Here is a 143,128-nt window from a genome sequence, read left to right as displayed (position 1 = left end):
AGACCAACAAGAAGCTCCAAAGTAATCGCCGGGTTAGGACGCGGCTCAGGGGCTGAGCTGTGGAAGCGACAAGCATGTCCACCTGAGCACAGAACAGGCCAGCAGCCACTTGGAAAGGCCATCTAGAACATCCCGGGGGAGATGACAGCCCTGCAGGGGGGGGTCATTCACAGTGGGAACTGAGGCAAGTGGAGATCCACAATGCAAACTGGGAGGTGTCAACAAAGATGAACCTTAGGGAGGGCAGCCAGGAGGGAGGGCCTCCAGACAGGGCGGGGGAATGAGGAAAGCCCACTGTGGTCTGGGAGAATGGGGGCTTTTGTATTTACATTCTACACGAAATCAGTCAACCCCACTTCGCTTCTGCACTCCATCCCCATCTTCTGCCAACACAAGCTTAGCAGAAGGCTCTTGCCTTCTAACCTCTCAGAAGCCTTTCCAGTGCCTCCTCCAGCCCCTCCCTGCATCCCCTCCCACCTCCAGGGATGCTTTCCTTCTGTGTGCACATCAAACAGTAGCATAGGCAGTCACCTCAGGCTGGCTCCAGCACTGAGAAGCAGAATCTGCTGCAGCTAAGGAGACTCATCCCTGCAGGGCCCTGGGCAAGGACCTAGAACGTGAAGGTGACAGCTTTCTGGAATTTGTGGAGCTCCCTGCGCTTCTAGATGGGTTTCCCAACAACATGGAAACCACAGTTAGACTCGAAGTCATCTGAGGAGACTTGAGGGAAGACATAGTAGCTTACTACTGACAGCTAGAATGAAGGAAACGGGTGTGTGTATGGGTGGGGGTGGGGGGCCCTCAGCCCATAGTCACCATGAGCACCACCCAGTGCCATGTTCCCAACTGTCCCTGTCCCCTTACATTCTGTGTAACCTGGGCACACCAGGTGTGGAAATAGACTCCTCCTCTACCCTCTTCTGGCACAATCCATGCTGGGCTGTCACAACCCAAACACCCAAGTGTGTTGCTTTGTTTTTCCCAGTGCATATAACAAGGTGACTGGTCCCATCATGGTGGCTAAAATGCCTCATACTGAGACCTCAGTTCCCATCTCCTCGCTGGCCTTCAACTCTCACTACTACCAATGACTAAATATCACTTCCTCTCATGCCTTTCCTCCCTAGAGGGTCAGGATGGCTAGACTCAGGCCCCAGCTGGGGGCCACATCCTATAAGTAGGTCTCAGATGTAGCAGTCTGTACAGGGCACCACTCTTGAAGGAAGTTGCCCAGACCTGGGCGTGTGGTAACCTGACAAAGGGACCCCTGGGGCTGGATTGGATGGAGAAAGCATCTCTCTGGATGAAAAGAAGTGCTTGTGTCTTTAAGGTATGTGCCATCCCGAGTGTGGTGATAAAGGCTGCGATGGTCCCAATGCAGACCAGTGCTTGAACTGTGTCCACTTCAGCCTGGGGAACTCCAAGACAAACAGGTAACGAGTGGCTGGAGCTGCCGTCTGCATACCCTAGAGCCCCATGCTGAAGCACTAAAGGGTCACAGTGAGCTGCATAACCCTCAAAGAGAGAGCCAATCAAGGTTAACAGCTTTGCATTTAAAAAAAAAAAGTTTAGTATCTTGTTTTTAGTCACACAAGTAATACAAGTCCATTATGAAACGGTGAGAAGTTGACCACTCTGCTGGCCATGCTTAGAAATCACTCTGCATCCGTAGTAGATCATACTGAGTACACAGGCCTGCTCGCAGAGGATTGTGGGCACGTGAGATTCAGGAACCCTGTAGGACCAGCAGGGTGACTTGGCTCTTAGGCTGCAGCTGGCTGGGCAGCTCCCTAAAAAGTCTGAAACTTGCTATTCCCTGAAGGAGGGCTCCTACAGACCTGACCTGGGACACTGTCTTAGTTAGGGTTTTACTGCTGTGAACAGACACCATGACCGAGGCAACTCTTATAAAGGACAATATTTAATTGGGGCTGGTTTACAGGTTCAGAGGTTCAGTCCATTAGCATCACGGCAGGAAACATGGCAGCATGCAGGTAGTCGTGGTGCTGGAGAAGGACCTGAGAGTTGTGCATCTTGATCTAAAGGCAACCAGGAGAGACTGCCTCTTCTTCAGGCAGTCAAGAGGAAGGTCTCAAAGCCTACCCCCATGGTGACATACTTCCTCCTAAGTGTCTCACTTCCCACTGGACAAGCATTTTCAAACCTCTACAGACACCCAGCCTATGGCCAATTGTCCCAGCTCAGACCGTCCCTTCAGTGAGGAGTATGCAAACCTCAGACCCTTATACCACTCTCTAATAGGCTTGAAGCTTCCCTTTTTTTGTTTTTTTTACAATACACAGACCTTCCTGAGCATCCACCATGTGCTGCATGTGCCTGGAATGGAAGGCCAAGGTGACAGCAAGACAGTGCTATACACACTAAAGATCTGGATAGCAGATACCTCAGCACTGCTGAATCATGTCCATGAGGGCCAGACAGGCCAGGCAGGCCAGGCAGCAGGGGTGTGCTATACACAGTAAATGTAAGATGCAGTTATTGCTGTATCTGGAGTCCTCATCGCAGACCTGGGACACCCCCTGTCTCTGAACAAGGGCAGTCATTTATAGCTTCATTCACTGACCATCAAACTTATTCTATGCAAGCATCAAAGTAGGATTTGACCCAGTCAGAAATTCCAAGTCAAGCCTGGGGGAAAAAAAAAAAAGAGAGAGAGAGAGAGAGAGAGAGAGAGAGAGAGAGAGAGAGAGAGAGAGAGAGAGAGAGATTCCAAGTCAGTACCAAAGTCATAGTACCTGTAGAAAACTAAACATTTCCTTAGAATGGAGAGGATCCCTGCTTTATTTGGTGGTTTTGTTTAGACGAGGTCTCCCTGTGTAGCCCAAACTGACTTTGACCTCAGACTCTTCCTGCCTCAGCCAAGTGCTGGGATTATAGTTGTAGTCTGCCAGACCCAGCTCCTGGAATTGGACCCTGTTCTTCAGACCTGCCTGTTTGTACCTAGGACCCCACCCCCAGCCGCAGTCAGCAAACATAGGGGAACTTATTTATGGTTTAACCTTCCCCCTGGGTCTGCGTCCTGGACATTTTACCCATCTAGCTTTGAAGCCTCAGTCCATGTAAGGGTGGGCATAGGGTTGGACTGAAACAGAAATCCTCACCTGCCCTTGTCCCCACAGGAAGTGTGTGAGCGAGTGCCCCTTGGGCTACTTTGGGGACACAGCAGCAAGACGCTGCCGTCGATGCCATAAGGGATGTGAGACGTGCACAGGCAGGAGCCCAACACAGTGCCTGTCTTGTCGCCGTGGGTTCTATCACCACCAGGAAACGAACACATGTGTGACCCTCTGTCCTGCCGGACTTTATGCTGACGAAAGTAAGTGGGCTGTCCACAGACACAAGCATAGATAAGTTGGCTCCCCTTCTGGACCATGCTCCCCTACTTAGGGAGGGTTTCCTAGATCCTTGGCTTCTTGTCCTATGTGGTCTTTTATGGGACCTTGCACCAGGCCAGGGGGCAAGGATGTGCCTGCTGCACAATGGCAAAAGCACGGTTGAGATCAGTCTCACACACTGGAATTCATTCTCTACTGAGGACAGAGTGCAGGAAAAGGAGCTCGTCCACAGCTCCGCCTCACTTGAATCATCAGAAGACGACACCCTGCTGCCCAGTCTTGTCATTACTCCCCCAGGAAAGATGGCACTATGGGTTTCAGTGCAGGCTTCCATAACTGGGAGGGTGAAACTCCAAGAAGTGCTACCGAGCTCAACTTTGGATTTAGATGCAGTCCTCTGAAAACTACATAGGACCCTGCTAACGGGTGGAAGACCTGGGTAGCCTCTGCTTGGCTCTTTATAGTAGTGACCATACCCCTAAGAGGGGGTCACTGCTTTCCTTATCTTGAAATTGAAATGGGATAAGAGGCCCCTAGCAAGTAATGACAGAGGTGGGACTCAAAGTCAGAGCAAGGAAACCAGCTACCCTGCTGTCCCACCTGTGTGGGCTGGGTGGGCAGGAACTCCAGCATGTGTCTTATTGACTGGTCTCATTCTGCAAGAGGTGAAAGAGAAGGTTTGTGCTATATTAACGGGTGATGGACAGCTCTCAAGTGAGCAGAGGACTTGGGGAACTCTACAGGTATCACTCCAACTTTAGTCCTCCCATTTTAACCCCCGCACTGATCCAGCCTAGTGCCTGTCACACCATGGCTGTTAGCCCTGGGGAGAAAGAGAAGGAGCCAGGACATATCAAGCCATCAAGAAAAGACTCCCTTTAGAGGGGAAATGACAAGTCACATAGGAACATTTCCCAGGCTTTGAGGACTCCTGTCAGGGTTCATTTCCAGCTGCCCATGCAGGTTCCTCGCCTTGCCTGGCCAGGTCAGCCATTCTTCGCCACTGTCCTTGCTGAGCACCAGCGGAGTGCATGTGATGCCACCCATGGGCTCCAAGGAGGCTGTGCAGAGGTAAAAGCCAGGCCTCTTGGCTCTCCGGCCTGGCGTGCAGCGATGATCCCAGCTGGGGTTTGATGAGCCACCAATACAAATGAACTTGATAATAAAGCATGGAGACACAGCTGGGACTGGGGGTACCCCAGAAGCTGCTAAGGAGGACGAGGAAAGCCCCGCCTCCCTGGGAGAGGAGCCAGTGGCCTCCGGAGCACCTCAAAGGTTCATAAAGATCTGCACCTGGTCCAAGTATACTCAGGGATTGGCTCCGGTTCCTATGGCCATAACCAGAGCCAGAGTGTCTCCTGTAGAAAAGAGTCACCTCTCATCCTTTGGCTGCATTGAGTTACTCCAGATAAAACTTGGGGTCTAACATCCAGGTCCATGATCGTTAGGGCGCTGGGGACAGCTGTCATTACCAAGGCCACCAAGCATGCTAGGGCTTATTATCCACTCTGAGCCCCTCTGTGTCATCCTCTGTTGCTGTCTTCCTGCCTTTCTCCAGGTCAGAGACTCTGCCTCAGGTGCCACCCGAGCTGTCAGAAGTGTGTGGATGAACCTGAGAAGTGCACTGTGTGCAAGGAGGGATTCAGGTGAGCCCGCCCTGAAACGGGGGTGGGGGGACAGACGGACGGACGGACAATAGGGCAGGATCCACGCTGTCTTTGCTTTCCTGAGAGTTTGCTTCTTTTCTTGAAAGCTAACATGTCAAAGGCATGGAGCCCAGAGAGCCCTGGCTGTCAAGTCAGGGGACTGCTGAGAAAGAGAGATTGAAGGATGGCCAGAACCTCCACATTCCAGGCCAGGTTGGGAAAATTGGTTAAAGTCAAAGTTGAACACATGAGAGAACGATAGTTTGCTGTTGGGAGGTCAGAGGGGCCTCTAGGAAGCACAGGGCACTTTCCTCGGCAATAGTAAAACCCTCTACTCCGGTTCCCCTCCTGGCCCAGAACACAGCTGCAGTGGCTGTCCTGGCTGTCCTTCCTGGCCATCCTCCTGTCTCCATTCCCTCTCACCACCTCAGCTTCTTCCTTCATCCAGAGAGTCAACTCAGCCTCCCTGAGGATGTCCCATAGTTTCTTGGTCCTCCCTGCTCCACAGAACTCGGCCCTGTAAAGCTTGGCATTTAAAAAAAAAAAAAGAAAGAAAAACAAAAACAAACAAAAACAAACAAAAATGAAACAGCTTGGCTAGGTTAAGGAGAGATCTTCAAACAATTTTGAATTCTTTTGTTTGAATCATTTACTGCAGCCAAATTGCATTTAGTGACATCAAATGCATGTTACCAGTTGCTGTCCAAATGTTTAGGAGGCATATGTTAAGAAAATGTAGGCATTTAAAAAAAAATAAAATTAAAATTAAAAAAAAAGGAAGTGTAGGCATGCCCATACAGGGGGACTGGCACCATGGTCTCCATGGGAAGAAAGAAAGAAGAGTCATCAGGGCTTAAGAACCTCAGGGTCCAAAAGACAGGGAGGCTAGGTGCAGCCTGAACGCCTGTATTTCCAGCAGATGCCCAGGTGAGGGGATGCTGTGGCCCAGACAGGGGGCAGCAGGTGCACTGTGAGGCACTTCGAGGCCATAACCCACTCACGTAGCTCATCTTCTCCTCACCTCCAAGGGGAAGCTCTGTAATGAGGAATGGTGGACGAGTACACAGAGAGCGTCAACAATGGACTAGACCTTACAGGGCATCTCTTACAGCAAGTCTTCCCACCAATATTGCCCTGTTTAACCTTTACAGCAACTTATGAAGTAGTCATTGGTGTTACAGTTTTCATGCAGGGGAGATCAGCGAATGTCCCAGAGGGCTCCATGTGACTGCCTTGGTGACATTGCCTCCATCCTGCCCTTCAGGTCAGAGTTCGGAGGACAGAAAGGGAAAGCAAGACCTTCCAAAGTGACACATCTTACTTGCTGCTCTTTTAAACCTGTTAGCTAGACAGACCAAGATTGGAAGCAAAGGATCCAGAATCCACCGCTCCAGGAAGATATTCCCCCAAAGGAACACAGTTGAGAGAAAGGAGAGGCATTTTATTAGAGGACACGGCTGGGGGTTGAGAGGGGCCAGCTTTAATATCCTGGGCCCCTCTAGCACTGGTGCGTCCTGCTATGAACCCTCAAACCCTGGGCTGCTAGCTGAAGGTGTAAAAGATGGAAGACTGTGGCTCCAACTCCCTGAAAGCTGTTTCCCAGAGGAAAGGTGCCAAGGAGTCTAAGATACCTATTTCTATGTCCTTGGGAATAGCAAGGTCAGGTACAGAGCCTCTGGGCAGCAGTCACTCTGCAGGTGTGATGGCGGCAGTAATGAGCTTTCATGGAGGAGCAGGAACAATGCAGGGAGACATCGCCAGCCTGTAATCCACAGAAAGCTTTCTTTTATGGCCCAATATCCTCTTTGGCTGTGACTTCAAATCATTGCTGTCACGTCACAGCTGTGAGAGAACAGCCCGGCCGCTGCCTCCTGGCCATCCATCTCTTCAGGGGGATAAACACTGGAGGGGTCCACAGGGAAGTTATTACAGACATGATTTAACTGTCCTGCATGGTGGCCCTGGCATCACAGTGAGGGAGAATCCCAGGCGAGCATCTGCCGTCTGTGGAGAGGAGCTTGCAACCCTGTGGGCCTCACCCCACTGGATGGAGGTGCAAAACATGGGGCTGGGGGGGCTCCTACTCCGCATGTAGCATAGCACATTTATACTTACATTCTGGTCATCAAAATATGGACGGTGGGCAATAGCCACTGGATATTCCATAACTCTAACTTAATTCTCACCCCTAACGTAACACGTGGCACCATATCCCACAAGTTGAGAACTCGGTTCTCAATGCTGGTCCCCCCCCCCAATGCTGGTCCTGCTTCTGAGGCTAGTCCCAGACCCCCGAGTGAAGCATCCTGGCCGCCAGCTGGCTGTTGGAGTTCCCTCAGCCTCTTCTTGGGTCTGACTGCTTTGCTACTGCTCCCAGAACAGGGTGACGTTTCCCTTACTTTAGCCATGTATTACACAGGTATCTAAAAGGAGGCGGATGAAGCAGTATCACACAGACAGCAACGCTGGCAGGGTCAAGAGCATAGGACCTCCCATTCCTATGGAGCTGGGTTCAACACCCTCTCAGCTGCTGGATGGATGTGTTCTTTGTGTTCAAAGTGGTCCTTGAACTCATGGCAGTACCCCTTCCTCAGCCTCCTGAGTTATGTATATGTTCTTGTTTACCAACTTGGGAACTCCAAATCATCTCTCTTGGAGTTGCCATGGAGACTCCATTATGGAGGCCTGAGTTAATGTTAACATTATTGGCCATTGGTGATCAGTTGCGCCTTCCGTCTCTTTCACCTACTCTGAGGTTGCTGAGGCTGGAAACTCCTGCTCTCCGATCAATGATCCGTCTGCCTGGCAACCAGTTCCCCTCACCGTGAAGCCACGGAAGAGCCCCAGCAACCAGTTATCTCATTAGCATGCAAAATGACACTTATCGCTATTGATTCTAGAGAGCCTTGGAGCTGTGTGCCAGGATGGAGACTAAATATATATTTCTAATTATAAATCACATCACAGCGGGACGCGCTGGAGCCGACAGGTGCACTCCAGAGCCCTCGCTCAATCTGTTTATCGGCAAACGCATTTAAAATTGGGCATCACACACAGTACAATCCCAGAAACCAAAGACATCATAGTAGGTGACATTCGTTTACACTGCCGTGTGCCAGACACCAAACGGTTCTATGTATTTGCTTAGCGAGTCTCCCAAGCAGTGTTAAGCTATAGGAACCAATTCCTAGGAGGGAATGGGCTTCGCTGGCCCTTTGATGGCTTGCCTGGGGTAGCTGGGAAATGGTGGAGCCAGGTCCTACATCGGTGGTTTGTGTCCATGATACCTTGCCGGACTCCCTAGCTGAAGGTCAGGTATATAGGCACTGATAGGGCAAGAAAGGAAGGCAGAAGCCAGATGTAGCAGGCTGCCCGATGCCAGGAGAGGCTCTTGCTTCAAGCTCATGTAAAACAGGAGAGTCTTAAGTAAGGAAAAACCCAGGTCAGGTCCAGGACTAAAAGGTCAACCTGTGGCTATTAACCACCCCCGACACACACACACACACACACACACACACACACACACGTAGATCCTCTGTGGACTCAAAGCAGTATGCTAGAACTAGCTTGCCACAGTGGCAACCACTCAACGCTCCAGGTCTCCAGGGGAGAGGGGGATTTCTGATTCAGGTTTCAGACAAAGCTCAGGAGATAATCCATCGTACAGTAGGACAAAGTTTCCAGCTTTGACCCCTTGCAGCAGCCTGGCAGAGGCTTCAGAACTCCAGCCGGCTTCAGGATGGTTTTGCCAGCCTTCATTAGCTGGGACCCTTCGGTGACACAAAGCGCCGTGCTCTGATGGCTTTCATTTCCTCCCATAAAAAGCGTTTGAGGACAGATCCTAATTTAATTAGAAATTCAGGACAGACATGGAAACCGGCCTACTTTTCTTTTCACCAGCCTCGCACGGGGCAGCTGCATTCCGGACTGTGAACCAGGTACCTACTTCGATTCTGAGCTCATCAGATGTGGGGAATGCCATCACACCTGCCGGACCTGCGTGGGTAAGCTGCCAAGGCGTTGGTCTCATTGGACATTTGTGGGTTCCTGGATTTATTACAGAGTAAAATTCAAAGGCAAGGGGCTTAAAGTGTAACTTGGGGTTAGAGCATTTGCCTCCCGTGTAGGACCTGTGGGGGAAATAGACTATAAAACCACAAAGGTCTTCCTAGCCTCCCAGGGCTGGAGAGGGAGAGTGAGGAGCTGCTGTTTAATGAGCACAGGAGTGCAAGTTAGGGGGAGTGAAAAATGTTCCAGAGACAGGGTAGTAATGGCTGCCCACTGGTGTGAATTCCGTAACGCCACCCAACTATGCACTTTAGGATGTTTGAGCTGGTGCAGTTGGTGATGTACCAGATACCAACAGTTTGTTTAAATTGAAAACAAGAGCACAGCTGCAGAGACCCACTCTTCCCCAGATTTAAACCCACAGCCATGCTTGGGCTTCGAAAGCATTTGTAGCAAAAGCCACGGTTGCTTTTAGACAAGAGATAGAGGAGGTTCAGTCCGTAAGCTGGCCTGCCTTAAAACTCCACTCTGGCTGCAGAATCAACCAAAATGCAGCACAGTAAAGATCGAGAGGCCTCAGAGAGGTGTGAGGACAGAGCTGGGCGCCCTGTGAAGAAGCAGAACTTCAGTTCTCTGTAACCATCTCCGCTTACTCTGAACGTTTTATTCAAAGAGGGAGAGACCGCCATAAACAATTTTACATGCATTATCGTTCCCCACCGAGATTATAGCGCAGATGTCTCCGGGCACAGATTTTATGCGGAGTTGTAGCGGGGATTTCATTCGTTTTATTGGGTTTCATTTTGCAGTCATCCGCATGCATCGTGAGTTATGTGCTCAGATACGTTCCAGGTGAAGCAGTCTCCTCCATTTTCTTCCCGCCCCCAGCACTTTGTTGCCTTCTAAGACACTCGCCTTAGATGGAGTTTTTGCTGCAGTGACAATATAAGAATTAGGTCTCAGCTAAATCTTATTTGCCACAAAACCATTTATTAGAAATGCCAGGAGGCAGGTACCGTTGTCCTCTGCATGGTCCCATAGGGGCCTCAGGAAGCTATCAGCTGTGCTACCCAAGTAGACATGCTGGAGATCCCAGCATCTACAAGCCATGGCTGGTGCTGACCCTAGGTCACCTGTGGAGACATGCATGCCCCATCCTTGGACAACCCCAGAAGGATCCAGGCTTAACCTTAGCAAGAGGCTTTCCATGAGTAGCTGCCGGCTTTTCCTGGTGAGTTGCCCTTGCTGTGTTTTTATTTTTTGTTTTTAGTCTTGGTTTAACCCAGGTTGTTTAAGTGCTGCCTGCTTAAATGTCAGAGTCACTTGAATCCATAGCATTCAGGCCTGTGGTCCTTTAACTCTTTTGATTTCAATTATGCAATTCACTTATCTCTCTCAGAGCCCACAGACTGACTGTCTAGCAGCCAATGGTATTGAGTCACTTGTAAGTCTTCTTATCTCAGTCCTGTGTTTCCTCCATCACTTGAAGCATTCATTTCAATATCAGGCAGTTCCAAAGCTCTTGGAGGAGAGGAATTTTCCACGTCTCCCCCCTGGAGCTCGTTTTAACCTGTCTAGAACACACGTAACCCGATGGTGATGGGAGCCAGGGCCTTCTCTTCCCCACTCAGAGTCATCCGGAGTCCCTTGCTCCATGTCAGGTGTTATCTCCCTTGAGGGACCTGTGCCTGGTGACATCTTTGGTTCAGCATGGCGGCCTAGCTACCATGATCCAAGTACACTGAACTTTATGAGACTGAGACTCTCCTGACTACCTCCAGTGCAGATGCCCAGAGCATCCTGGCATTGAGGTTGTGATCTTTGACTCGGTGTAGATAGATTGACCCATGGGAGAGGGTCACCCAGGGCCAATACGCACCCAGGCCAAGTGGCAGCCAATGGAGATATATATATATATCTCCCCACCAGGTCGAGGAGCAGTTCCCTCGGCCCTTGGGAGGGTTGACCCTGACTTGTGCCTGGGAAAGCACAGCAAGAAACATTTTTATTGGTACCTAGCATGATGTGTTAGCGTAAGCATAGCCCACTGTGTTGTTATCGTCAGCACTGTGGGGGCTCCAAATGCTTGGCGACTATAGAGGCAGAATAGAATCCTTGGGAGGTTTTGAGTATGACATCCATTAGTAGTAGTAGAAGTAAGAGAAGTAGAAAACATGCTCACCAGTATTTTTTGTTGTAATGATACATATAACATAAAATTTACGATCTTAACCATTCAAAAAATCCAGTACGGGGTTGGGGATTTAGCTCAGTGGTAGAGCGCTTGCCTAGGAAGCGCAAGGCCCTGGGTTCGATCCCCAGCTCTGAAAAAAAGAACCAAAAAAAAAAAAAAAAATCCAGTACATATCCATGTTCTCATTCAGTGCCTGTATTCAATGAGTGATGACGAAGTCAAGGTCATGAGTGTTTCCATCTCCCCAAATATTGTCATTTCTATGTGTCGGGAAGACCGTCAAGGTCTTCCCTTCTAGCTATTAGGAAACATGACTAGGTACTGTGGTTGTCCTATTCTTGCTACAGAATGGTTGGCAACTTAAGGACAGGTTTGTGTTAGCTCGTGGGTTGAGGGTGTCCTCTGTTGTGATAGGGGAGGAAGATAGTAGCAAGGGTATGTACCAGCTGGCCACACTGCATGCCTAGCTAGGAAGAGGGGTGCATGCTGGTGCTCAACATTCAGTCCAGCACCCCAGCCCATGGGGTGCTGCCGCCCACACTGAGGGCAGTCAGACTTCACTGGAAACATCTTCATAGACAAGCCAGAGAGGTGTGTCTCCTACGTGGTTCTAAATGCACGCAAGCTGGCAGTCAAGACATCACAAGCACATTAGGAGAACCTCCCCTCTGGGACCGTTTTAATGCCATTGTTCACACCCTCACTGTGCCTGCCGTCCTAGCACAGCCATTTTCAGGTGTATAGATTAGTGGCACTAGGAATATTCACGTGCGCTCGATATGTCTGTGACCGTGGCCCTCATTCTCCTCCAGAGTTTCCGCATCTCCTCAGCTGATCCTGCAGCCAACATGTTTTCTGATTTCTTCTTATTTTCTGGTGCTGGGGACTAACCCAGGGCCTCAAAGCCAGGCGGTGTAGAGCACACCTTTGATCCCAGCACTTGGGAGGCAGAGGCTGGTGCATCTCTGAGTTCAAGGCCAGAACTTGGTCTGCAGAGTGAGTTCCTAGACAGCCATGATCTCACACACACACACACGTAAGTGCACACAGGTACACGTGGCCTTCATGCACATGAAAAAGTGAGAACCATGCGGAAATAGCTTGGCTACTGTCTCAGTTAGGGTTTCTTTTGTTGTGAAGAGACACCATGACCATAGCAATTCTTTTAAAGAAAAAACATTTAACTGGGGCTGGCCTACAGTTCAGAGGTTTAGTCCATTATCATCATGGTAGGAAGCATGGTCGCATGCAGGTAGGCATAGTGCTGGACTGACTGGTAGCTGAGAGTTCTACATCTGTATCTGCAAGCAGCAGGAAAAACAATGAGCTACTAGGCCTGCCCCTCGGGGACATACCTCCTCCACTGTGGCCACATCTACTACAACAAAGCCATACCTCCTATAATACCATCCCTCTATGAGTCTATAGGGGCCATTTTCAGTCAGACCAGCAAGGATACAATGCCCAGTTTAACCCAGTGAACTTCAGACACCATCATATCAATGTGATTCAATTGTCTGTGTTCTACCCTCCCAGCACAACTCAGTCTGGCCACTGAAGCCATTGAGTGGCTACTGCAGCGATTCTACCTAAAGCTTATGGAAAGGAAATATATGCAGTTGAAGTCAGTCACCAGGGCCCTAGCAGTGCTCCCCTCTGGGCTAAACTTAGGCCTCTGATGTTCCCATCTGTGAAGTGCAGAGGGTGAACTACCCCCAGAAGTCACATAGGCAGCCCTCATTGGGCTCCTAGAAAGCTATGTGGGCAGCCTGGGGACATCTGAGGATTCCCACAGACATTCTAGAACACCGGACATGTCCTTGACGTCTGCTTCTTTTCCTGCATCTGTTAGGGCCCAGCAGAGAAGAATGTATTCACTGTGCAAAAAGCTTCCACTTCCAAGACTGGAAATGTGTGCCGGCCTGTGGTGAGGGCTTCTACCCGGAGGAGATGCCTGGCTTACCCCACAAAGTGTGTCGAAGGTAAGGTCTTCTGGGCTGTGGCCCAGACTGATGCAGAGTAGTGGTCATCGGGGCACTGCAGAAAGAGCAGCTAGAGGACCAGGTGTGGTGGCAGTGGCCCTGGAGTCTAGGGAATTGACATGCTTCTTTACCCGCTGATGTAGGTGCAGAGGGCAGACAGGAAACCATTCGCTGAGGAAGGGATGCCGAGAATTGGTGATTGCCAAAGTCACAAGCCAGCTGGCAGCCTTCAAGCCTCTCCTAATGCCTAGTTATTTGTGAAGCACTTACCATATGCAGGCCCTGGGTAGTAGTGGGCTAGCACAGGAAGCAGAATGAACAAGGTGCTGTCACACAGCCCTCCCACCCCAGCAGCAGATGGTACAGGGCCTTGGTACTCAAGCCATGGTGTGGATGCTTTCACGTTGTAGGTGGTCCAGGAAACCACACTTATGGGAGTCAGCAGTAAGTTACGTATCTTAGATGAAATAAAACCACCCTGGTCATGGCCTCATTGCAAAGCCAGTCCTGGCATAGACAGCACACATGTGTTTTAACCGTCTTGCTCTCTTCTTATTCCTCCTATGAGCTCACACACTTGGCGAGTGCCACTGGACTCACAAGTGCACTCTTGTACTGTGGGACACGAGCTGTTCATGGAGCAGACAGGCTTTCTTCCGTGCTTGGCTAGCTGTGCCTTGTACCAAGGTCAGGACATCAAAATCAGGCCAGGCACGGGGAAGGCAGCCTATTGTATGAGCAAGAGGGAGGCATAGGAAGGTGACACGTGGTGCTGATGCAGTGGAGTCATGGTCCTTGAGGGAAGTGGAAGTAGGGGATGCTATCTGCAAAAGACTCAAAAGCAAAGCTACTCTGAGAAACTTGTGTCAGGACAGGGGTGGGTAACCATACCCAGATCCCACTCCCAGTGGCAAAGTCCACAGTGGGGACTGTCCCCCTGGGCTATTTTGAGAATTATGGTACATTGTCACCTGTACACAGTGAGCTGATGAGAGCCAGTCTTTATACTGGGAAAAGAAGGGCCAGTAGGTGGGGGTGCATGGGGGTTATGTCTGTACAAGGGTCAGCACCCTGCCATGTTGATTCGAAACAGGGGGCTCACCCCCACCTCCTCCTGCCATGCTGAGTCCTGCACGCAGGATGGCGGGCACAGCTGTCCGCAGTAAACCTTTCATTTCACAAGCCAGCTGGTTTACTGATAATTAAACCAAGGACGACAGCACAGGGACAGCATGGAATTTAATGATGATAATCACTTTCATTTGTCAAGTGCCCCAAACTCCCAGGGATACTGACTGTGGCATCCAGAGGCCATGGTCTCCCAGCTTCGAGGAGACAGGAGGGAAGCCAGCCACAAATACCCCCTTGGACAGAAGTTCCTAGGTACTAGTTTCTTTCTGAGGAAATGCTAACAGCCCTGGAGGGGAGTTCAGCCTCAGCTTGGAGCTGACATACCAGATCCTGAGAAAACACCCCCAGGAGCCTTGCAGGGCACCCCCAAGTGAGGAAGTGGCAGAAATTCACACAATTCCACACCAGAGCCTCTGGCCCCAAAGAGCCTCTATAGATATGAAGCTTTCCCTAAGGGAGGAGAGTCTGGATGATGGTTCTGCATGTCTTTTGCAACTCAGTCAGCAAGCCCCGGAATGCTACCTGATACCATGCTTCCCCTGCAGAAGAACCAGGGAAGCCATAGGGAACACATCACTGTTTGAGGGCGAGATGTGGAAGCCATAACAGCACAAGCTTGTCTGTTGCTAACCTGAGTACAAAGAAGACATGTAGAAGGTGGGGCCTGAACCTGAAGTCTGTGACAGTATCTCAGAACTGCCAGCCACACTCAAGACTCAGTAAGGGGACCTTTACTCCCAAGCAAGGACCTCTTGGCAGAAAGTCAGAACAACTCTGGGATTCTTGCTCTGAGGATAGTCTCCCCCCAGCCCTCAGCATTCCCCCGACTCCTCAGTAGGTACAGAAGTCCTCAGGGTGTGCTTCTTGCCTAGTTTGTACCCAGACTGAATTGGACTCCTTGGAGCAGGAGGTCTGTGTCCCACCCTTTCTTGATAGCTGTGTCTCCTGCTGTGGTACAGAGAGAGGTCTGTGGTGGGCACAGCTCTCCCTCCAGAATTTGGCAGGGTAAAGTTGCCATGGTGTTTTAAGGTGACTTAGGTGTTACAGAGGAACCGTAGGCACCCTGGAAGACCCTGTTCTTGAGACCACTGCCAGCATATAGTACTGTGCCAATAGAGTCAAAAGCAGGAGATGGGGCATCTGGGGAGTACGAGAGATATCACCTCTTTCTCAGGAAAGCATTATGCTCAGTTCTTCACCATACCTGGGCCTCCTGAGACCTGTGTGAATACCCCAGCTGAGCCTGCCTGGCCTTCTGGCTGCTGAACTCAGACCTGCTCAGATGTGACATTTTATTGGCAGTTTGTGCTGCAGAAATAGAAAACAGAAGCACCCTCCCTCCATCGTGCTGAGCTCAGTGAGCAGTCTGGGAAGACTGAGCTGGGCCTGGCTGGGTTCTCACTGCAGTCTTCTCCATACCGTAACTCTTCATGATTGAAGCAAGGCTCAGCCGGTGCCTGCGGATCCCTGGGGCCCTGAGCCTTCCAGACAACTAACATTCTTTGAAATGCCTGGCTTTGCATGCATTTCCATGAAAGAGGGCAGTAAGCTCTCCAGGGAACCTGTGTCATGAGAACCCAGACAGTGTGGCCAGAAACAGACCCCAGGGACTTCCCAAAATTGCACTGGAAGTCAGCTTTCACACTGATCTGAAACCAGGGCTCTGAACTCTAGCTAGTTCATCATCTTCCATTGCATTTGGAATAAAAACTCACCTCACTCAGGCTGAGGAGATGCTGCCTCAGGGCTTCTTATGACTTGGATTAAACCCCCCAGGAGCATTTCATCACCGAAGGTTTCGAACAGGTAACTCTAGGCATCTTTCTTAAACATGTCACCCCTAGGGCAGGCCAAAGCATGGCTGAGCTGGACTTGTTCCCCTCCCGCCAGGGCCTGTTCCATACTTAGCTGAGAGTAGTGGGAGTGGGGGAGTTGGAAGCAAACAGGAGCCGCTGTGGAGTCCTGGTCACCTGGAGCTGGAGAGCATCAGAAGCAGCTGGAGTACACACTCTGAGAATCACAGAGTCACGCCAAGCTGTTTCTGTCAAGAGCCATACGACATATAATTCAGGCTTGCAGGAGCCTGCCTATTAGAGCTACTTTGCTTTCCCACTGCAGCACAGAGCACCCACAGACCAGGAGAAAATGAACCCATGTTCCCGTGAGAATGCTGAGTGTGGACTTGAGGTGCCATCCACCTTTGCAACCTGAGGTCATAGCACTCTGCATTAGCGGGAGCCATGGAGTCAGGCTAGGCCAGGACTGTCTGTGGAAGCAGGAATAGAGATGGGCCCACCCCTTCTTCACAGGTCTAGCAAATGTCAAGCCTGCTAGCCTGGGAGGTAGCAGAAGTTTTAGGGTCAGCTCAGAAACAGGTTTGTCATGGTCCTAGGCAGTTTGTGTCCTCTAGCCCAAGCCTACAGCCATCAGTGTCTACTAGAGGGTCCAGGTGGGCCATACTGAGTCTCAGAGAGCAAGGCCTAGCCTCCCCTCCTGAGAATGTTCCTGCCCACTGACTCCGACAGCCTCTTCCTTCCCGTGACAACAGAGAGGTCAGACAAGAGCGGTGTACCAACACTAAGTGTATGTCAGGGTGTCCTGAGGGTCACGATTACTCCTGAGACTTTGGGAGTGCATGCTGGGAGGTTCTGGGCTGGGAACCCCGTGTAGTGGGGCCTCTTCCCCAAGGCTCAGGAGGAGCTGCTGTCTTCCCACAGATGTGATGAAAACTGCCTGAGCTGCGAGGGCTCCAGCAGGAACTGCAGCAGATGTAAAGCCGGCTTCACGCAGCTGGGGACCTCCTGCATCACCAACCACACGTGCAGTAACGGTGAGCACTACAGGGTGACCTCAGGGCTGCCCAGGAGGCAGTGGAAAGAGGAGAGGCCAGAGGTGTGGCTGCCCAGAGAGTAGGAGCACTTACTTCTGACGTGACTAACCATCTCTTTGGCCACATGACTCAAAAGTAGCTTCATTTGTATACTGTTCCCACTCTCCTGGCATGAGCTGCAGGCAGCTTGAGTATAATTTCCCCATAAAAAAGTCAGCACGGAGAGACCTGAAAGACCAAATCCTCGGAACTAGGAGGACAGAGTTGAGCCCCAGCTGTCTACAAGCTGCTTCTTTATCTATGCTAGGAGGGCCCTGGCTCTGCAGATAGGTGGTGGGCGGTGGGGAGGATAAGTTATTAAAATAAAAAAATTTAAAAAAAAAAGAAACTCAGAAATAATCAGACAGTGGGGATGCCAGGCAGGAGAGGGTCCACAGAGGCCTATGTCCTAGAGACCTTATACAGGAATGGGTTGTCTTGGAAGGGGACTCATGCTGAGCAAGAAGGAAGGAGCTGCATGGAGCCAATGCTGGGCACTATGTCCTGATATGCAGGAGAGGGGAGCCCGCCCCATGTGTCCAAGGGTGGATAGCTAACCCCTGCTCATAGAGCTGGCATGGCCCCGCCCTGGCAGAGCACCCACACAGCACCCTGTAGATGGCCTAAAGACTACCAGGTGACCTGTTTGCCTTTTGGATTTGGAAAATCCTGTCCTTTCAAAGCCCAGGAGGCTTCCTGTTTAGGAAGTCCCTGCTCAGGTTACATACCAGCCCTAGAAAGTGAGGCTGCCATCTGACAGCCTGCTCCTAAGTGACAGTGTAGAGGCAAGGGTACCAGCCTCACTGCCCTCCCCATCACTGAGTCCCGCCTGCCCATCTTCTCCTGCCACCTCCCCCGTGGGAATGTCCCCAGCCTGCATTCCTGAAGCCTGCTTTCCTTCCTGCTCCAGCCCTGTGCCTCTGGCTGCACCCCCTTCCTCTTCCTGACCAGCCACCAGCACAGTGCCCCCAGAAACAGGCTCGCATGAATAACAGTGATCCTGTGGCAGACCCTCCCATCTCACGTCCCAAAGCCCTTTCAGGAACTCCCTCCCCCTTGTCACTTAAACTCAGCAGAAGTCCCATACCCCCAGTGCCACCTGGGCCTCCCCGGACTTTGCATTGAAATGGCTCACAAGAGAGTCACTGTGTCGTGCCTGATGCACCGTCCGTGCCTGGCAAATGGAGAACCGTTGAGTCCTAACAAAACTCTGATCCCTCCTCTCCCTTTTCTGTGGCCAGCCGATGAGACCTTCTGCGAGATGGTAAAGTCCAATCGGCTCTGTGAACGGAAGCTCTTCATCCAGTTTTGCTGCCGCACCTGCCTCCTGGCTGGGTAGGGCGGGCGCCAGCTGCCACAGAGGGCAGGGTCCTCCTGTCTGCCCTTTTGCCCAGCTACCTTCCTACAGATGGCCAGCCATAGCCCATTCCTTGGGGTGGCCCTGCGTCTGACAGCTGTGCCCCTCCCCCCCAGAGCTGGGTCCCACTGCAGCATCTCTGAGCACCTGAACTAGGTGGAGGTGGCCCTTAAGGATACGTGGCTAAATCGGCAAAAATCCCCCTGAACTCTGCTTGCTGGCTGCAGTCTAAAGCTGGACTCGAAATAGGAACAGAGTGAATTATGAGACTCATGCCTGCAGCTTCGGAGTGGCTTCCGGGACCCTAGTTTACTGAAACTTCAAGACCAAAGCAGAAAAAGAGAGATGCCTGGCATCCCATCAAGTCCTCCTCCCACACATTCGTGTGACCGTGACAGATCTCACCCAGTTGGCTGGCAGGACCCCATGCTGTCCTCACATATGATGAAGGGCCTCGCTTCCTCCCCATGCATCACTGGCCACCAAACAGCCTGAGGGACGGTTTGATGAGACTATAAATAAAAGAGGTTTCAGGGCCTAAGATGTATGACCACTGGGGATAGAACCTATGTCTACACAGCTCCTTCCGAAACTGCAGCCCCCTGACTGGAAGGCCCGGCACCAGACTGAAGTAGGTCCTACTCATCCTCTCCTCAGCATTCTCCTCTGAGTGAGCTGAGCTGTCCACGTGACTGTTCAACCTGTGTCCCAGGGGCCTCCTGGGCCTGAGCCACCAGCCATCTACAGATACAGAGCCTGTGGAGGAGGGTCCAAAGGAGCTACTTAAGGCTAGCCGAAAGACCTCTGATGGCCAAGCAGTTCCTCCTTATGCAAAGCCAGCCCCAAATCACTAATCGCCAGCCCTCCATGGCACACAACTGCTTCTCAAGTGCATTTGGCCTCCACACTCAGGACTCTGTTCTCGGGTGGACGCTGCTCTGGCCCAGTATAGTACAAGCCTACATTGATAGAGCTGGATTGATTTTTCTGCCAAGCCTGTGTGGGCATTTTATAAGCTAGGTGTTCTAATTTTTACCGATGTTAATTATTTTGACAAATATTTCATATATTTTCATTGAAATGCGCAGATCTGCTTGGTCCAGTTCCCTTTAACGTGGGAATAACATTTGCCTTAAATTTTTCCAACCTCGTCTCTCTCCATATGGTCCTGCTCTCCTCTCTGAGTATAATGTGTTTTGCCTTGTCACCTGTAAGTGGCAAGGACTCAGCTGTTGTCTGTTGAATCCACAACTTCAAATAAGAAATCAGTGAAGCAAATCTAATGTTAACCCTGAGTTAATAAAAGAGTTAACATCCCATTGCAAAGGAGACTGTATTTCTTTCCAAGATAAAACTTTAGGTGCTGGCCCGTGGGTGAAATGGAGAGATCACTTTGTGGGTTCTTAATCTGTCTGATGTCTGCATCCGTTGCTTTTCTCACTGCTGTAACAAAATATCTGACAAAGAAGCAATGTAAGGTGCTAGAGAGATGGCTCAGGGGTTGGTTAAGAACACCTGGTGCACCCCTTCAATCCCAGCACTTGGAAGGCAGAGGCAGGTGGATCTCTGTGAGTTCAAGGACAGCCTGACATACAAAGTGAGTTCCAGGACAGCCAGGGCTACACTGAAAAACCCTGTCTGCCCCCCAAAAAACAAAACAATTAAAAAAAAAAACAACCCTTGTTGATCTTGCAGGGGGCCCAGGTTCAATTCCTCGTATCCACTTGGCAGCTCACAGCTGTATACAGCTGCAGTTCCAAGAAATCCAATACCTCTGTGGGCACCAGGCACACATGTGATGCACATGCATAAGTTCAGGCAAAATACACACATAGAATAAAATGAATGTTTAAACAGCAGTTTAAGGGATGGAGGCTTATTCTAGCTCCCAGTTCCAAAGAATAGTCCACTGTGATAGGGGGGCCATGGTGACAGAATCCTGAAGCAGCCGGTCGTGCTGTATCCACAGTCAGGAAAACAATGCTCCCTTACACTAGCTCACTTTATCTTCATACAGAGTCTGAGACCCCAACCCCTGGAGTGACGTCTTTCCACCTCAGTTAACTCAGTTTAGACAATCCCTCATAAACACACCTAGAGACCTGTCTCTTAGGTGGTCCTAGATCCTACAAAGTGTACAGTGTTAACCACCACAATATCCCATGGAAGGCTGTAGCAAATGTTGGCATAATGGAATAAAGAGGGAAGCCAAGGATTACACTCCAGGATGTCATTTGTCAGAGACCTTTATGGGGGCCAGCACTTGGCCTCCTAGCCTGAGTCCCTGAGTTTGATCCCCAGAACCCTCATGGTGGAAGGAAAGAATCAATTCTCACAGGCTGTCTACTGACCTCCACACGTTTGGTGTGCTACACAGACCCGAATTAAGTAAACCCTCTTAAGTAAAACTTAAGAGGCCCTCTTTGCACCATCAAAGCTAAGTAAGGTAAAGGGGACGCTGAGGTCATTCACCTATATCTGGCTAGTGCCATTTAACTGTGTGACCTGCCTCTTCCACAGTTACTGAAAAACTGCACTCATGGGTTACCTGCCTCTCGGCATTTTCACCGTGGCCTGTGAGGCCCTAAGAGTGCCTGTAAAATCCTTTAATTGCACATACAGAAAGGACACCAGCTAAAACTGAGGAAGCAGGGGATGGGCAACGCTTCAGAAATCCAAAGCTGGTTCAGAATTTTGGGGCCGAGTGCACCGGAGTCTGGCAACCCTATGAGAGCACCATCACCTGGCCCCCTTTTTCATTAAAGTCATGTTCTTTCCTATGACCTGCTAGTATCATGTTAGGACAAATGAAAAGACCACCACCATCTATCTCCCAAGTGTGGCTGGTGTTAGTCCAGCCCCCAAGCTTATTTCCTGGCTGTTTCTTGGCTCTGCTTCCCTGGGACAGGAGTCCGCTGACCCTGTTTTTCACAGTGATGGCCACAAGAACTGCTTGTACAACAGCATAGCCATTGGAGGCTCTGTGACAGGAAGGGAGTGATGTATAGCTCTTAAGAGGGCAGACTGCCCATAGCAGGCTACCACAAACATAGACAAGGCAGGGTTGTTGGAGTGAGACTGTGAAGGGGTAAGTGGGTATGTCTGGAATTCTGTATCTGGAGTGGAGAAATATCCTTAAGGATATCACCTCCTCGTGAACTTGTTACAGGTGGTCAGGGTCAGGCTGGATGTTTCCACGTTCTTGGCCTTTTCAAAAAATTGAAATATGAATTGAAGTATTAAAACCTTACCCAAAGCAAAGCAATAGAATAGGTCAGACAATGTCAACACTCACAAAAGGCTACATGAGTGGAGACAGTACTTAAGGGCCCAAGTTATTTTGGGGTCTTCCTTTTATGGAACCCAAGAGGAGTTTGCTAAGCAGGTATACTGGGAGGCAGCTCTGTTTTGATTGACAAGGCTGTTTTACATAGGCTCACTGCATGTGTTCTTTCCCATAATGGCCTGGTTTTAATCACATGCATACACACATGCATACAGGCAAAAAGTGGCAGTAGGGGAACTTTCTCTCTGAAAGTTCCTTATTGTCTCAGTCTGCCTTATTGTGCATGAACCCCAAACCAGTTCAAGCCTGGTCAGCCTCCTAGCTTCTGTACAAACTAGAGTATGGTTTGAAAAGGATTTATATAACTTTGGTAATTGTTCATGAGAGGAAGAACTTATTTCACAGATCAGAGAGGGGCATGCATGCAGCCCAGCATAGGTGGGGATCATAGGTCACTAGGTGCACTGTATAGTCAGGGATATGTAACATAGTATGTGTGGGTAAGGGTCGTACTCTGGCATGTGCATTGTTAAAAGGGAGGTCTGAGTACAGCATAAGCCAAGTGGAGGTCCATAACGCTAATATGAATCCTTTCCCCATATCTGCATCAAAACTATCTCTGAATTAAAACCAGGGAGTATGCTGTCAGCTCCTAGATCCCAAGCACTAAAAAAATGTCAGCTCTGAGCTGGAGAGATGGCTCAGCGGTTAGGAACACTGACTATTTTTCCAGAGGTCCTGAGTTCACTTCCCAGCAATCACATGGTGGCTCACAACCATCTGTAGAGTGATCACATGCCCTCTTCTGGTGTATCTGAATACAGCTACAATGTACTTATATACATTAAATAAATAAATAAATAAGTAAATAAATAAATAAATAAAAATTTTAAAATGCCAGCGCATTGTTTACTAAGAGTGCAGAGTCAGATGTACGGAGAGCTGAGTCATGGTAGCAGATACTATAATTCCACTACTACTGGGGTGTAGACAGGAGAATTTGAAGCCAGCCTGGGCACAAAAAAAAAACACCGAATCAGAGAGGAGGAAGAAGGGAAGAAAGGAAGGGAAAAAAGAAAGCCAGCCTGGGATATGTTTTTAGTGGAAGAATGCTGACCTCACTTGCAATGCTTGAGGGTTTAATCCCCAGGACAGACAGACAGACAATGAGAGACAGATGGAGAGAGACAGATAAGAGCAGACAGACAGATAGACAAGGAGAGGACGAGAGAGAAACAGCGACAGAGAGAGAGAGAGAGAGAGAGAGAGAGAGAGAGAGAGAGAGAGAGAGAGAGAGGCAAACCAGCAGCCTTCCAAGCCCCTGCCCACATTGCAGTGTCCAGGCTCATCCAGGGGCTAGCCAGGGGCTAGAAGTTGACCTAGTGACAATGTTCTAAATGGCACCTTTAAAAAGAAGGATTGACTAGGTTTAGCTCAGTGGTAGAACACCTGCTTAGCGTCATGAAGCCCCAGTTCCTTTAGTCACTGGCACTACGATCACTATGCATAGAAAAGGGCTGACCACATCCAGTACCTGTTCACAGATGCTCACACTCAGATGTCAAACACTATTAGGCAGGGATGTTTATGGATTTTATTTTAAATAATGGGATCATGGTTGTCTCAGTTATGGTTCTATTGCTGTGAGGGAAGTTATAAAAGAAGCAGCTTTTCCTAAGCAAAGAAGACTCTGTACCCCTTTACTCCTGTATCCTTCCTGACTATAAATCCAGAACCATGTGGCTGATGCTACCAAATCCTGCTTGCCAGCCTGGTCTGAAACCTAGCTTTCTCCATGACTTATATTTGCATAGGCTTTGATTTGTTGAAGCTTTTCTTTGTTGAATAAGCTTTGCTTTCCATGAGTTGGAAGCGTCCTGGGTGTGGTTACCACTCCCTGAACTCCATTCCCCTTAAGCCTTTCTTAAACTTCTCATCTCCTTAAGCAAAAGATTTGGCTCCAACATTATATTTCCTTGGTACTATATTTTTTCTTCCTCAATCTGTATATTTTGTATTTCTTGTGGCCCCCACTTGCTCTTTTTCATTATAAATCTGCATCAGAGTAATCACTGGTAACCATGTGACAAACTCAGAATTCCACTGTCTTGAAATCTCCTTTTCTAACATTATTGCAAAACACTTCAATGTATCCTCTGGCAGATTTTTTTCCTCAATGAGGGCAGAAAGCCAAAATATCACAAGTATAGTCTCTAATATTTCCTTTTGAAACCTCTTGAGCTAAGTCTCCATAGTCCACATTGCTCTCAGCATGACTGTCTTCTGTGGTCCTACTGTGATGACCCATTAAGTCTCATTTAGTGTTCAACAATTTTCTAGTCCAAAGTCCCAAAGTCTTCCACATTCCTCCAAATAAAAGCATAGTCAGGCCTGTCATAGCAATACCCCACTCGTGATACCAACTTCTACCTTAGTTACTGTTTTATTGCTTTGAAGAGACCCCACAGCCAAGGCAAGTTATAGTATAAAGCATTTAACTGGGATCTTGCTTACAGTTTCAGAGGGTTAGTCTATTGTCATCATGGTAGGGAGCATCCATCATGGTGCTTGAGCAGCAGTTAAGAGCGTCTGTCTTGATATATATAGGGACAGAAGGCATTAGCTTTTGAAACCTCAAAGTCCACACCTGTGACATACCTCCTCCAATAAAGTCATGCTTCCTAATCCTTCCAAAAAGTTCTATTAACCAGGGACCATGCATTCAAACATCTGAGCCTATAGAGGTCATCCTCATTTAAACCACCATATAGACTATCTACACTAAGGGTAACTAGACATCTCTTAGTATTCCTATGAAGCCTATTATTATAGGAATTCCTATTCCTATAAGAACAAAAGTGACAAGAGCCAAGAATGTTTTATTACCAAAAGTTCTCGACCAGATCTGTTTGCTTTTTCAGAGGATCTTCAGCAGTGTCTGCAAACATTTTTGACAGCTGGAGGATGTCATTCCCATCTATCAGGTAGAAGACAGGGATGCTACTAAGCTTCCTACAGTGTGCACAAAGGCTTGAACCAAGAACTATCAGCCTAAAATGTCAGTGTGCTCAGACTGAGAAAGCTTAGCAACACTAAATGTACTTAAAAAGAAAAATGTTTGAAAAGTCATAAGGATATCAAAATCCACTTATGGTTTGATGTCACCCATTTGTTTACTAGAGTAAGACACCCTGCTCCTGGTAGCAATTTCTGTTTTAGTTAGGAGGACTAATGCTGAGATGAACACCATGACCACCCAACTTGGGAAATATTTTGCCTATACTTCCACATCACTGTTTATCATCCAAGGAAGTCAGGACAAGAACTCAATTGGGGTATGAATTTGCAGCAGAATCTGATTCAGAGGTCCTGGAGAATTGTTATTTATGGTATACTGGCTGGTTTCTTATGTCAACTTGACACAAGCTGAAGTTATCATAGAGAAAGGAGTCTTAGTTGAGGAAATGCCTCCATGAGACCCAGCTGTAAGGCATTTTCTCAATTAGTGATCAAGGGGAGAGAACCCAGCCAATTGTGGGTGGTGCCATCCCTGGGCTGGTAGTCTTGGGTTCTTTAAGAGAGCAAGCTGAGCAAGGCAGGAAAAGCAAGCCAGTAAGTAACATCCCTCCATGGCCTCTGCATCAGCTCCTGCTTCCTGAACTGTTGAGTTCCAGTCCTGACTTCCTTTGGTGATGAACAGCAACGTGGAGGTGTAAGCTGAATAAACCCTTTCCTCCCCAACTTGCTTCTTGGTCGTGATGTTTGTGTAGGAATAGAAACCCTGACTAAGACAACTGGCTTGCTCTTTGCTTAATCAACCTGAATTTTTATAGAACACAGGGCCATCAGCCCAGAGGTGCCCCCACCCACAATGGACTGGGCCCTTCTCTATCAATCATTAATTGAGAAAATGCAACAGACTTAGCTACACCCAGATCTTATGGAAGAATTTCCTCAGTTGAAGTTCCCTCCTTTCAGATGACTCTAGCTTGTGTCAAAACTAGCCGGCACAACTGATTCCTTATCATCTTGACGCACACACATAGCAATAGCTTAGTACTCATAACACTTCCTTTCTTGTTATCTCCAAGACCTCATTAATATTATAGTAGAAAACACACTGCAAACTTTAAAAGTCCCACAGTCTTTACAAACTTGAACACTTTCAAGAGTTTAGTCTCCGGGTTGGGGATTTTAGCTCAGTGGTAGAGCGCATTGCCCAGCAAGTGCAAGACCCTGTCTGATCCCCAGCTCAGGAAAGAAAAAAAAGAGTTTAGTCTCAGGGCTGGAGAGATGGCTCAGCGGTTAAGAGCACTGACTGCTCTTCCAGAGGTCCTGAGTTCTATCCCCAGCAACCACATGGTGGCTCACACCCATCTGTAATGGGATCTGATGCCCTCTTTTGCTGTGTCTGAAGACAGCTACAGTGTACTCACATACATAAAATAAAGAAATAAATCTTTTTTTAAAAAGGTTCAGTCTCTTTAAAAATCCAAAGTCTCTATAAAGCTTCCAAACCTATTGTAAAAGTTCAATACGCTCAACTGTGGGCTCCTATAAAATCAAACATAAATTAAATACTCTCTTATTTGAAAAGAAAGAACCAGGGCACAGTCACAGGCAAAGCAAAACCAAGTCAAGTTCTAACAGCATACATAACTCTGTGTCCAATGTCCTGCTCTTCTGGGATCACCCAAAGGGCTTGCCACAGTTCCCCTTTTTAAAGAAGAGAAATACTGCTACATCTCTCTTAAATTTACTTTTTGAGAATTCCATACAGTATATTTTCATATTCTCTCCTGTCCCTCACCTCCTCTCAGATCCCTTACCCCCCACCCCCCCACACACACACACACACACACACACACACACACACACACACACACACACACACACACACACACCCTACCGTATCCAATTTAAGGTCTTTCCACCTCTTAGAGACCAGCTCTCTAGTCCAAGGACTCCACCTAGTGGTTCATTCTGGAAGTAAAGAAAGTTGGAATTATGTCGACGGTTGTTTGGGATATGGGGGGGTAGCGTTATTTGTTTTGTGTAATTTTTAAACAATCACAAAGCAAAATTATAGAAAAGTTATATGACACAAAAATATTTTCCTGAACAATGTGAGAGTAATGTTTTGAAATAATGTCCATGATTCCCTCAAACATTTTAGAAGGCATTTCTTTTTTTCTAATAATTTATTTATTTATTCTTATATCCCGATCATAGTCCTCCTTCTCCCAGTCCCTCCCTTCACATAGCCCTCTTCCCATTCCCCCTTCCCCTTCTGCTCTGAGAAGAGGAACCACCTCTCTGCCTCCCGGGTACCAACCCCACCTGGCACATCAAGTCACCTCAGGACTATGCCCTTCCTCTCTCCCTGAGGCCAGACAAGACAGCCTAGTTAGGGAAACAGGAACCACCGTCAGCAACAGAGTCCAGGACAGCCCCTGCTCCAGTTGTTGGCAGACCCACATGAAGACCAAGCTGCACATCTGCTACATAATGTTGGGGAGGGGCTAGGTCCAGTCCATGTATGCTCTTTGGTTCAGTCTCTGGGAGACGCCAAGGGTCCAGGTTAGTTGACTCTATTGATCTTCTATGGAATCCCTATCCCCTTTGTATCCCTCAATCCTTCCCCCAATCCTTCCAGAAGATTCTCTGGACTCTGTCTAATGTTTGGTCAGCTGCTGAGTGGAGCCTCTCAGAGGACAGTTATGCTGGGTTCCTGTCTATAAGCATAACAGAGAATCATTAATAGTGTCAGGAATTAGTGCTTGCCCATGGGGTGGGCCTCAGGTTGGGCCAGTTATTGGCTGGCCATTCCCTCAGTCTGTGCTCCATTTTGGTCCCTGATTTCTTGTAGACAGGACAAATTTTGGGTGGACCACTTTGTGGTAGGCTTGGTGTCCTTATCCCGCCACTGGAAGTTCTGGCTGGCTGCCAGAGGTGGCCACTTTAGGCTCCATATCCCTCACCAACTAAGAGTCTCAGCTAGAGTCAGTCTCATAGACTCTCTAGAGCCTTCCCCATTCCACATCTCTGGCACGCCCTAGAAATGCCCCACCCCACCCCACTCACCCCTGCTTTTCCTTCACTCTCCCAGCCCTCTCTCCCTGGCTCGCCCTACACCTGATTCCCATCCCCCCCATCCACCCCCATTCCCCTTCCTATTTTATCTCCAAAGACTCTTTTTAGATATAAGATTTAGCTAAGATTTATATTAAAAAGCGTAAAGAACAAGAATAACCAAAGTGTTGAGAAAAAGCGAAGCTTGAACGTTCTTTTATAAGGCATGTATTATTACAAATAGTATGATATTATGCAAGTAAGCCCATAGAATAGAACGGCTAGTTCAAAGCAGACTTTCACGAGCTTGGACGCTTGGTTTTGACAAGAGTGTCTTTGGAGAGCTATAAGAGAAGAGTGGCCTTTGAATGTGGTGTTAACGGTATTTCAGATGGAGTCTTAGGGCTTCATTGCTATGACCACAGCAATTCTTATAAAGGAAAACATTTAATTGGGGCTGGCTTATAGTTCTACAGGTTTAGTTCGTTATCATCATGGCAGGAAGCATGGCAGTGTTCAGGCAGACACGGTGCTGGAGAAGGAGCTGAGACTTCTGCATCTTGATTCGAAGGGAGTGAAAGGAGACTGTGCCACAGTGGGCATAGCTTGAGCATAGGAGATCTTAAAGCCTGGCCCTACAGTGACACACCTCCTCTTGCAAGGCCACACCTCCTGATAGTGCCACCATTTGTCCTGCTGCTTGCTGGGGCTAGAACATTTCCCCTTGTTCAATTACATCTTCACCAGGTTTCTATTTTTGATGGGTCCCTTCACTGCTTAAGCTTGGCAGTCCGCAAACTCACTCTGTAGACCAGGCTGGCCTCAAACTCTGAGATCCACCAGCCTCTGCTTTCTGAGTGCTGAGATCAAAGTTGTGAGACCCCACATTTGGCCCTAAGCTTTATTTCCCTTTCCCTTAATTCCTTTTCACAGGTTGGAAGCTTAGCTGCATGGGTCTTGCCCTGCATCACCACTCCCTTTAATCCATTTAACATCAGACTTTTCTTTAATCTGTTCATCTCCTTGATCGCAGGACTTAGCCTCATTCCATTTCTACGTGTCCCTTTCTCCTCAGATTAAACATTTTGTATTTTTCCTTGCTCAGCCTGCTCCTTTTTCATTATAGTTTTGCATTAAAGTGCACATTAATAACCACACAAGACAGTCATTACAAGGCTGTTTTGAGATTCCTTCTGCCAACAGAATTAATCAAAAACTCTTCACTTTAGCCTCAGGCAGATTTTTCAGTTAAGGGCAAAAAAGCAGCCACATTCTTTACCAAAATGTCACAACAGTCTCTGGGCCACATACTAAATTTCTTCTGAAGCCTCTTAAGCCAGGCCCCCACCAGGACACACTTCCTAATGGTGCCTCTCCATATGGAGCAAGCATTCAAACACCCGAGTCTATGGGGACCATATCTATTCAAACCACCACAATTGGGGGGGGAAGTATGTTTTGGTCACTTCCTTCCTATATCGATTCCAGAAACAGTGCATTAGTGAGACCTCCTTTAGTTTTGTCTCGGAGGGCATTTTGAGATAAGTTTAACTGAGAAAGAAATCCACCTTGAATAAAGGCAATACAATACTAAGAGCTAACACCCAGGTCAAAGGAAAAAGGAAAAAGTAAGCCGGATACAGCATTCATTTCTCTCTGCATCCAGACTGTAAATACAATGCAACACCTGCATCAAATGCCTACAGCCGTGACTTCCTACATATTAACCACCATGATGGTGTATATCCTAACCGTAGACCAAAGTAAACCTTACCACCATGAAACGGTTTCCTCAGGCAAAAAGCATACATTATGATATATCAACACCAAAAACCAAGGGCTAGGAAGTGGGTCAGCAGTTAAGAGTGCTTGGTGTACAAGCATGAGGACCTGAGTTCAAGTCTCTAAGACCCACATAAAAAGTCAGGTGTTGTATGGGCCTACAGCCCCAATGATGGCAGATAAAACAGACACTGGCACCGGAGAATCACTGAGTGGTTTGCTCGCTGCCAGCCTACCTCTAGGTTCAATGAGAGACACCTACTTCTTCCTCTGTCCTCCAGATGCCCACAGCATTTACTACACACACGCACGCACGCACGCACGCACGCACGCGCGCATATTGATAAAACTGGGTATGGGTGAAATGGTTCACATAAGATAGTTATTGACAACCACACTGAGCCAATTAGGAGTATCTAAGTCCTTTTATTACCTGGCAACCAAGAGTGAGCTCATGCTTCTTGGTGTGGAAGCTCAGGAGTACAGAATTCGCAAAGGCAAAAACCAAAGTTATATTGTTGTGCCCATTTCGTGAACCCCAAAAGACCACCAAAGAGTCGATTCCAGTGCAGTCACACTAGGGTCTTTATTACAAGCTCAAGCTTGGGCCACGCTGGCACCTGTGGCATAGCAGAATGGGAAGGTGAGGCCCTGAGCTCTCAGCAGGACAAGCTTTTATAGGAAATGCTAAGCAACTGAGGGGATTTCTAGCTTGGCACAAAGCTGACTGGGGAGCCATTATGGAATTTTGTTGTCCTCTAACATAATCGGCTGGTGCTGGGAGCCAAACCATAAAGCTGATTTCCGTTTTCCTCCTGATTGGTAGTTGTTAGGAAGTGCCAGGGGCAGGCTTGTTGGAGAGCGTAACCTGGAAACTGGTCTTATTTGGGAGTAACCTGGGAACTGATGCTAGATGCTGGCTTGTTTGTTAACTCGAGTTCAACCTTAGGTCAGGTTCTATAAGATGGAGTCTAAACTCAAGATTTGGTCTCTCAATATCAGTGTTGGGTAAGTAGTGCGGTACTTTGGAAACCATGGGATGCTTTAAGTGGGGCTTAATGTGTCATCCTAGTAGGAATGTGGAAGACATTGGCTTGAATATGCTTGGCCCACGGAGTGGCACTATTAGGAGGTGTGGCCTTGTTGGAGGAAGTGTGTCACTGTGGGGATGGGCTTCGAGACCCTCTTTGAACAAGATGTAGAACTTTCAGTTTCTCCAGCTCCACATCTGCCTGGACACTGCCATGCTTCTTGCTGTGAGGATAATGGACTGAACTGCTGAACCTGTAAGCCAGCACCAATTAAAGGTTGTCCTTTATAAGAGTCACTATGCCCATGGTGTCTGTTCATAGCAATGGAAACCATAACTAAGTCAGAAGTTGGTACCATGGACTTGGGTATTGCTGTGATAGACCTGACCATGATTTTGTTTGGAGGAATATGGATTTGGGGACTTTGGAAACAGTGGGATGCTTTAAGTGGGGCTTAATGTGTCATCCTAGTAGGAATGTGGAAGACATTGGTGCTGAGGGTGATTTGAACTCTGGAGATTGTTCTTATGATGTTTTGGTGAAGAATGTTGCTGCTTTTTGCCATTGTCTGAAGAGACTACCCGAGGCCAAGGTAAAGAGTAAAGAGGCTAAGGTAAAAGAAGTCTCAGAAAAGCCCAGCATAGACTTTGTCCTCTGGTTTACTCTCATGAAGAGAAGTTTTAATCAAGTGTAGCAAGCTTAGGAAGGAAAAACACAAAATATATTGTTGTTGTAAAAATATAATAATATACGGCTCAAGTATTAAAGGGGCACCAGATGGTACAACCAAAATAAATCCTGTGTTCAAGATCAACAGATTAGGGGAGTGGTGACCTCAGGGCAAGATCCCACCCAGCTAAACTTACTGTTTATACATTTGCAGTTCAACATCAGATAGTTATATTACTATGACCTGGTTATTGCTGTCATTTGGATACAAGGAGATAGGATTGTATGTCAAACTGACATGGGATGACACGAGCTTTTGATCTGGATCTTGAGACATAGTCACCACAAAGAGCTTGGGCCCAGGCATGGTGAGACACACATCTAATCCCAGCATTCAAGCATTAGCCAGTGGGGTTGAAAAACAGAAAGTTGGCGATAATGTAATGGAAGAAGGGGGCCATGTTCTAAGTCCAGTAAGAAACAGAACTTGGTAGCTTTGGCCATGTGGCTCTGGCTTTAAAGTCAAGAATAGAAGGGACTACTGGTTGGTCCGATTGATACTGGTTAGTTATCTGGAGGTAAGAAATTAGCAGTGATTAAGAAGAGACCAGCATCACTGAGGTGAAATCTTCTGGCAAGTGTGTTCCAGAGATGCCAAAGCTGCACCTTGCGATGCAGCTGGACTTGGTAACGTGTGAGAATTACCCAGGTTATGAAAAGCAGCTGAGGCTGGGCATTGTGAGAGGCCAGGGAGGGTCATTGGTGAAGGTGCAGCCTCAGTTGGAGTTGATGGCCCAGGGCTGAAGGTTACCGATACATAAACTCACTCCAATAACCCTAGCACATGGAGGTGGAGACAGGAGAGTGAGCTGTTCAAGTTCACCCTCAGGTCAGTCAGTCATTCCGTGACTCAGCAAGTAAGAGAGCACATACAGCTCTTTCAGAGGACCCAAGTTCAGATCCCAGCAACCACTTGTAACTCTAATTTCAGAGTATCTGGCACCTCTGGCCATTGTGGGTATCTGTCCTCACGTGGACAAAACCACAGAGATATACAAATGACTTTAAAGTGTTTTTAAGAGTGTTTTCAGCTCTTGCAGAGGACCAGATTAAATTTCCAGAGGATCACAATGGCCAGCTCCAGGGAATTTTAGTCCGAAGCCTCCCCTCCACACATACACAGGCAAGCATGGACATTAATTAATAAGCTATGATAAAAAAATAAGCACACAATTTTGTGAAATTAAGGCTTTGGGGGCAGAGGCCAAGGCTCTGCAGATATGTTGTGTTCACTGGGGCACTCATCAAAGGTCAATTTCTGATGTGTGTATTCTCCTGCACTTCATATGAACTTTTTGTTGTTGTTGTTTGCCTGAGACAGGGTTTCTCTGTGTATCCCTGGTTGTCCTGGAATTGGCTCTGTAGACCAGGATGGCCTCAATCTCTGAAATCCACCTCCTTTTGTCTCCAAACTGCTGGAATTAAAGACATTCTCAACCATGCCTAGACTTCATGATTTTATTTGTATGTTGTATGTATGTATGTGTGCGTGTGTGTGTGTGTGTGTGTGCGTGCGTGCGTGCGTGCGTGCGTGTGTGTGTGTGTGTGTTTGCTATTACAGGTGTCTGAGGAGGCTAGAAATGGATGGCGAATCCCCTAAGGCTGGAGTTAAAAGCAATTGTCAGGTGACCAAATGGGTACTGGAATGCCAACTCAAGTCTGTTATAAAAGCAGCAAGTGCTCTTAACCTCTAAGCCATCTGATCAGCCCTTTGGTATGAATACGTAAATATCTATAGGCCACAAGTTCACCCTCACCAGGTCAGATGTGTTCTGTTTTAAGGCAATCTAGTCTACTTACTGGTCCTGCACCTTTTGTGCGGAGGCCCAAATCCAATGTTTAAGAATTTGGCTCCCTGGAGACTTCACAGTCTCCGCCCTTTGTTGGCTGGAGAAGGGAGCGGAGTCCCAACTACCCCTCCCTTGAGGTGCACTGACGTGAGATAGAGTATCCCTCGCGTGTTCTTATCTTTTGGATACAAAAACCTGGAATCTGGGCTCCCCACACTCCCAGGCATGCTCAAGCACAGAACCCAGAAGCAAAGACACTCGGCTACGTCTTCGATTGCTTTAGCCTGGCGGTCGAGCTGCGCGGGGCTCTGATTGATGCTGTCTGGCGGCGAGGCGCGGTGCACCCTGGGACACGGCACTGGCGGGAGGCACAGGCCGGTGTCTGAGGTGAGGGTACGCGGGCGGCGACAGAATGGTGAAGCTGACGGCGGAGCTGATCGAGCAGGCGGCACAGTACACCAATGCTGTGCGGGACCGTGAGCTGGACCTCCGCGGTGAGTTAGACGGAGCGCGGGCTGTGTTCCGGCCCCGGCGCGCGGCCGCGAGAAGCCGGCCCCGCCGCGTGCGCGGAGGCCGGAGCCTGGCTCGCGGGCCTCCACCTCCACCTGGGCCTGGGGTATCTCCAATCGATGGTCCCGCAGGGACCTTTGGGACTGTTACCTGCTAGCAAACGCGGCGCCTCGATTCCTTCTCCGGTCCTTACTCATTAGGCTTTGCCCCGCGTGCTGAGCAGCCTTAACTGTTTGAGGACTAGGAAAATAGAAAACAGAACGGCGGCCGACTGGATTTAGCAAATGCGTTAATATGGCACGCGAGGGTAGGTTGAATATGTACCAAAATTACCATAATTGTCCCAATAAGTCACGTTTGGTCTTGTTCATTAGTTTTTGAGACAGTGTCTCGTGTATTCCAAGCTGACTTCAAACCGTTATATAGTTAAGGATTATCTCGAACTTCGGACCCTCTTGACTCCATTTCGTGGATGTTGGGTTTAAATGTGTGCACATTTATATGGTGCTTCGGATGAGCCCAGGGTTTTATGTCTGTTAGGCAAGCACTTGCGTTGCTGAGCCGAATTCGCAGCCCCTGATAATTCATTTTGTAAAGGTATTTTCCAGCTGTTCGACCAAGGCTTAATGGTCACTTCCGTGTGTGGGGTGGTGAAACCCACCTGTTCGGTTTTGACAGCAATAGCCCTTGGTTTTTAAAATAGAATTGAGAATGCAATCGTTAACTGTTCAGGAGATGGCTTTGAACGGGGTTAAGATTATAACTCTGTGACCCGAGGCAACCACAGTCACAGGGCACTATGTACCGACATTTGCGACAGGTTTTTTTTTACTGCCTATGGGAAATCCTCGTGTTTTGTTTTTTTTTTTTTGTGTGTGTGTGTTTGTTTGTTTGTTGAAATTAACTTTCTCAGAGAAAAAGTCCAGTTCACGAGCATCTGGATCCTTTCACTGTCTTGGCACAGTTTGATCAGTGCTGTATTTCAGAAATCCATGCAATCTCGAGAGTGCTTAATCTGGCACCATACTTCTTATTGCACTCCTTCACAACTGGGTTATGTACGTCATTCCTTTTCTTTCTGCAGTACCTAGCTCAATGATGATGCCCGTTAGACAATGAAGGGAATGCTGGTTGTGATTTGTGGATATATGTAAACCGTTTTCGGCTCTGAATTGAAGCCAGTGGGGAGGAGGGTGAGTCAGGACACCATGAAGCTACACTGATGAGTTATGTGAAGGATTGAGAATACTGGTCACCAGCGTCTGAACAAGACTTGGGCACCAACAGTAGCAGTTTAAAGTGTTAATTCTGTCATGGAGACTAATGACGCTAAGGACTTAAAACAGTGGGACCACCTCGTAGACGTTCTTAATAAACCATGGGCACCAATACTAGTAAGCATGCCCATCTGTTCTTCCTCTTGCCTTCAGCCTCTTCAATTTACTTCAGGACTACAAGCTTCGTAGCACTAGGGACTCCGTAACTCGTTCGTTGTTTATCTTATTTTTGTTCAGTGCTTGGCATGGCCCCAGGGCCAGGTTAACTTCCTGAATGAAAGCTTTGAGCCAAGTTACTGTCAAATACTCCTACTACTTTCAGGACTTTTCATTTATATTAATATTTGTTGTATTTTTTTCCCTCTACAGGATATAAAATTCCTGTTATTGAAAATCTGGGTGCCACCTTAGACCAGTTTGATGCTATTGATTTTTCTGACAATGAGATCAGGAAACTGGATGGCTTTCCGTTGTTGAGAAGACTGAAAACATTATTAGTGAACAACAACAGAATTTGGTGAGTGTCTGCTAGTGAGAATACTTTCTTCCCTTAAGTAAGTGTTATAATGAACCCCAAAGATACCGTTCGGTTTGGTTTGGTTTCCAATGTATATTAGTGTTTTGCCTGCAGGTATCACACAGCCTCCTAGTGTTTTTGGAGGTCAGAGGAGGGCATCGGCTTCTCTGGAGCTGGGTTTACAGATAGTCCTGAGTTGCTGCAGGTGTTAGGAATAGTCTGGGTCGTCTGGAAGATCAGCCAGAGGTCTGAGTTGCTGAGCCACCGCTCCAGCCTTTCCGTGTCTCTTCTTAAAGGGAGAAATGAATAGAGCTCTTTACCTAAGAGATTGGGTGTTGGTCTGACCTTACTTGCCACTCTTCAGAAATCTCTAATATTTGTAACTGATACTAAACCTTAAATTTGGAACATTGTGCTATGTCAACATTTCAGATTCAGAGACGTCATCAACAGCATCATAATAAAACGATTTATAGAGGTCATGTGCAATAGTGTCTGCCTTTAATCCTAACACTCTGGAGTCTAAGGCAGACTAATCTCTGAGTTCAAGGACAGCCTTGTCAACAGCAAATTCCAGCCAGGGCTACATAGCGAGACCCTGTCACAAAAAAATCTTTTTATGAAATAAAATTACTTTTCACTGAGTCCCTATACGTCATCCATTCTGCTGGTTTTTGGTTTTGTAGTTGGTTTCTATAATATAATTCTGTGAAATTAAGATCATATTTGTTTGAGCCAGGGTTTCTCTATGAGCTTTGGATGTTATTCACTCTGTAGACCAGGCTGGCCTCAAACTCAGAGATCTGCCTCCCTTCGCCTCCTAAGTGCTAGGATTAAAGGCATGTGCTACCACCACCCTGCTGGCAAACTTTCATTAAGAAAAGAACCCAGGGGCTGGAGATAGGACTCTAGGTAAGAGTACTGGCTGCTGCTTTTCCCAGACCAGCATGGCAGCTTGAAACTAGTTCCAGAGAGTTCAAGGCCCTTTTCTGGCTTCCACAGGAGCCAAGCACAGAGTTGGTAGATATGCAATATAAGACATACACCTATACCCATAAAAGCACTGAGTAGTGTTTTTAGGGAGAGCTATTTTCATGATTAAACATTCTCCTCTGATGAATGTCTTACACCAGCTCTCTACATGCAGAATTATTGGGTTTTGAGTTTTCTGAACAAGAAACTGTAAATTAGCTAGGTAGTTATTTCCTGCCCCAGAATCTCACCTTCCCTTGGGTTGCACTAGACCGCTTGGCAGTGGAAAGAAGCTGAGGAGGCATGGGGTCCTTGGGTCATCCCATCCCTGTCACTGACCCTGTGCCTCAGGCCAGGCTCCCTCTGATACTCTCCCTGAGATGGGATGTGGGAGAAGAGCATTCTAACATTGAAGTGTTAGCATGTTTAATTTTGTTTTCACTGAGACCCTCTCTTTTTCTTTTAGCCGTATAGGTGAGGGTCTCGATCAGGCTCTTCCCTGCCTGACAGAACTCATTCTCACCAACAACAGTCTAGTGGAACTGGTAAGTTGAATGGAGAAAACTAGTAAAAGGGCAAGGTTAAGGGTTCTTTCTCCTTCAGGAAATTATCTATTTCCTCTTTGAGTTTTTCCCTGATTATTTTACTATTTAAGCCTTTGTTTGCTTGTTTTTGGTTGTGTTGGTTTGGCTGGTTTTTGTGCTAGGAATTGGCAAGGCATTTGGATTATAAGTCCCTGATCTCTTTGCCCTCTCTGGTCTGCCTTTTGAGTTTGATTCTGCTGGGTGTCTTGGTAGGAGAGTTCCCATTAGGTGCAATCTAGTTTGTCACTCACGATCATTAGTGCTTCTGGTGTTCTGTTGAAACCCTCCTTCCCCTTCAATGGATAAACAGACTCCCATGTTTTGCAGAGTGGCAATGTTCGGTGTGGTACTCTAATCTCAGCTCGTAAGTGAGTTGGGCAAAACTATAAAGTACACGCCAGATTTCAGACTTCGTCTAAAAGGGAACTGTAGCAGTGAGTTTGCTACTTCTCTTTGGCTCTGGGCAGGCGAGCTTCCACCCACCCAGGATCCCTTTGGTCTGCAGATGGAAGAGGATGCATGCTGATTCCTCAGCCAGCTCAAAGGCTGGGCACCAGGATCATCCGCCCGACTGTCAGAGATGTCCTTCCAGTGATCCTGACTCCGCGCCCTCTAAACCTATGATTTATCTTTGCTGCTCTGTTCCTTCTGGGTAGCCCTTCCAGGGCTGCATTCCTTCTCACCTACATTTTGGATGATTTTTCCTTCTGCAGCTCTAAATCTGATCCATCTCCCTCCAAAACCTGGTGATTCTCCTCTCTTCCCCTCTCTCCTGTGTCCTAGCCTGTGCAAATCTAAGGGTCCTGCCCCTTCTCCCTTTGCCCAGCCAGTGGCTCCTGGCATCTTTATTGATCGATCAAAAACCAATTGTGGGGGTTGGGGATTTAGCTCAGTGGTAGAGCGCTTGCCTAGCAAGCGCAAGGTCCTGGGTTCGGTCCCCAGCTCCAAAAAAAAGAAAAAATTAAAAAAAAAAAAAACAATTGTGGGCAAGAACCTTCAGTGTTTAGACACGTAGATTTCCAATTAAATCAAAGCATTAGAACCAATCCCCAACAAATGAAGGTGTTAACTTTCTTAGTGGCCTTTATATCATAATGCATTGATATTTTGGATTAGGAGTTCAATTTCATTTTATCTGTCTTTCTATATTAACATAGCTACTTCTAAAATTGCCTGAGTATCATGACATAATTTAAAGTGCTTACCACCTAACCATAGGACCCATGTTTTATAAACAAACAAGCAAGCAAGCAAGTTGGGCATAGTGCAATTCAAGCACTGGGGAAGCAGAGCTAGATCCTTGGGGCTCTCTGGTCAGCCAGTCTAACTAACTCATTCATATATATATACACATCATGTGTATATATACATACATATACATGTGTATATATACATATATATATATATGTTAAATTATAAAAACTGTAGATAGGATTCTTTTTTAATTTTTAGAATTTTTTTAAAAATAACTTAATTTCATCTTACGTGCATTGGTGTTTTGTCTGCATCCCTGTCTGTGTGAGGATGTTAGATCCCAGACAATTGTAAGCTGGCATGTGAGTGCTGGGAATTGAACCCTAGTCCTCAGAAAGAACAGCCAGTGCTCTTAACCGCTGAGCCATCTTTCTAGCCCCAAGTTTTAGATTTATTTTATGTGTATGAGTGTATGGCCTGCATATATGTATGTGTACTATGTATGCCTACACCAATGCAGCTCAAAGAGCATCAGGAGCTGTAAATGCCTGTAAGTCACCACATGGGTGTTGGGAGACAAACCTCGGCAGCTCTTTAAAAGAACCAGAAGTACTCTTAACTACTAAGCCATCACTAAGCACCAGTGGTAAGGTTTTTAAATCTACTGTTAAGTTTGTTTTTAACTGCATTGCCTATATTAAGTGGCGTTACTGGCCTATCACAGTTTGTCTTTTAAGGGCACTTTCTCTCTGTCATCCATTCTGTTGTTTTAATTGTATGTATACATGTGCACTGTCTCTTTCTGTCACTCCATAGTAGTCCAAGAGCTATACTACTAATCTACGGGGATAAATACGTAGAGTTGTGTGATGCTGTGTCCCCTTACCAAATAGTAACAGTTCACCCTAGGCCTATGAGTTCCCCAATCATGGGTTCTTAGCCAGATTTATTGTATGAGGCATGCATTTCTTCCTGTGGAACTGGATCTTAAATCAGAAAATGGTTGTTTATACAGTAATGTTTGTGCCGCCACTGTACTCATGGGTATGTCTTGCCACATGGTGGTTACTGAGCTAACGGCACTCACAACTGGGTGAGACTGCTGATGACGTCCCCCAGCAGCCTGCATAGCACCTCTAGTACTATGAAAGCTAGCCCACTGAGAAGCCTCTCGCTCAGTACCCACTTGATTTCTCATATCCGGTGACAGAACTGTGTGGTGCCTTCACCAATAGGCTCTTACCATCAAGTCTGGTAGGCAGTCCACGATCAACCATTAGCCTGCACTGTGTTTGAGGTAGTCCCTTTACTGTGTCACCCAGGTTGACCTCCAACTCCACATGTAGCCTATGCTGGCTTTAACTTAATATAGTCTTCCTGACTTAGCTAACTCCCAAATGCTGGGGTTGCAGGTGTGAGCCAGGCCACCCAGCTATGAAGCCAGTGCTCCACCATCACATAGCTGTGGGGTAGTGAGTCTTCCAGTGCCTCTGGGTGATATATTACAGAATCAAAAATTATATCTAGGATCTTTCAGATACTAGGAAAGCTCCCCTCCCCCACTACTGAGCAACAGTATTCTTTTTCTTAACTGGACATCATGCTGTCATTGTGTTCTATACTGTGTGTGTGTGTGTGTGTGTGTGTGTGTGAGTGATTCGTTTTTCATTCCTTTTGTATTCTTTTGATGGTAGTAAGCCAGTTTTCAAACTCTAGCATTCCCTCTGATTGTGTAAAGATGGCTGTTTGCTTTCTGAAAATTCAGTTTTCTGTCATTGCTTTTTAAGATTGTGAACCATTTCACAAAGGTACACATCCATTTTCAAGGCCACACTGACTTCTGTGTCCTTCCAGTTTTGGTGTGTATGCTGTAGAAATGAGTATCCTGCTTTCATCTGTGCAGGGGTGAATTACTTAATTTAGGTCTATCCCAAGTTTTTACTTAGTGTAGGAATTTGTCCTGGAAGGGACACAGTTCGACCACCCAGGACTATATATATGTTTTAGTTAAGGTTTTACTGCTGTGAACAGACACTATGACCAAGGCAACTCTCATAAGGACAACATTTAACTGGGGCTGGCTTACAGGTTCAGAGGTTCAGTCCATTATCATCAAGGCAGGAGCATGGTGGTGCCCAGGCAGGCCTGGTGCAGAGGAGCTGAGAGCTTTGCATCTTCATCTGAAGGCTGCTAGCAGAATACTACTGTCTTCCAGGAAACTGGGGTGAGGGTCTTATAGCCCACACCCACAGTGACACACACACTCCAACAGGGCCACACCTTCTAATAGTGCCTCTTGGGCTGAGCATATACAAACCATCACAATATATATAGCAAAACTTTGTCCCAAATGGGAGAAGAGACCAGAAGCATGAGGATCCACATTTGCTATAGCCGCATCACACACCCTATCCAGATCTCCCTGTACTCACTATTGGAACATACAGATCCTTGGTAACTTCTCAGACTGAACGTCTGTTGGTTATGATGGAATTCTGTGGTTTATTACATGCCTTCCTGCCTTCATAAACGCTTTGCCAGTCCTGTAGCTGGTATCCTTAACTATTCCTACTCTGAGATGTCCAGGAAATACCTTGTCTAGTTCAGTTGTAGCTTTTGAAGGTGGGTTTTTAGTGTTGCTATTTTTGTTTCATCATGGTTTCTAGGACAATTGGGAAAAGCTGAGAATATCCCTGGCTGGCCTGAACTCACTACATAGAATAAATAGGCTGGCCTCAAACTCATTGACATTTGTCTGTCTCTGCCTCCCGAGGGCTGGGATAAAGACATGCGCCACCATGATTGGCATTCATAATTTTTTGAACTATACTATTCACCTTGTTTTTGAAGATGTTTGAAGAGATATGGGGGCAGAGTCTAGGATAACAGATACTGTCTGATAATAAATATCGTGGCCACTTGGGATACACTAACAAGAAAAGACATTCTGCACCAGGTGTGGCGGTATATACACATAATTCCAGCATTTGGGAGGATCAGGATTGAAGACCATCCTAGGCTGCACAACAAGTTCAAGACCCCCCAGGCTATATGAGGTTCTGTCTCAAACATCAAAATCCCACATTAGACCAAGATCTTGGCTTGAGGTTCCTGTGAAAATAGCTTGCTCCAAGTAAGTCACTGGTATTAGCATTGGTTCCATTTTTGAATCACTGCTTAGTAGCCATGTTGAGATTGCTTTAGAAAATCAAATCTTTTTGTCTTCTGTTGAAGCAGATGTTGTTACTACCAAACTTTAAGGAAGCTGGAATATATTTATCAGTTTATTAGGTAGAAAATATTTAAGCAGTTGTGTTGTATTAATAATGGAATAGGTGCCAGAGCAATAAAAAATAAAATAGTGTAGATACTTGCCATATCAAACTCTCAGGGTAGTGGTGTGCCTGTCAGCCCGGTCCTTACCATGACTCTTATTTTATAGGGTGATCTGGACCCATTGGCATCTCTCAAATCACTGACATATCTAAGGTATGGAAATTACTTATGATGATATGACTATAGTCCTGAAATAACACCTCTAGCCTGGTAATAAAAAGCTCCCTCCTGGATGGCGTGTGTTACTCCTGACAGTAAAGTGGGAAGAGCTGGCTCTTGGTTTATAGTCATTGCGCCTTCAGCTGACCTCGCCTTACATCAGCTGTGGTGAGTGAGATTGGAACTGTCCCTTTTCTTACAGCATCCTGAGAAACCCTGTGACCAATAAGAAGCATTATCGACTCTATGTGATTTATAAGGTTCCACAAGTCAGAGTACTGGACTTTCAGAAAGTGAAACTAAAAGTGAGTATCACTCACTGCTGTGAGGTATCACAGAGTTGGCCTTTGCTTTCATTGCCAGGTTTTTTAAAACTTGCTTATTAATAAGTAAATTTTGTTGTTACTTTGAAACTTAACCTGTGGGAAAGAAAACATTTAATCAGGGTTGTTTGTTACTGTTTTTGTGGGGTGGTTTTGTTTTATTCTTAGCAGTTTGTGGTAGGGCTTTGTTGGTCATTCCAAAGTTGGCCAAACTTTGTAGTTGAACTACACAGTGAATTGTCTGCTTAGATGGATTTCCAATGGGGAGCATACTGTAATCCAGCTGTGAGCAGCCCTGCCTGTTAGAATGGCGTTTCCATGTTGACGTGCTAATTCTTCTCTGGGACCACTCTTTGAAACTGGGGGGGCGGGGGGGCTTTTTGAGAACTTTGCCCAAGAATGTTGGACCAATGTGTCGTCTAATTTAAAGTTGGCTTTTGGTGTTTTTACCAACCCAGAATACTTCAGAGAATTCTCTTCCGTGTTTTCTGAGGAATGCATCTAAATGCATGTGGTATTCCTATTTCCATTAACTCTGTGTGTGGTGTTGCTGTAGGAGCGTCAGGAAGCAGAGAAAATGTTCAAGGGCAAACGGGGTGCACAGCTTGCAAAGGATATTGCCAGGAGAAGCAAAACGTAAGATACGGATATCCAACCTAACTCTCCTCCCCTTCAGAAACACTGTCTGACAGTGGCCTCCTGCAAAATTAACCCAAAGTGCGGTTAGCGTGGCGTTACCTTTGAACGATGGTGGCTGACCATTCATGGTCTGCACATCATGGGAAATTTCTACCCGATTAGCAGAGCATATATTTCGGTTTACAGTCTTAAATTTGATGTTAAACATCCTGCTTTCTCTAGGAAGATGGATTGGGTGGTGTTTCTGAAGGAGAGAGTTCTTGTATCAGTTTGTTAACAAAGATAAGATACTACACTGGTTGAATTACTTTCAAAAGCTTTTGAAAGTAAGAGAAGCAGCTTGCACAGTCAGAATATAACAATTATATTCTCCTCCCCAGTTTTAATCCAGGTGCTGGTTTGCCAACTGACAAAAAGAAAGGTGGGCCATCTGCAGGGGATGTGGAAGCAATCAAGGTGAGGACGTATTCAGGTTGTGTGACTGGAGAGAGCCAGGTTGGGGCTGACAGTGGTGTCCTAGTACTGAGCCATGTAGAGCCCATCTTCCCATAGTCCTAAGGACACTGGTATTCTAGTTCAGGAAAAAACTTCCTGGGGTTGGGGATTTAGCTCAGTGGTAGAGCGCTTGCCTAACAAGCGCAAGGCCCTGGGTTCGGCCCCCAGCTCCAAAAAAAAAAAACCAAAAAAAAAAAAAAAAAAAAAAAAAAACTTCCTTAAAGCTACTCTTTGACCAGACTTTGATTTGAAGTAATTAGATAAAGTAGTTGAAGGCATCTGTATTCTTCTCCTTTTCCCAGGATCCATTTACTTCTTTGAGCAGTTAAGACTGCACCTGGGTGTGCAGTCTTAGAGATTGCCTTAGTTTCTTTGCTTTCCAAGATTTGCTGGCTGACAATCCTGGTTGGAATGTAGGTAGAAAATCCTAAAGTCTCCAGTAACAGGATTCCAGATAGACTTAGCTTTTTAAGGGCATATGAAATGATCACTTCTCTTTTACAAGAGCTTGAATCTCCTCCTAAATATGAAAATTGACAGCCTGTTTTCTAGGTTGATTTGTAATGTGCCAGTGAAATCCTTCCCTGACCCAGAACTGTGTGCTTGATGTTCTATGGGAAAGTGCTTGGGCCTTCTGTGGTGCTTTCCGGGTACTGGTCATCATCATCTCCCCTTTCCTGTGTTTTCTAGAATGCCATAGCAAATGCGTCAACACTGGCTGAAGTTGAGAGGCTGAAGGGCTTGCTGCAGTCTGGCCAGATTCCTGGCAGAGAGCGCAGATCAGGTGAGGAAACTCTTCTGTCTGAACTTGCAAAACGTCACACTAGAGTGATTACACAATATTAGCTGACTATCGTGATGATTAGGCCCATAATCCCTGTATTTGGGAGGTTAAGCCGAGAGGGTAAGAAGTTGAAGGTCATTTGTGGCTACAAAACAAGTTTGAGACCAGGTTGGGCTATACAAGACCCTTTATCAAAAAAAGGGAAAGAAAAGGAAAAAGAAGAACAAAGGCAGGAGGCAGGGAGGGTCAATAAAGAAATTTAAGCCACTGGGATATTTATGGGGTCTTTACAAGTTGTAGTAAAACATTTCATATGGACAGAACTAGGTTCTAGAGGTGACTGAACTTCTGAGACACATGCTATGTAAAGGACATGTTGGTGGACTGACGCACTGCATATACAGTAATGATTCCACAGGGCAATAGCTTCAGAATTCCTCCACCTGGTATTCTACTGTGTGTTTTCTGTGCTTAGATATGTACAGATGCATTCAGTTCTCTGCGTTATTGAGAGCAGTGACATGTTGTTTATGTGCATAGTTTAGGAAAACAATTGCCTTCACCAGGTGGGTTAATAGCCTCTACCATTTAGGTGTGTGTAAGTGTCAGGTTCATCTTCACAGAATAACAAACTCTCCAGTGGTGAAAAGTTTAGACCATAATCTCTGGAAGCAAGTGTTGCTGTAAATGGTAGTTTAGTGGGTCAGCACAGGCCTTATGAAGAGCCTGACCAGTACTGTCCTTGGGCAAGTTTCATCATTGAAGGTAAATATCTTCATCTTTAAGTTTCAGATAGGTACTGTCATTAAAGGTTTGCGGGAGGACTGCTGTGTTTGCTAGGTGTTAACAAGTCTGTTGTTCAAATGTCCAATTTGTGTCCGCATGTCGAGCACTAGAGATGTACTATTCAAGTACAGTAAACACAGTACAAATTTGAGTAGGAGTATCCCTGGAACGACTACCATGACAGCTTCCCAAGGATCATTATCTTTGAACTGTTTTGGTTCTTTTTAGTTTTTGTGACCCTAGTCAGATTTAGTCAGATTGCTTGCATGAGTATGAGGTAAGGGTGCTTGCTAGAGCAAGGGCAAGTTACAGTGGGTACCCTGCTGAAGAAAATGGCTCTTCCTACTTCAGCAGCTTTCAATTGTCAGTCGCTCCTCAGGGAGAGTGTATGAGATATTTTTAAGAACTGTGGAAGGGGTTGGGGATTTAGCTCAGTGGTAGAGCTCTTGCCTAGCAAGCACAAGGCCCTGGGTTCAGTCCTCAGCTCCGGAAAAAAAAAAAAAGAACTGTGGTACTGTGTGGTCTCTGGGCCCCTGGGGACAGGCAAGGTAAAATTATTTATGTAGTAACTCCAAGATGTTCGCTTTTTCCATTTAGTAGCATCTGCAGTGGTTAAAAACTGCTGGTGCCTCAGCAAGGCCAAGGGATGCTACTTGCTCTCTTCTTCCTTGCTTCCACTCCCATTAAATATATACCATTCCGTCATGGTCCTCCATGAAGAAATAAAAGTGATTTTTCTGTGGTACTGAAGATAGAGCTCAGTAATAAATACCATGTTTAAGTCCCTGAGTTCAGTCCCTAGCACTGACCAATGATAAAACTGAAGATTTGAAGCAAAAATTAAAATTTGGAAAACTTGGGCTGGGGATGTAAATCTGGTAGAGCACTTCCTGACACACAGGCTTCACTGTTACTGGAAAGACAGTTAAAGAAAATGTAGGTCTGTGGGTCTAATGTTACAAACATTTCTGGGGACATCAGTGGGGCTGCTAATGAATCATGAAAGTCAGCATTTGAAAGACGTACAAAGCATAGTAAAGGAGCTTTTCTAAGTGTTCAGGTGCTTGCTGTGGGTACAGGGTGCACTCAGAGTGCAAGGTAGAGTAATGGGCTGCAGGTGAGAATGGGAAGGATTCCAAGAAAAATTCAACTTCACTTGGTGAGCTGTCTGTAAGAAACTGCCGGTATGGGCTGGAGAGGTGGCTCGGGTTAAGAGCACTGACTGCTCTTCCAGAGGTCCTGAGTTCAATTCCCAGCAACCACATGGTGGCTCACAACCATCTGTAATGGGATCCAATGCCCTCTTCTGGCGTGTCTGAAGACAGCGACAGTGCACTCATTCTATATATAAGATAAATAAATAAATAAAAATCTTTAAATAAAAAAAAAAAAAGAAAAGAAACTGCCGGTATAGCCAAGCAAAGCGTGGTAACGTGTATCCATCTGGAAAACTGCTGTTTGCTTCCAAATAATAGGCAGACTTGCCAGTAGTTTCCCCAAACAATTGAATATGGCAAAACTTTTTGGTGTGTGTGCGCGTGTGCATATGTGTGTGTGGTTAGAGACAGGATCTCTCTACATAGCCCTGGCTGTTCTAGAACTTACCAAGCTGGATTTCAAACTCAGAAATCTGTAGAAATCTGCCACAAATTGTGGAACACAGTTAACAGTTGTGTGTGTGTGTGTGTGTGTGTACACGTATGCACATGCTCATGTATGTTCATTTTTAATCAGTGTGTGTGTCGTGAGAGTGAGTAGGTAACACAGAATGGACATAACGTGTTCCGTGGTTCTCTTTTAGGGCCGAGTGATGAGGGTGAAGAAGAGATGGAGGACGACACAGTCCCAAATGGGTCCTGAGCTCTGGCAGGTGCTCTGATAAGCTCATGGGATGTCTTGCATTTTGAGCATTGAGTAACAACCTTGCTTGTGTCAGCAACGTGGAATCTGCAGCTTTGCTGAATGATCAGAACTATTGCTGATAATTTTTTAATAGGAACCTTGAAATGGCAATGCCAGTTTTCTACAAATGGTAAATAAAGGCAACCTACTGTGCTGCCAAACTGTGTGCCGTGTGTTTGCCGTGAGGTATGCAGTGGTTAAGTTAGAAACTGGAGAGCTGGTATTCCAGAATAGACATTACTCCTGCTCCTAAAATACTAGATTCTTCATGGAGGTAAAGGCAGGAAGCCTTCAGGACTAAACACATAGGCATTCTTTGACCTTTTTAATCAATATACATGAGCATCTCACAAATCAATTTAAAATGATTTGAAAATTTTTAAATAGGAAATGAGACATTTGCTTGTTGGTGCTATAGCATGAGCAAAAATAATCTTCCAGCCTGTGGGAAAGAGGCACAGAGGTCATGGTTTCTCCGTGGGGCAGGTTAAAGCACATTTTCCTTGGCATCTAGGCTTCTTACTGTATTCCTTATCTAGGAAAGATTTTGTTGTTAAATACCAGTGCCTCAGTTTCCCTGCTCTGCCTTTTTGCCTTGAGAACAGTGCCTCCCACTGAGCCTCTCTTGCAGCCAGCAGGCAAATCCCAGCACTCTTCCTATCTCTACTCCACAGTACTGGGCTGTAGGTGTGTGGGTAGACAGACCCAGTTTTTTACCTGGGCTATAGGAATTTGGACTCAGGTACTTAAGCCTGCATACAAACACTCTTACTCACTAAGCCATCCTCCCAGCCCCTGGTTACAGTTTTCAAACTCCTTAGATGGTTTTGAATGTGACAAGCGTGTCAGGTAGTCTCTGGATGCTTTTTTGCGATTGCTGGTAACTTACTGTTCTTGTAGAGGCGAATACCAGATGCCTAAGACACAGGAATTGTGGCTCTCAAGAGTCTGGTTGAGAAGAATGGAGGAGCAGTGGTTTCTGCTGAGCCCCAGGCTTAAATTCAGTTCTCTCCCATGCTGGATTGGAGTCTGGTTTTCAGCATCTCCAGTGAGGCTGCTGGTTCTGCTCCCACAGCCCTTCTATTAATGCACAGCCCCTGTTGCTGACAAGGCAGATTCATGTACTTGCTTCTTTTGGCTAGCGGTGTGGCTAAGCCTAAACCTAAGACTACAAGACCCCCATCACCAAAGCAGATTTCTGTTTTCCATTGCTTCATTTATGAGTCCTTTTACTGGATGAGGTTACGTCTTGGTCAACAATCTCAGGTATGACAAGCTAGTGATGACTTTCTAATCGGAACAGTTTTTACTAAAAGTAGCTTGACTTTGAAACCCTGGCCTGGGCATGCCCTGAATCAGTCTGGACTGAAACCATGTTGGCACTAGATGGTTTAGTATTTGGGGTAGGTGAGAAAAACAGGACACCATTGTATCACGTATGCCACTGTCCCAGTGTCACGGACTTTGCAAAGCTGGCAGTGGCAAGTGAGGCTTCCTTTCTTCGGTGTTTCAGGACCTAAGTAATTGACGAGGTTCAATCATTTGAACCTTCAATCCATGTTTTACCTGGAGCCTCACATTTTCCTTGAATTGTTTTGTAGAGCATGAATTTCATTCAGGCTAATAATGGTCATGTTAGCAGCAGAAATTTGTATCAACTGATAGTCATGCAACACTTGCAGGAATGAGTCCATGGAGCTGCATGAAGATGCTGATTTGAGATGATGTCTCATGTAGCCCAGGCTGGCTTTCAGCTAGCCACATGCTAAAACTGGCCTGGACCTCCTAATCCTACCTCTGCATCCCAACAGCTGAGATTACAGGGGTGTCACCACGCCTGATCTTGGATGTTTTTTCCCTCTAGCGTTTATACAACTGTAAATGCCCTAGTTTTGAGACTTGACCTAATTAAGTTAATGGATATAACAAAACTGACTAGCTGAAGCTTGATCCCTGGAATCCACACCATAGAAATGATCTCTCCATACATGTGTCCACATACATATAAGTGCACACACAGGTGTTGGAGCTGGAAAGATGGCTCAGTGTTCAGAGGACGTCTCCAAGAGGATGACCTGAGTTTGGTTCTCGCACCAGCACGGCAGATCACAACCTTCTGTAAGTTTCAGGGAATCTAGCACCCTTTTCTGGCCCCTGTGGGCACTGAGGGTGTGGTGCATTCCTGGAAAGTGGCAGGCCCTTATCACTTGAGCAGGTCTGTCGTTTTATTGCCTCCTCTGAGCCCTTGAGCTCCCCACACCCTTCATCTGTGTAGTTGCTTTTTGTCTTGGAAAACAGCAATTCTGGGAGTTTGCCAGCAGGTTTGGCCACACCATCTGTTTTCATAATTGACTCTGCTCTTTATTTTTAATGCTTTTATTACCCCATGTTAATTATGGATAAGAATGGATTTTATGACATGTCCACTCATGTACATGATGTGTTTTAATTGTACACACACACACACACACACACACACACACATACACACACACACACACCTGCTAGCCTCCTTTGTTCTTTAGATGATCTTCCTCTTTCCAATTAGCTGTCCCCTTTTTGTGTCTGATTTAATGAATTAGGGTTGTTTATGGGAACTTGGGTACCTTACTAATGGCTACGCCCCTGAAGAAAATGTTTCTTGCACCTCTGTCAACTAGTAAGTCTTAGGGGTTGGGGTAGGCCCCAATTAGCTCCTCTCCCACTGGTGGTAGGATGTTTAGGAGCCTAGTCTTATGCAATCTCGTGACATCTGTGACTAGAGTAGGCTTTCTATGCCTGACTCTCCTTGGGCAATTAAACTATACTCAAAACTGATAAGTCTTATGCTTTAACTCAACATTAACCAAAGCAATTTACCTGGCTGGGTACAACGGATGGGAAAATTCTAACCCAAAGGGCATGGCTATAAGAAGGACCCACATAGGATGTGATTGTAAGTGACAGATTAGAGTTAGGCATTGAGTCTACGTAGTCAGTGGTGGGAGTTGTGGTTACTATTCACCTTTGCCCTAGTTTTCCAAGTAACACCTGAGCTGTTCAAATGCTGCAGTAAGTGTGGGTAGACAGCTACCACTTGATGAAAGGGACAAAGGGATCACACCCGAGAAGTAGGTGCAGTATTGTAGAACTGAAATAAAAGCCCAAAATCCATGCACTCAATTCAAAAACCTTACATTTTAGTTGAATGTTATACTGTGTATACCTAAGTATGTATGTATGTACACTGGATTTGTAAACAAAATGTGGTGTGTGTGTGTGTGTGTCTACATTTGGCTTTGTTGTTTTTGAGAAGGGTTAACTACAGGGCTTCACCTGCCTTTGTCTCCCACCATTTTGTTTTTTTGAGACAGGCTGTGGCCTTCCTATTGACACCAAAGATGAGACCCTGAATTCCTGATGCTCTTTAAGCACCACCTCACAAATGCCACATACTCAGTTATGCAGTGAGTGGCTTTACACCTGAGATTTTGTATAGGCTAGGCAAGGAACCACCTGGCCAATTAAGATACATTCCTGCGCCTACTTGCTATATTTTAATGTGTTATCTTTCTGAATTGCTGCTAGTTTCCATTTTAGATGGCAAGGTCCCAAATGGAAAAGATCACTTTTTATGGTCATTCACTGTGTAAAATAATGATTTCATTATGACGCTGTCATATCTGTGTACCATGCACTTTGGTCATATCCCCTCACCTCCCTCTTTATTGGTTTTGGTGTTTTGAGACAAGGTTTCTCTGTGTAGCCTTGGCTGTCCTGGAACTCACTCTGTAGACAGGCCTGGCCTCTAACTCAGAGATCCGCCAGCCTCTGCCTCCTGAGTGCTGGGATTAAAGGCATGAGCCAGCACCTCCTCTTTTAATGAAACTAAGTCCTCTTAACCAGTGTTCTGGGATTAAAGGCATGAGCCAGCACCCCCCAGCTTGGTTGGTTTTTAAGGCAAGGTTTTTCTGTGTAGCCCTCACTGTCCTGAGCTCTGCATCACACTGGCCTCAGAGACCAGTTTGAAGGTGTGTGCCACCACTGCCCCACATTTCCCCTCCACCTTGTCTTCTAATGAAACTAAATGTTACTGCTTATTTCATCATCATGATTACAGATGTTAAGAGACTGGATAAACAGGAAAATGAGCAACCTCCTCCCTGGTTACCAGATGTTTCACTTGCATTTGTATGATAAAGCCAAAGTAAGTAAGAAATCACCTTAAGCAAAGAGAAGATTCAAACAGAGATGTGGCTCAGAGGTGGGGTCGAAGTCATCAATACCCAAAAATTTTAAACAGAATGATCATTTTTTTACCACTAGGAGGAAACCAGTGAGAACATAAAATTTTAAAAATTCAGCAAATTCATGGCTTATCTTCATATCCTTAACTGATAATATCCAGTCATCAAAGTAGTCCATTTTCAAGGTGGTTGATAATGTAAAGTGGTTCCAGACTTTTCTCTCCCATGTCCCATGAACATCTGTCCTTTAGAAACTTATTACTGTAACAGGATTCTTGACAGACTAATTTTTATGACATAGTGAGTTTTATTTCCGTTTTGGAGATTCAAAAGCTTGGTGCAGCACCATATAGATTCCATCATATCCTTTGGCTGTGTTGTGTTGTGGTGGGGTGCATTTAAATCTGGTCTCCTTTTCCCTGGGGAACTCCACATTGACCTCATATAATAGTTTCCCAAAGGTTCCACCGTTAAACACCACAAATAAAGTACTCACCTTTATTAATCCCATTGATTAACCTCACCTTGGAAATTTGATTCCATCAGTTCCATTTCAAATCGCAGCAATCTTCTTTATTGTGTCCCTAATATGTTGCAGGGAACCATTACAAAAACTGTGGTAATGTGACACATGATTCTAAACATGTTGGAGTCATTACTACATTAATTCCTTCCCTTGAGACAGTGGTTTAGAAGAAAGGACTTTAAGTAGATCGCTTTACACACGATTGGAGAGGGTCTATGCTGCAAACCCCTCAGTGGCATTGAGACAGGGTGAGACGCAAATCACATCTCCTGGAGGCTTCAAATCGCATAGGCCTTGGTGTCCAATCAGTATCAAGTACAAGGTCTGTAAAGAAAAAAAATGCTGCAAACTCCTCCCCCAAAGTCAAACGCGCTTCCGCCTGGGCGTCGTCCAGCCCCGCCCTCTGGTCACACCCCCTCTGTGATTGGTCGATCTTCGAGGCAGGTCGAGCCGCGATAGGTCAGTACTGCCACGGCCGGGGGCGCCACGTGTACATAGGGCAGAACCGGAAGCGCAGAGCAGAGTGAAGGGCTAGTCGTTGGCGGCCGCAGCCATGGATCGCGAGGAGGAACCTCTGTCCGCGAGGCCGGCGCTGGAGACCGAGAGCCTGCGATTCCTGCACGTCACAGGTGAGAGGTGGCGGGCGCCGCCATGCTCGGTGGGTCGGCCTCCAGGAAGCTTGGCGTTAATGCCATGGGCTGACCGGGCCTGCTGGCTGGGCCCGAGCTCAGCTTTCTCGAAGTCGCCCTACTTGGGCCGGCGCTCGCGGGCTTGGTTCACTGGAGTCCTTTTAACATCTTCCTTTTGCAGTGGAGTGCTCCGCCGGGCCTTTCTCTCTGCCTGGTCCCAACACACTGCTGTCTCACTCCTTAACAAAGTGTAACTCATGGAGTCTGGATGGCCTTTCCTTTCCTGAATCAGATAGACACGACCCCCCTTAGTTCTTCAGGACCTAGCAGCTGTGCTCTGCACCCTCTGGGCTACTCCCTAGTCCCCTTGTATTTGAGAAGTTTCTGTACCCAGCGATTCACTACTTTAGCAATCCATTTCCTCAAAGATCGTGATGGTTCTGAAGGAAGGAGCTACGATTATTTTTGTAGAGTATTAATGAAGGAAAAAAAATGCTATTTTCCGTTTCTGAAACTGGTTTCTTTTTTCAGTGGGCTCCCTGCTGGCCAGCTATGGCTGGTATATCCTCTTCAGCTGCGTCCTTCTCTACATTGTCATCCAGAAGCTCTCCCTGCGACTGAGGGCTTTAAGGCAGAGGCAGCTGGACCAAGCGGAGGCTGTTCTGGGTTAGTATCATGTGATAGAAAAGAAGGTGCCTGTCTTTTACTTAGTGGGTGGTGCCAAAATGTGCCTTCAAGTTTGAGTTTTGAAAGATTTTATTGAGATGCAAAGATTCCCCGATGGATGCACATCATGTTTAGCTGCTGGGAGCCAGTTCTTGGAGATGGCCAGGTCCGATGGATGAAATCAGGAGTGGTGAGGGAGGAGGGATTCAGGCACCGGAGTCCTCGGAATCTTGCAGCCTGACTGACTGGAAGTGGGGTGCTTCTTTATTTATATAGAACTCAGTAGGGAGGGATTGATTTCGTGTTGTTCCAAAAACATAGATTATATTTTTGTCCCCAACATGTATTTTAACTTCCTCATGGTCATAAGTTTAGTCTTCATTAATAAACCGTGACAGAACAGAGTTATCTTTTCCCTCAATCACTTTCCCTCATCAACCTCATAACCCATTCTTTAAGAATCTAGAGGCACACTTTGCCAAAGCATGACAGCTCGTTCTCAGGCTGGAAGCTCTTGTGGTTTCCAGGGCACTAGACAGACAGAAAAATCTCCAAACCAGCCTGGGCAGATTGTCATGCCCTGAGCAGTTTATTATCAACTTTTGGTGGTCAGAGTGCTAACTGTCATTAGGCCCAAGGAAAATCTTCTGGTCAAAGCTGCTACCGTTAGTATTCAATTTTGAACATAACACAATGTTTTTATATTTGTGGAATTCGTTTATATGTTTAATCTTGGTATGCTTTTGTTCCTTGGTCCCAGGACACCACAGTGGCCCTGCACGAGCTAACTTTTCTTTTTTTTTTTTTTTTGGTTCTTTTTTTCTGAGCTTGGGACCGAACCCAGGGCCTTGCGCTTCCAAGGCAAGCGCTCTACCACTGAGCTAAATCCCCAACCCACGAGCTAACTTTTCTAAGGGAGGTCGGAATACCTCATTCCTTGTCCATCAGTGTAAAACCCTGTGTGGGGCAGAGATAACTCCAGCCCATTTAACTTTGCTACCGTATCTTTTTTTCTGGGGTGGGGGTGGGGTATACTATATATGCCCCCCCAGTCTTATGGGCCACATATCCACCTAAGTGGATAGAAGAAGAGCCTTATAACCTGATCTGCCCACTGAATCTTGTTTATCTTCCTAAGTTTACCTTGTTCTAATCATCCTGTTCCTGAGTAAATACAGGGGCAGGTGACCCACGAGTACCTTGGAGCCGGAGCCTCACAAGGAAATTTCTTTTATTTTCATTTGAGACACAACCTCCAGGCATAAGGAAGACCCTCAAGTAGGGTCAGATAAGGACATCTCCCTAAGAGTGGGAGGGGTGGCGTGCTCAGGACTTTCTGGGAAAGCTTAGAAGCTGTACCCCTGGGGGAAAGCATAAAAGATTGATAAATTTCCCATCAATCCATATCCCCAAGTTGTCCAAATATTAAAAGCCCCCCAGCATTGCAACACATGGAGATGAAGACCAGAAGTGGAAAGCCACATGACAGCCATTATATCACTCAGCCTTGCTAGATATTTGTCAAACAGTTGCATTGGCTTTATGACTTTAACTGCTCTCATTGGATATGGCTGTGCCATTTAGTGGCTCTTGTGTTTTCCTTCCTTCCTTCCATATTCCAATAGCTGTGCAACCTTCCCCCGCCACATACACACTCCAGTGTTAGGTTTATATGCATTTCATTTTGATTTTTCACCAACCTCATCGGACCTGATTTCCACTTATTATTTGGTGGTTTAAAGAAATCTCAAAGGGCAGCCATTCTGTTTAGAAGCTACACTCCTGTGAGTGTGTCCTAAAGAAATATTGTTTTATGTTGCAGTGTGGCTTAAATACAGAGCACCGTTCATCAGACTCTATACTACTGAGACTGGGGTGGAAAGCCTTGATTTACAACTAGGTAGAAAAGTTAACTAGGTCTGGGTGTGGGGCACACACCTTTAATTCAGGGGGCCGAGGAAGACAGAGCTGTATGGATTTGGGGTCAGCCCAGTCTGCATAGAGAGTTCCAGGTCAGCCAGAGCTACATATGATGAGGCCCTGGGTTTTTTTTTGTTTTTTTGTTGTTGTTGTTGTTGTTGTTTTTGTTTTTGTTGTTTTGTTTTTTAATTTTTTTTTTTAAAGTAAGCTGGGACTGTGACTCAGTTTGTAGAATGCTTAACTAGCAAACACAAGAACTCCAGTACCAAATAAAACTGGGTATGGTGGCAGGCTTTCATAGCCCCCCACTGGGAGGTAGATGCAGGAGGATCAGGAGTTCAAGGACATTCTGGGATACATAGTGAGTTTGAGGTCAGTCGAAGTTATACAGGACCTTGTCTCAACCAAAAGTAAGTTAAACTGGGACATTCAGAGTCTTAATTCTCATTGAAAGGACTTTGCTTTGTAGGAACAAGAATCTTGCACCTCTTCTCGTAGACCTGGGCTAATCAGGGATGGATAAATAGATAAAGATACAAAGCTTTCTGCTTTGCTGTGGAATGCTGGTCAACCTAAAGATCAGGTGTCGGTGAGATGACCATTTGTACAGTGGAATCTCACCGTGGCGGCTGTCAGAGAGCTCAGTGCTCTGCTATGAGTTAAAACGGGCTACTTTGTTGTGTTTTCCTGACATTTGAAGCTCTCTATATAGGCTATTTCATATGGACTCATACCTAACTGTTTCTCTATTTTAGAGCCTGATGTTGTTGTTAAGCGACAAGAGGCTTTAGCAGCTGCTCGTTTGAGAATGCAGGAAGATCTGAATGCCCAAGTTGAAAAACATAAGGAAAAACTAAGACAGGTATGAGCTGGGTTGACTTAATAAATTTGTTGGGTCTTGTCTTTGTTTTTTCAGGACCTTGAGCACGCTAAGCAAGGTCTCTACCGCTAATCCACACTTCTGACCTTAATATTATTTGTAAGCTCAGAGCAAGGTAGTGTCTCATTAAGTTCAAGATGCATTTCAGAGTCTACTGTGTTTACATTGGCGATACAGAGAAAAATATGCAGTTAGGAACATCAGTGTGAATACATTACGACAGTGAAATTCACACGGCACATGAGGGTGGTGTGTGTATGGGAGCGAGTGAGTACGTGTCTTGGGTGGATATCAGGAATTATTTCACTTAGTTTACTGTTGGCCAGCATGCTTGCTTTGTGCAGTTTTGAATTGTCAAGAGAGAAACACTTTCTGGGTTGGGGATTTGGCTCAGTGGTAGAGCGCTTGTCTAGCAAGCGCAAGGCCCTGGGTTCGGTCCCCAGCTCCAAAAAAAAAAAAAGAGAGAGAGAGAAAAACGCTTGAAGAAAAGCGTATCTCTTGTTTGTCTTGCCTTCAGGTGTTTTCTTATAACAGCCTTGTTCAACAAAACTGTGTGCCCAGGTCACAGGGCACTGGAGCCAGGGTAGGTGCCAGCCTGTCTCCCCCGTGCCTGGACACCTTGTGATCCTGAGTGCTGGCATTACAGGCTTCGTTTTGTTTGCAGTTGTGTATCGCACATGACCTGGTTTAGGGGTGGTCGAGCACACTGCAGCGGGTTTCAGAAGACCCAAGAAAGGGCAGCATAGGGCCTGGATGGAGACTGTGCTGGTGGAGGTGAAGGAGTAAGAACTGCCCTGGTCAGGCCGGTTACTCATGGGAGAAGACTGTTGTATCAGGTGGTTCTCCTTTTCTGTTGCTATGATGGAATGGCAAAAGCAGCTGGGGAGACGGGGTTTATTTTGGTGTACAGTCCCGGGGGAGGATGCAGTCTGTCATGGCAGCAGGAAGCAGACTGGTGCTGTTCATCCTCATACAAGCAGCAGAGAGGATAGGAAATAGAGCCGGGCTATAAGTCCTCAAAATCCACATGCTTTCTCCAGCAAGGCTGCCCTTCCCAAAGGTTCCACGACGTTCCCAACCTTGCCGCCAGCTGGAGACCAAGCATTCAAGTGCAAGAGTCCGGGTGACATTTCATTCAGATCACACTTGACACCAGCATTGAGCTGATCTCTCACTGAAATGGCTGCCTTCCAGTTTCAGTCCAGAAGTTTCCAGAGCCTGTCTCATCCCCACAGAAAGAACCCTCTGTCAGTCAGCTTTGAGGCACCAGAGGATTTGGTCCTTTTATTATAGTCTTAGTTGCGTTACTGAGGTGTCCAGGGACATGTGCCTTTCTGCTGTAGGTTGCAGCTTCTCTTATTTTTGCCTGGTCATCTCTTTGGATCTGGTCTGCCTAGCTTGGCTGGGACTCAGAAGGAAAGGACATAACAAGACACAAGCCAAGCGTACACCCTCCCTCCTAACGCTTCTTCCAGTAGCAGCCTTCAGCGGAAGTTCATTGTCCAAACTCTCAGTCACCAGCCTGACATTAAAGTTCGTAATTAGAAACCTGTGGTATAGAAGTCTGCTCTGTGGAGTAAGTCTCCACTGTCCCTGCTTCTTACCTGCTGCCTCATGTAATGCTAATTATTTTAGGTATTTTCACAGATCTATTTTATCTAATATTTTATGAGCATATTGTGTGAGTCCCTCTCCATAGAAATGGAAATAGCATATGCATTTTTTTTTAACGTTTATCCTATCTGCCTGGCCCATAGTTAGCTTAGAGTTCTCATAGGTAATGCTAGGATTTATCTGCTGTGCATCTACTTGGGATGTTTATTTATTAAGTTTGTGTGAGTGCAGGCACATGTATGCCATGGTACGCTATGGGGGTGAGAGGACAGCTTACCAGGGCCATTCTTTCCTTCCACCACGAGTTCTGGGGCTCACACAGGTCATCCGACTTATTCAGCAAGCATTCTGCCTGCTGAGCCATCCTGCACACCCCTCTTCCCTCTGATTTTGGTTTTGTTAAGATGGATTGGATATGTTTTGGTTGTTTTGTTGTTGTTTTGTTTGTTGTTTTTGTTTTTGTTTTTTGAGGCATAGTCTCATGTAGCCCTGGCTAGCCTAGAAGTTTGCCTGTGCTTCCCTAGAGCTGGGGATTCTGGGATCACAGGCGCGTATCACCAGGCCCAACTCAGTTATACCGTACATTCTTTTTCTTGCTTGTTTTGGGGTATGTTTTTTATTGTTTGTTTGGTTGATTGGTTTCTTTCAAGACTGGGTTTCTCTGTATAGTTCTGGCAGTCTTAGAACTCACTCTGTTGACCAGGCTATCTTCAAACCCACAGAGATCACCTACCTCTGTCTCCCAAGTGTTGGGATTAAAGGTGTGGGCTGCTACCGCCCCCACCACCACCCGGCTTCTTGATGTAGCTGGCGATAGAAAGCAACCATTATGTTAAGAGGTATTTGCTATTTTTCTTAACTTCCTGTGTTTATAAGCAATGGAAGCTTGAAGGGCAGATTTAGCAAGAGATGTACATGCTATGGGAGATCTGCAGAATATATGCTTTTAAGGGATCTTGTCACATGTCCTTATCTATCACAGTTTAATAGTGCAGAATGGACGGTGCTGGAAATGGGATTGTGCAAACCCCTGCCATCCATGTCCACTGAGACACTTGGTTGCTTGCAAAAAGGCCTACTGTCCATGGGACAGGGAGCAGAGCAAAGACCATGTGTTTTTCTTGGGCGCTCATTACGGAGTGCAGGTTTTCTGTTGGGATTCATCTCCCCTTAGGTTTCCACACTGCTTAACTTTCCAGTGCACTTAGAAATCTATTGTCCTATGATCCAGTGCCTGAGGCACAGCCAGGTGCCACTCAGGTGATAAAACTGGTCTGCTAGCCACACCCACTCATTCCAGGTCATTTTTGAGACTGGGTCTCACTGTGTAGGCCAGGGTGGCTTTGAACTTAGTCTTCTCTCATCTTCCCGAGGGCAGGATTGCAGGTGCATAGCACAGTGCCCAGCTTTCTACAGCAGTGTGGCTGCTGTTTAAGAGATGGAAGTGAAGACTTGCTTTGGAAGATGTTTGAATTAAGATTTCTTAAAATGAGCACTTTTTTGAGAATAATAGGAGCTTGTGGATGCGTCCTATGTGTGCTTTCTTGTATCTCGTTCTCCCCCCCCCCTCTCTCTCTCTCTTTGCATGTATGTCTGTGTTTTGAGACAGGGTTTCTTTGTGTAACAGCCCTGGTTGTCCTGGAGCTCACTCTGTAGACCAGGCTGGCCTCAAACTCAGAGATCCTCCTGCCTCTGCCTCCAAGTGCTGGGATCAAAGATGCACACTATCACTGCCTGGCTCATTGTGTGTGGTTCTTTCTTAGCTTGAAGAAGAGAAAAGGAGACAGAAGATTGAAATGTGGGACAGCATGCAAGAAGGCAGAAGTTACAAAAGAAACTCAGGAAGGCCTCAGGTAACCGGAGGAGGCAATACTTAGTCATGTAGAGTGCTGGCGTTTGGAGTGGTTTTGTGGCTTTGCAAACGGAACCCAGAACATAGCATATTGTAGCCCCAAGTAGAATTTATTGAATCTTAAGCCTATGTTTGTTCAAACAGGAAGAAGATGGTCCTGGACCTTCTACTTCATCGGTCATCCCCAAAGGAAAATCTGACAAAAAGCCTTTGCGGGGAGGTGGTAAGAACTTAGCAATGTGAAAGAAACATCTAGGATTTTCAACACTTACAAAATATATTGTCTTTTTATCTGTGCTCTGTGTGTGTGGTGTGTGTGCACTGTGCATGCCCATGCTCCTACACAGAGGCCAGAGAAGGACATTACAATGTCTCTTGTTCTATCAGTTTCCCCAGTATTCCCTTGAGGCGGGGTCTCCCTCATCCTGGAGCTAGTGTGGCCTCTGGAAAGCCGCAGCAGGCCTGTTTCTAGCCCGACAGTACTGGGGTACAAGTGTGTGTGTTTCTGTGCCTGGCTCTACACGTGGGTGCTGGGATTTCCACTCAGGTCCTTGTGCTTGCTCAAGTCCTTTTACCCACTGAGCAGCCATCTTCCCAGCTCTATATTTCCCCTTTAGAAGTAAGATTCTCCAGCTGAGAGAGAGAGAGCATCTGATGTATGCATGAATCCTAGCACTTGGGAAGCTGAAGCAGAGGGATTGTTCAAGTGGAGGCCACCCTAGGCTACACTGAGATTCTGTCTCTAAAGTCACTTGGGTCCCAAGTGTAGGGCTGTCAGTATGAGGGAAGCAGCTGCGGAGTGCCTAAGCGCTAGGATGACGGGGGAGACGCTGTCTTCCTGGTGGTGCTGCCCTCTTCCTGCGAGTGTAACTTTCTCAGGGCGTGGACAGACGTTCACTCGGCTTTTTTCTGTGTCTGACTGGACTCCCCAGGTGACACCATAGCAGCGAGTCTTCTTTTTGTCCCTGAGGGATTTCACATCTCTCAGGAAGATGGAACACACACAAGGAGGAATCAGCAGTCTTTTGTGGTTTGAGCTGAGTTTGAGGCAGCGGTACCTGGCGTGTTAGGAATCTCCCTACTGCCCTCCAGAGCTCAGGGACACTGCAGAAGGAAGGGTGGGAACTTGAGTTCTCAGATACTGAATACACAGTGGACATTATAGAAAAGGAAGCACCCGACGTGTAAAGTTCGTGCACGGCCCCTGTGCTGTCCAGCAGCCCTGTCTAGGGCCAACCCACATAACCTGGCTTTGCAGAGGTGGAAACTAAGGCTCAAGGCAAGGTTTCACAGTGAGCAAGGAAAGAACCAGCTCACAGAAGGGCTGGCTGGCTCTGGAGACGAGGCCGTTTGGCAAAGACCCAGTTATCCATCTTGGTTGGCTCTGAGGAGCTGATGTGGGAGGGAGAGATGGAAAAAGGATGTAGGTGACCCAGTTCTGACTCCCAGAGAAGTAGAAAGTTCCATCCTGGTTGTCAAGTATGGTTTCTGTTGTTGACTTGTTTTTGAGACAAGGTCTTTGGCCTGTTCTGTCCTCCAGCTCCATATGTAGCCAAGGTGACCTTGACCTGCTGCCCCTCTTGCCTCCACCTCCCAGTGCTCAACTATTGGCCTGGACCATCACACCCTCTCAAATGTTTTGTTTTTGAGACAAGGTCTCAAACCTAGCCCAGTTTGTTTTGAAAATCATCGTGTAGTTAAGGCTGACCTTATCCATCCAAGGTGGTCTCCTCAACCTCCTGAGTAGGCCTACAGGTGTGAGACCCACATCCAGAAGTTTTCTGCAGCGTCAGTAGCCTTTATTTGAACGTATACGTCTTTTGATACAGGGTGACTCGAGTCTTTATATAATTGGATCTTAGAGCTATCTTGAGTAATTTCCTACTGATGTTTTCCCTGCCTCCCAAGCACTTGGATTGAAGGCTGCACTACTGTCCTCACCCACCTTATTTTTATGTAATAGCTAAAGTCCCTTAGAAATGGCCATGAAGAGGGAATCTATACTTTGCAATTTACATGCTAGATTTGTGGTTACGTTTTAATATAGGATGTTCCCAGATTTCCAGCCATTGAAGTGGTTCTGTTTCCTTTTCACTTCCAGGTTATAACCCTCTGACAGGTGAAGGGGGCGGAACCTGCTCCTGGAGACCTGGACGCAGGGGCCCATCATCTGGTGGATGAAGCTAAGACTCTTGTTAGTGTCGCTTTGACATTAGCAAGGTGAACCCTTAACCCTCAACTCAATTGCCTTACGCACACTTTCACAGTGACTGGCCAAGGAGAGGTAGGGCTGATTTCTGTTCTGAACACCTCATATTTTAAGGGCTTTGGTCATAGACATTGCCACTAGGCCACACTCTAGACGAGACAGCCATTGGTTTTGTGGCCAATTGCTAGTCAGTAGGTTGGAGGCTTCTTGCTGTTTATCAGACTTCATCAAGGAGGCCCAGTGATGACCCTTTGGGGCAGAAGTCCATGATGACAGACAGGGTGGTCTCTGTGACAGGATGCGTTGAATGATGTCTTCCTTATAAATGGTGAGCCCACCAGTGAGGATTACTGATGTACACAGTTGATGGGGTTTGCTTCTGTATATTTATTTTATGTACAGAACTTTGTAAAAAAAAAAAAAGTTAACTACTTAAAAAGTAACATTTTTAGCATCTTTATTAAACTCAAGGAAATTTCTTTGTGAGCTTGACTTTGTCAGACAGTAAACAGCTTTTTATCAGTCACAGTCTCCAATTACTTATTTCTCACGGCTACTGGCAGATGGTTGGTGACTTTAAAAGTTCACAGACTCTTTGGGGTTCAGCTGCTACACAGTAGGATAGAGCCACAGCACAGCAGGCTGTGGTGGTGCCTGCCTATCTCCCCACGCTCTGGATGCTAGGGCCTCAGGATTTCTGCACATTCGAGGCTGTCCTGACTTCAGGGTGAGTTCTAGACTCACTAGAGCTATTTGGTGAGACCTTGCTGAAGGAAACATAAGCACATCGCAATAAACTGCTAAAACATGTTTCCAAGAAAGCAGGTAGGCCTGTAGGAGTTTGCCTGTAAATACTTCACACTCCAGGGGAGAGCCAGTCTGGCCCGTGTAGCAAAACCCCATCTTGCCACACAAAGCCAACAGCAAAGTCTGCTTGAACTGCCAGGGCCTCTATGCATTATGGCTCAGTAATTAGGTCCTTGAGAGGACCAGCTGGGGACTGCTACAAGACTCTGTTGGTGATGTATGTGTGTATATGTCACCGTTTGATGTGTTTGCCTGTTCTCTATGCGCTGTCCTGGAGTTTACTTTGTAGACCAGGCTGGCCTCGAACTAAGAAATGCACCAGCCTCTGCCACCTAAGTGTTGAGCCTCACATCACCATGCCCAGCTTTGCCGTCTTTGACGTTTTTATCAGTTAAGGATTGTTTTAAATGGCAAAACCATTCTTAACTCGTGCTCGCTTTGGCTTACATGGTGGGTGTTGGATACTTCTGCTCTAGAATTAGTCATGGAAAGTAAAAAGAATTAAACAATAGTACACTTGGCTCAGAACTTCACCTACAGAGGCACAATGGTGTGTGCTCGTCTGTCTGACCTGAAAGAGAAAGCAGTGTGTATAGGGCTTGAGCGGGGAGTCCCGCACAGCTGTGCTTTCCTGGAGTCGCGTACTCAGGAGGCTGAGTGGGGGTTTGGGGTTCAAGGACAGGCAGGGCAGCGTGGAGGCTCAAGGTCTTGGGGGAGGACTTGAGGAAGAGTTGGGATGGATGACATAGCACTGCAATCAGAAGCAAATAGCTCATTGAGGCTTAGAGGCGACGGACTGAGTGTGTTAAGGAGGAGAAACAGGAGAACTCAGAGTGGTTTTCCTGTACAGTTAGGGTTCCTGTGGGTTTTGGTGGAGGTGTCGTGCAGAACTGATGGAGAGTAGCAGGGTTACCTGTTGATAGTTAATGGGCTCGCATGGAGATGCCGCCTGTTCAGCAGTTTAGAAAAGCCCTCACTGTGTGGTGCCTGCAAACCAGCTAATACCTGCCTTGAAGCAGGAGGTTTGGTTTTAGGAACGGAAGCGGAGGGGTTAAGTAACTCACTCGGCGTTAGTCAGAGTCATCTATTACTTGGGTTCCTTCCCCAAAGCCTTAGCTAATCAACGTGTAGGTGGCTTAGTCCAGCTAAAGAAACAGCTAAGGTGGAAATTGTGTGGGACAGATTGAGGCCAGTAGCACTTCAGGTGGGTGGCCTGGGGTCACTAAAGGTCTACCTGCTCTAGAAAGACTACGAGGGCAGGAGGACAAAGGTCAGAACCCAAGGCTCACGTGGAAGGAAGGCCGGAGCCAGTCATAAAGCCTTTTCGAAGCCCAGGCTGTGTTCTGCCTTGCCCACATGCAGAAACTACGGAAAGGCGGCTGCTCAGATGCTGCTTTTTCTCACCTTCCTGCCTTCCAGTCACCAGGGTGCTCAAAGCTTCTCTCTGGACAGTTTTTTTTCCTTAACTTTTTATTCTTTATAAATTTCATATTATCCACCGCAGTCCCACTCATCTCCCCATCCCTTCGTGTCTTCCCTCTGCCCTTGCAACCTCCCCTGCAAAAGGACATACAAACAAGTGAAAAGTCTCATCTGGAAACTGCAGTGTGTCACAGCGTGTCTCACTGTACACCCTTTTGTCCACACTTCTTTACCTGCAGCTGTTCCTTGCAATGAGCCATTGGTCTGATTCAAGGCCTCTCTCTGGCTTCTGCTGTACCATCAATGCAGGATCCTCACTGGGGATTCTTGCTACCCACACTAGGAATATCTTGATACCCTTATATCATGGAGACCCTGCAAGACCAGCCCCTTCACTCGCTCAAGCAGTTCATAGATGGGGTAGATGTTGGTGTGGGCCAACTAAAAGTCCTAGATCTGGGCTTGTGTGGTAGCTCCGTTGGTTAGCCCACCAGCTCTTCTGCACCCACACTACCAGGGTGAGCTCTGGAGCACAGCTCTGGCTAACTCACCCAATGCCACAGCAGGCAGGAGGCTGGGCCAGCCCTCCTCCCTCACGTCCTCAGGGCAGGCTCTACTGTGCCCCCCAGGCTTTGTGCAGAGCTGCTCGCCCGAGCAGCTGCTGAGGGGCGGGGACAGTTCTACACAGTCCTTGGACAAACAGGGTCCCAGGTGGCATCCCAGACTTCACCTGGCCTTTGGTGGTAATTTGGGCCACAGTGACACAGGCCCCACACTATCACATGGTCATGAACCAAGACATGGCCCTTAGCCACAGCACTGGCCAGGACTTCACCATGGCCTCAGGGGGCAGGGCAGGCAATTCTCAGCAGGCTGTTCCTCTCCACCCCTGAGTCTCCAGGTCTACCCCTTTTCACAGTGCTCAACTCGGTCCGCTTCTCTTTCGTTCCCACCTCTCCACCGTTACCTGCACAATGTACTGGCTTCCGCTGCACCCAGGCCACGGGGCAGGTGAGCGGGTAGAGGCCAGGCCTCTGGACGTCACCCTTTTTTCTCGAATGCCCACATACTGACTCCTGCAAGCTGTACTCAGACTCTACATGCGTGCCTCCCCTGCCACCAGCACATAAATAAACGTGTAAAAAGAAGCAATAATTTGGAGGGAGCAGAGACATTCACAGATGAAGAGAAGGCTCCAGTGTGTAGCAGTTGCAGGCCGATTCCTCAGTAGCTGCATCCTCTTTGGGGTCCACACGGGAGTGGCCCTTGTGATACTTGGGAAACTCACTGGCCCATAGCTACCTTTTTTGGTAGCCTGAGACCATAAGTAAATTTCTGCAAGTGTGAACACAGCCCCTCCTTATTTTGGTGAGGTTTGGTTACTTGAAACCGAAAAAGGTCATTTCATACCTTCCTTGGCATCATCAGAACTTCCTGCAGACCCTGGAACGGAGGGCCCGAAGGGATGAAATGGAGTGCAAACGCAGTGGGCTCGCCGAGCAGCCTGATTTGGAAGATGTGCCCATTAACATTCACACTTCTGCCTCATGAGCCACTCAGTGAAATGAGCTCTTATCCCCAGGGGCTGTGGAGCTTGACTCCTCCAATCTTGATTGCTGGCACTCATGGCTCATCTGGAAGCTGGCTGGGCCCCATGGCATCTCTCATGGCTGTCAGCTGGGCAACTGGTGACTGGCTCTTGTGCCTCTCAGTCTGAAGCAGGGTAGCCTGGGCTTGTTCATGTGGCAACTCAAGTCCAAGATCAGGGTGTAAAGTTTGATGGTTTTTTTGCTTTGTTTGCTTTTTTTATATTTTAATTGTTACCATCAGGTGCATGTATAGAAGAGTACAACTGAAGATTCGTTTTCTCCTTCCATCTGTTGAAGCAGGGTCTCCCTGGTTTCTGCCACTATGTGTACCCCATTCCAGCTGGCCCATGAGTTCCCATTAGATTCTCCCGTCTCCACCTCTGCTTTCATTTGGGAGTGTGGGTGCAAGCCACCACATCCAGTTTTTTGTGGGTTACTCACTAAGCCATCAATCTCATTGGCCCACATTTTCAGATCTTCACATTTTGTTACTAATCCCATTGACTTAGGCAGTTCAGAATGCGAAAGCTAGGAGACCAATATAAAGTCACACAACAAGGTTATAATGCAGGGAGGAATTATAAAGAAAAGTTGCCATTTAGAATTAGCCTAACTCTGGCCAGGTCTTATTAGGTGACCTCACAGTTGAGGTTTGGTCTTTTGCTTGTAGCGTTAAATACTGGCCCCCAAAGGCCTGTTTGCCCCCAGGGATGCTACCCAAGTGATTCTATGTAACCTTGACCCCCAAGTTACCCCTGACTGGTAAACAGAGATGTATACCGCTAAAAGCTGAGCAGAAGAAAGAGAGAGTTCTTGGGTTCCAAGGTTCCCAGGGCTCCCAGGTTTGGGGGTTGGAGGAAGAGGAGGAGAGGAGGAAGAGAAGTAGGAGAGGAGAAGGTTGCCATGAGGTAAGTGAGTTATGAATACATGGTCATGAGTGCTGGCCAATTGCAGTTAAGAGCAGCCCAGATGAAACATAGCACGTTTTAATTTGGAATTACTGATAGGACAATATAGATCTTAATGGCTACCCAGCTCTAGTGCTGATGAAGGCTTATCATAAAGATTAAAGTCGTGTGTCTTTTGTCTGGGAACTGAATAATCTGGTAAATGAAGGTGGCATAGAAACCCTAATTTGAGGTTAAATAATTACTACAACACCTCACATAGCCCCACAGTTTTCAGTGTGAAATCTGCCCCAGTCTGTGCCAAGGCTAGCCCGCCTTACACCTAAGGCTCACAATTTACAATGGACAGTTGAGTAGCAACTGTGCAGAGCCCCACTCTGACCAACCCATTAATACATTCCCAGCTCACAGACTCTAAAAACAACCACAATTGATGCCTGCGGAGAACAAGACGTACAGACTGGTAGGGATTTAGCAAAAGCACTGTGCAAGCGAGAAGTCATGGTTTGGGCACAGGACAATATCAGGCAGTGGCCTACTTTATAGACTAGAGAGCTGTCAATACCTTCAAGTAACCAACCAGACAGTTGCTAGTGTCTGCGGAAGGGATCTGAGGAGAGAGCCATACAGCCAACTGGCAGGGACCCAGGGAAAAAGATCCAGTGTGTTCTGACCTCACTCCTCCTTTCTACTATCTCTAATGCCTTCCATTGGCTGATCCTAATTGAGAGCGAGCGGAGCCCCTGTGGATGTGTTAATATCTGCTAAATCGGTTAACCTTTGCCTTTTAGGCTTTTAAGAAAACGAAGTTCTAACTCCTAGTACCTATGGATGTGGCCTTATTTGGAAATAGGGTATTAGTAGTTGTAATCAAGTTCAAGGTGGCCATGTGACCATGGGGGTGATACAGCTACAAACATCTGGGCTGACCAGGAACAGAAAGGGCAAGGTAGGATCCTTCCCTAGAAGCTTCAAGGGAGCAGGTACTCCCAGCACCTTCATTTGGGACCTAACCACCTCCAGAATCAAGAGAACACCTACTTTTCTGTGGCTGTAAGTCGATTCCTTTCTGGTGATCTTTTATAATAGCCACTGAGACAGTTTCACTGTGAGCATTTCCCTCCCGTGTTACAAAGGATGGAGTCTGAAGGCTCAGGAGGCATAAAAGTTAGATGGGACTTCCCCCTGGAGTGCTAATACGAAGGCTAATGTTGAGGACAAGAGACAAACCTCTCTATATCCATTCTTTACCTGCTTCTGCTCCAGGAGGCCGACCTATGGGAGCTGAGGGAGCTCATCCACATAGTCCACTTGGGCCAGCACCTGAGGGTGTAGACTATGGGCTACCCTAACCCAGCAGATTCGATCACCACTCCTGGACCTTCTTCCCAAAACAGTGAACCTGAACTCTTTCCATAAGCCTCCACAGTTGTCCTGTCTCCTGCCTGCTTTGGAGACGCCACTCTCCTAATCGTGCCCACTGCTTGCCTATGTATGCAGATTGGATCTTGCCCCATGCTCAAGGAATATCTATGGCTACTCATCACAGCCATGTACTTCTCAATGAGAAGCTGTGAAGTGAGGCATGGGGGTAAGCATCGCGGTTCGCGGTGTTGCTCCTGGTGTGTGTACTGATGAGTGCTGAGACCCAGGGTCAGAGTTCTTCGCAGCCCTTCATGTAACTAGGCTTAGGATGGGGTACCAACAGGGCTCTCTGGTTTCCCTTGTGTTCTACATTGAGCCACAACCATCTGCGGCTTCTCTCTTTCTCTGTATACTCTGTATACCCTGTATACTCTGTATACCCTGTATACTCTGTATACTCTGTATACTCTGTATACTCGTAACAGCTATCAGAAGCAGCAAGTTGACCCCACTGCCTCTGCAATCCGTTTGGTTGCCGTGACCCTGCAGCCGGGTGATCCCTCTGGCCCTATGTCTACATTCACAGACCTTTACCAAGGAACCCTCTGACTGCTCCTGAGGATACTGCTATTTCTCTAATCCTTAGGAGTATCCTTTCCAGATCCATGGCATCAGAAATCAGGAGGCTGCAAATTAAAAGCCACAGTGGGAGTGTTTTGGAAATAGAAATGGCTCTGTGGTGAAAATCATGTGATCTTCTTCCAAAGAACCGGAGTTTGGTTCCTGTAGGGCATGTGGGACTGGCCACCAGATTGGCATAAGAACTGGTGAGGTGGGGCGTGCTCAAACCCTGGGTATCTCAGAGGTCTGAGAGGGTAGGAGCGGAGCTGCCCCCTCCCTGCCTCTGTGCCTGCTCTGCAACATGTAGCCACAACCCCTAACTGAGATGAGCACCGGAAGTCAGTCATGTAACACGGCACCTGGAGCTCCTCCTCATGCAAATAGAGCATTACCAGCATTTTAACTTCAGGAGTTACTGCCCCAAACCCACTCCCCAGCTTCATATAATTCCTGTCCACATGAGATAAAGCACACAAGTTATTTCACCAAGGAGCATCTGAGAGTGGCTGCCTCTACTGAGCTGTAACACTTAGAGAAGGCTCTCCAGCCCAAGCTCTCAGTTGGATCTTGGACCCACCTGCCCAGCTAGGCTCTTACCAGAGCCCTGGCTGCTGACATTGTTGCCACAGCCGCTACAGGGCCCTGGACCCCGGCTACCTGCCTCTCGACAGCTGCCCACCTCTCTCTATTTCCCCTCTCAGAGCTGCAACACTCCCATCTTCCCTGGCCAAACCAGAGGCCCATGGAACCCCTGTCCAGAGGCTTCGTCCTCCTCTGTCTGGTGTACAGTGACATCGTGTGCCCAGAAGGGAAATGTGTACTGTGGACTCCCTGTCCCGCACAGTGACATCCAGACACCGCCAGTGGGGAGACAGAACACAGAACCACAGGTTCTCAGTGCCCACACCACACAGCCCATATCTGTAACTTTAGCTTCAGGGGACCTGAGGTTCTCTTTACACAGGCGTGCACGTGCAAAACACACACACACACACACACACACACACACACACACACACACACACACACACAAAAAAAAACAAAACCATAGTGAGATGCCACTGAAATTAAGACTGCTTTTTCAAGTGTCAACGAGGACACATGAACCGGAACACTCGTGCATCTCTCTCTGCTGGAAACAGAAAATGGAGGACGGCTGTGGGTGTGGTTCCATGATGGAGCACTTGGCTGACATGTGCAAGGCCCTGGGGTCCATCCGCAGTACCACACTGGAGGGTAAAACGAGAAAAAAAAGAACAGTTTGTCATCACCCCAGCTTGCTGCTCATCTCAAAGGCTATGTTCAGCGGCTTATTAACTCCAGCTCTGAGGATCCAGCACCCTCTTCCGACCTCAGGCGCCCTTGCACATATGGAAGATATATATACACAAGAACTAAAAACTTTTTTCTAAGGCAGGGTTTCTCTGTGTAGTCCTGGCTGTTCTGGAACTGAAGCTGTAGACCAAGCTTGGACTCAGAGATTCATCCGCCTGTCTCTTGAGCGCTGGGACCACACCTGGCTAAAAAAAAAATCTTTGAAAAAATGAATTTATTTCTACTATACCACCCAACACTACCTAGCCAGTGTACTCAAGTATTAACTAAGGGGCATGGAGGGAAGGAAGCACAGGTCCCTGGAGAAGCAGGCGCATGACACCAGTGGTCACAGCAGCTGTACCAGTCACAGCCTAACGACATCAACACAGACATTCAAGAACAGGTGAGTGGACAGACTTGGTCATTCATAGTGTAAAATGTCACTTAGCAATAAAATGGAATGAATGAAACTCATGCCAACAGCATGACAGACTTCAAAACATTTATGAAAGAAGACAGGCAAAAGAAATACTCATGATTCCATTCATATAAAGCCCTGGTGCAGGCCCACTGAGCTACGGCAATGGAGCACACATCAGCTTGCCCGAGAGAGGCAGGCAGAAAGAGGGGTGATTATAAAGGGAAACAAGAGTTGAGTAGGAAGATAGTGATCTCCAGACTGACCTGAGCTATGAAGCAAAATGTTAAAACGCCAACATGAGATGTGGTTTGTTCACACCTGTGACCCCATGGCTCTGAAAACTGAGCCCGAGACAGAAGTTTGTCAGAAGTGCAAGGCCTGGCTGGGCCACCGTGCAAGTCTCTTCCCTACACCCCTAATAGGAGGTTGTGGAAGAAAATGTATGGGCTGATGAATAAGTTCACTGTTTGAACTGATTGTGCAATGGCGTCAGAGGCGCTGTAGTGGTTCACATGAGAAGCTGCCACACAGGCTCAGAGCACTTGGTCCCCAGGTGGTGGCCCTGTCTGGGAAGGTTTGGGAGGTGTGGCTTTGTTGGAGGAGGTACCACTGCTGGTGGACACTGACGTTTCCAATCTCGTGCCATTTCCAGCACACTCTCCGCTACCTTGCCGTTGAATTGTGAGCTCTCTCTCTCTCAGCGCCTGTGAATCCAGCTCTCATGCTACCTGTTCCAACCTGCTACCCTGACCCCCTGACCCCCTGACCCCAGCCATGACATACCCTTATTGCTCTGGAACCATAATCCCTAATAAAGGCTTCCTTCTATAAGATGCATCTGGTCATTATGTTTCACCAAAGCAATGGAAAAGTAACTAATACAGTCATATATATATATATATATGCGCACATACATACATATGTAAAAGATGTAGTACTGGAGATTAAACCTAGGGCCCCCGGCATTCTAGGCAAGCACTCTGCCCCTGAAGCCACACCTTTTAAATAAAACATTTTAGCCCAGCTGTGGCGGCACATGCCTTTAATTCCAGCACTCAGGAGGCAGAAGCAGACAGATCTCTGAGTTCGGGATCAGCTCTGTCTATATAAAGTCCCAGGACAGCCAGGGCCACACTGGGAAACCCTGTCTCAGAAAAACAAAACCAGAAAGGATTAAATACACATCACAGTGGTATGAATGTTCGTTTCTAATATTAAAAAGTAACAAAGGCGTGAGGCAGAAGAGCCAGCAACCAATGCTGCTCCCCATCCCCCAGCCAGGGGCAGGTGAGGGCACTCGATAGGCAGAAGAGCCCTGTAGCTGAGTGAGCCAGGGCTCCAGACACTGGCCTAGCTCCGCCCTGCAGAGGTCTGTGTTGATGTCCATGATCCGTGTTATCACCGAAGGCCGTGCAGATGACCATGGTATATGCTGCTGCCTGAAGTCACATAGATGTCTACAGGCTGTGCTGTCGCAGAGGTGGGGGGTGGGGGTGAGACAGAAACTGATCTGAGTGGCCTGCACTGCACCTAAGGCCATGGTGATGACCATAGTTCAAGTAACCTCTGAGGGCCTACTACTGATGTGAAGAACAAAGGGGCCGCCTTTGCTGTTATATCAATGACTGCAGGTGCACGTTGACAAGGAGGGCCATGGAAGGCTTCCGTGATACCCCTATCCCAACCCCACAGAGGTGTTGGGAGGAGGACAGGGACTCAGTTCTATATAAGGGGCAGGCCACCGAGAGTTTGGCCACACTCCAGTGAGCATACAGACAACACATAATAACTTATGCTATTCTTGATTTCGTTTCCTTCTTATTTTTATTTTTTATTTCTTCTGTGTGAGGGGTGGTGGTGGTGAGGAGGTTGCAAGGGGAGGTGGACATGGAAGATCTGGGAGGGACTGTGCTCAGTATTAAGGCCCAGGTAAAATGTTAAGGCCCTGGTAACCGTTGCCTGTCTAGCCTGCCATCTTGTGCTGTTAATAGTGTTATAAGGAAACTTTCTCATGCGCTGTTCCTAAGAAGCTTTCTCACGATCCAGTTGATTGCACTTTCTGCTAAGTTCTGTGTTTTGCAGTTCTTGGAAACCAATCACCATAGAAGTCAGCTAGAACTGCTTTGTATAGTTAGCCACTATGAGCTTGGACCCGAACCAACCACCCAGCAGCACTTCCTGCACCTATGTTTGAGCTTTTGTGGTTTCTTGCCTTTATAAGCTGCTCCTGGGATGGACTCCGACATAAGAGAAAAGCCTGCACCAGTATAAGAAAACTCCATTTTGAGTGGGAGCTGGGTAAAGTTTAAGTTCCCAAGATCTTCCTGGGAATGGACATTCTGCTTGGCAGAGACATGTACCTGGGTAACTGACATCTTGGTTGGTGAGTTAAGGCATGAATGTTAGGCAAGGCGTGTCCCCCACTACAGTTGAATATCCCCACCAATGGGAACAGGATAAATGTACAACAAGGGCGTGTTCCTAAGGAAGTTCCCTATCCCTAAACCCTGATTGGTGAAACAGATGTTTGTGGATTCCCAGGCTTAAAAGCACTGCAGGATATTGGCTGTGGTTGCAGCCAGCTCCCGAGTCTGTCCTATGGCCCCGGTCAGTCAGCCATGAGACAAATGCTCATCAAACTATCCTTGTCTAACTGAGATTGGTGTTTGTGTGGTTTCTGGGGCAACTCCTGGACCCCAACAGTCAGGTGCATGATGTAAAACTGCCAGAGAATAGAAGTGTCCCCCCCTCTCTCTGTGTGTGTGTGTGTGTGTGTGTGTGTGTGTGTGTGTGTGTGTGTGTGTGTGTGTAGGCCAGAGGACAACTTGGGGGAATCAGTTCTTTCCTTCCTCCATGCACCATGCAGGCCTGGGGCAGAACTCAGGCCATTTGGTGGCAAGCTCCTTTACTCACTGATCCATCTCACAGACTCCAAGTTCTCCTTCTCCCTCCCCCTCCTCCCTCTCTCCTCCCCCCTCCCTCTCCTTCTCCTCCTCTCTCCCTCCCCCTCCCCCCTCCCCTCCCCTCCCCTCCTCTCTCTCTCTCTCTCTCTCTCTCTCTCTCTCATTTCCCACTGACTGAAAAATATCACAAAGGAATAGAGGGGATGGCTCAGTGTGTAATGTGCTTGCTGCACGGGCATGAGGCCCTGAGTTTTGACCACCAGTACTCATGTAAGAGCGGGCATGGTGGCACATATCTGTAGCTCCAGGGCTAGGCAGTCAGTTTAGCTGAAACAGGAGCTCTAGGTCCAGTAACAGACCCGGTCAGGAAATTTGAGGTGAAGAGTGATTGAGGAGGGTACATTGACTTCTGACCCTCTCCACTGTGCTTCCCAGGAACACAGGCCTCCCTGTAGCATCTACACCCATATGTAATACTTGCATTGGCTGATATTTGGCATTCATTGCGGGGTGGCATGGGGGGATGTGAGGCTCATCAAAGAGGTCGGCCATGGCCCCATATCAATCTGGGCATCAGGGTCAGTTGGAATAATTGCTAAACTTGCAGAAGTCAACTCCGCCTTCCTAAAATTCTCAATTCAGGATGCTGAGGGTAGATTCTGGCTTACAGCTTTTTAAGGTTAAATTTCTCTCTGTTTACAGTTTCATCACAAATCCAGAACCAGACCACCACCTTAAATATTGGATTAGATAATAATTAGAAACAGACTAAAACAGACCATGAAACATGTGACCGTTGCTTTCTGTCTCTGTCTCTCTGTCTCTCTGTCTCTCTCTTGACACAGGGTCTCTCTGTGTGATCCATGCTGTCCTTGAGTCCAATACGTTGATCAGATTGGCCTTGAACTCAGAGATTCTCCTCGTCTGTCTCCCACTATGCCCAGCTCATCTTTCTCTTTGAGACTGAAGATTAAGGAAATCCTGGGTGAACCAGATGGCTCTTGCTGTGAAAGCTGAACATCCTGAGTTCAATCCCCCAAATCCACGTGGCGGAACTCCATAGACAGTTATTAAAAAAAAAAAAAAAAAAAAAAAAAAAAAATCCTGTCAATCCTGTCATGGACTAAATATAACAGTAGGGTGCGCTATTGCTCCAAGTTCCCTCGTTGTTGGGACCATAACCTTTTCTTTTTAATGAACCTTGTACTAGCTAAGAACATTTTGGAAGCCTTTTTCTTCTACCTGTGTAAAAAGATAAATCTTTAGTACTATGTACATCCCAAGAACAAAGTGAAGGGAGGTGCTGAGTGTGAACCGAGTGGAGAGGAATTCTGAACGCTCACAGGCAAGGGATGCTGATTTCAGGGTGGTTTTGTTGTGGTTGTCGTTGAACTTTCGCATGCGTACAACGAGAAATATTTGATGTGAGACTAAATTCACTTATACTTCATATACACTTCATTTACTTAGTCCGAAAGCAATTCTAGGCACTATTTTAAATAATTTCTGAACAAGACAAAACATCGTGCTGTGGAGTTTTTCACTCATGGCATCTGTCAGCAATTAAAGAGCTGCAGATTTTGGGACATTTGGGATTGAGATTTTCCCGATTAGGGATTCCCGCCCTGTGTATGCCCTTTAATGACTTAGGAAGATTCTCAGTAGTATTTTCCTACTGGGAGAACACAGCGGTCTATTAAGGAAACTACAAAGCAAAGTGCGATTTACTGTTTGCAGTTTCAACTTTAGTGGAGTGTTGAGAGTCGAGAAACCTGACATGCAAAAGAGCGTTTTGGCTGTTCCTGCTTCTAGCCTAAGCTCTCTGGCTTGGCTGGTACTGGCCCTCAATGACGTCATTTCTCTAGGCCTCAGTTTCCACTCACGAAAGATAGAGAATTGAATAAATTGTGGGGCGGAAGCCATTGTCTTAACGAGCTACACTGTCAATATTTGAAAGCATTAAATTTGCTGATGTACGTAGAGTATCGTTTTGTGGTTGTGAAATCCTCACATAATTAAAAGCCAGACCAAGATGAAAAGCAGCTCCTGGGAACTCACTCGCGCTGCGTCCTTCTTTTCAGACCACTCGCTTCCCCGGCTCCCCGGGGTCTTCCCTTTTATCTTTTGCATTTTGTAATAAAGACACGAAGGAAATGCTTTCTGTTACTGCTGTGTGTGTCCCATCATGTCGGATTCTTTCCAACTCCGAGTGGAGAGAGAGCCCTTCTCTCTGCCTTACAATTGTAGGACACAGATGGTCCCAATTTAAGAAAACTTGAGTTTTGGTGAGCAAGCCAGAGGGGTCAAGGACACCACAGGAAGACATACAGGGGCAACTAACCTGGGTCCACGGGGGCTCACAGAGACTGAACCACCAACCAAAGAGCATGTGGAGGCTGGACCTAGACCCACTACCCACTTATAACAGATGTACAACTTGGTCTTCCTGTGGGTCCCCTAACAATTGGAATGGAGGCGGGGCTATCTCTGACTCCATTGCCTGCTATTGGATACCCTTCCCCTGGGACTGCCTGGTTGGGCTTCAGTGGGAAGGGATGTGCCTAGTCCACCTGGGACTGGATGTCCCGGGGTGGGGTGGTACCCAAGCGGGGCTTCCCCTTCTCTGGAGAAGAGAGGGGTTAATGGGGCGTGGGGGGAGATTTGTAATTGTGGGAATGAGAGGAGAGGAGGGAGAGAGGCTGTGATGATGAGGATATAAAGTGAATAAATAAAACATTATTGGGGGAAAAAGGCAAGTGTGGCTTCTAGTTTTTTTCCCCCTCTAGAATAGGGCAAAAGTAAAATGCATTCAGTAGAAACTGCACTTTGAGTTTTGTTCTTTTCCTAGGCTGCGATCTCCTGATGCTGGACTGCACCCCCACCATCAGTCATATAATTCCTTGGGGGAGATGATGAGCTTTCCATGGGCCCTGTAGCTACACTGGGGTATTTTAGTACCTTAGGTGTATCTCACAGCTTTCCCAACTTATAATGGGATATCAGAACACAGTCCCACAAATAGAGCAGCAACTCTCTTCCACTCACAGTCTAATAAATGGACATCCGGGTTCCCTTACACACCAAGGAGCCGGGAATAACCCATCCAAGAGGCACTTTGTACTGGGGTGGATGAGGGAGAAGTCTTGGAAGTGAGCTTGCTAGATCAGAAGCTAACACAGAAGCCGAGGAGGTGGGCCAGTAGATAAAGTTCTTGCCATGCTGGTGGGAGGCCCAGTTAGGATCCCTCGAAACCACATGAAAACCAAGCAGATGTGGCAGCTGCCTGTTCCCAGAAAAGACAAAGAAAGAGGATCCTTGTGGCAAGCTGGCTCGGACTAGCTGTATTTGAGAACTCTGCTTCTGCCGAGAAACTCTGCCTCAATAAATAAAGTGGAGAGTAACCAAAAGAAAACACCCAACATCAACTTTAGGACTCTAGATTCAAGCCTGCACATGCGCTCCCTTGAAGGCACGCACGCACGCACTCACACCACAGGCAATATAAGTAACTAGTAAGTTCCGTTATTGACAATGAAAAACTCGGCCTTGAAATGAGTTATATGATTTGCTTTCCCCAAGCAAAGTGTGTCTTGCCCTCTTCCTGACACTTCTCAGAAAGGCCTTCATTTCTTGGCTGACAACAGTCAGTACCTGTGGGTTAAGTGCTAAGGCCAGATGAGCCGCCACCGTTAACAGCGTGTGTAACGTGGGTGGATCATTTAGCAGCAAAGGTTACACTGTAAACGCTTTTCTCATCTTCAAAATTACACTCTAGATGTTTGTAGATCCAAATGTCTTCTGCCTCTATGAGTAGCTTAAGCTGTCTTCTGCAGCTCCTCAGACCGCCACTAAGACAAAGGGAGTTTGAGCTACTCTTCCGAAGTGCCTCAGAGGACCACTGGGACCTGAACCTTCAGCTGACCATGCTCTGGGTCAGCTCGCCAAGCTGGCGGGACTCACCAGCTGACAAGCCCTAGGGGGCGGGAGGTAGAAGGGAGGGGTGTCCTCCTGTGGCTGGAACCATTGATCAAACTGTCCAGTTGTGGAAACTCTGGCCTTGCTTTAAAGATGAATGGCATTTAACCGATGTTTAGTCATAGGTCTTGGCTAAAGGAGGATCAAACCCTTGACGCGAGCGAACCTTGTCATGAAGGCATCGCCATTCACTGGTTATTCTGTCTCATCTGTTATTCTATTTCACCCGGCCGTCTGCCAGTGCTGTGCTGCCTTCAGCTCCCTGTCTCTGAGATACATGTGTGCACGTGCACGCATACTTGTATGAGAATCACTCACCATGCCTCACAAAAACTGTACATAGAGCTCGTAAGTGGACCAAGATGCCTGAGGCGCCTGTGATGGCTGATCTCGGTTGTCAACTTGACCAAATCTGGAACCAACAGAACCAAGAATTGGGGAAGACCTGTGGGAGATTTTTCTTGATTGGACACTTTGGGGTGGGAAGACCCATGCTAAATCTGGACCGCACCTTCTGGCAGCAGCCCACATAAACCGAGAGAAGTCTTGCTGCTGGCCCTCACTCTTTATATGAAGTTCACTTACCCTGCTGCTAAGGCATTCCTTTCCTGATATTAGAGCCTTCTTCTTTGAGACTCCAGCAGAGACCGTACAGTAGCTGAGACACCCAGTTTCATGAAGGAACAATTACCAGATTCCTGGACCTTCCACTGGGAGGCAGCCTTTGTTGGGCTGGCTGGATTACGGCCCGTAGGCAACCCTGATAAACCCCCTTCTAACATACAGAGTCTATCCATTCTCGTCCTATAGAGAACCCTGGCTAACGCAGCACTAAGGACATTCTAGACAACAAATTTTGGATCCGCTACTGTCGGGCAGCTGTAACATAATCCACAATCGATTGTCGTTTCCTGCCTCAGACTGGAAATGCTCCAAATAGAGGGAAATATTGAGAGAAATTGAGAAAAAGTTGGGCAGTATTGGGAATTGAACCCAAGGCCATGTATGTAATAGGCAAACACTCAGCTATACCTGAAACCCTTCCCTCCCCTCCCCTTCCCTTTTCTTCCCTTCCCTATCCTTATTTAAGTTTGAAACAGGATCTCACCAACTTTCCCAGGCCTAAAGCTGACAGCAATCCCCCTGCCTCAGCTAGGAGTTCAGGTGTGTGCTGTCACTCCTGGCTAGAAGAACGGCTGAGGTAATGAGGATTTTGCTTGTGAGTTTAATAGAAGGGTTGGTAATGAAGCAAAGTCCTGCTGGACTAACCGGGGTTCAGTGGTGATGTTAGAACGGCCATTACAGTTCTCTGCAGGCGGTGGAGAGAACCTGCTGAAAGAACAAAAGAAGCGTGTCTGAAACTTTAAAAAACTTTTTTTTTTTTTTATTAAAAAAGATGACTCCTTTTCCCAGGGACCTCTGTTTGGGGCTTGAGGCCAGTTGCTGTGTTTAAAGAAGCTTGTTTAGGGAACTCTTGACAGTTATTTGAGGCGTGCTGCCAACAAACAATTGAGGTATTTACCAAAGGTTTCCAAGAAATTTCAGCAAATCATACAAGATGTTATACCTGTTATAAAGAGGCAATCAAATGTACCATGTGAGGGAACAAAGCTGCATGTTGTAAGAACATGGACGTAGGCAGAAATCAGTCTTAATTACGTCATAAAGACTTGCACTCACGTGAGCAGAAAGGTAGGTGATCTGCCACCTCTGAATAAATTTTGAAACACAGCCTAGACTGCTACCACAGAGCCCTTTGGGTGCTGCTGCAGAAACACCCATATAGAAACCAAGGGACTGTCAGATCCTAAGACTCTGGGTTTGGCCAAGTAGCACTGACTCAGTGTAGAACTCACATCCCATTCCGGGCTGAACGCGCATCCAGTTCAGGTGGGATGTGTGTTATCAAACATCTACACGAAGGGGTTAGCAAGATGGCGCCAAGCCTGATGACTTAAGTTCAGTCATCAGGCTCCACATAGCGGGAAGAGGGAACCAACTTCTGAAAGTTGTCTTCTGCCGCCACATGTGTATCAGCATGAGCACGAGCACGTACACACGCGCACTAAGTAAATGCCACACTTTTCACTCTCCCAGGAGCAGCTCTAGCTCAAAGCTTCTCTATTCATGGATTGTTGACTTGGTAACTGAGGGACTTCTAGGAAGCGGGAGACTAGGAACAAGATGTTCAACATTCTCAGCCTATTCCCAGCACACACTCCTGCCTTTTCATTCGACTTCAGGTTAGGAAATATAGACGCGTCTGAAGCAGGCTCGAAGATACTGAAGGCATTGACTATGTCACAAAGTTGAACATCTGTGTCTTGCCAGATTTGTGCTTTATGTAAATGAGCGTGAATTATGGGGCAGCTGCTGAATTTGGGGGCTCTGGGGATGTCTTGGTGTTTGTGGTTATGGTCTTACTGGAACCTTTCTCTATGGTTTCCCAGCCTGTGATTCATGGCTAGGTGTCCTGTATTTCCCAGAGACCACTACTGGAATCTGGTTTTCACTGCACAATGAATATTTTATTCTTAGATGCGGACCATCTCTTACAGAGGGAGTCAGGGGAAGGGGGTGATGAACTATTTTTTAAATAAATCACAAGTGTCAAAGAAAGTGGTACTATCCAAAGAATAAACAGGAGTAACCACCATTCAGTGGCAGAGAGGAATTGTGCCTCACATAACTCCACGGCTTGCTTAAACTGGAATATTTCAGTTGTTTGATTTATTAATCATGGAAATGAGATACAAGAGTAGGCCCCCAAACACGGAATCCTGTCTTTTCAATTGATTAAATGAGAACTTCTCAGGCTCTGGGACCATAGTTCATAGAGTACTGGCTTAGTATATCAGAGATCCAGTGGTTCACCCCTGGCGCCCTTTAAAACAGGGGTGGTACCACATAAGCCTCGAATTCAGGCCACTTCAACTCCATGAGCAAGAGGATCTGTAGTTCAAGGTAATCTTCAGTTTCAGCTAGCATCTGGGTTCTATTAAGCTCTTTCTTAAAGAACCTCTCAGGTTCTAATACATTGGTGACCAAGAAATAAAATTGGTATTTACAAACATTTGTCGTGTAGGCACCCTAGTTGAAGTGCGTTTGTTTTTAACAAAATGTATAAAAGTTAAGAGCAAGCAAATGTAAGGGAAACTGGTATCAACTTAAAAATCCATTCAGCGAGCCTAGCCTATCAGGAGACCCCTAAGACAGTGAGAGATCAATCCTATTTAAAAAAACAAAAAAAAAACAAAACAAAAAAAAAAAAAAAAAAAAAAAAAAAAACTAGGTGTATGGCTCCGGAGGAACCGTGTGCCCCGACCTCCACCCCTAAGTACACAATCCATATCCATTTTATAAATCTACTCTTGAAAATATTGACGGGCTTAGGTGAGGGGTACTAACCAGCTCCCTGCTCCCTGGGATTAAATATGAGTATTGATCATCTAGTGGTAATTTACCCATCCATCTCTTAAAAACGAATATGCCTGGCTTGGTGGCGCTCGCTTTCAAGCCCAGCGCTTGAGAGGCAGAGACGGACACCTCTGAGTTCTCTGAGTTCGAGGTCAGCCTTAGCTACTTAGGTAATTCTCGCTTCGCTCTCAGCCCGCAAATCCCCAAGCGTTCCAAGGTGAACCGTGGCGGTGTGGCTCCGGCTACGCCCGCAGCGTACAAAGCTGCAGTGTGGACCCGGCAGCCCTGGCCACCGAGCCGGGAGGTCGGCCTGGGGAGGGTAGGGCGTGGCAGTTCTAGGGGCATCTGGGGAGCCGGTCAACTCAGTCCACGTGCGGTGCCCCGCCAGCTCCGAGCGCTGGCGACGGGGGTGTGGCCGCGGGTACCGGGTAGCGGGGACTAGAGTCCGCCCGCCACGCTCTAGTCCGTGCTAACCCACACCCCTTCAGCCGGGCCGCAGACTGCGGGCGGGTGCTTTTTTTTTTTTTTTTTTTTTTTTGTTAAACTTTGGCCACGTGAACTGCCCCCATTCACTTTTGCGCCAATCACGAGGCGCGGACGGATCCCGAGAGGGGCCACGGCACGCCGCCGGCGGGGCTGCTTTGGACGCGCGGTGCGTGACGTGAGGGGCCTTTGCAATGGCGCGCTAAGCCGGAGGATGTGTAGCTGCAGAGGCGGCGCAGGGCACCGAGAGGGCGGCAGCGCGAGCGGAGCCGAGCCAGCCTGGGGACGCGAGCCGCAGGAGCTGCTGTTGTCTCGCGCCGGAGTCGCTGGGAGGCGCGCCGGGCATGGTCCTCTTAAAGGCGCAGGGCGGCTGTGCGGGCGGGCGCACGGAACAAAGCGCCGGCGCGGGGCCTGCGGGCGGCTCGGGAGCCGCGATGGGCGCGGCGGACCCGCGGCGGTCGCGGCGCTGCCCGGGCCGGGCCAGGCGGCGCTAGGGCGGGCTGGCTCCGCGGGCGGGGCGGCGGGCTGAAGGCGCGCGGAGCCTGCAGCGGGGATAGCGGCCTGGCGGGCGGAGGGCGCGGGCATGGCCGCGCGCGGCCGGCGCGCCTGGCTCAGCATGCTGCTCGGGCTCGTGCTGGGCTTCGTGCTGGCCTCGCGACTCGTCCTGCCCCGCGCCTCGGAGCTGAAGCGAGTGGGCCCGCGGCGGCGCCCCAATCCCGAGGGATGCCGGCCAGGACAGGCGGCGTCGCAGCCCGGCGGTGCTCGGGGCGATGCGCGCGGGGCGCAGCTCTGGCCGCAGGGCTCGGCCGCGGAGGGCGTCCCGCGCGACAGGAACTTTTCTTCGTGGGAGCTGCATGACCGCCCAGAAATACCTGGCAGACCCGCGCCGTGGCTGCTTACAGGTGAGAGCCCCTTTCGTGGATACCATCGCTTGCATCCGGCATCCTGGCTAGCGGGAGGGCGGCGTTACGGGTTCCCCGGAGGCTTCTCGGGTAGCTGCCAGCGACTCAGCGCAAAGGCAGCAGTGGTTAGACGAGGATGGAGAGCATCTCTCAAGGGCAAGACTTTGGGATTAGATGAGTGAGTACACTGGCCTCACTCAATGTGTGCCTCTCAACTTGATCTCCAGAAAGACACGTAAGCTTTCTTGTGTTCAGGACTTCTTTGTTAAAAGGAACGAGTCATAAGATGGTGGGGAAATTCAGTGTTGTACCTGCGATAGTGGAGGCAGAGGTATAATTTGAGTCTCTAAAATAGGCACTTTGTCATTTCGAAGGGAGAGCCCGTCTAAATTAACCTGGCTAGGGCTCCTCTGTACCGTACTTAAGATTTTCACAGTCATTCCTTTTAGTGAGAGTGACCACTCCGCTTTTGAGCACTTCGGTTTGGTAATTAGAGATAAAGAACCTTGAGGAAAAAACAGTTTTCGTGATAGATTCGGTCAATTCAAGACTACAGCCTGGTGCTCCCCAGTGCAGTCCCAGAGGTGTATGCGTGGTAGGAACTAGCTGGGCCCTAGTAGGGCTAAATGAGTCGTAGAAGTGGCAGTGATCATGTTCAGGATTAACAGAGATTAGCCAAAGCTGCCTTTAGAAAGGAGATGGTTTTGGAATGGAGGGCATTGTTAGAACTGTATTTCCATTGGAGTGAACCTGAAATAGAAGTGGGGTGGACTCAAGGGAAGGAAGGGACTCATTGGAAACTTTTGTATGTGTGAAGTACAGAAACCTTTACTGTATGGGTGAAGTTTGGCGTTCTTCCAGGCACAGAGCCAGTCGGTGGCAGGAATGGTTTCAGAGCATGGATATTTTGGGGCTAAGCGTTTTTGAGCAGGGCCACACTAGTTGGTGTTTGTTTTAAATGTATAGCCAGTGCTTTTATAACTTTGGCTTTTAAATCCAGTTTCTGGTCTAAGTTTTCAGGCAGCAGATGGTATAAGAAAACAAGCATAGTTGGATCTCTCCTTTCTTTTAAGTCAAGTGAGGGATTGCAAGAAAAAAGGCGGAAAGGCATGGAACATCTTGACCACCATTCCTGCTCATGTCAAGAAGCTGCATCCTGCTAAGAACAATTCTTTCTGAGTGACCCAAGAGGCCACCGGTGGCTGGCTGTATGTGTGGACTAACGGAGTAGTTTGAGAACCATTAGGCCAGAGCTTTCTCCCCGATGTTCTCTGACTTAGTATCTTTGTCACAGATTGAGGGTCAGATGCGGTGGCATAGGTCTTTAATCCCAGCACGTAGGAGGCAGAGTAGATGGATCTCTGTGAGGCCCAAGCCAGCCTGGTCTACATAGAGTTCCAGGCCAGATGACTAACACTGAGAACCTTCTGGAAAGTAAAAAAAAAGTCAAGCAAAACAAAACAACCCAAACAAACAAAAAATGAGAAAGGGGGAAATGAGCCTCCCTCCAGGTGGCTCATTAGGTAAAGGGTGGTTGCTGCTAAACCTGAAGACCTGAATTTGGTCCTCAGAAAGATCCCACAGGGTAGGGGAGAGCGGGCTCCCCCAAACTGTCCTCTTGACTTTCACACTTCTGCCACGACAAGGTACATTTGCACTGTTATACAACATAACACACAATAGATAAATGTAAATAAAATAAACGCCCTTTCAGTAATAAGATTAAATTGAGGAAGAGACCACTAAATTGTGTTGTGGTTTTGAAAATAAATCTCTGGAATTACATGTTAGTGACAGATCACATGAAGTCTCAGCTCTGGAGACAATTGCCAGAGTAGTTTGTTCAGACAGACGATGTGACTCCTTACCTCTCCACGTACATTTTCATGCTTATAGAACCAATATGCTCAAATCAGTAGGGATCGTCGTGCTAGCGACACCAAAAGTGTACATGTAGTGTACACTAGTTTTATAGTTGGCCATGCTTTCCCAAAGCCCATCTGGAAGTTAAGTGTGTGTCACCCTTAAATGTTAAGATTTCCTCATTGTTTTCTTCTAGGCAGTGAGGACTTCCTCTTTATCTGTGATCTGAAGAGAGCGGAGCAGGTGGAGAGCTGCTCCCTGATGCTCAGGGTCCCAGCCTCTCAGCCCTGCAGTTAGACTGGCTAGCCTTAGGGAGTATTCAGGGAAGGCCTGAATTGGGAGAGGGAGGTTATGAGGTTGTGAGTTATTATTACAGGTTTTGCAGCCTGGGCCAGAAGTTCGCACTGAGAGTCTGTGTACAGTACTGTGTGAAAGTAGTTTGCTTCTTGAATCTTGTAAGATAAGAAATGGAGCCTGAGTTTGTGTGCCACCACACCTGGCTCATTCTTCTTCATATGAAAGCCTCCCGGCATTCAAGAGGTAGAGGCAGGCAGGTTTAGAAGTTCAAGGCTACATGAGACTTGGTCTTTAAAGAGACAAAACCTCCTTCAGTTTGTGGTGGTAGTGGTTGTCGTTGTTGTCATCATCATCGTCGTCGTTGTTGCCTCTCCTCCTCCTCCTCCTCCTCCTCCTCCTCCTCCTCCTCCTCCTCCCTCCTCCTCCTCCTCCTCCTCCTCCTCCTCCTCCTCCTCCCTCCTCCCGGTGCTGGGAACCAAACCCAGGTTTCCGGGAAGAGCAGCCAGTGAGCGCACATCTCTGGTTTTGTTTCCTGAGACTCACTCTGTAATCCTCCTCCTCCTCCTCCTCCTCTTCCTCCTCCTCCTCCTCCTCCTCCTCCCTTCCTCCTTTTCCTCCTTTCTTCCTCCCTTCCTCCTCCCCTCTTTTCCCTCCCTCCCCCCCTCCTTCAATTTAATAAGACGATTGTTTGGTTTATAGATGAAGGAGATACCAGCACTTTTAGTAAGGGCATTATGATGTAAGATTGATAACGTCAGAATTTACATTTTGGGACTAGTAACTAGCTACCTTTTCCTTCCGAGGATTGATACCCAGAAGGAAGCTAAGAGGCCCTTGAAAAATCCAGGAAATGTATGCTTGCCTGGGCTAAAGTTACTGTAGTGTAAGGCTTTAATGGTAGAACAACTCCATTTGTATATGCTCTTACTTCATAGACCTGCTGTACCCCTGAAGAGAGGCTAGGTCCCACTGAGAGACAGCCAAGCAGTGGTAGCCAATAGGAGACACAAAACAGTTTTAAAAGTAGGCAGAATGAAACTCAAAAGTGTAGAGATAGAGGCCAACTGGAGCCAACTTTTGTAGATCCCGTGTAGCTGCCTAGCTGTGAAGCTCACAGGAGTGACCCTGGTTCTTTCAAACATTTAAGTACACTTAGATACAGTTCAGCCCTTTGTAAAACAGGTGATCTGCATGGCCGTCGTGGATCCAAAACCTGAGTCTGAGGGCACAGCAAGTCAAATGTTTGTTCAGCTAGTTGTATTAAAAGGGACAGGCTCAAAAAAGGGTTTGGACTAGTGATGGGAGAAAATAGAACAGGGCCTGGGCAGGGTGGGGTCCCGTCTGTTTTAGCTAGCTGGTTGGGAAGACTTTGGAGAAAGGGGCATTTGTACCCCTTGGGTCAGACAGTGAAAGACTGGTTGTGTGACTGTCACTGATAGACATATTGACAAAGGAAAGCTGGGTGCTGAGGCGGAAGCCAGCTTGGAAAGGAACCCTAAGAAGACCATAAAAGAAGGAACTGGGTCTGACTGTTCAGACTCCTGGAATTACATTCTGAGTGAGCGGAAAAGCCACTTGAGGCTTTGAGCAGAAAGGAAAATGGGACTCTATAAATGAATATAGAAAGTAATTTCTATAGGCTTGTTTGCAAAGGTATTTGTCTATTATGTATTTTACTTTAAAATATCATGATTCACGTGTAGTAATTTGTTGTGCTAATTATCACCAGGTTGATTGGGTGTCTGGAGTTACTAACTGTAGTTCATATTTCCTTGATTTTTTTTCCTAGTTTTTTTTTTTAAAAAAACAATGCGTACACACACACACACACACACACACACACACACTAAAGTCAAATAATTTAACCTGCCTTTTCATTATTACTATTTTTAATGTTTATGGCTGTCTGCCTGTATGTATTTCTATATACTATGTGTGTGCCTGTACCTAACAGGACCAGAAGAGGGCGTCAGATCCTCTGAGAGTAGAGTTAGAGATGGTTGTGAGCTGCCTACCATACTGGTGCTGGGAACCAAACCCAGATTTCCAGGAAGAGCAGCCAGTGAGCGCACATCTCTTGTTTTGTTTCCTGAGACTCACTCTGTAATCCAGCTGGCCTTGAATTCTTAGTCACCCTCCTGACTGCTGGTACTGCAAGCAGAAGTCACTACTTCCTGCTCCTGATTTTAGATTTTCCTCCTTACGGTCAAAAAGGTATTGTCTTCTAAAGGTACTGTCCTGAGAAAGTTCTTTTGAGTATACTGGATAAATAACTTTATCACTGAACACCACCCTCAGCCCTTTTGAGTTTTCATATGAGACAGGGTCTCCAGTTGTCTAAGCTGGCCTTGAACTTGCCTTAGCTTCCAAATAGCTAGGAATATGGTCTCTGTTACCAGACCAATCCTGTGAGAGGTGGGGTGGATAGGGAGGAGGGGATTTTTTTTTTTTAAAGGAAGTCTTTCTTTTTCTTCTCTGAGAAAGAAAAGACACGGACCCAACCACATCAGGTGGCTTATAACTGCTCCAGCCTCCAGGGCATCTGTGTTCACACAGTTTAAAGTCTTAAGAAAAGAAACCTTGCTAAGTAGCTGAGGATGGCCTTCAGGTTGATATTCTCCTGCCTCAGACTCTTGAGTCCTGAGATCACAGACCTGTGTGCTGGCTTACCCAGCTCTTTTCCCCGATCTGTTTCTAATGCTCCGAACATTGAACTTCAGTTAGAGATACTAGCCCAACTACTAAAGTGCTTGCAAGGTACAAGAACCTGAGTGCTAACCTGGGACCCAGGTATGGAGGGGTAGGGGAGACGGGGAAGCAGGGCAGAGGACTGTATAGGATTCTTCGGGCTTACTGGACAGCCAACTTAGCCTAAGTGGTTAAGTTCCAGGCCAGTGAGAAACTCTGTTTCAAGAAGTGAACAGCTTTCTTGAAGATGATGCCTGAGACTCTTTTCAGTCACACACACACACACACACACACACACACACACACACACACACACACACACAGAGAGAGAGAGAGAGAGAGAGAGAGAGAGAGAGAGAGAGAGAGAGAGAGAGAGAGAGAAAATTGAGTTTTCCTAACACCTCACAGTTATTTGGATATTACTGCCCCTGGCCTGAAGTTGGGTGACAGTTTTTATCTTTATTTTCCTATTTACTTTCCCTGATGATGTGATTGGCTGTCTGTTTTTGACCAGGAGTGATTAGCATTAGCATGTGGAGGGGTGGGAAAAGGTGAGAACAGGACTCTTACCCAAGATCGCTTTTATCAGTTAATGACCTTTCCTATCTGTTTTGAAAGAAGGCAGACTGTTCCTCTTGTCAGCCTTAATGAGCTGGTTCTCCGTACCATATCAGCAATTTCCTTATTTCTTGAGCTGAGAAAACTTGCAACAGGTCAGTTGTTCTCTTCCATGCAGTTCTTTTTAGCAGATACTAATTTGGAAGGTGTTTACAGGTAAAAATCCACATAGTCAACTTTTAAGCGTGCTTCAGAGTACAACGAATATCAAGTTATGAAAGACATGGTGAAAGGTGTGGTCTGGAAATGAGTGTGATTTTTATCTGTCAGAGTTGGAGGGTCTGTGTTGTCAGTACCCTAGGATCGATCGATCGGTGCGGTCACCAGCAGGATTCATACATTTTTCGCTGTTGTTGAGCGATTACTAATGCTGGGCTGCAGCCCTACAGAGCCTAGTTGAGATGAAGAACTGGAGACGGTTGACTGAAAGGGCTCACAAGGTACCCACAGAAGTGTGCCAAGGAAGGGCATCGAGCAAGGGCAGTCTGACCCTATGCCACCCTTTCTCTTCTGAGTCTTGAGTAGGAGCCTTCGAGAGTGACAGTAGCAGGTTTTCTAAGTCATCAGGTAGCAGGACAGCAGTGGTGGGTGATGTGAGAGGACAGCCATGAGCTATTGGGAAAGTGACAGCAGGGACACCAAGGGCCTGTCTGAGGGAAGGCCCTGTGTGCTATATATGTAAACTGATGGCATGGCCAGTCCATAGTGTAGTTAAGGGGCAGCTTTACATTGTAGATGTGTGTGGGGGGTGGGGCGCACATGAGAACACAGGCAGAGGCATCGGGAAGCCTGCAGAGCAGAGATTGAAAGTAGACTGAACATAGACGGGCCAGGACTATCAGAGAGGGAGAAATAATAGCAGGGGAAGAGAACAGAGAACCGAGGGAGGAGCAGGAGCACAGCAGAGGGACTGGAAGGATGCGGAGAGCAAGAGCAGCAGGGATGGGGGTGGGGTGGGAATTATGCTGCTGTATAGAGACCTGTGAGTTGCTGGGAGTTTAGGGTAGGAGGAGGTGAAATTGATTCCTGTTGGTAGAGGGGAATGGCCGGTGGATGCTGGCTTTTACCTGACCACCAGAAATCCTCCCGTAGTGCATTAGTCCATAGAGTTAATTGGCTGAGCCCATTTCTGAATTTTGAACTGCCTTTTGAGCTTGGGGAATTGGAGTTTCATGTGCCAGACTCAGGAACCTGAGTTTTGCAAAACCGTCAGTGGTATCTCAGCATGAGAGTATTGGTGGAATCCGTGTTTAGAGTTCGGCTGATGGTTTTACAATTTGGTGGCTGGTCGTATTAAACTTTGTTGAGTTTGTTTCTGATGGCCATGTCCACACGTAAGTCTGAAGGATCTGTGATAGTGATCAAAATCTCACAGGAGGGTTTGTCAAGTTTTTTGGCTGAAGAGTTAGGCCCAGTCACAATCTGAAGGAGTTTTTATGTTGCCCAGCCATGCAGACAATGGGCAGGTGGAATTGGATGAAGTGTGTGTGAGGCTGCTGCCCTCCTTATCTGAGAGCACTGTTGCCCCGGTCTTATCACTGGGAAATAAAAGGAGGTAGCCAGGAAACAAGTGCCGGTGAGAAGACAGGCCGGCCTGGGAGGCCGCACAGCGGCACCTGCCTGTCCACTTGGCTCGCACTCATGAGCTGTCTGTCCTTGCTGGCCACAGTTTCCTGTGGTAATGATACTTGAGAGTCCTCCACCTGCTAAGAGTGAGCCGCTGTAAAGCAGCCTGTGATTGTTGAGTCAAGGGTGGCCGTGGCCGCTAGTGAACAGGTTGACTCCAGGTAGCCCCTCACAGCACCAGGACACTGATGACCAGGAGCAAGCTCGCATGGTTTTATTGTTTGCATAACTTCTCTGACACAGTTTTTTTCACCTAAGAGTTGAAAACTTACATTTTGTCTATATATACTATATACCCATCCCACCCCCAGCAAACAAACAAACAAACAAAACCGCTTATTTGGGGCTAATAAGAACTGTAGCTCAGGAAAATACAAGAACTTTGAGCATACAGCAGCAGTGCAGAGGCTGTTCAGAGAGCTCCTCACTACTCAACTGGAGACTAGAGAAGGCCACCACACACCACCTCTTGTTTTAACTCTGCATTTTAATTCTTGTGTTTCAAAGAAGGTGCGTTGTGGTCTCCTGGTGAGTGTTCCTTTTGCTGGTTATGAACCTGGGCTCAGAGGGCTGGCTTCCAGTACTTGGAAATGCCTTCTGGGCCACTGTTCAGACCACTGTTGAGGTGGGAAATTGTAAGAAAAAGGTTTCCCTCCCCCCTTTTAGAACAAGTTTCAGTAACGATACAGCCGAACTGGGTACCTTCCTGCCTCAGTCTCCTGAGTCCTTGGACTGTAAAGTGAAGAGACGCTTTTACCCTTGCTTTCCCGGGAAGTCTGTGTCTGAGGATCATAACTTAGCCATGGAAAAGAATTTCCCCACTGCTCTCTATTCTGTTTTTCACCTGTTCCCGTAACAGCTTGAGATTACGCATGTCTTAAGCACAGTGAGTCAGTTAATTTGAGAGGAAACCATATACCCAGAAACCACGTACCCATAGGGATGCCAAGGACATTTAAAGCAGGGTTCCTATCCTGAGAGAAAAACAGCCCTTGTCAGTTAGTGGCTGAGTCTTTACAGGTCCCTGTCCTGCTCTGACTGACAGTGGACAACAGCATCTTCCTTCTTTCTGTGCTCCACTTGTGAGAGGATGAGTTAAGACTGCTGCCCCTCAGACTGCTTCCCACAAGGGTTCTTTTACCGGCCTTCCCTGAGTGGGCCTGGAGGAGGATGGTCTCCTAGGACCTGGTGTCTGGAGTAGCTCTTACATGTAACCCTGAACAATAGGACAGTCTTGTGACTTCTCCTTTTGCCTCCTAGACAGCTTATAGCTAAAAGTGGGCCACTGTTAGCACACATGGGTGACACTGTGGTCTCAGGTCTGAACACAGGGGCTTGCTCAAGCTGAAGGTACCTCCTGAGAGTGCTAAAGCTGTCCCGGTTTGCACTGGCAGAGAACACAGCCGAGCACCCTTTATTCATCACGATTTTGCTCTTCTGCTTTGGTCTGGGTCACCCTTTCCCCTTCCTCTCTCTGCAATTATTCACTTGCCCACTTTTCTCCTTATGCATACATTTTGGTTATGTGATCTTAAATCCTTTCCCTAACAGAATTCCTAGTGTCCATCAGTTCTACAAATTTGTCCTCCTGCTTAGGCCCCAGCCACTTACCACAGGCCTGAGAAGCTCAAGCTTAGCCCTCTGTAGCCAGCATGTGTAAGAGTGGGCTGTGGGCTAGAAAGTCTTCCTGCCTTTCTAATTAGGAAAATTAGTTTCTAACTATGAAAATGCAGAAACTGTAAAAGGAGGAACTCAATCTTATGCCACTTTTCTTTGATTTGCCTGTTGGATAAGATTATTACAAAATAAACTGCTCTGTTGTCTTTCTGTTTTTCTTGTTACACAAAGCTTCCCCTGGGTAATTTTTCCTCCTTGGTAAATATATCTATTATAGAAGGTGAGGAAAATACAAAGAAAATTAAATGTTTTGATTTCAAAATATTTTTATCTTAAAATTTTTAAATTTTGAGATTATAATTACATTTACCCCTCCAAACCTTCCCATGTAACCACCTTCTCTTTCAAATTCATAACCTCTTTTTTTCTTTGTTTTGTGTGTGTGTGTGTGTGTGTGTGTGTGTGTGTGTGTGTGTGTGTGTGTACACCACGTGCATGCCTAGTGCCCAGAGAAGCCAGCAGAGGGCAAATGTTCTTTATGGTTGAGCCACCTCTCCAGCTCCCAAATTAAGTATTTTCAAATTCCCCACCTAGAACCAACCACAGCGAATACTTTGGGATAGAGCTGTTCGTTATTTCTGGATATTTAGTAAGCCGGGATATCTGTGTATAGTCTTCTCTGCATTCTTAATTTGTGTGGGGTAGGGCGTACAGTCCAGGCCCTTGAACTTGCTGGGTGTACACTGTATCACTTGCTACATCCTTAGCCCTGTTTGCCTGCTTTGTAAACTTAGCCATATGTAATGGCTGCTTACCCAGGACAATGTCTGTATTGTAGATGTAGATTTTCTTACAATGATGCTGACTAGAAGCGAAGACTGACACAAAGCCCTAACTCAACACAGGCATCTCTTGGCCAACCTGCCAGCTGCCCAGCTGCATTTCCTAGTGTGGTTTAATCTGGTACAGGGGATGGCATTTAGAAACTCGGGGAAATAGAAGATTTCCTTGACACGCTCACATTTCAGCTGTCTTATCTGGGCTGTGGAAAGAGTTGGGTATCAGACCATTGAAAATTGAGCTTTCTGGCAAGGACCTTTGCAAATGTTCTGTCATTTCCATTGAGAGCCCCAGGCAGCAAATGTGCTGATGGCCAAGTAGACATTTGTTTATGAAAATCACGGAACTTGACCTGTTTTGATCACAGAAGGAAGGTAAGCTTACTTGTTCAGCAATATTGCCGGCCTTCCATTTGAAATTATAAATGTTCCTCCTCCTCCTCCTCCTCCTATCCTCCTCCTCCTCCTCCTCCTCCTCCTCCCTCCCTCCTCCTCCTCCTCCTCCTCCTCCTCCTCCTCCTCCTCCTCCTCCTCCTCCTCCCACAGAACAGTGAATTGAGTTATGTTCCAGAATGCGTTCACTTTATGGAATCCTAATTGAAAAGATCACAATTTCTTAACATTGGAGGGTTTGCAAAGAATTCATGAGAAGATTTTCCTCAAACCACCCTTCAATTAGAAGAGAAAAGACAACAAGAGGCTTGCCCTGGGTTACCTAAACCGTCCTGGATAATAGTTGGGTGGGGTCACCAAAAGCGCAGAGGAGCTTTTAAGGAAGGTCTGAGGTTGGATCGTCTGTTTTTAAAATTAATTGCTTTCTCTTCTTGGACAAATTACAGCATTTCAAGTCACAGTTGGGCCATTAATTGCATCCGTGACGGCTGTGTTAGCAATGCTTTTTTCCTGCATGCATTCTGCCTGGGGCACTGGCAAACAGTGCAGGCAGAAATGAATTCTGATCTTCAGGCAAATAGGAAAGAGCTTAGTGTTTTGAGTAAAAACACTTAAAATTTAAACTCTTATTAGACTTCTACCCTAAAACAATGTCTGAAATTGAGAGTTAAACCCAATTCAAATGCAGTACATGGCTTGAGGGTCAGGTTTTTAGGCAGAAATGTGAGAGGCACTTTCCATAAGACCATTGCTACAGTGCATACACTTCCTGTCTCTTCTTAATTTGCAAGCCTCTGCCTTCTCTATAAGTCGGACTGAGGCAGCGCTGGACTGGAGTCAGGGCACTTCCGGAGCCCATGCACTGCAGAACGTCCTGTCACAGGTTGTTTCATTGAAGACAGGAGCTACCTTAGCTGCTCCTTCTCCCCTCTAGCATCCTCTTGCTCCCATATTTTTGTGGTTTGGGGTTGGTTGCTATAGTGTGACTTAGAACTTGGTCTGTTTTAGTAGTCACGTTAGCGTAGAAGCACTCTGACATTCATACCGATAGGGGAAGTTAAGTCGCTTTCGTCCTCACCTCTTACAATCCCCTCCTAAGACGGTAGACATTGTTTAGCTTTGAGTTACACTTCAGAAGCACCTCAAGTTACAGTAGATCTTAACACATGGAGCCTCTGGCTTTCCCTCTCAATAATTGCTTTCTTTTTATGCTTTGAGAAAATTGGTTTTCTTCATGTACAAATTGTAGGAAGTATGGCTGGGCTGGTGGACAGTTCTGTGAAGCTCATCTGGAAGAGATTTTTGTCCCTTGGCAAACATAACACACAGCATCTGTAAGTCACCTGCTGCACAGAGGGGCATTTCTCATTCCTCGAGTCCATTGACCTCTGTTATGTGCCAAGATTGAGATTATTTACATTTTCAAAGGTTATTGTGACTGAAAGAAAACAAGAAAGGCCAAACATTACTGTGTAAGGACAGCAGAATCAGAGCTCCTTGGCCTAATAGGGTCGGGTACACCGGCTCCCTGTGGTTAGGGGAATATCAGGAAGTGTTTTCTCCTGCAGTCGTGGCCACATCAGAGAGTTTCGTATAGGTTGTCATGCATTCTGTACGTTGTAGCCATTTGCCAAAGGACTTGTCCCTTTATAGGAGAGCTGGTTTCTCTGTACATTAACTTCTCATCTCTTCTTTATTTACCTTTTTGCTCTATTTTGCTTTTTGAAAGAGAGTCTTACCATGTTGCCTACCCATGCTGATCTCAAACTCATGGTTTCAAGTTGTCCTGTTCTACTCTCTGCTTCCTGAGTAACTAGGACTATAGCCCTGTGCCACAATGCATAACTATGTATATGTGTATATGTATGTATATATATGACAGATTTATTTTATGTGCACATGTGAGTCTCTCTATATCAACACGGATTTATGCATGGATATATGCATGCATGCATCACATGTGCTGGTGCCCAGAAACTCCTTGAAACTGGAGTTGTAAGCACTAGTAAGCTGCCTTATGTGGGTGCTGGGACCCCAACCCTCATCCTCTGCAAAATAGCAAATGTGCTTAACTACAGAGCCACTTCTCCAGCTCCTTTTTTTTTTTTTTTTTTTAATTTAAAAGAGCATATCATTTGTGGAAATGAAGCACAGTACCTGGTATAGATTCTGCAATGCGGTAGAGTTCTCTGTGTCATTTGCTGAAGAGCTGCATGGCACTGCGTAGACTGATCTGTAACCCAGTGCACAGGCACTGGGGGAGCACTAGCTGCAGTGCTGTACCTGTTCTCAGATGGCCTTGTCCAGACTCTCACAGCTTTGAAATAGGTGCAGTTTCCAGTTGTTGATTGGCTACGGTTGGCGGTATTTGCTATTGGTAAATGAAACACCGACACACCTCATATTTAATACCCTAGATATGAGGAAACAGGTTATTCAATCTTGGACTTTTTGAAAGGAATCTGAAAAAGTATTTTATGCAATTGAATATTCAATGTGAACAGGTAATTTGGTTATTTTTATTCCTTATTTTTGACTAGGAAGATAAATGAAACAGTTTTGTTTTTGAAGTATCTCATTTACAGTTATAAAATAATTTTAGAATTTCCGTTTCGCAAGATGAAAAGTGTAGAGCTGGGTGGTGGCGATGGCCATGTGGCACTGAGTGCCCAACACCACGAGCTCACGGGACGGTTTGGACGGCTACGTCTCTGTGAGGTTCACTACCGTTAGTGCTGGAAGATCAGTGGGTGACACTTCCAAGCCTCCTGTACTGAGAGGAGAGTGAACGTTATGTCTACCACACCTGTAGCACCTCCAATCCCAGCTTCCCTGCTTTTGTATTGCTTCCCCAGAAATTTGAAATCTTTTTTCTTTTTCTTTCTTTTCTCTTTCTCTTTACTTTCTTCTTTCCTTCTCTCCTTTTTCTCTCTTTCTTTTTTCTTTCTTTGTTTGAGGCAGGATTGCCTTAAGTAGCCCAAACTGACCTCTAGCCTCAGTCTCATGAGCACTGAGAACATACATGTACACTATACCTGGCTTAGAGATTTTTAAAGATATTCTTCTCCTAGTACTCTCTGTTAAAGATTTGTGCAGATTTAGCTGGTCCACCTCATATTTTCACTGTAGAATGTAGTACTGGTTAAATAAATTAAATTTTGTAGAGAATTGTCACTTGGACCTGTGTGTATGAGGCAGCATACGGTGTGTGGGTAGGTTGGACAGACAGAGATAGTAAGACTGGTACTTGAACCTCTGGCCTTGCACATTCTGAGCACGCATTCTACTATTAGTCTGTATCTACAGTTGATGATTTTATTTTCTCCCTGCCCACATTCGGCAGGGTCTCACTGTATAGCCCTGATTGGCCTAGAACTCGAAGAATTCTCCGCCTCCATAGTGCTGGGTTAAGGGTGTGCACCACCATGTTGGACCTTGATTTTCTTAATATTAAATTTTCTACAAATTCAGCGTCTCTAATGCAGGAATTAAAGTGCTCTGAAATACGAGACTTTTTGAGTGCAGTGTTCAATTCTACCAGTGACAGATTCAAAGCATTTGGATTTTTGGATTAGGGGTATTTGGTATATCCACATTTTTTAAAATATGAAAAACATACACTTTAAAATGTAAAAATGTATAAAGGATATTCAGCCTGTATTTTATTTATTGTCATATTTATATTGGGAGTACTCCATATAAATGAATGGTTGCAGCTAAATTACTTAAGTTCTCAGCCGTAGCCTGAAGTGAAGGAAAGGACATTATGATGGCCATAAATTAGTTGTTTTCAACTGGATACTTTGTTTCCATTTAGTTGGTCACTGATCTTTCCTCTGTTTGACTTGAACCAGCTCCTTTTAAACTTCACACCTTTACCTATGACTTATTTCAGTTCAAATCACTACCTGGGAGTTTCAGAGTGTACATCCCTTTTCTCTTGCCGTGTTCAATTTGGTGCCTCCTAGGGCATAGCGTAGAAGCCTGCTGTGTGGTTGGCTCTACCTCTGGTTCTGCTGAGTTGTCCCCATCTCTTGTTAGTGCTGCACCCTGGCTCAGCCTTAGCATCCAGAGCACTTACCCCGCCTCAGGGAAGCACTCATTGCTCTGGATCTCCTTGCCTGTGTGCTCCTTTCTTTCAAAAAGCTGATAGCATCCACACATGTGACAATGTCTGTCCTGACTGCTCATGACTCCCAGCTGTGGTTTAGTTCACCATTGCATCTGTCTGGCTTGGCGCTTGAGGAACTTTGCAACAAGCTTTGTTGACTGGAAAGTTTGATTTTGTCATTTATCTGCTTTTTACATTTTATTTACTTTGTGGGAGTATGTGGGCATGTGCATGCCGTGGTGCTGATGCAGAAGTCAGAGGACAGCTAGTAGGAGTCGGTTCTCTCTTTCAGCCATGCGGCGTCTAGGGACCAAGCTCAGGCTAGTGATGAGGCGTGGTGGCTTGTTTCTTCGCCAGCTCAGGTGTCTTACGAGCTGAGGAGTTGTCGGTAGAAGTTGATGAAATCCAAAAGTTGACTGCCTAGGTCTTGCTGTGTCAGTTTGGTTGTCAGCTGGAAGTAGAACTTAACCATCCATAAGCTCTGTCCTTCCCTCAGTTGGGTTGTTATGAAAATGAATCTGGGTTTTATGATACTCAATGGGGTCTCCATTAAAGGAGGCAAGCAGACCAATGTTTAAGCATTCATATAATGATTCAAAATGAGCAGATACATGCGTTTCTGAAAGTAACTCCTCTAATCTGTATTTATTTTAATTACAGAACATGGTCCAAGACAATTCCTGGGAAGGTTGAGTTCTTCTCTAGTGAGGGTTCAGACACATCTATACCCATTCCAGTAGTGCCACTGAGGGGCGTGGACGACTCCTATCCCCCACAGAAGAAGTCTTTCATGATGCTCAAGTACATGCACGATCACTACTTGGACAAGTACGAATGGTTTATGAGAGCAGATGATGATGTCTACATCAAGGGAGATCGTCTGGAGAGCTTTCTGAGGAGTTTGAATAGCAGCGAGCCCCTCTTTCTCGGGCAAACGGGACTGGGCACCACCGAAGAAATGGGGAAACTGGCCCTCGAGCCTGGAGAGAACTTCTGCATGGGAGGACCTGGTGTGATTCTGAGCCGGGAAGTGCTTCGGAGAATGGCACCACACATTGGCAAGTGTCTCCGGGAAATGTACACCACCCACGAGGATGTAGAGGTGGGGAGATGCGTCCGGAGATTCGCAGGCGTGCAGTGCGTCTGGTCATATGAGGTAAGAGCAGAATGCTCGTGTGGGGAAAACTGTCCATTTTGCCTTTTGGGTTGTGAGTTAATCATAGGAAACTAGCAATATCAGCCTCTTCAGGGTTAAAACTGGTGTAAGTTATTAGTACATGTTTTAGCCTTAGTTTTTAATTTTTAAAATTCTCATTACCCTGATTTTCCCTGACTTTTTAGATTGCTAGGCCTTTAGAGTAGGCCTCTGGACTTCTGATGTCTTTTAAAATAAGTAATAACACTTGGGACTTGAAGGAAACGTAGGGTTTACTGATGGTCACAGTGACCTTTCTCCATGAAACCCAGAAACATCTGATTTCTTGTTGATTCCACAAGACCGTCTACAAGAGCATAGGATACCTCCTTGTTTCCATCTCCCAAAGGCCCGCACTTTAATCTGGTCAGGATGACCTGCACAGATCAGAAACTTACGTGTTTTGAACTTATAAAATTGTCAGCCGTGAGGAGGCCAGGAGCTGTGTTTGGGAGCTAGGGTTGCAGCACAGTGGTACAGCGCGTGCTATGGCGTGTGCTCAGCATCCCCGAGGGCATCTCTGGCACCAGAAAGAAATGATTTTTTGTTATAGACCTTGACTTTGTATTTGTAAGTCTGACTCCTTCCTTTCACACTAGGCAGCAGGCAGTTGTGAGTGAACACATGGCAGCTTTGAGGAACTACTTGCAGGAGTTTGCTCTTTAATAAGAGGGGATGACTTAATTTTGGGCTTAAAACTGGTATAAGTTACTAGTACATGTTTCTATTAGTGCATGTGTTCTATTGACACGTGTATGCCTCTTGCAGGTAATTCAGGATCAAGTAATGGTAGCAGGAATCGATTTTTGTATTTAGTTTAGTCAACTATTGGTTGTAACAAGCAAAAGGAACTGCTAGGCCTTTTACCCAAAGCAAGAGCTTGCCCTCCTGTGTGAGCCCTTGGCTCTTTCTGAGGGGAAGAAGCATGCTCTTGCCCTTGCTTGCCTCCCCTGACCTGCAGCTTGCTTTTAAATGTCTGCCACTTGTTTTGTTCTCCTGCTTAAAGTTTGAGGGAAACAGACATTTTTAAGTGTACAGCAATGCTCTCATTTAATTTAATTTAAATTAACAAAGGCTCACTTTAAATTCTAAATATGGTTTGAGGGAGCCTTTAATCTCCGTGAGCCATATTCTCCCTCTGCCTGCCTCCATTGTCTGGCGGTTGCTCTCCAGGCCTGGGGGTCTCTTTTATCATGAAATTTTACAGTGAAGAAAACTGTCTTAGTTATTGTTCTACTTTTGTGAAGAGACACCATTTAATTGGGCACTTGATTACGGTTTGAGAGGGCGAGTCTAACAGAATGGTGGGGGCTTTGGAGCAGGGTCTGAGAGACTCCTGATCTCAGGCAGTGTGCAGACAGAAAACCGGGCCCGTCATGGGCTTCTGAAACCAAACAGCTGATCCCCAACGCCATTTCTCCTCCAATAAGGCCACCTTTTCTAATCCTTCTCAAGTAGTTCCATTAACTAGGAGCCATGGCCTATGGGGGAGCCATTCTTATTAAAGCAGCACAAAAACTGTGTAAGGATTTCATGCTGTTAAGTAGATTACAACCCAGCAGTGTTTCTGCATTCCCGTCCTTAATTAAATAGCTATGACCATAGCTTACGTCTCTGTGACTTTGTATGTTTTGGAATGCTTTGTCTTGCTGGCATTCTAGAGGACAAACTTGCTTTTTGTTTGTTGTTTTGAAGGTCTCCTTAGTTGCTGAAGCTGATGGCGAGCTTGCTCTGTAGCTAAGACTGGCCTCAAAATGTAGATCCTTCTGCCCCCACAGTGCAGGCATTGCATGTGTAAACCACCATGCCCAACACTTTTATTATAGTGTGGTCAGAGGTCAGGGTCTCATTCCGTATTGTAGGCTGGCCTGGAACTCTCTGATTGCAGGTATCGACTACCATTCCCACATAGCTCAGACCTTTTGTGGATAATTAAAAACCATAATTGTGTCTTGATGTAGTTTGTCATCAATATCTTATAGGTACTACTGGATAGAGTCAGAATCTTGAGGTAGATAGAGCAAGAACTTTGAACTTTGATTTAACATGAGTACCACATTGTTGGTATAAAGTGGACTCAAGAGCTCTAGGACTTGAAAGACTGAGGGGTGATTTCTTATTCATCTCGAAGTAATGTGACAAGGGTTGAAGTACCAGTGGTCGGTATTGTGGACACTTTGACTTTTGTAAGTAGTCTCACTGACTCAGAGGAGCTGATAGACAAGCGCCTCTCTGGCGGTTTCCTCTTTGCTAGGGAGCTGGGTCAGTAACAGCAGCCACGGGCGGCTCTCCCCAGGAATGTAGGGCAGGCAGTCAGGAATGTCCCTACTGCTTTGCAGTTCTTTAAATGCCTTATGATGACACTGACTTTCCTAGATTTTACTGGCCGGCTCTCCCCTAGGCTTGTGCCAGAGGTTACTCCCCTCAGCTATGCTGAGAATTCTCTTTTCTGTGAGTTGCCTGTTCATAGTTTCAGCCCATGTTTCAGATGTCTGTCTTCGAATTTTGTTCAAGTGCTTTGTTCTCAACATAGTATCTTCTGGACTGTGTGCTTTGTCTTTTTGCCTTCTCTGAATTAGAGAATTTTTAAAAATTGACCAGTTGTGAGTCTAACTCTAGTATAACCTTTCTTTCATGGTTTGTGCTTTTTATTTATTTATTTTTATTAATGCGTATGGGTGTTTACCTTCATTTATGGCTGTGCGTTCATAATGTGTGTCCATTGCCCATGGAGGTCAGAGAGGGGGTTGGATCCCCTAGAACAGGAGCTGCCATGTAGGTGCTGGAACTGAACCTGTATCATCTGGAAGAGCAAGCCCCGTCAAAGCTCTTAATGACTTTTTAGTTTTTTAAGAAATTGTCCCTTCTTTGGGTTCCACAGATTTTTTTTTTTTTTTTTTTGTTTTTTTTCCGGAGTTGGGGACTGAACTCAGGCCCCGCTGAAAAAAAAAAAAGAAAAAAAAAAAAAAACTGAGAAATTCCCCAACCCCTGGGTTCCACAGATTTTATCCTGCATTTTTCTGCTTGTTTGAAATTTCCCCTTTTGTAGTTCTTCATTCTCATTTTAAGGAATACATACAAGGACCCTTTACCATTGGATCAGCCTGCTGGCACCCCTCCCCCATCACTGAGAGACTCTGTCAGTCAGACAGGGCTAATCCTTAGACTTCCTGTAACATAATTATGCTAAGCTTTGAGTCTTGGAAGACTTTATTTTGCTCTATTATAAGCCTAGCCAGAGGATTAGTTTTTTAGAAACTTGCCTTGAAGTAGAAATAATTCCTCAGGTAATAGCTGTGTAATTAAAATGACTCATGAGGAACAGTTGTCAAAGCCAAAACTCAGATTCATTTCTAAGCTTTTTTTTTATTATTGCTGGTACTTATTAATAAATGCCTTTTAAGCATATATTTTTAAAATCATTTTAGTTTTACAGAGAAGTTAAACTTCTTTTACATTCTGGTTAGGTCTTGTACCTTTCACATGGAGTAAAAGCTGTTACCTCAAATTACTCAAGAGGTTGTGAGACATGGTGTTATAGAGTTGGAAAAGTGACTTTGTGTGTGTTTGGTTTTTGTTTGTTTGTTTGTTGTTTTTCAAGACAGAGTTCCCAGTGTAGCCCTAGCTGTCCTAGAACTCTATAGCCAGGCTGGCCTTGAACTCAGAGATCTGCCTGCCTCCCAAGTGCTGGGATTAAAGGCATGTGCCACCAGTGCCAGTCAGCTACCCCCCATTAAACTTTTTATTGAACCTTTGTGAATTAGTTTGCACCTACTCATCTCACTGTCCCTTTGTATCTTCCCTCCACTTTTGCAACTCCCCCTCCCCCAAACCCTGAAAAAGTCTCACCATAGAATCTGTAGTGTGTTGCGGTATGTCACACAGTATACTCTTTTGCCCAAACATTGTTCCTTGCAGATTTCCATTGCAGTGAGTCATTGGTTTGGCATGCTGCTACACTGTCAATACTGGATCTCTACCAGGACCCCTCTCTGATAGATATCCTCTTGTTGCCCTGTGTTGTAGAGCTCTTGCGGCTTTGGATTTGCAAAACCTCCCCTTCACATGCTTCAGCAGTTCGTACATGAGGTACATGTTAGGGTGAGCCAACTCAAAGCCCTGGACCAGGGTCCTAGATGTCAGCTGAGTAAGTCAGCCCACCAGCTTTCCTGACCCAGCACTGCCCTTACTAGACCTGCAAATGCAGGTTCCCATAGAAGCCAACAGAGGGTATTGGATCCACCAAGAGCCATGGTTACAGGCAGATGTGAGCCACTCAGTGTGGGTACAAGTCCAGGCCTCTACAGGACCAGTAAATGCTCTTAACCACTTCTAGTCCTGGAGTGCGGTTTTGAAGGAAATTCGTGCCTCTGTCTTACCTCTTGAGGGACTTCCAGGGTGCTCATTTTTGACTGTGGTTGTAGACAAGGCTAGAGGAGATCTGGAAAATGAGTTGGATATAGGATAAGTTCTAAGACCAGATAGCCCACTGTCTATATAGTTTTTCTGTTTCTCTAGTACAGTGTTCTCTGGATTACTTTAGGCATTTAGTTAAAATTCAGAGTCCTGAAAAGGCTACTTCTAGGCATTCTCACCAGAACTCTTTATACTTTTATGGAGGACAGATTTGATTTTGTCTACTCTTCTCTTTCATTGATATCACCTAAGATCATCCTTTTATTGGATACCCAGTTCATAGCTTACAGTGTCTTTTCACTTAGATACATTATTCTGAATATCTCTTTAAGAAGTCAAACAAATTGGAAAAATTTGGAAGACTTATGAGCAGTAAGTTACAACATATTCATTTAAAAGATAATATTTGTACCTCTTTCATTAGCAGCACACAGTTCTGGTGACACTGGTGCAGAAAACATTCTTATTATTATTTAGATCATAGGAATAAAGAAAACATAGCCCCTCGTAGTAGTTGGAATAAGAATGGCCCTGAATACTGGTTCCCCAGTTGTAGAACTATTTGGGAAGGATTGGGTGTGGCCTTGTTGAAGGAGGTGTGTCACTGGGGACAGGTGAGGAGATTTCTAAAGACTCTCTTGCCATTTCCTGTCTGCCTCAAACTTGAAGATCAAGATGTAAGCGCCCTGCTGTTCTTTCTGCTATGCCTTTGCTCTGTAATCGTGGACTCTAGCCCTCGGGAACTGTAGCCCCAATTAAGTGCTTTCTTTTGGAAGTTACTTTGATCATGAGGTTTTATCACAGCAGAAAAGTAAACTAAGACAATCCTACTCTCTCATACTTAAAAAGAAGTAGGCTAGAGTACAGAGAAACAGAGGGCAAGGTTTGTGGTCTTAAGACAGCAAAATGATTAGCATGAGAAGTGGTGGATGGAGAGGCCAGGGTAGCACAGAGGTTGAGACATGGCAAGGTTGAGCTGGTGAGGACTTTGGTCACAAAGAGGCCTGGACTTGAATCATGGTGCTTCTCATTTTAGCGGTGTGGTCTTGTGCAACAAGTTACCTAACTTCTGGAACCTGCGTTTTTGTTTTTGTTTTTGTTTTTGTTTTTGTTTTTTCAGAATGGAACAAGGGGAGAAATTGCCCCCAGAGGGGGATGGTTTCAAGGATTGTGATGATGTGTATTACCATAACTAGAGTGGGGTAAGAGCTGGTCCTGTGAGATGAGAGGCTGCTGAGGGTATCCTTGAAGTATTGCAAAACAGCCACTCAGAGCTCATTCCTGAGAACTCTATGCATGTAGATTTTGACCTGGATAAATAGGTATTTAACTGTGATTGGTAAAAACAGCATTGACTTAGAATCTCTTTTCTTGGACTTGCACTTACAACTGTTTGTTGCTTTGGATCTGTAATTTGCTGTGTACGTAAATTCCCTGTAGTCTCGCTGAGATAGTGTATAGGTGGATTATGTTGTGAAAAGGGTGGATCAGCATGTCTTCGTAATTTGTGAGTCTGGTAGGCCTGTGCTGAAGGCATTCTAGGCTTTATTTCTTAATCACTTTTATTATTGGAAGGTTGTCATTTTACCTATTAAACCTGTATGTGTAGTTGATACAAGAAGGTTTCTTGAGCACACTAACAGGAGATAGGATAAACATGTTCCTTTTTTATTTAAACTTAAAATAACATCCGAGCATTATTTTCCTGTATAGTTAAAAAATTGAGATAGCAGATGTTACCATCTTAATTCCTCCAGCAGAATGTATAGCCTAGCTTTTAATATTTAAGTATTCAAAATGGCATATAAGTCATTTTAAGATAATAGGCATAAGGTGATTCCTGAATTCTACACTAGGAACTTATCGACATGAAGGTGAGTTATTTGTACAGAAAGAGCTTCAATGTACACTTGACAAGTGAGCAAGGGGGAGCCAGGCCGCAGCTGAGAGGAGCAATACGAATTCAGGGTGCAGTGTAAAAGGCTTTGGCAACCTGGGTCTCTGCTTTCTCTGAAGATAATTAGATTTCTAGAATATTCTAGTTTTAGTATATGTGTTGTTAAGCAAGCATATTTTTAGATTGCTTCAAAGTAACTTATCTTCCCAACTTTTAAGAGATAACAAATTTAAGTTTGTAGTTCTGATATTTAATCATCCTTATTGGTACTTAATCTGGTGTCTTCAGCATAGCAAATGAGGGAACAAAAGCAAGAAGGAACTGGACAGTGCACCGAAGGTGGCAAAGGCAGTGTGGCTGGGATTGGGGAAATTGGGTAAAATTGCTTAAGGTTTAGAAGCGTGTTGTAAGTTGGTATGTCTCCATCAAACAACAGAAGGTGTTTGTTTAATCAGTGTTGTTCTGTATATACATGTCAGGTTCTGGAGTTGTCTGTGGACCTCACGCCAGATTGTTGCTTATCAGAAGTGGACTTTCCACGAGATTTGCTTGAATAACTTGAGAGGAGCAGTTGCCACTCCAAACCTAGACCTGGTGTCTCGGTGGGTGGAATTTCCCTGATTACTGTAGTGCACACAGGCTTCTCTGACAGTTCTTCACCCACTAAACCTTCAGGAGTTGTCATTCATTTAGACTCAGAGAACATTTCTTAGGAGGTACTGGTGTTCTGGAACCATGTAGAACTTAGTATTGTTAATTTACATTTCCACTACATTGTCCCAGGTAGCAAAAAGAGAGTTTGAATTTGTTTTTTCCAGTAAGAATAGATTGTAGTTGGGCTGGGGGGAAACTAGACTGGGTGCCAAATGCTCCCAGTGGGCTGTGCTTTATAAGGTTAATAGTATTTACGTTCCTTTCTTCTCTGTGAGTCTTGTTAACACTCATGAACTGTATGACCAAATACAAATGTGTGGGATTGAAGGACAGCACTGTCATTCCCAGCCACAGCGTGAGAACAGCAGTCTCAGGAGATGACAAACACAAAGGTTTGACAGGATTGTTTTTCTTTGTCGGTACTGGGTCTCACTATGTAGCCTGGCTGGCCTTAAGTTCCCAGTTCTGCCTCTGCTCTCTGGGGCCTGCTGTTGCTTGCATGGGCCACCACAAAGCTAAAACTAAATGTTTGTTTACATCTATGGTGGGGATCCCTCAGCTTTTCAGACTAGCTACTAAGTAACTTAAAGCTTATTTATGGAACTAGTAACATGTTTCAGCAGTTACAAAGTGAAACTTATTGTGAGTCAGCATCCACAAGCAGAGTCTCAGGGGAGGTGACATGGCCGTGTTAAATTCTCTCCAATGTAATGGAGTGTGAGGAGGACATCTCACCTCCTTATGTTACATCTGTAATTCCAGACCAGTCAAGACTAAAGTACCTACATATAGAACTTCCTCCAAGATACCTGATGAGTGTTTCTTCCAGGATCAAGGTCTTGAGACACAGAGACGTGACCCAGTGTGGGCCTCTGGATTGAATTTTTGGACAGTCTGCTGCTCTGGGACAGTTGTGTACACATGTTAATTCCTCATTTTGATGTGTTCCTGTATCGTTATGGAGAGGAGGATGTGAAACAGGGCAGGGGGTGCTACTCTCAGCACTTAGAGCTCTTACTGGAAATGGTTTCAGTGTGTGTGCGCGTGTGTGCCAGCCATGCTGTCTGGAGAGGTCAAGGATAACCCATGGAGTTGGTTCTCTCCTTCTACCTGTGTCCCAGATACTCAGCCCAGGCAGGCAGACCCACTGAGCCGTCTCACCAACCCCTCTGAAATTAATTCAGAATTAAAAACGGTAGAGCCAGGGTGGTGGAGTCATTCTCAGCTACACAGTAAGTTGGACTGCTGCATGAATGACTCCAAAAGTGGGCTGGGGGCAGTTAGAACACAGACCCTTCCAGCTGAAAATGAGGAGCTTTTGTCGTGGTTGTCATGTAGGCTGTTCTGTGCTGTGGGAAACTGGGCAGAGCAATACAGAACTGAATTCTCTGAGTGGCTATTGTACAGGATGTGATTTGGAGCTTACTGACTTCTAGGAACTTGAAGATAGAAGAGCTCTTTGTTCTAGAGGCTGCAGACTTCTAACTCCATAAAGAGCTTATCATTGAGCAAGATTATAATGTGCCCTGTCATGACTGTAAAAACATGTGTAATGGGACCATTACAGCCAAACCTTTCCTGGGTAGCAAGATTCTTTTCAGCATCCACAGAGCAATTGAATGCTAATCCCCTGCTGACATCAGAGTTGGGGGAGGGGCAACCTTGCCAGCCTTTACTGCCGTGGGGTGAAGAAATCTGTGCAAAGTTATTTCTTTGATGTCTGACATTTATTCCTAAGCCAAAAACAAAAAACAAACAAAAACAAGAATTGGGGTTGGGACTTAGCTTAATGGTAGAGCACTTACCAGATAAGCATGAGGTCCTATGTTCTGTTCCTAGATCCTTTTACCTCAAAAAAGAAGGCTTAGTTTTATTTATAACAATGTAATTTAAAGCAGTAGAAGGCTTGCTGGTTTGGTAGATATTTATAATGGATAATTTAATAATTCAGGTGTCTGCTTGATCAGTTAGAACACAGTGCCTATGGAAATGAACATATCCAGGTAATATAATATGCTTAGCTTTTAAAATGATATAAAACCAGTGTGCCTGTCTGCCCCGACATGGAGACCACAGGACAGTGAGGGCATAGCCTTGCAGTCATGTCTACCAACTGCTCTGTAAATACTAGAAAACAAGAGACTCAGAAGAAACAAACAGAAGGGAGCTTAAGAGATAGGCTCAGAGCACCTGAAGAAAGGTTTTAGATGAGCAGTCCATGGGGGGAGTCCCTTGTTTATTTAAAAAAAAAAAAAAGACAAGACTATATGGCTTTAGATCATTATTATAGTGGCTCACATCTACCTGTAACTGCAGTTCCAGGAAATATGCCTTTTTCTGACCTCATGGGCACCGGGCTTGAGTGTGGTGCACAACTTCTAAAAGGAAACACCTACACACATAAAATGAAAGAAATAAAAGTGTAAAATATTATAATTGAACATCAAATTTCATGATGAGTTAGGCCTGGTGGCATCCACCTATGTTAGCTACTACGAGGCAGGAAATCACAAGTTTGAGATGAGCCTGGTATCCCACTCAGGTCCTGTCTTTGGGAGGGGGCATCATAAGTAAATAAAACCTACCACACAGTTCTTGGCTCTGGGTACTAATCTCCAGCCATCTGTGCCCCAGTTGTCCTCAGGCTCTGGCAAGACTTCATTCTCAAGTCTGTTCCTCACACTAGTCTTCAGTGTCACATATGTCCTCCGTATCCAGGGATTTATTCCCTTTAAGAAAGATACATCACTGCACTACAAGGACGCACATTGGGTGTGCAGATGGCCAATTGCAAACCAGCAACTGTGAACCAAAGACTGCCTTTGGAATACGTGGCTGTTCCCCGTATCAGCTGTGGCTTGCTGATGAAGTAAGTCACTTGGTAACAGTGGCAGGGGATCAATAGAACTTCTAAAGGCCCTTAACCAGCAAAGCAGAAGTTGCTGTGACATTGCAGAGGCAACAATAATGAAATTGGTTCAGTTAAGCCTTTGCAGTAAAGCATTTTAATATGGGTAAATAGCTTTCATTAACATTTCAATTCCGTTACATTTATCTAGTTAAGTTATTGTATGTATGTGTGCATGCTACAATAGTATACATGCGGAATCAGAGGAAGACTGCCAGGAGTTGGTTCTCCAAACCATACTGGTCCCAGGGATCAAACTCGTATCTTTAGCCTCGGCACCAAGTACCTTTACCCACTGAACCATCTCATTGGCCCTAGGCAGATTGTTATACTCTTTAACATGATCATGTTCTTTTCTGTGTAATGTACTTAAAGTCTTTTTCATTGTAACTGTTTCCAGTATTCATTTGGCAGTCATCAATAAAGTTACGTGGCCAAGAGTTTTAGATAAAGGGAGAGTCTTAATCTTCCATCACTTTTAGAATGCTCTCAGGTTTAAGCTAATGTGCAGTGATGAGACCTTATGGGCCTGTCAGTCTGCAGTCTCTTGTAAGATGTTGTGATGGGCTTCACGGAGTTGATGGCAGCATGAACACAGGCTGTTCGGCCTCAAGCCCAGTGTCTCAGGAAATTCTCCACTTTCTGGAGCAGTTGCTCCCAGAGTTGCGATGCCTAGACTCTCACATCTGGGTCCCTGCCCCTGAGCACTCCTTGATCCTTGATGCAGGAGCTCATCAGCTACTGAAATAGCTCAGAGAGGGGGGCGCTCTTCCATGCCACAGAAGAGTTGTTGGACATTTAGTGTTGGTCAGAGACAGGCCTGTCGTTAAAAACATAGCCTGTCTTATTCTTCTTGATAATATCGCTCTTTTCTGTAATGTTAAGAGAAATCAGTTGAATATCATTTTGACTTTACAGTATGTATAGTCAGTTGAATAGCATCCACCCAGAGATAGCAAGTCTTAGTAAATGTCACCTCATTTGGAACGGTGTCTTTGCAGATTCTTTTATATTAAATTGAGGATCTTGAGGTCAGGACACAGCCCTAGTTTGTCCTGGAGGGCACTAAACAAGAGAAGCATAAGACACACAGTCAGGAAGGCTCTGTGAGAACAGCACACATTGGATGGTGGCAGCCATCAGAAGCTGGTACAAGCCAGTAGGCCCCGGAGAGAGCATGGCCTTGCCAGATACTTCTTGAGTGCCACCTTTCTAGCACTCAGAAAGGTAGGAGAATCCCCCCTCCCCCCCATGTCTCTCTGCCTCTGTCCCTCTCTGCGTTCTGTCTGCAAGTGTAATACATGCACATGTTGGCGTCTGGAAGCCAGAGGTTGGCTTTGGGGCTTCTTTTTCAATTGTTCTCCACCTTGTTTGCTTGTTTGTTTGCTTTTTTGCTTGTTTGCTTGTTTGTGACAGGCCTCACTGAATTCGGAGCTCTTAAATTTTTTATAGACAAACTAACCAGCAAGCCATAGATCTCTAGCTACCTGTTTCCCACCCCGTGCCTAAGCGTAGGGGTTACAGAAGCACAGCCAAACAACTTGCTTTTAATGTGGGTTCTGGGGATCCAAGCTCAGGTCCTTACTTGCTCAGCAGGTGTTTTACTCACTGAATCATCTCCCCAGCTCTATTTCTGTTTTATTTTTAAGCCAGCAAGTCTGTGGTTATTTGTTGCAGTAGTCTTTTAAAGACAGATTCTCCCTATGTAGCTTTGTCTGGCCTGGAATCACTTTGTAGACCAGGCTAGCCTCAGACTCAGAGAGATCCACCTGCCTCAGCCTCCCAAGTACTGGGATTAAAGGTGTGTGCCACCATAGGCTGGCTGTAATGGCCGTCTTAAGATGCAAAAGTAGTGTATTATCCAAAAGAAGAGCCTTCGTGAGTGCAAGAACAGAGAGGCTCCATCACCCATCATGGAGCTGTGGGGCCAAGGGCTGCTCCTGGTAAGGGCATTTCTAGTAACAGGACACCGCTTTGCAAGTGTGTCCTGTGAAGTGCCGGACTCAGTGAGCACCGCCCTTCTTACTGCCTGGTTTGTCCAGGGCAGAGGCTGTTACAGTGTAGTCCCCGGGCCAGCAGGCTCTGCATCATCTTGTCTTAGGTCCTCCTGATGGCCCGTATCAAAAACCAGAGCCACCGTGTCCTCAGTTATATATCAGAGCCATTTAGGACTGTTTGGGTTTGACTTTTTGTTTGTTGTTTGTTTTGGACAGATTTACTAAATAGCCCAAGCTGGCCTCAACTCTACAATACTCTTGTTGCCTCAGTCTTCCAAGGGCTGGCATCACAAGTTTGTGTCACTATGACACGGGATGGACTTTGTGTACTGCCTGTTTTCTAATGTGTTCCTTTTCTTGTGAAAGTGTCTTAGGCTTCCGTGTTTTTGATGACCTTAACAGTCACATATTGTGTAGCATTTCCTCATCTGGGACTTTTCTCATGTTTTCCTCATAACTAGATTGGGATTAGGGGTGTTTGAGGAGACCAGAGGCAGAAAGCTGTTTTTCTCACTTTGTGTCCAGGGTGTGCTGCCAGCTCCATTGTCACCTTTAATGCTGACCTGGCTTCCTGCTGTGGAAGGCCTCTTTATTAGAAAGTCACTTTCATTCCTGGATTTTCCCAAGCCCTTGGGAAAAGAGAATCACTATGTCCTGAAAAGCAGGGTGTTATTATCCAGCTTCTTTGAGGTTGAGATACTGACATATTTTAGAACTTTGTGTAGCGGTGTGTTTTGGTTTGTATTTTTGACAGGGTTTATTATTTTGTAGCTTGGGCTGACCTGGAATTCACTGTCTAGCCCAGTCTACCCTGAGCTGCATGGTAATTCCTGTGTCTTGGTCTCCAAGCTCACAGGCATGAGCCACTAGGTCTAGCTGACATTCTTCAGTGCAGACATCATTCTGTTCTCTCCACTTCAGGAGTCTGCATTTATATCAGGGCATTACTGTATTTTGCACTGAAATAAAATGACTGCTGTCATTTTGCCGTTGAGAATTTTTCCAGTTGAGCATGCTTTGCCTTTTCTCCCTTTCAGGCACTAGAAGATGCTCTTGCCTCTTGTCTACACTTTTTATCCTGTTTAGAATCTTCAGTGTCTTAGGGAACCAAGGCTCCTTCTGTTGGGTGACACAGTTAGAATGTAATTGTATTAGGGAGTCTAGGCCCCCTCAGATGCTCGAGCGAGGGTGTGTGTGAATGCTAAGCCACGTGTACACACATAACTATAAGCATTTCTGTGACCTTCTGGGTCTATATTGAGGTGAGCATAATTGATACTGTTGTCCCAGTCTCTGATCTCCACCACATAGATGATTGTAGCTTAATTGACTTCCCACCCTGGCAGAAGCCTGCTCTTACCACCTCACGTTATCTACTCGCGTTCCTGACTAGTGGGTCTGCAGCTGTTGCCTGGATCCCTGTGAGAAACAGCTGCACCATGTGGCTCACCGGGCTCTGTAGCTTCACGCTCATTTGGAAGCTCTGTCTCCTCCACACTCTTCTCCTTGTTCTTCTTGGTGCTGGGAATAGAACCCAGGCTAATAGTTGCATAATTTTTCTTTTAAATATTATTTTTGTTTAATTCAGGCTCGGGTATTTTTATCTGATATCGTGTTTCTTGCTATTGGTAATTTAGACAGGTGGCACTTCCCACTTTTGTGTCTTAATAATACTAATTTTGGACAGGTTTATGCCTGAGTATAATGAAGATACAGAGAATTATTCAACTGATGTTTTTTGAAGTTGGGTTCAATCCCCCTGGCCCCATTCTTTTTATAGTGGTTCATGTGCCCAAGGGCGTGTGGAATTTTAATAGAACACATTAATGGATGTGTAAAGGATTTTAAAGACAAGTCTAAACAGCTTAGATGATAGTGTTCCACTCAGATGGTTGTTAGCAAGCTGAAGAAGGTCTGGAAGACCATGTGACTTGTTCGTTCATTTGTTGCTATAGGATCATGACTAATGCCTCCTGTGTGATGTGGCACATTTAGCCAGAATGCTGGGGCGAAGAAATGTATACGTTCTTGCTGTTATGAAATTTATCTGAGACAGATTGTTTCTGTGATTCATACGGTCACAGAAATAGATAACTTTCAGAGGGTTGTTTCATGCACTTATTTTGAAAAATCAGCAGTCAGTAATTCTTGTACCTACTCTGCACCACACTTGGGTGGGGTGAACAGTAGAGACAAAAGAGCCAGAACCAAGAGCACACGAGGGAGCGCTTCTCCCAGGCTGGACAGAGGCGTCAGAGGCCGAAGGGGACCTAGCAGGCTCAGGTAGTATGGGCGGTTTCCTGGGGAAAGTGCTCAGCAGTTAAGGGAAAGTTGGCTAAATGGAGGGCAGGTGAATATGAGCCTTGAGTACAGCATCCGCCCACTTGCTTTAATCTGTCCTTCCCCTCAGCAAGTACTGCCTTTATGCCTCACCTCCAGATGCTGCTTCATGACGGACGTGTAAGTGGTAGAGAAATACATCTTTGCAGACAATGGGTATTTTTAGAGTTTTTTGTCATAAAATACAAAGTGCAAGTATAAAGCATTCTTGTAATTTAGGCAGCCACAGAAATCACAGGTGGGTAAGATGGAACGTCACCTCAGGAGCTTGCCCCACAGAGGAAAGGTGTGCACCCTGCTGCATCTTAGGAGTTCAAATGGAGCTAGGAGCAGATGACTGTAGGAATCGAGTAGGATGGTGGGTGGGGCACATCCATGTACACGGTGACTGCCACTCAGCCTTGTGAAAGGGCATCAGGCTGTGCATGCAGTGATAATCATATATAATGTGACCATGTGCAAGGGAAAGTGGGATAGCTCACTTAGAGGGCTCGGCTCGCATGGATGAAGAAGTCTCCATCCCCAGCAGCACACCAAATACAACGGTGAATTCCTGAAACCCAGAGGTCCAAACATGGAGGTTAGAGTGATGGGAGTCAAACTCTTCCTTGCCTACATAGTGAGTTTGAGGCCAGCCTGGGCTGTATGAGACCCTTTATCAAGAAACAGGGCCCAGCAAAATGACTCAGAAGCCAGAAGCACTTTTTGCCAACCCTGATGGCCTGAGTTCAGTCTTCGGACCCTAGGGTAGAAGTACAGAACTGATTCCCAAAAGTTGTCTGATTTACACAGGCATACTGTTGTGTGTGCACACATACACGCACACATGCTGCACATACATCACATAAATGTAATGAAAACATGAAAAATCAAATGGCTTTAAGTCAGAAGCATGTAATAAGAATGCTGTAAATCTATAATTCAAAATTAACTTTGAATATCAAATTCAAAATAGGATCTTTTAGATTAAAGGAGATACTATGCCAAGGCAGCCGGGTGAAAGGATTATTTAATACCTGTAAAATTCTGTGTGCTTAACTCTTCAGTTTCTTTTTTATACGGCCTTTCAAATATGTGTGCTCTTCCTAACACTGTAGGCTCATACTGATAGTATACTAGACAGAAAGCCTCATGAAAGCTCTGTGACTTAGTCTAACTTGGTATTCCGAGGTATTGACACACAACATTCAATTAATTGCCAAGGTGACCAGACACATGACAGAGGATGTACTCGACTGGCAGATCACTTACTGTTTTCTTTAAGACGGCAGGTGAAAACATAAAGGACTTAAGTGTCATTGCATATCTTAATCACTGTCTCCCAGTGAAAGGGCGTACAAGTGCGTTATGATGGCATAATGGTGAAGCCGAGGCTGGCAGTTGGGAGGCAGGAGGGTGATGCACCTGAGGACTGCCTGGCACATTTCAGTGCTGACTTTTTAATGCCTGCATTGCAGGTGGTGAGTCCTGGTCACATGGGCTGGCACACAGGAAATGAACTTACCACTCCTGGGCTTCCTCTATAAATAAGATGAAGAGACAATACCTAGAAGTAGAATTACTAGGTTAGAGGGAGGCGTATGTAATTTTATAAGAAATGGCTGTTTTTCTCTAAGTACTTGTACCAAATTAGTTCTCTATGTGAAGAATTCTGGTATCACTCTGCTTTATGTTCTCACTAGTGTTTCTATTCCACTCCTTAATGGTGTGTGTGTGTGTGTGTGTGTGTGTGCGTGTGTGCGTGTGTACGCGTGCGCGCACATGCATGTATGCATTTGTACATACTTGTATATGTGCCATGATATATGTGTGGAAACCAAAGAACTTGTAGGAGTCAGTGATCCCCTTATACCATGTGGGTCTAAGGGATGGAACGCGGCTGGTGTCGGCTTGGCAGTGGTGTCTACTTCCCAAACTATCTAGCCAGTTTTGGTTTTGCTCTTGGTGCAGTCCGGGCTACTCTCACCTTTCGTCTTCCCATCTTTATCTTCCAAGCTCTGGTACTATTGGCATGTGTCATCACATCCAGCTTAGTATAGTTCATAATTTCTGTTTTTAGGTGAAAATTTTAGTTGCCTGCTGAAATCGTCCATTTTATCATCCTCATCTTAAAACTTAATCACGTGGTCTTAAAGACTGTATCTGATATGCATCTGTCTCATGTCTACACCCACTTCAGTTTTCAGTCATTGCTCTTTGTGATAGTTGAGTGACCATGAACTGACCGAATGGAGGCATTCCTAGCTCTAGTAAAGCACACCCGTGTCCTCAGGGGAGGACTGATTCATGGGAAGTCACGGGGGGGGGGGTCTGCTTTGAATGTACATAATGCCATTCCATAGGCCGCTGCCCCTACAATCCTTTCCTATGCTTCCTGCTTAGCCATACACCCTTCTTCTTCCCCGGCTCCTGTTGCTATATTCTGTGTAAGAAACTGTGAACTGAGGCCTCTGGAACCACAGTGATTCTTCTTGTAAATTATCTGTGTGTGGTACTTGACTACAGTTTGATGACTGCTTTGTCTAATAACTTCAACAAATAACAGACATGTATAAGATTGGCAAGTCTTTGGATATGGTTAGTGTCCCCAAGTAAGGTTGTGATTATGCTTCCACTTCTGAGAGACACTGTGTGACACATTACACACTTCAGATGGGGATATAGCTGGGTCTAAGATTGCTCTTCATGTCTGCTCTGAAAATACAGCTGTCCATTTTCCTGTCGGGCCCTCACTTTAATAGGCGTACACTCTGCAGTGGAGCTCCGTCCCCACCCTCAACACTCCATTCTGTGTTTCTTTATCACAACTATAATTTAGGGCAGGATTTTATATATATAAATAAATATATATTATATATATTATATATATAATCCTGCCCTAAATTACACACACACACACACACACACACACACACACTGTCTTCCGACACACTAGAAGAGGTCATCAGATCTCATTATGTGGTTGCTAGGATTTGAACTCAGGACCTCTGGCAGAGCAGTCAGTGCTTTTAATCACTGAGCCATCTCTCCAGCCCTAGGGCAGGTTTTCTAATCACTGGTGGGTGCAGTCTTGAGAGGTTGGTCCTCGAGGTATGGTGGAACCCTTAGTTACTGTTTCCTGCTGTGGGTTTACTTTGGATGTAAAATCCCGTGACTATGAGTGTCATAATACCTCACTCACTCCTGGGTCCAAGTAATAGGAAAAAATCCTGACCTGTAAAAGGTACTGGCTGACCTCAAACTAGTTTAAATAGTAGTCAGATCTTGTACCAAGGTTAAAGTTGGTGGTGTTTTTGAGAGTTAGTGCTCCGTATGTGTGTATGTGTGTATGTATGTGTGCACACACACTGGTTTTAATGTTGATGCTGTTATACCCTTTTGCCCCCACACTGCACACAGTGACTAGTGAGTACTACTATGTGTATTGCAGTCAGCGCTGGGCCGTTGAAGCAGTCTCAGATATGGCTGACCTACCCTGAAAACTCAACACAGGAAGTACACATCTGGAAACTCAACACAGGAAGTACACATTCTCTTACCACTCTTTCCCCTTCTCTCTGTGACTCAACCATGTCTTACTCTTACATAGTAACTCACCTTGTATTGGTTGGTTTGGTTTAGTAATTTTTCCCTATGAAACAAATTTGTATAATTTCTAGTCTTATAAGCATCAATATTTAACCCTTTTTCTTTAAAATAGAAAAGACCTTGTGGCACACACATAGGTACTTTTTATTTTATTTATTTTTACTACTTTTAAAATCTGTGTATAAGTCTTTATTTTCTTAAAATGAATGGAATTTTAAATGCCCTGACTGTTATGTCTTTTATGTCGTGTCCAATCTGAAACAGGTCCTCAGGCTGATTTTTATGACTGACACTCTCAGAGATCACAGACTAAAAGATTAGTCAGTTTGGGCTTATTTCCTGTGAGTAGGTCCACACGGCCACGTGGGTGGAAAAACTACAGAAGTAGCACTGCCCTGAGCTCTGTGTGTGGTTCTGACCACACTCCCCACTGTAGAGCTACTCGGCTTAAAGTAAGTTAATGGAAAATTAGTGAGCATCTTTGTGGCAATCTCCTCAGTCCCTGTAAATACCCTGTCCACTTCAGGCCTTGTGCTCATCAGTGCTTCCTGAATGGATAAAACTGAGTGGCCTGTAACCCAACCATCCCTTCTACGGGTATTAGTTATAAGATAAGGTGTTCTGTTCCTGTCTGTCCTCTTGGGTTTGTACCTGTGGATTCTTGTGTTCCTGTTTGCTTACTGGCTTATGTATTCTTCCTTTTGCTGTCTTCCTGTTGAAATTCTGCCAGGTTTGTAGTGCTTCCTTGCTAGCTCTGTCTTTAAGATGGGCTTTTATCCTTCTCGAGCAGCTTCTTGCTTTCTTCTGTAATAACCTGTTCCAAAATTATTTCTCATACCCTAGTCCTACAACCGAGACCCTTGTTTCCGTGTACAGTGGAAAACATACAGAAACTGAGGTATGGGCGCTAGGCATAGTCACTGCTTTAAGGTATTGCTCTTTGCAGCCATGTTTAATGGACTGAACCAGAGAAAATTCGAGTTCTTACAGATTTGAGTAGATCCATATTTGTCTGTTGATTCATGCTGTTACCCCAAACTTATTTCAACTCTAAGGGTTCTAATTATCTCTTTCCATATCTGGAACTCCTTTCCTCAACAGTTAAGGACCTGTTATTCTAAGATATAGTCATTGACTGTATCCTGTGTGAGAACAGTCTCCTGTTGCCTGCACGTTACCACCATGCTTCCTGGGCCCTCACTTCTGTGCTGATGGCTCTGCTCTGCTAGGTCATCCCACTGCCAGTCCCAGTACCTACAGAAGCCTCTTCACGGGGCTCTGACACACTCCTGGGCTCCTGAGCCTGTTAACAACCTCACACCTCAGCTCGGGGTTCTTTACTTCAGGACTAAGGCTCAGGGAGGTCTTGAAAGAGGCTTGGATACATCTATAAGAGTTAAGTTGGTGCTCGTGCTAGACATTTGCCTTTTTTTCTTTTAAAAAAATAGATTTTTGTTATCCTCTATGATTAATGTATTTGACAATTATTTTTTAAATATTTATTTTAAAAATGTGTGTTGGAAGATCAGTACAGGTGCTCACAGATGCTAGAAGAGGGTATTGGACCTTCTAGATCTGAAGTTACAGGGGGTTGTAAGCTGCAGGACGTGGGTGCTAGGAACTGAACTCAGATCCTCTGCAAAAGCAGTCAGTGCTCTAAGCCGTAGAGCCATCTCTCCAACCCCACAGCACTTGATGTTTGATAAACGTACATGTACAGAGAACATGATCAAGGTGTTGGGAGCTTTAAGAAGATGCACCACTAACACTGAAATGAAATACTGTATAAAAAGTGCAAGTATTGTTGGCAGCCAGTGTCATACACCGTCCTCTGGCAGTTCCAACCAGTGATTAAAATGAGCTTGAGTAGGCCAAGTGGCAAAGCATTCAGAGATAACTAGTCCTGCCCTTGGGGGTGGGGGTCATAAGGTACAACTCTTTGCTAGACTTTATTTCCACAAATTAGCCATGGAGGAAAAGCCTTGTAGTTCTGTGTTAGGCAGTGCGTAGTTTTCTTTTTCTTTTTGATGGTAAATGTTTATTAATGTAAAAAATTGTGGGGAATAGAATCTTTGTGAGAAGTGTGCAGATTTGTTTCAGATGTTGTCTCAGGAGCTTTCCAATTTCCATGCTGTTTTCTGTTTGGTGTGGTTTGGTTTCTCTTAAGTTAAATTTTGATTTGGAACCAGGTCTCCCCAATGGCGTGAGTAAATGAACACGCCCAAGCTATAAATTCTACCGGAAGTGTAGGCGTGGGAAGGACATGTTTACAGGGAGCACCACTCATTTACACACTCAGTGAGCACCAAACACTTACACTTATGTGTATTTATAGGAGTAGATTTGGGAAGAAAAAACTGCGTCCTTCCTGGAACACAGCTTTAGTCTATGCCCCCAAACCATGGACATTTGCTCACTGCTCTCTGCTGTAAGTGGTAGTTTTGTGTGGGATGAAACCCAGGAAAGAGCATGTTTCCTCACAGCTGATGAAGTCCGATTCATTCACATGGGGCTCCTGCTTCTGCTAGGGTGCTTGGGTTCTAGCCCCATGCTTCTTTACAAACCATTTTCACAGGAAGCAGGCTCAGTGGCCATATCCTTGAGGAGGACTGGTCCGTAGCATCCTTTTGCTGAATGAAGGGATGAGGACTTGGCTCTGGTGGTCAGGAATTTCTCAGGCATGATTTGAAAACTGTCCAGTTTTTCCTTGCCTGTCTAGTGACATTGTAGAACAGGAACCAGCCCTGCTTGTATGGCCTCAGTTCCATTTCTGAAACCAGCCCTCCCTTCTCAGAGCCTGTACCAGGGGATGAGAAAGGACATGGATTAGGCATGAGTTTGATGTGAAACCTTACTTATCAGTGCTAACATTATATGAAGGAAGGAGCATGCGACCAGCTATTGGTACTTAGAATAGAAAAGGATACTTTAATAGGAACACAGGAGATGGGTCAAAAACAAACCATCCCCAAAATGGAAGTTCTGCACTCAGAGCCAGGTTAAGTGCGCGTGTCATATTAAACCCCGAATGCTGCTGAGAGCGTGCAGAGAAAGCCTAGCTTGTTCTGTTTGATCTCAGCACCCTCCAGGTGTGAGTACCGAGTCTTTGAAAAGGAGCTATAAAAACCTGTGTTTGCTCTGTGTTGTCTGGAAGCTCTGCACAACCTTTGCAGATTGATAGTAACTGTGTTTGTATTGAAGGAGAAATACATAAAGACCAGGCTTTTCCTTACACCACTAATGGCCATCCTGGCTTTACTTGCATGCACTAATTTTTTCCTCTAAATCACCAGTGCATGTGGTGGTAATTTGGTGACTAGCAGGCACGGTAAATTATTGGTTATAATAAATTGATGTCATACCCACAGAATGGCAAGCAAGAGGATGAATTAGGGACAGAAATAGTAATGGTTTTTGTTCAGGAAATCTCAAAGCACATACTGAAATATTACCACGCTGATTCCATTTTTAAAAGACTGGGAGGAGGAAAACAGATCCAAAAGACAAAACTTCAAAACTGTAAGTGCAGTAAAAAAGATTATAGACTAAAAATGTCCTGCTTTATCTTCCTGGAAATCTCTTGACATAGTTTAAGAACCTTTAAGAAGTCTGGTCATTATCTGCTGGCTGATAAAGGAGGTGAGACTGCATAAAGCTAATTGCAGTGATGTTTCCAAATGGTAGTGTGTGTAACATGTGTGTCTCCACGTTTGTCCGAGTGAGTGAGTTTGTATGCACCACATATATGCGTGAGTCTGGAGTTACAGGCCTGTGAACTGCCTGATATGGTCCTGGGTCTTGTGCCAGAGCAGTCAGGGCTCTTGACTCCTGAGCCAGAGGGCCACTTTTTTTTGTTTGTTTGTTTGTTTTTAGATGTAATTCAAAATTCAAAAGTTTAATTGGGAAAAAAAAAAGGCAGTATGGTGTTGACACTGTAATCCTAGCACCTTGGAGACTGAGGCAGGAAGGTGAGGAGTTCAAAACCAGTCAGGGAGAAAAGTTCAGGCCAGTCAGGCCCAGTGGTGAAACTCTAGGGAGGCAGAGGCAGGTGGACATCTATGAATTCAAGGGTTCAAAGCTAGCCTAATCTACATAAAAGGGTTTCAGACCAGCCAGGGCAAAATAGTAAGAGCCTGTCCAAAAAAAGAAAGAGAGAAAAAAGAAAAGAAAAAAAGAAGAGGCAGTCCCTCCAAGTCACAATTCACCATGAAGTTTGCCTGGGTCTGACAGGGTTTTGGCCTGAGCCAAAAAGCACAACTCTTTCTAAAGCCCTCTCCCCAGCACGTGGTTGCTTGTCCTCAGTGTCTGATCTCCATGCCAGCTGAATTAGCAGGACTTCTCACCTCCTTCATTTTCTTCCTGAGATGGGAGGAGGGAGGCAGTTGGAGAGATTTACAGATGTATTAGTCAGGGTTCTCTAGAGTCAGAACGTATGGGAGTCTCTATATAGTAAGGGAATTAGTTGAGGACTTACAGTCTGTAGTCCCAACTCCCCAACAATGGTCAGCAGCGGCTGTGAATGGAACCCAAGGATGTAACAGTGACTCAGTCCCACAAGGCACACAGACAAAGAAGAAAGAATCTTCCTCAACCCCATAAGAACAACAATGCCAACCAACCAGAGGCTCCAGGGACTAAGCCACTACCCAAAGACTATGCATGGACCGACCCAGGGCTCCAACTGCATATGTAGCAGAGAATAGCCTTGTTGGGCATCAGTGGAAGGGGAAGCCCTTGGTCCTGCCAAGGTTGGACCCCCAGTGCAGGGGAATATGGGGGCGTGGTAAGGGGGGTAGATGGGGAGAAACACCCGTATGAGGGAGGAGGAAGGGGATGGGGGCTTATGGACAGGAAACTGGAAAAGGGAATAACATTTGAAATGTAAGTAAATCTAATAAAAAAAAGAAAGAAAGAAAGAAAGAAAGAAAGAAAGAAAGAATCTTCCTTCTTCAGTGCCCTTATGTCGGTCTCCAGCAGAAGGTGTGTCCCATATCAAAGGTGTGTACCACCACACATGGATCTGGGACTTGCTTTGTCCCAGATGACCTTGGAGTCAGTGATCTTCTTGCCTTAGTCTCCTGGGATTCATAGCTACTGTGCCTCAAGATCTCCATGCCAAGATCCAGGTCAGAAACTTGTATCTCCCAGCACCAAGATCAGGATCAATTCTGGACTGTAGTTCATTCCAGGTACAGTCAAGTTGACAACCAGGAACAGCCACTACAACAGATTCCCGGCTGTAGGAGCTTTTTCTTCTAATAAAATTGTCTTCGAGTTAAGGCTCTCAGGACTACATGGTTCTGGTTCCTCTTCCTCTCCTATAGGTTCCATCTTGTCTCCTCATTTCCGTCTCCCTCTCTGTCTCTGTCCAGAGGGTCACTTCTCACAACTCTTTGTAAATTTTTAAAATTTTCAGTCACTTAAGTTTAATAAAGAATGAATCCTCTACACCCTTCTCCTGAGTACTCCAGTGGCTGACTCTTAGCTTTTGCTTTTGCTTTGTGCCTTTTATTTGTGAACTTCATGTCAACATCAGATACAATTCTTGGTTTGTCCCTAAATACCTCGGTGATACAAACAGAGTACAGTAACAAAATTGGGACATTAGCATTGCTTTATTATCTTATCCTCAGACTGTATTCATACTTTATCAGTTATCCCAATAACATCTCATAGCAAACAAACAAACTGAAGGATTTTCAGGGTTAGAATCCAGGATTCCATGAAGCTGCCTGACCCTTACATTAAAAATTATAGGCGAGGCAGGGTGTGGTGGTACATGCTTACCTAGAATTCTAGCACTTACAGGTCTCAGGCAGAAATGGCACAAGTTCCAGGCCAGCTTGGATTAACCAGTGTAGGCTTTGATTTTTCAAAACTTAGTATTAAAATAAGTGTTCTTAAATGTTTAACCTCCCTTCTAGCCCACTACCCACCAGAGGTTGTAAAAAAGAGAGGTTATTAGGGTATGGAGGGATGTGGTTCTGTTTAGAAATAATGCTTTGAAGGAAATTCATTATGTATTGTCAGGATCTCAGCAGTTCAGTTCACACAAATCAGCAGTGGCAGCTCGATGTTCTTGCAAACATCATTAGTCCAGTTCAGCAGTGTCAGGATAGCAAACATGAAACCTGCAGCTGTAGCACAAACCAGCAGAAACAGCCAGGCCTCCTTCCACCTGTAGGAATTGGCAGTAGGCAGCAGGAGTGACTGTAGCAGCAGGGACTCCAGAAGTTCTCTGACTGCCCCCGTTGATGAAGTGAAGACTAGCAAAGACGAAGAGACCAGTGATACTTTGCAAAGCTAGCTATGCAAGGCCCCCTCTCAGTATCCGTTGAGTCCTATTTATGCTCCCTGCAAACATCACATGTCCTCACAGAGGCCTTGTCTCACCACTTGAGTCTGTATTAGCTGACATCACTGTCAATTGGCCCAAGGCCCAAGTCTGTGGAAGCCACAAGAAACTGCCAGAACACAACCAGAAGTTTTTTGGTGCATTTCTTTGTCTGAAGTCATGACAAACGGTGACCAATAAACAACGGTAAAGCATACCAACACCATCCTGCGCTGCCCACCATCTGTTGGATCCTTTTTAACACCATGCATTCTTTCACTTGTTTGCTTTAACAAAACAAACTTTCACCTGTGTCTGCTTTAGTAAAACACGGTCTGACACAACTAGTTTTCCAAAGAAACCCTAAGTTTCCACTTTAGCCAGCAAGAATTTGTTTCTACCTGTCCCTACCCTCACCCCCAAAAGGTTCTGGAAACTTATTTGCAGACTGCTTCTAAATTTGGATTTTTGTTACCCCACGTCGAGTGATGTTCTATTCTCAGAACATTACAGGAGGAGCACATGACTGCAGTTCTGTCCGTGTGGCAGTGTTAATGGAGCCCTTGCCAGGTTTCTCCACTGTAACGTGACTTTTCCCTTTTGTGATTAGTAAATCTTATATACTTTGAGACCCAGGGAGAAGGCAGGTGTCTTGCCAGGGTTGGGAACAGGATGTTGAATGCAGTCTGGGTGCTCACTACCCCCTTCTCCCCTGTTTCAGGGGCTATGGCTTTTGGAAACTAGCACGTTCTACTTAAAAGCAGTTGGGAACAGAGTCAATCTGTGGCTGTTCTCCTTCATTCACTTCAGAAGCTGTTGTTAAATCTTGTCATATTTTAAACTGTTTAACAAGTGCTTGCTGAAGTTTAGTGTGTCACACATCAAAACTGCCGAGAGGTGGAAGGAACTTGGAGAGGTAGAGGCTTGCTGGGAAATCCCTGGGCTGACCTTCCCGGTCTAGAGGGTTACTCCTGCTGTTGTACAACCCTCTGCCAGGAAGTGGGCAGTTAGGGGCCCTCTCCAGAGATAGTGTGCCTTTTAGACTTTCAGCCGCTAAGCTTGTGAGTTAATAGTGCTTTCATAAGTGTCCAGCTGAGGGACTTCCTAATAGTGATAAATAAGAAGGACTGAGAAGAATGCTAGTCGTTTTATCCCAGAAACCAGGGACACTCAGTAGTAGAATGAATGCGGAATCTTAAAGGCTGAATATTCTTACCATAAACATGATGTGTTTGAGGAGATACATGTAACCTAATTGTAAACATTGTAACTTGATTATATTGTACAATGTATATATCAAAACACCATAACACACACACACTGTTTTATATATTAGTTTAGAAATTAATTTAAATGAAAAAACATGGACTGTAGCCTATCCTTTTTAAAGCCCAAAGACAATGGTGTGTATTTACCCAAAATTATACCTTTATAGCTGATTTGGGATAGGTTTTTATTTTGTTTTTAAAGCTACCTAAAACAATTTATTTTATTAATACTTTTTTCTGTCTTGACTTTTAATAGTGCTTTTAAATGTTATTTTAAATAATACTGAATTTTAAATTATTCAAACTTTTTTGTGTGGGTTTTTAGCTAGGGTTTTGCTTTATTAAAAGTATCTATAAACTAGTATTTTTAGGTCCACTTTTTTAAAATTAAAAATCCCTAAACTGGGTCCTCTATCCTTTCTACACTAATGTGAGCTGCCAGTGGTCAGCTTTGATTTGTGTCACTCCCCCCAGGACAGTGGTCACCCTGGGACTGTCTCATACCCATTCCCATTGCTGCTTCCTCCCTCCCTGGCATGTCGTGCAGTGCAAACATGTCACTGCACCCTCTGGGGCTGCTGAAGCTCACGGTAGCTGCTGTTCAGTTGAGCTCAGATTGAAGGCTGGAGTATGTTCAGCAGTCTCAGGGTTGGCCTCCTCAGCTGTGGAATATATATTGAATCCTTCCCTAGCTGGCTTGCTCTGGCTTGATGTTGCTCCGAATTCTTCTTGTAGTAGGACATAGAAGCAACTTCCCAAACTGCTTGGGCACAGTTCAGGTGACACCGAATCTTTTCTTCCTTTTGTGTCTGGTTCTCCTGACTTCTCTATGGTTACATAGGTGAAAGTTAAAACAGGGCCGGAGGAAGCTCCGTCACCCAGTGCTCCCAAAACTTCCAGGGACACTTCTCATTCTTCCTCTCAGTGCTGCCAGCCTCCTGTCATCCCAAGTGACTCACAGCTACAGCACAGCCTTGCTAAGACTTAGCTCTTGTGCCTGCTCTGCCCTCCCTCCTCAGTGGCCTGCTGGAAAGGAGCCTCTTATGTCTATCCATCAAGTGGTCAGATTAGCCACCAAGAACACTGAGGACATATTCGAGGGCTGCCCACCAGCCTCCTACCTGTTCTTAGTTACCCTCTTGGGGAACAGAGCGGAAGGGTTTGCTATGCTGTCTGGGCTGGCCCTGAACTCCCAGGCTCACCTGATCTTCCTGCTTTAGCCCTTGGGTAGCTAACTACAAATGAGCACCGCCATGCATGGCTCATGCACCGTCATGGTCTCTCACACTTCACCTTCTCCACAGGGCTGAGGTAACTCTCCCTGCCACAGAGCACCTTCATGTCCTGGGGGCTGGAGAGCCACAGAGGAACAGGTGACAGTCTCCCAACAGCCTCATAACTCCTCTTTTATTCCATGGGTCACATAAGGACATGTCCGTGCAAGTATCTATGCTCTTTCCCCACACCTCACTACCTTCCTCTTTCATTATTTTCTTTATAGAACTGAGTTTTTGCCAGGAGTTTACATGGTTTGGATTAAATTTTTCTAGGCTTCTGTATCAAAAGAATATTCAGCTAGTTTCAGAAGAGGCCGAGAGGACCAAAGGAGTCTCTGCAGCCGAGTTGAGAGGTGAGGAGGTCAGCACCCAGAGCCTTGTTTGTGCACCGCAGAAGGCCTTTGGAGGAAAGACCAGTTGCTTTACAAATGGTTGGCACTCACTGATCTAGGGGGACGGTGGGGCACAGGGCAGTCTGGTGTCCTTATCAGATTCCATTGTACAGTCTTCCCCAAACCCTCAATTTTGTTCATACTCTACTTTCCTCCCCAGAACTGTAGTCCCAGGAGATATTTTTTATTTGGCCCAAACTGAGACTGTTCTGGTGGGAGACGTGGACAGAAACAGATTTCAAGAAGCGCTTCTCATTCAGTGTAGTGTCTGCCTGTTCTTAAAAGCAGTGGTGCCCTAGTGACCTTGTTTATAGCCAACACCATTTTGTAAAGACTTCTTGTTTTATTCTGTTACAAAAATGAAATAAAAAAATAATTCTGGTTCAAGAACTGACTTCATGTAATAACTACCTTTTCTCTTATGCTGCCTATGTGACCATTAGTGCCTGAGTATCACGAGAGCTTGGAATTAAAAAACTTCTTACATGCCATGGGGTATGGTTACCCATGTGTGCACTAGGTCAGGCATGCAGTGGGGTACCAGCAAAGCGCTGTGTGAAGTGAGTCGTATGAAACAGTTACTTTCCTGTATCTTAATCAGAATGGCACTCCTCTAAGGCAGGTATGTGGCCATACGGTTGTTGATGGAGCACAGCACTGGTTGGAAGCAGGGATACAGAGCACATACCTGGCTCCTCAAGGTCTTTGAGGCTTCTGTTTTAGGGCTGTGTCAGTTTTTACTTTCTCGAAGTGCCTTTTATTCACAAAACCAAAATAGAATGAATATATACCACAAAGTCAAGTCCCCGCAGAAACTGTGTGGTACACTGTGTTTAATTTTATAGTTTCCTATTTGTTTGTTTTGTGGCTGAAGCTGGGCTCTAAACAAAATCGTCTCCTGCCTCAGACTCCTGAGTGGTGGAGTTATCTATAGGTGTGCCCCACCATGCCCAGCAACGTTTTGTTTTCTTAGTTGTAACATAATACAACATTTGTTATCATAGCTGTTAGCTCGGTAATCTTAACCATCTCTGGAACTTTTCTTACAGGAGATTACATTTTCCCCTGAAGGTGTTCTGTTAGAGTTAGCAAGGAAGGACTGGAAGGCAGAAGTGTAAGATCTCAGATGAAATGAGATATCTTGGCATCAGTGAGGCAGAACTGGTCTAGCATGATGGCTTGGCATCCAGGAGCCAAGGAGCAGCTCAGCTGCGGAAGAGAAGGCAAAGTGCTTACAGAGGACAGCACATTTAGGCCCTCGTGGCCTTTGGCAAAGGCTGCATGTCCCAAAAGCTTTAGATACTGGGTCAGTAGTCTCTTTCTCTGAGGGCCAGATGGTGCCTACCATACCTCAGTGCCTACGGACACCGGAAGCGCCACAGGAACGCAGGGAGACCCAGGCTGTGGACTGACCCTGCTCCATGTGCACATGAAACTGAGCCCACAGTTACCTGCCCGCAGTCTCTATTGAGCTTCTTGGTTTCCCAGAGCTCCACCACCTTCCCAAAATGGGAACAATGTGAATAGTAGGATACGTGGGGCTGACTCACAGTATAGAAATATGTGAAATAGCTGTAATTGTGCGTTTTTTATGAGGTATTTTTCTGGTGTTGCTTAAGAAGTAAATTGTTAATATGGCATTACAAAGGAAGGGGTAAACCACTCTAACAGACATCCAAGAAATGCAGTAGAAATAGGGAAATTTCTATATTTAATTCAGGCTGAGACCTCCAGGGATTTCAGGTTGGCAAGGCTGTTTGCCAGCATGTGGGGGTGGTCTGGGTTCTTGGCTCTCTTTGCCTCGTTCCCTTGTTGGAGTTGGATGCCATGGTTGCTGTCTGGCGCAGGAGAGAAACAGGGCCTAGGGGTTCAGATGTGGGAGACCCAGTGGTGAGTCCTTTCTACTCACTCCACTGCGTGAAGAGGTGGGCATATGATCACACCTAACTGAACATGAAGTCTGGCTTGGAGGACAGACCATGAGGTCACAGTCTGTAAGTATTTTAAGCAGCCTGTGTTCTCTTTTGTAGATTGGAGTTTTGTTCCCTAGGTTGCAAAGGCAGATCACTTAGATGTCACAGTTTATGGCAGTGTACCAAGGTCAGGTGCTTAATATAGTTGAACAGTGCAGTTTAAATGGCTTTCAGGTTTAAAAGGATGTGGAAGCAAAGTTTAGAGCAGCGACTGAAGGAACGGCCATTCAGAGCCTTGCCCACATGTGGCCCATATATATACAGCCACCAAAACTAGATAAGATGGATGAAGCTAAAAAATGCATGCTGAAAGGGACCGGATATAGATCTCTCCTGAGAGACAACAGCCAGAGCATGTCCAATACAGAGGTCAATGCTAGCAGCAAACCACTGAACTGAGAACAGGACCCCCTTGGGGGGAATTAGAGGAAGGATTGAAAGAGCTGAGGGGGCTCACAACCCCATAAGAACAACAATGCCAACCAACCAGAGCTTCCAGGGATTAAACCACTACCTAAAGACTATACATGGACTGACTCAGGTCTCCAACTGCATAGGTAGCAGAGAATAGCCTTGTTGGGGCACCAGTGGAAGGGGAAGCCCTTGGTCCTGCCAGGGTTGGACCCCAGTGCAGGGGAATATGGGGGGGGCAATAAGGGGATGGATGGGGGGAATACCCATATGGGGGAGAGGGAGGGGATGGGGGGGCTTGTGGATAGGAAACCGGGAAAGGGAATAACATTTGACATGTAAGTAAAGAAATATATCTAATTAAAAAAATAAAATAAAAGAGAGAGAGTTTTAAAAAAAAAGGTCTTAATTTAGGAACAGACTTCTTAATGTTTCCATTCCACCAGGTTGGCTGTTGGAAGCTGGTCATCAATATATTCTGTATATAATTTTGGTTTTGTGTGTTAGGATTTAACATAAATTTATAATTTGATGTTCTATAAATGACATGATTTTTGGATTATCCTTATATATTTGACACAAGTTTTTCAATTCTGGAAAGTCACTCTGACTGTAATAACAGATGTAACAACTTGGGAATACTCTTCAACTATAAGTTAGCACATCAGTCCAGATGGCGATGTTCCTTACAGGGCGTCTCCCTTTAAATTTCTGTTCTGTGGTTTCAGCTTTCCCTTGTAACAGAGTTTGGGAATGCACTTGTGGTGAAGCCTGTATTTGGAAGGGTTGGAAGTGCTTTATTATTAATCACACTGCCCTGCTCTCAAAGACGACATTTAAATGGGTCCTGCAGTTAGATCTTGCCACTTGCCAACTTCTATGGGAAGCATCAACATAAAAATTAGCTCAGGAGTATTTATATAAAATGCACTTAGATAAATCAAAGATGGAAATAATTAAAACTAGCATGCTTTGTTCGTTTTCATCTCAGAAAGTTACCTGTGCTTCACTGTTAGCTGCTAGGGTTGTGTACACCCATTGAGCTTGACGAGGACACTTGAAGAGAAGCTCAGGCATGCATTCAGGTTTGGATCACGCCGCCTCCTTGTTTGGTTGACAGCTCCTTGTCGTGGATCTTGGCGTAGAGTACTGTTACTCACTTGGGGGTGTGGTTTTGATCACTTATTTTGTCATTAATCGGATCTTAAAGTACAAATAGTGGTTATTTCTAAGTAGTAATTCTGGTTAGTTCTGGTATTTCTGGAGTTAATATTTGCTTTTGCCTCTCAGGGTTTTCCTGGTTTCTGTTGGTAAGCATGAATTGACTATTGCTTACCCTCATAGGCACCTACCCTCATGTGCTGCACACAGACAAACAGTTTTTAAAAATCTTTTAAAAAATGTAAATTTTTTCAGTTTGTGAGTATGGGAGGCCTTCCCATCTTCTAGTGTCTTCTTCAGTTTCTTTCTTTAGTGTTTTAAATTGTTCATTGGAGAGGTCTAACATCCTACATCTGCCTTATTCTAAGGTCTATAAATTCTTCCTTTTTTGAAAAAAAGTTTTTTTCTAGCTTGATAGAATATAAGTTTTTAAAGATATATCCTAATGCTTCTCTGAATTTCTTCAATATCTTTATTAGGTCTCCTTTTCTACCTCTAATTAATAGTGTCACTATCAGATGGTGTGTCCCTTGTGGAGTAGGTGTGTAACTGTGGGTGTAGGCTTAAGGCTCTAATCCTAGCCGCCTGGAAGTCAGTCTTCCACTAGCAGTTTTCAGCTGAAGATGTAGAACTCTCAGCTCTGCCTGCCCCATGCCTGCCTGGATGCTGCCATGCTCCTACCTTGATGATAATGGACTGAACCTCTGAACCTGTAAACCAGCCCCAATTAAATTATAAAACTTACATTGGTCATGGTGTCTGTTCACAGTGGTAAAACCCTAAATAAGACACTTTCCATATATTTATTTAAGTTTGGCCTGTTTTTCTTTTTCCAAGGCCTTTATTCTATCTACCCCATATTACATGAACGTAGCACTATTTGATACCTGACCATCAAATGGGACATGAGGAAATGAGTGTGGGGAGGCTCAGAAAGATACATTTCCTTCTGTGTTAGGTTCTACTGCTGTGAAGAGATACCATGACCAAGGCAACTCCTTTAAAGGCAAACATTTAATTGGAGCTGGATCACATTTTCAGAGACTCAACCTATTAATGTCATGGTGGGAGAAATGACATCAGCAGGCAGACTTGGTACTAGAGAAGCAAAGAGGGGTTTTTTTTGTTTTTTTGTTTTGTTTTGTTTTATACCTTTATAAGGAAGCCAGGAGGAGGCTCTCTTTCACACTGGGCAGAGCTTAAGGCTAGGGTACCTCCAAGCCCCACCTCCACAGTGCCACACTTCCTCTAACAAGGTCACACGTCCTAGTAGTGCCACTTCCCATGGGCCGAGTATATTCCAGCCACTACACCTTCTTCAGTTGTAAGTCATTCTCACAGGGATCGTGAGTAGCCCGATTTTAGAACAGTTTATGCTTCCTTCGTATCTGCACCTACTTTTTATTTTACTTACTCATCTCTATCTATCTTATCTGTTTGTTTGAAACAAGGTCTCTAGAGCCCAAGCTGGCCTAGAACTCAGTGTGTAACCCAAGCTAGCTTAAGCACATGGCATTGGCACGCCTAACATGCTGACTGTCGTGATTACAGATGTGAGCCACCACTCTCAGCTCTACTTTTTATAGCTATACATAATTGATGCTGACTGATGACATCAAGATGCCATGAAAATGGACCCAGTTCTTTGCTGTCACCCCGCCTCGCCCACCATTTTCCATGAGAGAAATGGCTCTGGTCTTTGGCTGATGCATGGTTTACTTCTTTGCCAGTAATCTTGATGCTTTCTCTCTTCCGTGACTTATCACTGCTCTTATAACTCGTAGTTTTAGTGAATCATTTTATTTGGTCAGTACTACCCACGAGTTACTGTTTGTTTAGGGAAATTAAGGTGGTCAGAAATAGACTGTCATCACTAAACACTGTGATAGGTTATGTAGTGTAATTGGTTCTCCTGTTTTAATATCATTAAGTCCTTTCATTAAACATTTTAAAGATTTATTTATTTATTTATTTATTTTTTATTATTATTATTATTATTTTTTTGGTTCTTTTTTTCGGAGCTGGGGACTGAACCCAGGGCCTTGCGCTTCCTAGGCAAGCGCTCTACCGCTGAGCTAAATCCCCAACCCCAAGATTTATTTATTTACTTTATGTGTATTAGTACTTGCCTTTGTGTGCATGTCATCCCACACGTGGATGTCAGAAGACAGTTGCAGGAGTCAGTTCCCTCTTACATCATGTGTTCTGGAGCTCAGACTCACAACAACCACCTTTACCCACTGAGCCATCTCACCAGCTCTGAAATGATCTTAAGGGGTTTTAAAATAGTATTGTAGGTGATGCAACGTTTTACATGTGCATGCTAAGAATCATATGATGTAACTTCCTACACGTGCATGCTAAGAATCATATGTGATTCCAGGGCTGGAGATGTGGTTCTGCATTTAAATTTAGTACTGTCTTTCTGCCATTGATGCCCGGCATACATGTGGGGTACAAACATATGCAGGTATTCACATACACACACACACACACACACACACACACACACACACACACACACACCACAAACCTTGTTTGTAAACCCACCTCTCACTTATAGAGACCCATTTTGTTTTTGTGAAGACAATTTAGAAGACACTTTTTAAGATACAGCTTATGAAATCTGTTCAGAACCAAGCCTTGGGACAGAAATCTAGGAGGCTCTGCCCTTTGAGCCCCTTCCAGAAGTGCATTGCAATAAAATGGTGGCTTTTAAGATGCTCCTGTTTATCCTTCCCCCTCAGGCCCTCAGTGTTCCTCTTCCCACCACACTCACACATGCATACAAAGTGGAGACTAGAGATCTCATTGGATGTAGAGATAGAGGCGGGGTTAGAAAGTGGGATGTACAGGGTCTTGGAGATAGCCAGGAAGTCAGTGCCTCCATTGCAGTGAGGTGCCGGAGCACTGGCTGGGGCGTCAGGCTCACTGGGCTTGTTTGTTACAGCTTCACCTCAGTACACAGTACCAAGTGTAAGCGGGATATAAGGCCAACAGAGGGTAGCTGGATAGTTGTTTTGGCCATGTAATTAATCTGGAAGGAAAAACTCAAACTGGATAATGAAGTAGAGTTAAAAAATATAGAAGTTTCTGAACTGTTTCTCAGGTGGAGAACCCATTAAAATGTGTGTGTACAAATGAGCAAGACAAAGAGGATCAACATACGTAATGGATCGAGGGAGATGGGCTTACTGTAAGTGAGCCTGGTAGTTTCTTCCTCTTGGTTAGAAGTACTAGGCACAGTCCGTGGGTTGTTAGGAAAACATAAGTTGCCCATTTGTTTTCTTTCTCATTTGAGGCTTCCAAATAATACTTTTAGTAATGACTTCCCCATGGAAGTCTCCGTTGAGCACACAGAAGGCAGGTGGCTCCCTGTTTTTTAGTTATTCCCATTTAGACAAAATGCAGGACAGTCCCTGGTTTGGGCCTAGGTGGGCATGTGACTGCAGATGCGCATGAGGAGGGGCAGGCGGCAGGAGCTGTACTTGTCATGATTGTCTGTTCTTCCAGGGACCCTCTGTGGCTGGGACTCTGGCCCACACACAGAGCAGAGGGATTCTAGTGTGGGCTCCACAGCCCGGAGAATGTTTTCTTAGGAAAGTTACACATCACCGAGCAGGGACAGCGGGCTCCGTCTATGCCAGCAATGTTCATCGTCCACATACATAGGTTGCTTTTCAACCCTTCCTAAACTCTAACCCAAACTTAGAGATCCTTGAAGTTCATAAACTTTTGTTCAAAAAATTTAAGTAGCATTCCTCGCTGAAATCTTATTGCTGAGGCTGATAAACTCTGTGTGTGTCTGGTCTGCAGCCTCACGGTGACTAACAAGGACACTGCCAGGGTGCTTTTGTGTAGTCGCTTGTTCCTGGGTATGGTGTCCGCTCTGTCTGGAGCGAGCCCTGACTGGTTTTTGTTCCTGGAAGTACTGTTCTGCAGAGATGGGGGTATGAGTGTCCTTTCTTTCACTTCCTTCCCTCTCACTGCGTGGGACCTCTGCTCCAAGTCCGGCCTGCTGGAGCCTTCTCTGCTGACTCACAGGTGGGAACTGCACCCATCTCTGCTCCCTTTCATTTCTTTGTAGTCACCACCTGAGATGTCACTAGTTACTGTATGAGCTCTCAGAAAGTAGGCCATCACCTCCTACCCTCTAGGTGGACCCAGATCTGGAGATCTGGCTGTGACTTCAAGGGTCAGCAGTGACCAAGCCAGGCAGTAACTGTGAGTGTGTTCAAGGCTGGACCCAGTGTAGTTACATCACCCCCTTTGTGTCACACACGGGCAGTAGGTACACACCTCACAGGGCGTCATTAGCACATGGTGGCAAATGCTAGATATGGCTCCCAAGAATTGTTACCTGTTAGGGTACCATTATAGAATGATATCAGTTGTTTAACTTCAGTCAGGGTAAGGAAATGGTAGTGGCCTTTAAAACACAAAACACAACAAACCTCTGAATGGTTACAGAGCCAACTGTCATTTCCAAATGTTGTCTTGCTGGAAGCCAAAGGAAGGCTGTGTTGAATGATTGTGCAAGAGTCGTCTTCTGTTCAGCACACGCACCCATTCTCAAGATAGCAGGCATGTCCCACCACACTCGGCCATCTCTCTGTTTTGATTTGTGTCTCCTAGTGGCACAGGGGTCTTTTCACATTTTCATTTGCCATCGTATGTTTTATTGACCACTTTTGAGTTGGTTTTCTTGTCCAGCAATAGGATCCCTGAGGGTTTTGACTTGGACAGTAACTCACCCAGTAAGTCTTATTCATATATTTCTCTGTGTAGCCCTGGCTGGCCTGGAATTCTCTGTGTAGACCAGGCTGGCCCACAGAAATCACTAGGCTCTGCTACTGTCTTTTTATGATAGAAGTTTCTGACTTTAATTAAACCTAGTTTATTGATTCTTTGTCTTTTAAGAGTCATGACTTTGAAATTCTATCCAGGCAGTCATTGTTGAGATATCTAGATTTTCTTCTATGTGTTTCCATTTTAGGTCTGTGATCATTTTGGGTCACTTTTTGTGAGGAGTGTCTACTTCTATTGTTTTGGGCATGTGAAAGTCAGTTCCAGAAGCATCTGTTGAATTTCCCTTTTCTTTTGTGTGTTGCCCTTTTGCCTTGGTTGGTTGCCTGCATTTTTTGTTTCTTAACACACACACACACACACACACACACACACACACATTCATATATTTGAAATTAAAATATAATTATGCCATCTTTCCTTTCCTTTCCTCCATCCAACCCTTCCCACAATCCTCTCTTATATAACTAAATATATAAATACAAACTATTTAGTCTGTATAATGTTACTTGTACACATGTGATTTCAGGGTTGACCATTTGGTATTGGATAACCAATTTGGAGGCTTTTATCTGGGGAAGACTATTTCTCCCTCTCTATACTCTTTAGTTGCTTGTAGTTCTCATGTAGGGCTGAAGCCTCATGTGATTTCCCCTGGCCTAGCATCGTGTCTGTTGGCACTGTTCTTATGTAGGTCTTACTTACACAACCACAATGATGAGACTTCATGGGTGGAACTTCTGACATGTCTATGAAATGCAGTAAGCTTCCTGTTCCTCCAACTCTTAGACTATTTCTGCATCTCCTTTTGATATGACTGAGGGTCATACTGTGGGTACAAGACAGTATGCCAATTAAAGAGACAAGCAGGGAGACTTAGTGTGGCCATGCTGGTGAGAAGGAACAGATGAAGGAGTTCAGGGACCCAAAGTCTGTCTTTGGGTACTGACATTTCCCTAGGTTTAAGTAGAAGAAGAAAGGATTGCTCGAGGGGACAGGATGCTTCTTACAAGATCATTTGTTCTGCTCCGGTGTGTGGGGTCTGCCCCGAGGTTCTGTTGTCGAAGAAATCCAGAGCAAGTAGTGCAAATGGTGAGGAGATGGCCTGTCTCTTTGCCTTGAGCCACAGTAAAGCAGTGTGACAGATACAAGACAAGGCAGGGATGTCCTTATATACTTTTAATTCCAGAGTGCAGAGTGAGGAGAGTGCCCTGGCAAAATTAGCTTCTAAGTGTGTGTTTGTAAACAGAGTGAGATATGCATCTCCAGTTCGTGCTGTGCTTCTAGACGGCAGGACCGGGATAGGCCGGGGGTGTGTGCTGTTCCCTACACTTTGCTCTCAGGGGCCTCAGTCAGTAACTCTTCAGACGCCAACGCCATGCGTATATTTTATCTTTTTTTTTTTATTGGTTGGCTTTGAATTGGGATATAATACTTGATACAAGTCTATAAACTAGAATAGCACAAAATATTTATGTAGAATGAAATTTACAATGAAAACAAAAATCCTGTAGAGCTGTGGCCTTGTAGACTATAGTATCTGACCTATAGATTTTGTCTTTTTGTCTTTTTCATCCCTCTCTCCACACTACACTTCCTGATTTAATAGTCTTCCACAAAAGAGCTAGAGTCGACCTTCTGTTAGACTGGATTCTTCTGTGCGTTCATGTGTCTGCTTCCCCCCCCCACCTCCCTGCTCCACTTCTCCCTGAAACTTGTGTTCCACTTGGATTTTGCTTTGCTTTGTTTTGGCAAACCCTTCTGCTAGAACTGGAGTTATTTAATCATACAAAGATGCTTGCCATGTTGCTACCTGACCCATGTTGACTAGAGTTATTACACGGTGCTTTGAGGAAGCTGTGAGGATTGGATCCTGGCACTGGGTACCTTATGTGAGGGCCCTTCCTAGGTACCCTTTTCAGCAAGCCAGGCGCCACCTTACCCTTTACTATGCTGGGCCCTTGAGATTCTCACTCTGCACAGTGTCTGCCAGAAGAGGGTAAACACTTGGTGCACATCTGCATAGGGCTTTGCATTAGAAGGTAGTTCTATATATAATTCATTCCACACAGCATGGCCATGATTGCTTCCTTAGTTAATAACAATGATGGGGTAGGGAAGAAAATGACAAACACACGTTGCCTCTGACATGGAATCTGACGTGAAAGCAGAAGGGGTGTAGTATGCTCTAGGGGAAGGAAGAGAGCAAGCAATGTAGAACACTGTACGTATATAGAAGCCGGGCAAGCCGAGTATTATCTACACTAACCAAATAAAAGTTAATAAAGAGATGATGCTTGAGAGCTCGGTGACTAACAGAGATGGGGCTCTGTGCGGCTGTCTGTCTGCAGGGCTATCTTAACATTACCATGTTATTTCTTAAACCAAGGGACGCTACTCACAGAACCTTTTGTTTTATAGTCTAGTGCTGTGCGTGCTGCATTACACAGAGGACTTGAGTCCTACCAGCAGCTTTTGTTTGACTTTACCGAGCTCAGTTCTCACTGACTTTGAAATGGGCCAGGCTTCTCTACTAAATATTCAGATTTCAGGATTGGAGGCTCAGAAACATAGTTCAAAATTTCTACCATTATAAGCCCAGTTTAATTCTCATGAGAGTTTTAGTTTTATGAATGAAGTCTTTAAAATGCAAAGTACATACTCCTTGAATTTAATTGAATGAAAATTAGCAATACAACACAAAACTAATGGAGAACTAAGAGGGATATGTAGGACAACCATATGTCCCAAGAGCCTGGGACAACTCCGTGTGTGCTGGGCGGCTGACAGTTATTAACATGTGCGTGCTCTCACAAGTTCAGTGGTTATCTGGAGTTGCTGCCTTGTAAGAATATTGATGTAAATATCTAAATTGTGGGAGTGGCTATTTAAATTATCATTGTTAAATTAATATTGTTTCAAAACCACTGTTTTAGAACAAAAGGATAAGAGGGTCTGCAGAGCGGACCTCTGATCCCGACGAGAGAGAGTCCATCTGCAGCTGATGTGCTGTATTAGTGAGGCGCAGTGATGTGAGCAGCTCACAGGAGAGCAGGGCCTACTGAGCATGTTGGCATTGGCTGCGCAGGACACAGGACACTCGCTGATGAAAACTCTAGAAGGCTTTCGTTAGGGACGATTAGACGTGGGGAGTTGATGGCTGCTGCCAGCTGTACTGGGAGTTCCTGGGAATAGCATGACCTTGGAATTACTCCTCTTTCGTTTACAGCCGAATGGCACAGGATCCTGAGATGAGCAGGGAGATGCCTCTGCTGGAGCCAAGGTGGTAGAGGTACTTTGTTCAACAAAGAATAAAGGCTGTTTCAATGCTGGAACTTAACCCATACATTTTTAAATGTTTTAAATACAAAGGGTTCTGTGAATTTTAAAATAAGGAATAATCTTGTAATTATTAAATGACAGCTTCTTTTCATTAGCTAATGTGTTCTTTATTAAGTACCTTTTAACTTACCATTATGATTTTGGTTTTTGGAGACAGGGTTTCTCTGTGCACCGCTGGGTGTCCTGGACCTTGCTCTGTAGACAGTGCTGACCTCTAACTCACAGAGAGCTAGACAGCCTCTGCCTCCAAAGTGGGGGGCTAAAGGCATGCTCTTCCACCACCTGGCTTTATAGTGTTCCTCTTAACATTCAAATTATAAATTATTGTTGTACTGTGTGATAATAAAATGCTCTTAAACTCTAAATTTGATGTGCACATATTTACAAATATGTTTTTAGACAGTTTCTGACTATGTGGCCTAGCTGGTCCGGGCCTCCTGAATGCTGGGATTACAGGTGTGCATCGCCATGCCAGGCTAAAAAGACCTCCTATTTGAATAGGGTCTCATGTAGTCCAGGTTGGCCTTAGACTTGCTGTGTACACCAAGGAGGAACTTGAACGTTGATCCCCTGCCTTCACCTTTTGAGCGTCAGTATTGTAGGTATTCAAACCACGTCCAGGTTTGTGCTGTACTAGGATTAAACCCAAGGCTCTGTGAATCTTAGTCAAGCATTCTACATCTTAGCCTCTCAAAATGTTTTTGTAACAAATGACATTTACATGTTTGTTACTCCTGAGGTATAAAATGAACTGAATGAATCTCATATTCTTAATTTTTATTTTCTAGAAAAAAAATTTTATAGGCTAGAAATTATTAAAGATATGTTGTCCCCATTAGCTCTCCCAGTGTCAGCAGCAGCAGTGGCTGGGGAGAGCGTCAGCTTACTTCAGGGGAATGACAGCTTATTGTAGTAGCAGAAAAGTAATTTATCCATATAATTATGCTTCTTCAGGACAAGATTTCTTAGCCTGCTGAGTTTGTGAAATTGGCTGGAGTTCAGAAGTTAAGTCTTGCTTGCATTTTCCTGGTGAAAGGATTATTTGGAGATGAACATTGGGCTAGCCATAACTTGACAGGAAGGAACGTGAGCAGAAAGTACCAGTGTTGCTCATTGACCAGTCATTTCTCACGGAAATGTCTTTAAGACCACAGTGGTTCCATTTCATCGCTCACACCCACAATGTACTTTGTTAAACTCAGGGGTGTGAGTTCTGTTGTTCTGTGAGAAAAGGTTGCACTGTGTAGCCCTGGCTGGAACTAGCCCACCTCTGTCTCCCAAGTGCTAGGATTAAAGTCCTGGGCGCCGCACTGGCTCCCAGTCAGGTGTTCTTAAAGATGAAAGAGAGTCCAAGCCACGGCAGAGACTCTAAACCTAGTGAGCTTGCAAAGAAACAAAAAATGATTTGATTTGAGGAGAACTTTGTAATTGATTCTAAAGCCAAGTGCAGATGACTGATATATGCACAGGCAGCCTTGGCGTCAGCGGATGTGTTCAGAGAGTCACCGATCCATCTTGCCTTTGGCAAGGTGGGAACCACAATGAGGCCATCAGGATATGCCCGCCCTCCCCCCACTCTGTGTGTGCATGATGCATGCATGTTGTGTATACCCCCGCCCCCGTGTGTGTGAAGGTACATATGTTCTCACACAGTATCCTTCTCAATCTCTCTCCCATCTGTTGCACTGAAGTAGGGGCTCACCGGTTGGCTACTGTTTGGACTAGCCTTGCTAGCCAGCTTGCTCTGGAATCCTTAGCTCTGTCTCCTGCACACTGACTGCTGGCAATCTATACTCCAACCCTTGTATTTATGCAGTATCTCCAGGCCCTCTCTATTCCTTGTTCACTCTAAATATTTTTTTTTGGTAAGTCTGACAATCATTTGATGGCTCCTCCCCAATCTCACCTCTCTGAGAATTAGAAGGAACATGTGTGTGTTGCCTACCTCTCAACCCAAGCTGTTCTGGATGAGACTTTGTTACAGGCTTGAGGTGGCTGTTAGGTAGGCCGAGTGGCTGAGTGTGTCAGCCGAGCCCATTCAGGCAGGTCTTGGCATAACCGTTAGCAGGATTGGAGGCCCATGCCCTCGTGTGGTGCATCTGCTCCCTGCTTATTTCACCTCTTCAGCCTTTCAGAAATGAAGGAACTTCCTGAAACTTAAGATTATTCTAGGACTGTGTTGTGCTTTCCTCAGTGTATCAAGTTTATGTCGTCTTTGTGTAAAAATTTCATTTGTTTGCAATTGCAGTAAATATACAGAAGAGACCCCTTGGACAGCACAGGGGCCACCAGCCACTCTGAGCATAGACGTTGTTGTTGTTTTGTTGTTGCTGCTGCTGCTGCTGTTCACTTTCTCCACTACCCCACTTACTTTATCTTGTAATGAACGTTCTGTTTTAAGGAGAGATATAACACAGTGTTCCCTTCAGTCAAATTTTTGAAGTTTAGTTATCAGGCCCTACAGCAACTTTACTCAACTTTAAAATTCTCAGCCTATTTTAATGCTTCCACAGCCTGTTAGTGAATCCTTTCTCCCATATTGCTATCATTACTAGGTACTAGATAAATCCTAGACTCTAGAAACTGAGAAAGTATGGCAAAGAGCCCTCTAAGATGCTTTATAAATGTGCTATCCTTGCAAGTCTGTAAGAAGTAATTGGCCATACGGAGCAAACCAGACACCCATGGGAACGTACTGCAGAGCGTGTGTCCGTTGGCGTCCACCTTCCCACATGTAGGATATTGTCCAGATGGAATAAGTCAAATTATACTAGGAATTGTAAGTACCACAATAAAGACAGTCTGCAAGGGCATGTGTTTTTCTTTGAAAGTGCTAATGCTCTTAGATTTGAAAATATATCATGGTTAGAGGAGTCCAACCTTATCTGTATGCACTGTTTGCCATAGTTAACGTATCACATTAGCCTTTTCTCAGTATTTAACATTGAAATCATTCAACAACTTCTTAGTGTCTTGCTGTGCTTACAGGTTTAGTACTCCATCTTTAATCTGTCAGATATATATCAAGCATCTTAGAACATGTCGGGCCCTAGGTTGGGCTCTGGAGATGAAGTCAGTAAACGTCAGAGCCTTCTAGTACCCAAGACTTCCTTGTGTAGTCATGCTGGATTGTGCCCCTTGTTTCTCAGATCAAGTGTTACTGTCTTCTCTCATGTTAGGCGTATTCTTCAAAATAGTCTAGGAAAAGAAAGTTGCAAGGTAAATAAGAGCCTGCATTATCTGAAGATCTTTTCCTTATCCTTTCTTGATGGATAGTTTAGCTGGGAAGGTAAATGTTCATCAAGGATGATTTTTCACTTTCCCTGCTTTTGAAAACATTGTTCTAGTAGTAATATCTACATCCACTATCATTCTAGTTTCTGATTATTTGAACATGTGTGTCCTTTCCACTTTGGATTAAAATGTTCTTAAACTCTGTTCAAAACAACCCCACCTTTTATAAAGCTTTGCTCTACACACCCAGAGCTGCAGTCCTCATAATTTTGGGCAGGGTTCTTAGCCCATTGGCTAATGTCTTGTTGAAATGTTACCTTAAGCCATTCCTATCCATTCGCTTCTGATCTCTGCGGTTGCCTTCTGTGTGCTGTCCCTGTCTAGAGAAGCTTCTCATTTTCAGATGTTGTGTTTAGTTAGCAGTCGTAAGGATGGAGTGACACACACTTACACAATTCTAAACCAGAGTCTTTTCTTTCCTTAACAGATGCAGCAGCTTTTTTACGAGAATTATGAACAGAACAAGAAAGGGTACATTAGAGATCTCCATAGCAGTAAAATCCACCGAGCGATCACTTTACACCCCAACAAAAACCCGCCCTACCAGTACAGGCTACACAGTTACATGCTCAGCCGCAAGATCGCTGAGCTGCGCCATCGCACAATCCAGCTGCACCGGGAGATTGTCCTGATGAGCAAGTACAGCAGCACGGAAATCCAGAAGGAAGACCTCCAGCTGGGCATCCCTCCCTCCTTCATGCGCTTTCAGGCCCGCCAGCGAGAGGAGATCCTGGAGTGGGAGTTTCTGACTGGGAAATACTTATATTCAGCCACGGAAGGCCAGCCTCCCCGGAGAGGGATGGACTCAGCGCAGAGGGAGGCCTTGGATGACATTGTCCTGCAGGTGATGGAGATGATCAATGCCAATGCCAAGACCCGGGGCCGCATCATCGACTTCAAGGAGATCCAGTATGGCTACAGACGCGTGAATCCCATGTACGGGGCAGAGTACATCCTGGATCTGCTGCTCCTGTATAAGAAGCACAAAGGGAAGAAGATGACGGTCCCTGTGAGGAGGCACGCGTACCTGCAGCAGACCTTCAGCAAGATCCAGTTTGTGGAGCACGAGGGCCTGGATGCACAAGAGCTGGCTGACAGAATCAACCAGGACTCTGGGTCCCTGTCGTTCCTCTCCAATTCCTTGAAGAAGCTTGTTCCCTTCCAGCTTCCTGGATCCAAGATGGAGCATAAAGAGCCCAAAGAAAAGAAGATAAACATTCTGATCCCTTTGTCTGGACGCTTCGACATGTTTGTGAGGTTCATGGGAAACTTTGAGAAGACGTGTCTCATTCCAAATCTGAACGTGAAGCTGGTCATTCTGCTTTTCAATTCTGACTCTAACCCCGACAAGGCCAAGCAGGTCGAGCTGATGCGAGATTACCGAGTCAAGTACCCTAAGGCTGACATGCAAGTCTTGCCTGTGTCTGGAGGGTTTTCGAGAGCACTGGCCCTAGAAGTAGGCTCTTCCCAGTTTAGTAATGAGTCTCTGCTCTTCTTCTGTGATGTGGACCTGGTGTTTACAGCGGAGTTCCTACAGAGGTGCCGAGCCAACACTGTGCTGGGCCAGCAGATCTACTTCCCAATCATCTTTAGCCAGTACGATCCAAAGATTGTCTATAGTGGGAAGGTTCCCAGTGACAACCATTTTGCCTTTACTCAAAGAACCGGCTTCTGGAGGAACTATGGGTTTGGCATTACTTGTATCCATAAGGGAGACCTTGTCAGAGTGGGAGGCTTCGATGTGTCCATCCAGGGCTGGGGGCTGGAGGATGTGGACCTCTTTAACAAGGTCGTCCAGGCGGGATTGAAGACATTCCGGAGCCAGGAGGTCGGGGTTGTTCACGTCCACCACCCTGTCTTCTGTGACCCGAATCTGGATCCCAAACAGTATAAAATGTGCTTGGGGTCGAAGGCGTCAACATTCGGGTCCACGCAGCAGTTGGCTGAAATGTGGCTGGAGAAGAATGACCCCAGTTACAGCAGAGGTGGCAACGGCTCGGCCAGGACAGTCTGACTCCGGCCCGCTGCGAAGGACAGTTTTAATTGCCTAATTTATTTTTAAAAAATTTTTGTATAATCAGTTTTTGAAGTCCATACAAGGATATATTTTCCAAGTGGTTTTCTTACACAGGACTCCTTTAAGATTGAGCTTTTTGAACAAAAATGTGATCAATGTTTGCCTTTGAACACACCTTGCTGAACACTATGTAGCACCGGCTTAGTCCTGACTTGAAGCCCACCCGATGAACAAAACTTTTCTATAAGAATTTTTTGGTCTTTGATTTTTACATTTCTTTTCCAGACAACTCCCCTTTTCCTCTCTAGTCCTAAGGCAGAAAAACGTGAACATTCCTAAGAAGTATTATCGTGATAAGAACACTGTAACCCTGGTGGATGTCCTGTTGAGACTGTTGACCTGTCTCTGGTAAATGTCCTGTTGTGACTGTTAACCTGTTGCCTTTGCACAAATTCTACCTTTTTCCTGTTTGGTTTTTTTTTTTTTTTTTTTAAGTTTTTTTTTTTTTTAAAGCCATCCTGAGTTCCAGTCACAAAGTAAAGAGATGTGATAGTGGTTGTACTGTCATTCTCTCCAGGAGAGCCTTCCAAATCTGATTACTTCCCCACTGTGCTCCACCCACCACTGTCACAGGTTTTTCCCACCCAGCCCGTGGTGGTGGGGGGATGGAGGAAGGCACGCATGTGCTGACCCCTCTCTAATCCTGTGACCCAAACGGACCTGGCACTGAAGTCCAAGAAGGACTCGGCATTTTCTCTGCCCTGCCTTTCTCTGTAGAGGGTACAGTATTATTAGGGTGACAACAAACGGCTGTTAGCAGTAGAATGAATGCAAGCTAAACAGACAAACCCCTGACGGACGTGTGAGGGAAGTTGGCGCTTTGTTCTCTGTCCTGTGTTGTGGATGGAGATGACTGCTCCATTTTTTAATTACTGGTTTTTCTATCTTGTTATCTGCAATACCTTTAATTTATTTAATACCATTGTTTAGATCTCTGCCATTTTGAGTACTTGTCAGTCACTAGTATTTATGTGTACCATGAGTGTGGTTAGAACGTTTTATTTGCAGTAAACTGATCTCCAAAGATTTCCTTTTGAAAACACTTTTCCCTCATCCTTAATTTTTACATTCCCGTCTTACTAAAGATTAAGTGTTCTTTGATAATTTTGGTGCTCATGTGTTTTGGGGACAAAGGTGAAATGAGTCTGTTGTTATACCAGAGTGTTTGTTTTCAACTCACAGATCCAATGTGCCTTAATAATTTGTTTTCATTTAGAGTTCAGACAGTTGATAGAGTTGCCATTTTTAATATACATCATTGGAGATCTGCTTATCTGTAAATAGCCTGTTGCACATCCGAACAAATAAACCAGTGGACAGTATTTTTCTATTGTACTTTGCAGACCCGTTTTGTCTCATTATTTTGGTGTTAGTTGAAGACTTGAATTACATTTGGAGAGTAAAACACTGAAGCACAGACTTCCGGCCTTTGTGGTTCCTGAGTCAGGGCTTCTGTGGGTTGCAGGTTGGGGGTGGCATGGAGCGGACTCCTCAAGGAGGAGCTGATGACTCAAGGAGGAGCTGCAGACTCCTGTGTGAAGACCAGAGGGCTTCAGACCAGGCCCCGGCCCCTCTCTGGCTCCTGGCTACAAATACACCTTCATCAGCCCAGGGGTCACCTGTTAAGCCCTATCCCATGTAAAACCATCACACTAATGGCTGGGGTTTTAGGACCAATCTAGCCAGAGAAAAACTTGCTATCATTTGCTATAGAATTCAGAAGTCAAAAGGCGACCTCTGGTGCTATTAGCAGAGTTCCTGTAGATGACAGTTACACCCCGAGGGAGACATCTGCAGTGTGATGACACTTACGTCCAGAGTAATGACATGGAGCTCACAGAACTGCTGTCACCTGCCTAGTTGCCATTCAGCCCGTGCAGGCTGTTGGGTTTGCTGCATATCGTCTGTGCACTGGGGTCCTGACCCCACGCTGTATGCCTTGGGGTGGGGGATGTACAAAGCAGAGTGACACCTGGTTAAACTCGCTCCTTCCTCCTCTGCCCTCACTCCATCGCCTACCACACCTTTTGGTCACATTGGTCTCCCCTGCTCCCCAACTGTCTCCAGGAATGCTGTCGGCATCTTTCCCAGTTCCCTGCCCCCACTAAAACCTGTGAAATCTGTGCCCCCCCTAAGTTCAGCTCTTGTCCGATCACTTCATGATATCTCCAGTGTCCTCCTTCCAGAGCTATTCTCAGTGATTTCTCTTGTCCCAGGCCCCCAGTGTGGACCCCGCCTGGTGACCTACAGCCACACCAGCCCCGTCTCAGCATGGAAGACTGGTAGGCTCTGCCACTCTGGCACCTAGTTTTCTTCTGAAGCTGAAACACCGCAGTATCTACCCAGATGCCAGCTTAGGCCCCTCCGCCCCGAGTGGATGTGA

General features: G+C 45.9%; 4 protein-coding genes across 4 annotated transcripts in view; all 4 read left to right on the top strand.

Annotated features, from left to right (window-relative positions):
- Pcsk6 (proprotein convertase subtilisin/kexin type 6) overlaps positions 1 to 19,869 on the top strand; it is a 188,653-nt gene extending 168,784 nt beyond the window's left edge. Inside the window, exons 15-21 of the mRNA XM_032893453.1 lie at positions 1,331 to 1,433; positions 3,141 to 3,337; positions 4,915 to 5,002; positions 8,903 to 9,006; positions 13,057 to 13,186; positions 17,035 to 17,147; positions 18,428 to 19,869. Of these exons, the coding sequence (XP_032749344.1) occupies positions 1,331 to 1,433; positions 3,141 to 3,337; positions 4,915 to 5,002; positions 8,903 to 9,006; positions 13,057 to 13,186; positions 17,035 to 17,147; positions 18,428 to 18,525 (833 nt within the window). The 3' untranslated portion in view covers positions 18,526 to 19,869. The remainder of the gene's footprint in view (positions 1 to 1,330; positions 1,434 to 3,140; positions 3,338 to 4,914; positions 5,003 to 8,902; positions 9,007 to 13,056; positions 13,187 to 17,034; positions 17,148 to 18,427) is intronic.
- A 13,690-nt stretch (positions 19,870 to 33,559) lies between these two features.
- Snrpa1 (small nuclear ribonucleoprotein polypeptide A') lies at positions 33,560 to 46,877 on the top strand. The gene is made up of 9 exons (XM_032893451.1): positions 33,560 to 33,727; positions 35,390 to 35,537; positions 36,976 to 37,054; positions 41,730 to 41,776; positions 41,985 to 42,087; positions 42,662 to 42,741; positions 43,125 to 43,200; positions 43,930 to 44,023; positions 46,611 to 46,877. Exons 1-9 carry the CDS (start codon positions 33,646 to 33,648, stop codon positions 46,667 to 46,669), a joined length of 768 nt encoding a protein of 255 aa, XP_032749342.1. The 5' UTR covers positions 33,560 to 33,645; the 3' UTR covers positions 46,670 to 46,877.
- Positions 46,878 to 51,965: 5,088 nt separating this feature from the next.
- Positions 51,966 to 61,757, top strand: Selenos (selenoprotein S). Its single transcript, XM_032893450.1, has 6 exons — positions 51,966 to 52,092; positions 52,624 to 52,758; positions 55,434 to 55,540; positions 58,936 to 59,025; positions 59,169 to 59,247; positions 61,126 to 61,757. The coding sequence occupies exons 1-6, from the start codon at positions 52,017 to 52,019 to the stop codon at positions 61,203 to 61,205; spliced, it is 567 nt and encodes a 188-aa protein (XP_032749341.1). The 5' UTR covers positions 51,966 to 52,016; the 3' UTR covers positions 61,206 to 61,757.
- A 19,284-nt stretch (positions 61,758 to 81,041) lies between these two features.
- Positions 81,042 to 142,165, top strand: Chsy1 (chondroitin sulfate synthase 1). The gene is given in 5 exon segments (XM_032893449.1): positions 81,042 to 81,296; positions 81,298 to 81,336; positions 81,338 to 81,363; positions 96,076 to 96,571; positions 139,096 to 142,165. Coding segments are annotated over 5 exon segments (2,400 nt in total). The 5' UTR covers positions 81,042 to 81,044; the 3' UTR covers positions 140,683 to 142,165.
- The last annotated feature ends 963 nt before the right edge of the window (positions 142,166 to 143,128 follow it).

The sequence above is a fragment of the Rattus rattus genome, chromosome 2, assembly GCF_011064425.1.
Source record: "Rattus rattus isolate New Zealand chromosome 2, Rrattus_CSIRO_v1, whole genome shotgun sequence".
Classification (NCBI taxonomy): domain Eukaryota; kingdom Metazoa; phylum Chordata; class Mammalia; order Rodentia; family Muridae; genus Rattus; species Rattus rattus.
Note: the sequence above shows the minus strand (reverse complement) of the source record. Positions and strands in the feature narration are given on the sequence as shown.

Excerpts from the sequence above, each read along its gene's own strand:
- Selenos (XM_032893450.1), top strand. The coding sequence starts at position 52,017 with ATGGATCGCGAGGAGGAACCTCTGTCCGCGAGGCCGGCGCTGGAGACC. Across the intron at positions 55,541-58,935 it reads ATAAGGAAAAACTAAGACAG|CTTGAAGAAGAGAAAAGGAG; the intron begins GTATGAGCTGGG and ends GTTCTTTCTTAG. Across the intron at positions 59,248-61,125 it reads AAAGCCTTTGCGGGGAGGTG|GTTATAACCCTCTGACAGGT; the intron begins GTAAGAACTTAG and ends TTTCACTTCCAG.
- Snrpa1 (XM_032893451.1), top strand. The coding sequence starts at position 33,646 with ATGGTGAAGCTGACGGCGGAGCTGATCGAGCAGGCGGCACAGTACACC. Across the intron at positions 37,055-41,729 it reads ACAACAGTCTAGTGGAACTG|GGTGATCTGGACCCATTGGC; the intron begins GTAAGTTGAATG and ends CTTATTTTATAG. Across the intron at positions 41,777-41,984 it reads AAATCACTGACATATCTAAG|CATCCTGAGAAACCCTGTGA; the intron begins GTATGGAAATTA and ends CTTTTCTTACAG.